The following is a 142,079-nucleotide window of genomic DNA, read 5'->3' as shown; positions in this document are numbered from 1 at the left end:
GCACAGAGTTTTTCTATTTCTGGGTGTTCAGAAGGTTTTAGCGTTTGCCGTTTCCCTGGCCTGTCTTCCATATTTCTGGAAAATTTTTAAATGAAGTTCTCTTTCCCCCGCTTTTGTTACATATTAGAAACTGTCCGTTAACTCACAAACTGTAAAACAAATATTTTATATCATATTAGATATATAAGGTTTTATAACCTGTACTCTTTATTGCTGCTAATAATAGAAACACACAAATTGATAAGGCAATTTTTACTCCACATTTTAATTTATATAAAAGTACTCGTTTTGTTAAATTTGAGGTTTAATAAATTTTTTTAAAACGCCGTCGCTATTAAACACAACTATTATGTCACTAAATAAAATGATATTGAAGGACAATTGCTCTAATGCTTGTTTGCTGTTTGCTTATCAGCAAACAAGTTGACAGAATAACGCGAAAAAACAGTCGGCTTGAATATATATAGAATAGAAATCATAAAGGCTAAAATAAACACAAAACACTAAAACAAAATCGAAAACTTATTAAGTTGCATTATCGATCTAATTTGTTCTGAAGAGTTGGATTTTATATGCGTTACAATGCTTTGTTTTATATAGCTTACAAAATCGATGAATTGCATTTAGGTTTGCGATTACCGAGTTCGTACTGTACATAATTTTCAAATGAAATGGCACGTACTATTAAAATAAGCATTGGTTTGTCCCGCATATTTTCTTTAGCGGCGGAGGTTGTGTTCTATTATAAAATATTTATTCAGTGTTATAATTTATAACAGAGATATTTCTCAACTATGTACACTTTCGGTATATTATGAAAAGTATAATAGCGGTGCCTAGGTCGCAATGTTTCACAATTCTTTTGCAGTAATTCATCAAAGACAACAACAAAATAGGCTTAAGAAGAAAAGCAACGGACTGTTTTAGCAATTTAGGTGACCATTTTGAAAACTTTAATCAATTTTTGAAAATGGACCAATTTTTGGAAATGGGAGAATAGCTGAATAAGATTTTATAGACAGAGGTATTCGCATAGGAACAATCAAAACCGAAATGTTTTGTGCAGATAAATAATCTATTTTGGTTGGACTTAATTCTGACTCACAGCTGGCGATTAGCTGCGCAATACACATAAACTTCAACACCTAATTGATTTATGATGCAGATGTTGCTATGAGAGGTTTGTGTCATTCACCGCCTACATGCTATTTGCTAGTTTATCCAATCCTATTTGGCCATCAATTGGGCTTTTGAAATAATTTGTGTGATAATTATTTTCCAAATTCTGTCATGCCTTCGTGGCTTACCTCTTGCTCTGAGCTTCGAGTAGATGACCCCATAAATCACTACTGATGACCATATTAGTTTATTTGAGTGTGCTCTTTTTAACCAACTTGGTATATGCATGTGACATAGACTCGGGATTAAATCAACGTTTAATTACTAATACTTTTGTATTTGTATGTACAAGTAGATTAGGTTTGTGGGAATGCATGTAACAGGCAAAGAAAAGCACCTCCGACCAATGAAGCATATAAATACATATAGTATCAGTGTGACTTGAACAATTAGGCAGCCCGCCAGTCTAGATGAAGGCCTAACTTTCGGAGGTGGCTAAATCTATAAGGACCATTTTTTGTATGTATACTCGTAATCATTACGCAACTCAAATTCATATGCTTACAATGGGAAAGATACATATACCTAGAGAAAGGAGTGCTAGATAAATAAATAAATAAATAAAATACAGTATCAATAGCATACATTCACATCAAGATCAAGTCTATGCAGTACAGAATTAAGTCAAAGCAGCAACAAGAGCTGCGAGCAGAACTCGGGCAGAAAGTACACTTATGACTACAGGGTGCGCCATCTTTTATGTCGGTATGTAAATATTGAATAACTTTGTCATTAGTGAACCGATTGACTTGAGTAGACCAGTGTTGAAACCCTCAGTTCAAGAAATTGTACAGAACCAAATTAAATAAAAATATCTCATACTTGAAAATCGGTTGTTTATTTTCAAAGATATTCAATGTTTACTATACATACCGACATAAAAAATGGCACACCCTGTATAACTTCCTATACATTTGACATATCATAATAAAACTTAACATGAGTACTAACGGGAAGTACTTCTCAAATTTGAGCGTAACATTTGAAGAATTACATAATTTATAGCAAATCACTAATAGGCTTAGGGGAACCCGGATAGCAAGTGTGTTTATTCTAGCTTTTGTGCCTGGTGAGATCCTTGCACGCTTTCCGCTTTCCGCCACGATTCCTTCTGTGTGTTGCAATAAAACTCAACCACCAGACTAGTGTTCCTTTTTACCCTTTGGGTACAGGGTATAAAAAGTACGATGATAATGCAGGTATCTAGATACAAACACAAATTAATTTGCAAATTAATTTGCAGTCAGTCAGGCTAAAAGACAAAACTGAACTAAACTCAACTGGTTTCCTATTATTTGTAACCTAGTTTTCATGTATTTGGTATATTTCATCATCAAACAGCACACAACGTCTCGTAAACTGTGTTTTGGTGATTCAAACTTATTCCAAAAGGTGGAAATGTATGATTAAATTACTTCCCCATCGTGATCATTACACTGGACTTTACCAATGCTGCTTCCACCCAACATATTGTTATTGATTGGCACTACTTTAATAATTACTCCCAGAAACTACTTTAATAATTACATTCGTTTACTGGCAATGGACACTTCATATTCAGATGTGCATACTCATTAGTGTATGTTGTACCCTTTGGCTATCAATGATAACGCAACTGACATTAAAATGTTTCCCCAATTGAAAGCCCATTAATATGCCCATTCCGATTGAATGACGGCAATTTAGATAATCTCGTCGAGTGTCGGGAGGAAATAAAAATTCTCATTAATAGTCAATCGCACAACGCTGCTCATGGCCCTTTGGGCGGGATTAATACTGAATGCATATGAGTATATGCACTTATAGTACATATATCCTACATATTTCTCTGCTGCTGGCTATAAGGTTTAAAACGACTCGTCTTCTCATGCTGAGAAATAAAATAAATGTATATACTGCTACGCATCCTGCTAGGTCATACCGATCGAGAGTGTATATACCTTTCGAGGTCTGCCTCCTTTTGTGTGTTCTATACATTCGCACCATACTAGTATACCTTTTTATACCCTGTACCCCAAGGGTACAAGGGTATATTAGTTTTGTGCGAGTGCACATGGAACACACAGAAGGAGGCTTGGTAGACCCCACAAAGTATATATATTCTTGATCAGCATGAGAAGCCGAGTCGATATAGCCATGTCCGTCTGTCCGTCTGTCTGTCTGTATGAACGCAAGGATCTCCGAAAGTATAAGAGCTGGAATAACCAAACTTGATATACAGATTCTCCTGAGACCGAGGAAGGACGAGTTTGTTCATTTTTTCTGATCCAACCCCCCACTCCCCCCCTATTAACGATTTTCTATAACTCCCGTAATTCTTGGAATTTTGAACTAAAATTTGGTAGTCACATTAGGTTAGTAATTATGTATCCGTATACCAAGTTTCAATAAGATCGGAAAGAAAGTTATAGCCATATAACCAGGCCCAATGCACACATACATACATATGTGCAAGTACACAAACACGCATAAGGCACGATTCTGATGTAAATGTAAATGTATGTATGCATGCATGGACTATTTTATATTTAATTAGTTAATATTTAGTTAATTAATTAAATTAATTTAGTTAATTAATTAAATTAATTTAGTTAATTAATTTAATTAAATTAATTAATTAATTTAATTACTTTTTGTGGGGTGGTACAGGGTATTTAAGAGTTGAGCCTGCTCGACTTTAGCATTCCTTTCTTGTTTACCTATCCAAAGGGTATAAAAAGCGCAGATAATACAATAAATCAGTTGTGAGAACACCATGTGGAAAAGCCAAGTACTGTGTCTTCGCCTTTTAAGATTATGCAGCTGTACTTTTAGTTGCTTAGCCAGAAACCATCAATTTATTTTCCAAAGCAGCAAAGTGCACTTTCAACTTACTATCCGCTGGTCTTCTTAAATAATGCAACAGACTAATGCGATAAAGCAAAAAGTGGGTAGCAAGTGGCACAGAAAAACGAAAATGAAAAACGAAAACCCTCTGAAATATCCATCAGCAATGTCAGTGTCACGTTCAAGCACCCATTCCCCACTCCTTTCTATTAAGTGTGCTTGAAAGTGACTGAAAAACGTTGACGCCTTTCGCCAGCCCAAGTGTTTAATTAATTAAAAAAAAAGAACTACTGCCACTCAGCCCTCTAGAGAATTGGCTGTGGTAAAAGCCAAAAGTTTTATGCCCAAAATGACTGAGCATTTAGCGTCGACTAGAGGTGTGAGCACAGGGAGAGACTGGGAAAAAGTTGCGAAACGCAGGTAAAAAGCTTTTAAAACTTTTAAAGTTTGACCTTTTTACGGAAGGAATTGTTTAGGAGAAAAAAGGAGGAGCTTCTCAAGTAATAAATAAGAGGGATGGGATAAACATTTTAGTGTCGTTCCACGCACAACCAAAAAAATATAACCATAAATACATTTTGTTCCGGCATCCACGCCCGCACCCTAAAGACTTGCATATCTGTTCCATGAAACGGAATAAAATCTTAGGAAAAGCTGGGAATCCTTATTTCAAGTCAATCGACCAGTTACCTAAGAAAAATAGAAGGCCGACTTTTCCAGTGTCCAAATGTCTCTATTTAAGCCAGTTTATTGAGAAAAAGTTTGAATATTTCATCCTCAAGTGTGTTGTGACTTCTCGGAAATAGGGCTTAATGGCATTTTTGAATAGATGTTGTCACTAATTGTATATGATGATTTTATTGGAGGAATTGCTCACGAATAAACCAGTGTTGAAAATGCGACACTTATTTAGGTGCTTAAATAACTTGCAACATAGGAACCAAATATGATGCTATTAAGGTCGCTGAAAATAAACTGGATTTAAAACCTCTTACAAAGAGGAATAGGATTCAACGAGTGGATCTGACTCTGGTATACTCTGTACCCGAAAGCTGCATCTTAAAAATAACACTGAATAAGAATATTTTGTCTCTCAAATGAATACAACGTTTTGTATTATCAAAAAGCATTTCCAGCGAGTACTATAACCCGTCGGCCGGCATGTCCCTAGAATAGGGGTCCAACCCTTTAAATGGCTTCGATGTACTTATAGCAAATGTATTTTTACGAAAAAATCACAAGGAGCCAAATCAGTTGCACAAGGGGAGTGGTTGATGGTTAAAATTTTCCTATAAAATATGTCTTTAGTCGATCGATGATCCATTTTTGTTACTTTGTGTGCCATAACTCGGCTTCTATCCATCCGATTGTCATAAAATGTTGATGGCTTGTCGATAACAAAGGCAGTCAGTTACATGTTGCGCATTTAGAAAGGGATATAGTATTTGTAAAAAGTACTTTTTCTTTGGGATACACCTTGGAAGAGTGATTTTACACTTAAGAAGTAAAGTGCATCGATTTTTTTAGAATGGTTTTTACGCTTTCCAGAACTCTCTCTCTCTCTCTACTGTATAAAAATTGTTGCCTTTAAACATCGCCTGTAATAACTCTGACCCCATAAGGTTTTGAGTCGGGGCTTATCCCGGTGAACTGCTAATTAATTTTTTCCTCCACCGTTTTCCAGTTTTACTTTTTTTGTTTTTTATAATGTGCTTTATTCATATAATTCGCTCTTAATTAGAATACATTTTTTCTCTCCTACGCCATTTCTCTTTTAACTAGTATTCTAAGTCTGGCTCACCATTTTTTGTAAATACTATATCAACAATACAAATTAAATCATAATTTATTATTCTAATGACGTCTATGCGCAAATGTATGGGTAAACGTAAAAACTTGCAACTCAATTGGTTTTCAGCGCCATGCTCGGGGGTGCAGAGTGGCGCTCGTACGTGTTGCCCTGCTCTGTGGTTTGCCTGCTGCGGAAAACTGTTGCGGCTCTTCCTCGTCGCAGAAAATACCGCCCATTCTGGAAACGCTGTCGAACGCACAGTTGTTGCGGTTCACATGCGTGCTGATGGCGTTTCCATGTCCAGTTGAGTCGTTCCAGTGGAAGAGGGGGAGAAGAGCTATTAAAGCTCTGGCAATTATTTAAGCACTGAGTAAAATATTTATAATAGTACACGTGCACACGCTCCACAGATATCACTTTTGATTTCATATTAATAACCATCTCAAATGCTTAATTTCAATGTAATGCCAAAATATATCGATTTAAATTGGAAACATATCGATTTTGGAAAATGAAAGCATACTTATCAAAATTAAATGGCATTAAGAGGGAATCAGTAAATTCTCGCTTTGGTGACTGTTCTTCGTTCGCGTGTTAACGTTACCGAAAGAAATAAACTCTTAAGGAAGCTATAGTCACAAATGTGAGTTGGCTCCGCCTGTGCTATTTATCGTGCAGCAGGAACAACGAATTTAAGGAATAGTGATATAGCTAGTTGAACAAAAGTATTTGCAGCTTACTCCATGCAGGCAGATTTGCCTGGCTGAAAGAGGCAATTTAATGGTCCATGAATGTGTCTCTCAACTGATCCCCTACATCGGGCAACACTATGGACCAATCTGCATTGCCAAATGTGGTCCACACAAATCGACTCAGTACAAAACTTCTCCACTTATTTTTATAGTCTGTACCCAAAAGGTAAATGGCTAAATTAGTTTTGTGCGAATGTATGTAACACACAGAAGGAGTCGTGGCAGACCGCACAAAGTATATATTCTATTGATCAAGATGACAATTTGAGTCGATATAGCCGATATAGTCTATCCGTCAGTCCGTCCGACCGTCTGCCTGTCTGCAACGATCTTAGCAAATACAATAGCCTGGGTAACCAAACTTGGCATTCAGGTTCCCCTAAGCCCTAGGCAGATCGAGTTTGTGTTTTTTTTTTCTGATAACTTTGCACACGCAATCTCTTGCTCGCACCATTTTCTCTAATCAAATAAAGACATATACAAATATTTAGTTGCATTTAACAAACGAATACAGCGTGATTGCCTGACATCGTCTGCAGTCAATGAACAATAATTGAACACTAGATTCAACAGATAAAGATAAAACCGTCTATTGTGTGAAATGTGACTTAATGATTCCTTATTATTGGTTCAATATGGAATGTACAATTCTTTTAAATGAACGATCTATTGTTTGAATCCCGTCCGGCTAATTAAATCATGCCGATCGTACTTAACGTAAACCCAGAACTTGGAATTCGAAGATTTGGGTCCAGGCGGCAGCGACTTCTACGAGCAAGCGAAACACGCAATCAACTTTAGCATGACTTCAACTTTAACTCAAAAATAATTATAATATTTTTATCAACTAGTATCACATACTTGTAGTTAAATAAATATGTTTAATCGCGGAGTTATCGGCGCGCTTAAATAATAATACATAATAACTTCGGTGGCCACAATTTTTTTCTACGCAGATGAATGAGAACACTGACATGTGTGCACAGTTATCCACTGAAAAACTGAACAATTTTCTATATGTTATAGACTGTGAGGGTTTTTGTTTCAAAATCTGTAAGTAAATGCATGCGGGATTGTGAAAAGGCACCTTCAATGACAAACTTACAGAAAGGATTACAGAAGAATGGATTCTTGATTAGATTGATTGAAATCAAAATTTCAAAAGCGTTGTGAGACATATGTATGTGTACTTAAGTAAGGAATTATTTATGCCATTCCTGAAAAGAATTCCAGAATTCAAAAATAAAAGGCACCCGTAAATGCTGAGCATAAATAAATCGCTTCAATGCGTTGTTTTGTTTGCCTCGAAAGGATTATCTGTCATGCAGTATATGTGTATGCCTGTTTGCGGGTCCTTTATACTTGGCTGCGGCTGACGTCAGCTGGGGAAGCATTTAAATACTCTCATATATGGTAAATACAAAGTGAATATCAAAAAATATAGTCTGTTGCTGGTGCTTTATGCTGACTCAGTGCGTCACTTAAAAGCAGCGAATTATTGGCGCAAAGCACAAACAATGAAGGGCCAGTCAGTTCGGGGATGTACACATACTATATATTTATAACTATATACAAGTACTATATGTATGTATGTATGTATGTATGTGTGTATGTATGCATGTATATGTATTAGTCAGCACACACTCACATAAACCAAAGCCGGGAGAATTTTGTTTTATGTGAAAAGTGACAACCGGTGCTGTGAGCTGCTTTGATTTGCCTTATGAGACATTGGCCCGCTAGCGCCACTCTGTCATGCTCGTGTCCTCGCATGTCCTCGCACATGTGTGGGCTGCATAGCAATGAGTCAGGCAGTCAGTCAGTCATGAAACGATATGAAGTTTAACTCATACACCTATTTTTTTATCTGGCAATTAATATGCATTAAGCTTATCATACTTAGGAGCTTTGGGGATTAATCTGTGCTCAACCCGAATCTGTGCAAGTCTTCGACCTTTTAGGGGCTCTTGTTGTTTTGTGTTCTTTATTTATTTTCTTTGTCCTCACTAAGTTTCAACTTTGGTGAATCAATAAAAAAGTTATTTGTAATAATATTCCCTTTGCTTAGAGTGCTGACAATGTTCTCGAGCCGTAAATCAAAGTGACTGCCGCATAGACTCTGTTTGAATTGTCCTGATTGCCTCAAATATGTGCGAGCACAATGACTTCCAAATCGATTGGCAATGGACTTACGTGATGGTCTTTGATGCTCGCTCTTGCTGAGCCTCTTATGCTTTACAGCGGAAAGGTCAGAGGACTCTCAAAGTTCAATAAAGAATATGAATGGTTATTACTAATTTAAAGGAATTGGTGGCATCACAAAATCCTTAAAGTTGAACGTTAATTTAACCTTTCCTTGCCGCTCAGTATGTTGGCTCTCTGTTGGAGTACGGGTATTATGTTGAACTTAGAAAGTTCTTACTAAATAACTAATAAGGGTTTCTATGAACTTGATTATTTATTACGTTTAGTAGCTGAATAAAGCTTCAAGTTTAATAGGGGCGGGCATGCCTTCCTTTAAAAGTAAAGGCGGTATAAATAAACACCAATAATTGAGCTTATACTACATAGATGCCAAATGTTAATTGTCTGCTTACATCTGTAATGCGCAAAGGTTGAAGGTGATGGAGCTTGAAGGTGATGGTTCAGCTTTTAAACTTTATTTCACTTGATGTTTATAGTTTAACGTGTGAAAAGCAGGGACTGTAATCTGACAATTACCAAACAATGATTATTATACCCTGTACCCAAAGGGTACAAGGGTATATTAGTTTTGTGCGAGTGCACATGGAACACACAGAAGGAGGCTTGGTAGACCCCACAAAGTATATATATTCTTGATCAGCATGAGAAGCCGAGTCGATATAGCCATGTCCGTCTGTCCGTCTGTCTGTCTGTATGAACGCAAGGATCTCCGAAAGTATAAGAGCTAGAATAACCAAACTTGGTATACAGATTCTCCTGAGCCCGAGAAAGGACGAGTTTGTTCATTTTTTCTGATCCACCCCTCCACTCCCCCCCTATTAACAATTTTGTATAACTCCCGAAATTGAATTTAAAATTATTTTGTACATGTTTTAAGTGAAATACTCTTCCGTCCACCTCATTTGTGGTTCCGGTATTAGTGATAAACCATAGAAGTCGAGAATTTCATAGAAAATAATTTTATATATTGCAATTTCTTTATTCAAGTTCAACTATAGATCAACTTTTGACTACCATATCAAAAAAAAACAAGAGAGAACGCTACAGTCGAGCAAGCCCGATGGTGTAATACCCTGTACCCAGGTAAACTTCCGTCACTGAGTTATATGCGCCCATTTTCGAAAATATTGTTATACAGCCATCACATTCGAGTTTAGTGTTTCATTAGCGCTAAGTGCTTTGGCGACATACTGCAGCATTTCACTAGAACTTTGGATTTACTTAAATCTAAAATTAATAGCTCAGCTACAAGCTATTTAATTATGCAATTTTATTGTTTATTTGACAAAAGTTTTAATTACAAAGTTATTGGCACAGTGTCCAAGACAAAATACGAATATCGAATTATTCACGCATCAGAGTTCAAACAATACAAGCCAATTTAAAATGTATGACGAGCTTCTGACTGTAAAGACCAATTCACCCGGGCAACAAAGCCGCCGGCCAAATGATGGAGCCGAACAGGGAGCAAGGACAAAAAGCGACTTGAATTGAAATTCAAGTCGTCGATGGCAGCCACAAAAAATTTGCTAATTAAAGTGATAATTGTTGTAAGGATATACAGTAAAATGTAAAGAACAAAAGCAAATAAATTATAGTTTAAAAAAACTAAAAAAAAACACGCTTTAATTGCAAACCGAACTAAAAAGTAGAAAATCAAGAGCTTGTGTTACAGAATATAAAATTCCAACAATCAATTACAACTAATTAATTTGGAATAAGACTAAAATAAAAACAAGTAGAGAAGCTAAAGTCGGGTGTCCCGACTTTAAAATACTTTCTACATATGTATGTTTCAAATAATTATAGAAATTTAAAAAAGTAAGAAAATTGAAAAAAAATGGTCATGTCAGAAAAAATGTAAACTTCCTGAACATACTTCCTCCCATTCATGTGTTTTTTTTTCCATACCGGGAATTTAAGCCGGGCCTTCCGGGTGAGAGCCGGATATCACAACCACTAGACATTATGGGACTTACCTGTCTCACCATCAGACACATATTTAACCATACTGAATATTACTACAACTGTGGTAACACAATCGTACCATTAGTTTTAATTAAATATACTCTAGTAATAAGAATTCATTTTATTTATATCGGTAAAGAACAATGCCATTTACCGTCGTTCTATGCATTGTACTTGTCTCGCACTTAACCTGCAAACTATGCTATTTCTTTTTAACCTGATGATTCTAGTCAGTTCTGATGATTAGAACAAAGTTATAAAATAATTGTATTGTCATCAGTCCTTGACCCCTGTCCAAATTTTCAAGCTGATTCGACTTCTGGAAATTGGTAAAATTACGCTGAAAGATTCCGTTACAATAAAAGAAAACACACTCGACAGCAAGCGTACACAGATACACACACACGCACAGTCACGCACAGGTCCTGTTAGGCACGCATACAATGGTATTAGATCAGGGGGCGTGTCGAGCCGAGTACAAGTGCGTCTAATCAACCAATGCAATCAAGCATAAATTGTCCTAAAACAAAGTCTCGGCTAAATATTGTGATGCCATTAATAACAATTGACAATAGCAAGCCGAGGACTGACGCCAGAGGCGACACAATAGCAGCACAACAGCAAAAGCAATTACAATACCAACAACAATGGCAGCCGGAGCACAGCAACGGTCGTGGCAGTTGCCATGGCAGAAGCGAGCGGAAGCGGAAGTAGCTGTAACTGACGCTGCTCGTGCTATTCTCTTTGCGGATGGCTCCAAGGGAAGAATATTCTCACTAGCACCGAGCGAGAAAAAAGCAAAACTTAAGATTTAAAAGTGTAATGTAATCTAAATCTGTCTCGATTACAAGTCGATACGCTCATTTTAATTTGTCGCCCATCAAGTAGGTTGATGAAAACGTCAAATGGAATCAAAAATCAAAATTAGCTTTCACTTAATATGATAGCCTCGAAATAAATGTTGCCTTAATTTATAAGTATGAAGCATTCTACAAGTACCAACAATAATATTCAGGTCCGTTCACCTGTGAAGTTTGATGGCCTTAGCCAAGTCTCTTCATAGAATGAGATATCAGCACCTGTTTTCCATTCGCGCACCCTACTTTTATTAGCCCACTCTCAACCAACAAGGAACACTTCAATAAAAGGAAAACCCACTCCGGATCTAATATACTTGTAGTGAGTGCAGCACAAGCAGCAGCCGCTATACCAGTGCAATGCTTACCTCGAGATTAAATCGTTAATCACCTAGATTAAATAATTCGAGGAATATTGCCTTGTTGTCATTTAAAGTGACAAACTGTTTCGAGAATGATTCTGAAGTAACAACATCAAGTTCAGGAATACAATTTTAAGGACACACTGGAAGCACCAGCTTTTAAATAAAAAATCATCAAAATTGGTTCACTCAGTCAAAAGTTCTAAGGTGATAAACATAAAAATAAAATAAAAATTCACTCGAATTGAGAACCTCCTCCTTATTTTTGAAGTCGGCTTAGAACGCAAACCTTCCTTCCTTGGTCTTAGGAGAATCTGGATTCCATGTTTGACCATTCTAGCTCTTACACACGGATATCGCTATATCGACTTGTCATCCTGGTCAAAATCTATATACTTTGTGGGATTTGACTCACATCCTTCGCCTACTTCCTCCTCCCCGTGGGGTTCTGAGTTTAAAAAGCGAATATTGGCGAATTCGTATATAATATATTACAAAGTAGTTTCCTAAAACCGTGTGGGGTATGCTCAGTTGGGTATGTACGAGTATAATATTAACTTAGCCTGACCTAATCTAACGTGGCTGACTAAGTGGATTTGAAAGGACACTTGAGTGGTTTTATATCTGATGGAACCGCAACGACGACAGCGTCGACTATGAAATGAAACTCGGCACACACTCAGCGTAAAATTGAGATGTGCGCCCGTACCCGAGGCGCAAATGAATTTCACATTTGCGGGTTTGATCAAAATTGCATCGCAACGCCTAGCGGGGTTGGCCAGGACGGTCGAGCGTCCTATTCATTCATCAACTGAATGAAGATGAAGCCACAATGGGGAAGTGTCGCTTGAGCCGCCTGTCTCGCGTTTGTTCGGATCTCGACTGCGTTCCGCCCAATGCCGGCAGTTCTCTACCACTTGGTCGCCTTGGTTGGCACGCTCAAGCAGTTGTCGCATTCACTTTGCCATGCACGCTTGAGCGCCTGAGCCGCTGCTGCATTATTATGTCAACGAGAAACTATTTTGAGTCAACTTTCTTGACATTTATACGCCCGTTGCGTTATTGTTGCTTTCCCAGCAGCTGCAACAAGGCAGTGGGAGAGCTCATCCAAAGTTCACCGAGTCCTGTGTTTGTGTTTGTGTGCGTGGTCTTAGCGGTTGTCAGGCAACGGCCTCCTGTCTCCGATTTAATCTTAAAATGCGCTCAGTAAGCAAAATGTGAAGAGTCAAGTGGAAAATTGGCCATTGTGCGGCCATAATGACTGTTGCACAGTTTAAGACTCCATAAACCCTCTGACATAGTCGTGAGGCAAATGTTTTAATTAATGCATCGAATAGCCGTTGAGGGGTGCATTGTGAGCGGACAACTTGGCAAGTTGCCTCAAGCCGTGGTCCAAAGTTTTTCTGTTATGTCGCGTTCATCATTTTTCATTTTATAAGCAAATGAAATAAATCAGCGGCATGTATTTATATTGTTTCGGTGTCATTCTGATTTTTACTGAACTACGGATTAAAACCATCAAAATACAAAATTCATCTGGACATAGTTTCTCAAAGCAATAACTTAAATTAAAGACCATATAGAAAGAAGCTGTATTCTCCCAACTAGCTGACGAGGTCTAACCCAATGGGGTCTATAGAGTCGTGCCAGCCCGATTCTTACATAGGTAACCATTCTTTTCTCTGCTATATCCATTCAACTGAATTAAATGAAGTAGTACCCATTATTGCTATGGTAGCTATATAACATAGTTAAACGGTTTTATCATGATTTTTTTGATTTTTCGTTATAGTAATGAAACTAAAACAAGTAAAAAAGCTAAAGTCGGGTGTCCCGACTTTAAAATACTCTGTACATATGTTTATAATAATTATAGATATTAAAACAAGATAGAACGCTACAGTCGAGCAAGCCCGACAGTAAAATAGCCTGTACTCTCCACAAAAAGGAAAAATTAAAAAAAAAAAAAATTTTTTTTTTAAATTAAATTATTTAAAAAAAATGAATGAATTAATTAATTAATTAAATTAAATTAGAATACATGTTTATGTTCAGTTTTTACAGCATACATTTACATCACGTACCTATGCGTGTTTATATGCGTGTATGTATGCAGCACAAAGTTGAATCAAAGCATCAACAACAACAACAGCTGCGGGCAGCGCTGCCGACAGAGCTGCAGGCAGCGCATGAGCAGCGATTTTACTTATGGCTATAACTTTCTTCAGAATTGACCTATCATGATGAAACGGACTCATTATCATTAACTGGAGATATTTGCCAAATCTGAGTACAAAATTCTAAAAATTACGGGAGTTATGAAAAAAAACACGAATTGCGGGGGAGTGGGGGGTGTATCAGAAAAAATAAACAAACTCGATCTGCCTAGGGCTTATAGGAACCTTGATACCAATTTTGGTTATCCTAGCTTTTGTACTTACTGAGATCCTTGCGCTCATACAGACAGACGGACAGACAGACAGGCAGACAGACGGACATGGCTATATCGACTCGTCTTGTCATCCTGATCAAAAATATATATACTTTGTGGGGTCTGCCACGCCTCTTTCTGCCTTTCTGCCTTGGCACACGGACACATAATAAGCAACTGGGGGTATTTGCAGGGAGTTAGAGAAAATCGCAATTTGCGGAGGAAATGGGGGAGGGAGGGAAATTCCAAAATATACATTTTCTGCGTATTCAGATAAGGCATCTGGGACTAAAATGTGGTGTTCCTAGGTCTTATAGTCTCCGAGATATAGGCGATTATGCGAATGGAAAATCGGGAAACCCCCCATAGGGGGGAAGTGGGGGGGGGGGGAATCATAAAAATATAACAAACTCGTATAGAATACACACATAAGGCATCTTTGTGCAAAATTTGGTGTCTCTATCTCTTATAGTCTCTGAGATCCAGGTGTTCATACGGACAGACAGACAGACAGGGCTAGATCGACTCGTCTCGTCATGCTGATTAAGAATATATATACTTTGTGGGGTCTGCCACGCCTCCTTCTGCCTGTTACATTTTTAAGGTCCCATAAACCTAATATACTTCTGTACATTTCATGTACAGAGTAAGTATAATTATCTGGTCCCACGATTAATATCTGCCCTGATCCCTCCTACGGTAGCTATGATATACTTGTACATGTAAGGATGAGTTTATAATTAATGTTTAGTCAAATAAAAAATGGGAGTAACAATAATGAATGGTACAACTTGTAAATGCAACGTTTTAAAAAAATGAACTTATATGGCTTAAGCATGGTTCTACTGTGAGCTACCGGTTTTTCCAAGGGGGCTACCAGATATCCTGTCTAATGCTACTTTACAAGTACATACATAGTTAACCGATTTCAATAAATTTAAAAATTTCTTATATTGTTTTTGTAATGATCTAAGACCGATATACAGCTATTTATTTTACCTACATTTTTACTTCTGATTATGATGCTGCACATTCGAAAATTCTAAGTAGGTATTGTACTAAGATTTAGAGTGATTTTTGCACCGATCGGTCCAATATCAGATATATAAAAATACAAATTTTCCTAACTTGTAGATTTTAATATTTTTCGGTGTCTATATGGACCACATATGTTTAACTGATCAATAAAATATATACTTTGTGCAAGCCCAAAATAACGTAGTGTATCCTCTTACTACTTGTATTTCGATACATTTATTTGTGGCACCCTTGGTCAACTTGACTTTATTTTGCGTTCTTTAAAACACTTGTCAGTGATGTAAAATTCCAATAGTTGCAAACCTATAATCACAATAAATAAAACAAGCAAACATTTACATATAAGTAGACAGGTTTAATGACAACTGCAATGTAGAATGTAATACGGGCTGAGTGTAGAATGTTTATCAGCTTACAGTAATGCCCAACGAATCCGAGACAATGCGACTAACCGGCTTATTGACAATTCCAGCCAAATGAGACTGAAGAGGAGGATGAGCAAAAGGAAAAACAAAAACGCTGCTTTCAGGGTTTTGGAAAGGAATTCAAGCAGAAATGTGCAGGACGATTTGTTGTTTTCTTGTCGAAAAATTCATCATCATCAGCAGAAATTTCTCACTCTCAGTTAGCTTGCAATGACATTCCATACCAGGACGGTATGGAGCAGGAGCCCAGAAAAGGGGTGCCAAGAATTTTTCAATTATTATGCAACATGTTATCTCGAGGGTCGAGCACGAAATGGCTGCACACTTTGTTTTGGTGCATGGGTGTTGGTGTATGTGTGTGTGCGCATCTGTGGGCTCAAGCAGGAAATAGCAATGGGGAATTCACATTTAGAATTACCATAGCACCAGACGTGCAGCCACCAACAAACAAACAAGCAACCACTATACCAGCAGAAGTGCGTGGGAAGGGCATCCAGTCTGAGTGAAAAGTATACAGAAGTGCGGTATGTGCACTGCATTCTAACAAGTTACTGATATCTACAAATTCTAGTTAGTTTATATGTATGTGAGCACCATATTCAAGTCAAAATATTGACGCATTAATTTTGTGTTTCAAAGAATCAGTTCGAGTGCTCAAAAGCGCTAATTTGTTGTTGCCATGAAGCAAGGACACATAGTTGCGATTCTGTTATTATTATGAAATATGTAATTGTGTATATTGTTGTTGGCGTGTAAGCTTGAAATTCCCCAAAAGCATGAATATTTGACTACATTTAATAAGAACATACATATATGATCGGCACGATGAGAAGATAGCGATATCATCTGTCCATTCCTGTCTGTTTAAATCCTAACTTTGCTCTCTAGCTTGCACGAACACAGGTAGAGATAGATAGTAATTCGACCATGTCAGCTCTTTAATTCATACATCGGTTATACAAACGTATGACTTAAAGGGTGTATAACTGCACATTTACATACATGTTTATGTATGTGAGCGCATGCATGTCTATGCGTGACTATTCGTGTCTGTGTAAGCATGTATGCAGCACGATGTTGAACCAAAGCAGCAACATCATCAACAGCTGCGGGCAGTGATTATGTATGTATAACATCCTTATATATAACTGGATGTATTTGCCAAATTTGAGTCAAAATTTTCAATAAAAACGGAGTTATGGGTAATCACGAATTCCGTTGGTGAGGAGGAAGGAAGGAAATTTCCAAAATACACATTTTCTGCGTATTCATATATGGCATCTGGGACTAAAGGTGTCCCTAGGACTTGTAGTCTCTGAGATCCAGGTGTTCATACGGGCAGCCAGACAGGACTAGATGGACTCCTCTTGTCATGCTGATCAAGAACTTTGTGCGGTCTGACATGCCTCTTTCTACCTGTTACATAAATTCGCACAAAACTAATATACGTTATTACTCTTTGGGTACAGGGTATACAAATTAAAGAAATTGTATCTTTACAATCTTTGATCGATTAAATGCTTATATTCTGCGAATTCTTATAAGTCATCTTGGATTAATATTTTGTGTCTCTCGTTCTCATAGACTCCGAGACATACAGGCTGCGCCATCTTTTATGTCGGTATGCAAACATTGAATATCCTTGAAAATAAACAACAAACAAGTATGAGATATTTTTAACCGATTTCAAAAAAGAGGAGGTTATCAATTCGTCTGTTTTTTTTTTTTTTTTTATGTTTGTTACCTCGGTACAATCGACTGGGTGAACTGTTTTTAATGGTTCTTATACCATTTGAAAGCTGGTGCTTCCAGAATGGTCCCATATAAATTTAGTCCAGTTCTGACAATGGCATCCATGAGAAAACAGCATAAGTCTTAAATTTGTATTAAGTATGTGCAAGACAAATGAACGAATAACTTTATATCACGATAACCAATTTCGATGATTCTTTTTTTATTGGAAAGGATGTACTTTAAGGGTACTTTGATGAGAGTTTGGTTAGGTTCTGCAAACGAGGACGTTCTCAATTCGACTGTATTGTTCATTGTTACCTCAGAACTTTAGACAGTGTAAACCGATTTAAATGATTCCTTTTGTATCTAAAAGCTGATGATTCCCATGTGGTCCCATTGCAATTTGGTCCAATTCAATTCAATGGCATCCATGAGAAATCCATATAATTCTTAAAACATACAAAATGTTCATGGGTTTTAGATATCATGCGAAGGCACCCGGTAGATGAGTGTCAAATTTAAATGGGATATCATGTGAAATAGAATTTTAATTTCACTATAATGCCGTCGAAAAAATCTAACCGTAACAATGCGTGTAGCAAAAATACACGACCCCAGCGTTCTAAAAGGTCAAAAGTCAGAAGAACAAACTGCAACAAGAGCCGCAACTCAACAAATCAGAACAGAAGATATTCGCAGACGACAGACATTGTGATGAACGTTTTCGACAAAATATATTGAGAACAAGAGTGGCGCTCTCTCATATGAGAAACACGTTTATTAGGTCTACCCATATTCATACACATTAGTTAGTGTACTTCACATTCACTAAAAATCCAAAATAAACAACAATTTAAACAAAAAAAGAAACCGATTTCAAACTATTAACAGGCACTAAAAAGTAAAAAATAATTGCGTATTCTTCTACAACTTAATATTCAATATATAATGTAGATACAATTATTGTTATTTTTGGAGTCGGTGTCAGCCAAGGAAACACTACAATATATCAATCAATCAATCAATCTACCAGTAATAATATGAGAATACTTTAAGAAATACTTTTTTTACAAATTAACTTTTATACGAACGACAATATACTGTGACAGATTACCAATACCTAATTAAACCCAGTTTCAATTAAACTTTTAGACGACAATACACGTATAACTACTGTGACAATATCTGCTACCTTGAAACAACAAATAAACCGGTATCTAGTTAAACGAATTAAACGAATCAAAAGAATTTTAATACGACACTATGCTGAGACATACGGGTAATCAAGGAAATGCTGATACGAAAATATAGTCAACATTAAACACAAGGAATTACCGTAAGAATGAACATTGAATATTAAGTTGTAGAAGAATACGCAATTATTTTTATAGCCTGTACCCAAAGGGTGAAAGGCTATACTAGTTTTGTGCGCATGTATGTAACACACAGAAGGAGGCGTGGCAGACCCCACAAAGTATATATATTCTTGATCAGGATGAGAAGCCGAGTCGATATAGCCTTGTCCGTCCGTCCGTCCGTCTGTCCGTCTGTCTGTCCGTCTGTCCGTCTGTCCGTCTGTCCGTCTGTCCGTATGAACGCAAGGATCTCAGAAAGTATAAGAGCTAGAATAACCAAACTTGGTTTCCATATTCTCCTAAGACCGAGAAAGTACGAGTTTGAGTTTTTTTTCGATGCACCCCCCCACTCCCCCGCAATTCGTGTTTTTTCTTATAACTTCCGTAATTCTCGGAATTTTAAAATCAATTTTGGTAGGTACATCCAGTTAGTACTAATGTGTCCGTGTGCCAAATTTCATCATGATAGGTCAATTCTGAAGAAAGTTATAGCCATAAGTAAAATCGCTGCTCATGCGCTGCCTCTGTCGGCAGCGCTGCCCGCAGCTGTTGTTGTTGTTGCTGCTTTGGTTCAACTTTGTGCTGCATACATACACGCATATAAACACGCATAGGTACGTGATGTAAATGTATGCTGTTAAAACTAAACATAAACATATATTCTAATTTAATTTAATTAATTAATTCATTAATTTTTTTTAATAATTTAATTTTTTTTTTTAATTTTTTTTTTTAATTTTTCTTTTTTTGTGGAGAGTACAGGCTATTTTACTGTCGGGCTTGCTCGACTGTAGCGTTCTATCTTGTTTACTTTTTAGTGCCTGTTAATAGTTTGAAATCGGTTTTTTTTTTATACCCTGTACCCAAAGGGTACAAGGGTATATTAGTTTTGTGCGAGTGCACATGGAACACACAGAAGGAGGCTTGGTAGACCCCACAAAGTATATATATTCTTGATCAGCATGACAAGCCGAGTCGGTATAGCCATGTCCGTCTGTCCGTCTGTCTGTCTATCTGTATGAACGCAAGGATCTCCGAAAGTATAAGAGCTAGAATAACCAAACTTGGTGTACAGATTCTCCTGAGACCGAGAAAGGACGAGTTTGTTCATTTTTTCTGATCCACTAAATTAAATTTAATTAATTAATTAATTAAATTACTTTTTTGTGGGGTGGTACAGGGTATTTAAGAGTTGAGCCTGCTCGCCTTTAGCATTCCTTTCTTGTTTTGTTTAAATTGTTGTTTATTATTTAATTTGGTTCTGTACAATTTCTTGAACTGAGGTTTTCAACACTGGTCTACTCAAGTCAATCGGTGCACTAATGACAAAGTTATTCAATATCTACATACAGACATAAAAGATGGCGCACCCTGTAGAAGTACCCTATAGAGGGGAAGTAGGGGGTGTATCAAAAAATTAAAAACAAACTCGGGCTTAACATTTGAAAATTGTGGGCATCAGATGTCCAAAAGGGGAATGAAAGTCGGTGGTCATCAAGGACCTAAATTACTAATCGCAGTAAATCAGATGATGTGTAACAGTTGGAGTTTTGTGAAAATATTCTCAAATATAAGGATAGGCATCCTGCTTTGGAAGGATTGTATGTTGTTGTAGTTGGTTATAGAAATGATAAACCAACCATGACATCGAGCAAGTTCCAAAGAAACGCACGATTAAACTTGATGTGTCAGCTGTAGATCATGGAATTTAACATTTTGGGGTTGCTCCAGTTCTGGTTCGAAGTCAAATAAGTTAAGTGCCCGTATTATTTGTGGGCCAGAAGGTAGAGCGAGAGTTCCACTGCGTTGACCTTGACTCCCTTGACGCATTTTCCGCTTTTCAGCCAAAAACGCAGAGGCCCCCTTGGGAGTTATTGCCGTTGCTGCTGCCAACTGCAGAAATTTCGATGGTAATGTGATAGTGTGGCTATGCGTTTGTGTGGCAAGTGTGGTGCGGGGCAGGGCGGTGGGACGACGTGATTGTGTTGCCAATGGAATGGTTGTGTTGAAAGGGCAGTTGGCCTGCCAACGGTTCGGCGCCGAGTGCGCTAAGCTTCGTTGACGATGCAGCGCCTCAAATGCAACGTTGCAATTTCGTAAATTGAAAACAAGAAAATGAAAGCCCTGAAATGGCAAACGATCCCTCGTGGCAGCTGCAACTGCCACGGCGGTCGCCCAGCTCCAGCAAGTGACCGCAAAGTTAATTTGCGCTAACGTGTGATACGTTGCCAGTCGCCATCGCCATTGCATCACGTGCTCAGTTGCCACTTTGATGCTCATGCTAAACACTTCCGCAACAAAATGGCATGCTTGCAACAATAGGGCCACTAATTTTATAATTTCGAGCGCGCTCCTCTACTGTGTACACGACATGTACATACAACATGTACTGCAACATTAACAGCAACAACAGAAAGGCATTTCACGTCTATTTATGGCGGCACTTCATGCCATGCCATGCCATTAGGGGCAGTCAGGTGCGCAGCTTAACGAGCGGCCCAGTTCAACCGCAAGTCAGTGCCATTTGCATCCCACTTGCCAGGCACTGCCACGTGCACTCGCATGTCTGCATCTACACGTACATACCCACATACATACATACATACATATGCATGGTATGTTTGTGGACGAATGTGTATGTTTGCACTCGTATGTGACGCAGGCAACATCAACAACAACAAACTAATGATGGCGCCGCAGTGTGTTGTTCGCCATGTTTGCGTTGCATTTTAATTAAAATAACTGCTTGAAACATTCTTAATTAACGGAAATATGAGCGCAACAGCGTACATGGTGTTTGCTTTGTTGCATTTGCAATTCCAACAACGGCTTGTAACGTAAATATAAAATACATATTTAAAAACCACAATTTAATGAAAACAAGAAAGGAATGCTAAAGTCGAGCTGGCTCAACTCTTAAATACCCTGTACCACCCCACAAAAAAAGAAATAAATTTAATTTATTTAATTAATTTAATTTAATTAATTAACTAAATTAAATATAAAATATTACATACATGCATACATACATTTACATTTACATCAGAATCGTGTCTTAGCGTGTTGGTGTACTTGTACATATGTATATTTGTATGCATTGGGCCTGGTTATATGGCTATAACTTTCGACGAGTTTGTTCATTTTTCCCGATGCACCCGGGAGTGGGAGTGGGGGGCTCCCCCCCCCCTATTCCCGATTTTCTATAACTCCCGTAATTCTTGGAATTTGGAACTTAGCAAATTCCTCCATTTAGTTATTATAAGTCCAAATGCCAAGTTTCATCATGATAGGCCGATTTAACAGGAAGTTGTAGCCATATACTATATGTACATAAGACCGAAGGAATTGGGCAATTGAAGTAAGGGTATGAAGGTATTTATTCCCTGTACCCAAGGGCGTACGCAACTTTTTCCAAAGGGGACAGGGCTAAAATCAAAATTTTGATCAAATAATGCACGATGCATTTTAAATTTAAATTTTTAATAATTTAAAATTTTAAAATGTATGCCTATGATCAATAAAAGAACTTCAACAAATCCAACTCAGTTCCATAATAATGAATGTGCGGTCGACTTCAAATTGCGTAATTTTTCTAGGGGACGAGAGAAATCGATAGAAATATGACCGTCCACTTATTAATTTTTCATTCATTTCAGAAACGGTATATAGACGCTCCTAGTCCCTAAGCTACACGAGTTAATTTCATCATTCGATTTACAAATTCAAAACCATTCATAAAGACAGACAGAAAGACAGGCGAGTATGGCTTCATCGACTCGTCTTGTCATGCTGATCATCACATATACATACATACACACATACCTTCTGTGTGTTACACACATTCGCATTTAGCTAGTAAAAAGTCTTAGGTCATTTAATTGAGTTACTCTAGTTTAACTCCTTTAGATAAATAAATAGGCCCATCACGTCATGTAGATCAAGCAAAAAGTTCACAATAGATTGAACTAATAGATTGAAATTAATAATAACGTGTTTGCGTGTTTGCTAGCCATTGTATGACTAGCTTGAGCTATATTCCGCAGTTAGGCTGCACTGCACATACCCTATTTTGTTTCTTGTGCGATTTTATATGAGAATGGTCAGAGTTCTATAGCCTCCCCACATTTGTTGCCCCTAAACGCTGCCCAACAATTTACGGCCGGAATTGCAGTGCCGCATGCGATTTGCGCCATTTTGCTTAAGTTTAATGCCCATGTTGAGTGTCAATTTTAAATTATGCAAATTTTGTGTTGACTCTGTGTGTGTGTTTCATGGCGCCTGTGTGCGTGGTTGTTTGACATGCACCCCAAGCGTTATGTTTACCACGACGGAGCAAAATCCAGTTTGCAAAGCTTGAATTATGGTTAGCTGCGGCATTTTGCAATGACCAAACAAATGGTCTGCGCATTTGACTCATTTTAAAGTTAATTGTACGAGCTTCTCAGTTTCTATTATACCCCGTACCCAACGGGTTAAAGGCTATAAATATTAGTTTTTGCGCAAAGTTTGTAACTGATAGAAGGGATGCTCCCTTCCGACCCCATTAAGTATATATATTCTTCCAGACATGTTCGTCCATTTGTCTGGATAATCGCCAGAATTTCGGCAATATTGTCCAAAATTCCGAAGCTACATAAACAAATGCATATGAAAAAAAAAACCACATTTTACCAAAATCATTGAAGTCTTAAAAAAGGAATTAGCGAAAGCTTTCTGTGATTACGCTTGACATCTATATCTTAAATTGCGAAGCGGCATGTTGAAGCCATTACTTGATGATTAGTCAGCATCTGCGATCATATAGACGGGCGGAAAAACAGACGGACATGGCTACTTCGACTAGTCTTGTCATACTGATCAGGAATATAGTACATCTTATTTATGGGATCCGTCCAATGAGTTAGGGGTTGGAAAGCTCATAAATGTTCCAAATATAAATTTGAACTATTTAACTGTTCTGTCTGTCCGTCTGTATTAACGCACGGTTCTTACAAAGTATAAAAGGTAGAATAACCAAACCTAGTTTTCATATTCCCCTACGTCCTAAACAGATCGAGTTCGTGTTTTTCCGACAATCGTGATAGATCAATCAAGAGAACACTATTTGTTGATTTTCTAAATAAATAAAATAAAATAAATAAAAATACACATTAGGGGGAGTGGGTACAGGGTATTTGAGAGATGAGGCTACTGGAATAGAATATTTCTACTGCTTAAATAAGATACTTGTTCAAACACATAATACAAAGTGCGTTCCAAAGTAAACAGGACTATTTGAATCTAGCGGCCCTGGTTGCGCTGTCTATATGTCGACTGGTGCGTTAGAATCTGCTATCTTTGTCGATTGTCCAGTGAGAATTTCATGACATTTCATCGATTGGAAGTGAAGTTATTGCGTTTTAAGTGTCAGTATGGATGTGTTATCGATGCGAAAATGAGGTTCGAACAAAGAGCCAACATTAAATTTTGTTTTAAAATTGGTAAAACTTTTACCGAAACGTTTCAATTGATGAACAAGTTTATGGCGATGATTGCCTATCGGCAATCGAGCTAAAACACTCGTTCGACATGCTTTTGGATCGTGCAAAAAGCTATATTGAAGCAGAAGAAGACTATTTTGAATAAAATAAATTGATTTTGCCGAAAAAACCATTTGTTCTGTTTTTTTTTTTTAAGTCCTGTTTACTTTGGAACACACCTTGTAGATATAGTGTGCATACGGCGACTATATTATTGGCGCTTCGTGATCTACATATTCTAGGAATCTTATTCGGGCAAAGGGCCGTTATTACCTCAGATAGGCCAAAAGCATAATTATTTGCTACTTTCTCGCTTGAAGAATGTACAGCAGTATTTAATTTTGCAGTGTCGTAAATGGCTTTTGGGGTGGTATTACGCACTATGAGCATTAAATGTAGACCCATTCGAAGAGTTCAAGTGGCTCACAAATTCAGTTGCTGAGGAAAAGGTCGCTTCTGCGGAATTTACGACCAGCTATGTAACTGGAGCTGACTTGGACGGAGCAGTGTTGGTAATAAAAAAATTTGTTAACCAAAATACGCATTAAAATCTCAATCTTTAGTGTTGGCATCAAATTTACAAGAGTAACAAAGCAACCGGCGAAGGAGCTCTCCCTCTGTGAGCTGCGGCGCACAAAGCAATTTCATGCACTCATGAATGGCAGAGCGACAAACGCATACACGCACACCTACATGCACACATGCAAATACATATACACATACACGCGCACAAACACAGACACAAATAGAGGAGTTCAGGAATTTATTACCCAATTTTAAATTGCAAACGAGTGCGTGATAAACCATGCGGTACATACATAGTTGTTGTTCCTTTTACTATTATTGTTGCTGTTGTTGTTTTTTTGCTGATGCTGATGCTGATGCTGTTCCTGCCGTAGTTGTTTGTTTTTGGCTTTTGTGTTTTAAATGCAAAATGGCGTTGCTTATGGCATACACCAACAACAACTTCAAGAACGACAAGAACGACGACGATGGCGGCACGTTGCAAGCAAACTGCATTGCATGCTTAGGTGCCCAGCGCAGTACACACACACACACACACACACACACTTAAGACGATAACGGACAGTTACCCGCCAACACATACCACACACTCACACAGACAAACAGTCAAACACACAAACAAATGACGTTGCTCTTGGCATGCTTGGATGTTGGTTTATGAAAATGAAGGTGATGGCTGCCACTAAATAGCGACAACTAACGAAGTGCTCGACACAAGAGTACGACAGTGGACGAGTGGACGAGTGGATGAGTAGGGGGTACGGTACTGCCAAGAAACTTGATGGTTATAGTTGGCTAAAGTCAAGGCGGAAAAAGGAGAAAATGCAGGTCCCATTACAAAAAAAAAGCGCACGTGCCAAGCATTCCTATTCAAATTGTTTCAAGCCATTTTAATGCAAATGCGCTCTATTTTGCATGTTTTTGTTTGCGAACTGTCTTTGAAGTGGCTACTCCTCGAATCCAATCCCCGGCCAATCTTGCGTTGCATTTGCATTTGCGTTCGTAAAAGTTGGGCATGTGGGTGCTACCTTTAGGCAACCATAAATTTGTTTGCGCTTGTCTTACTCGTGCTGATACATTCCAGTGGATTGCAATTTCTATTGGCCTTTGCGAGACTACATTATTCTCTCCACTCACCTAAAGCTAATAAATTACAGCACAATATATTCTGTTTGGTGAAAATTGGGATTTTTCTTTCTATTTTCAATTTATTGTCTCGTAGCAGGCAATTGACAGCACCAATTGCAAAAGCAATTCATTTAATATTTTTTCATAGCAGAAGAGAAGGCAATTCAGTCAGCCTGGCAATCTACCATGTATTATGTACCCCTACAGTCGATTAGAAAGAAAATATCTATATTCTTCCATTTCCATAAATCTTTTGTACTTTTAAGTTGTTTTTTTGCAATTAAATATGATTATACATACTAATTACACGTACTCAGCGAACCATCTAGGCTGTTAATTGCTCGATTTTATTTATCGTTATACGTGTAATACATCGGAGCAACCATTGATGGATATTGAATTTGGATAAATGGAAAAGTGAGATTCTATATTTATAAAAATATCATTGTGTTGTCTTTCTGTAGCCCTTTACCTTTGGGCTCCAGCCAACTTTGCACAAAAGCTGTTTTATGCGCCATCAAATGCTAAAGTTTTTCTCTTCATTCTACCTTTTTCAGGCTGACCGACCAGCCCTCTTCAATTGGGTCGAATGCTCTACTGCATTCAGTGAAAATCACTCGACCGGCACTCAAAACAAATCAAACGAAAATGAACTGCTAAATGACTGTTAAGGATTAGAACGATTCCAAGTGCAGAGTCGAAGTGGGGGACAGGACCCACTTGGGAGTAAATATTTAAAGCAGCAAACACTGTCCGCAGGGTCAGAGTAAAAGCCGTCACACGTGCATGAAATGAAATCAAGAGTCTAATGTGAGCTGCAAACAATGCTGATCTAGAGGACGGCACGATGACCCAAATTGAAGTCATCTGAGTAAGGCGCAAGCAGAGACAACACGTGAGCGCTGGCCGCATCAATTACCCTTTTCAGCGGACACCTGGCGTGCCCATAAAACGTAAAAGCCATAAAGACATGCGGTGGGGGGCTGCCGCAACAAGTTGAGAAAATCCGAGCTCAAGCTTCTAACCTAAGTGGGCGGCTACGTGACTTAATCAACGACACTACTGCCGCTGCCGCAGCCACAGCGTCAACTACAGCGGCAGACACAGATAGAGCGTGGTCAGGGGCAAGCGGCCACCAAAGCAGTTAACTGAAGTGTCGCCACAAGGACTTAGGTAAGCTATATAGAATGCTCGCTTTCTGTCGTGCTGCCAATCTGTCCAATGCTAACTAGGTGATATCCATTCATTTGTTCAATGAATAAATCCCAGCAATGATTTCAAGCCAGAGCTCAGCGTCAGTCCTAGTTCATTGATCAACATGACAGACGTTTCAGGAGGAGGGGTAAAAACACCGCTCGAGTCTCCCACAGATGCTGCCACAATGTCCTCAGCTCAATCGCTGACCAATGGCGCCAAGAAGCCAGCGCCGAGCAACGTCAAGCTGGAGCGTCATTTGCAGAGCAACAACAATAAAATGTCTGGAGAAGAGACTATCCCAATACCGATGCCTTCAACTCCAGCCTTGAATACGCCAAAGACGCCAACAGGCGCCGATATCTCACCAGCTGCCATTCAGTCCAAGGAAGCGGCCACAGGCGACAGCACATCCGCGGACTGCGCCAGCCCCCGCTCCAGTGCTGCTGCCAATATCAAGGCAAGCACCCCAAAGTCGACTCAGCAGGATGTCGATGAGGTGGCGCGCCTTTTCGAGGAAAAGCCTGAGGCCTTTGAGAAATGGCTGACAGAGCGCGCACCACCCGAGGCGTTGTGCCGCCTGCACGAGTTTATCGAGAGCCGTAAGCCGCCCAAGCGCCCCTCCGTAACGTCGGACTTATTTCAGCAGTGGATGGCTTCGTCCCCCATAGTGCAACAGGTAAGTGTAGCTAAGAGTTGCAGCTTATCGAAGTCTAAAAAGCAGGCAGCTCGCGTTTGAGATAAGAAATGTTAGACGAACGACCAATGCAAACAAGTTACATTTTTGCACCTACCATTCCAACAATGCACAGTGGAATATTTTTACAAACGGCTGGCACTCTACTAGATAAAATATTTTCCGATAGGGTTCAAATTGGAACAATTTTAAGATCTAGAATCACAACACTCAGTACTAAGGATTTACTTTTTAGTTCACTTATTCGGTGCTTTAGTTCTTCTCTGCTTCTACCTCCTTCAGCGGCTAATAAATAAATAAACATTTGATATGAGAGTTTTTACTGAGCAGTATTTTTATAGGCTGTACCCAAAGTTTGAAAGGCTATACTAGTTTTGTGCGCATGTATGTAACACACAGAAGGAGGCGCGGCAGACCCCACAAAGTGTATATATTATTGATCAGGATGACAAGACGAGTCGATATAGCCATGTCCGTCTGTCCGTCCGTCCGTCAGTCCGTCTGTCTGTATGAGCGCAAGGATCTCAGGAAGTACAAGAGCTAGAATAGGTATCGAGGTTCCCCTAAGTCCTATGCAGTTTTTTTTTTTTCTGATACACCCCCACTCCCCCGCACTTCCCCTGCATACATACAAGTACACGCATATAAACACGCATAGGCACGTGATGTAATTGTATGCTGTTAAAATTTAATTACTTAATTAATTAATTCACTTTTTATACCCTGTACCCGTAGGGTAAAAAGGGTATATTAGGTTTGTGCAATGTATGTAACATGCAGAAGAAAACATCTCCGACCCCATAAAGTATATATATTCTGAATCAGCATGACGAGAGAAATCGATCTAGACATGTCCGTCCGTCCGTCCGTCTGGATGAACGCAAGGATCTCAGAAACTATAAAAGCTAGAATAACCAAAGTTGGCATCCAGATGCTCCTCGGTCCGAGAAAGGACGAGTTTTTTTTATTTTTTTTTAATTTTCTCCCCCTTCCCCCGGTACAGAATTTCGTCAATAGCGTCCACATTTCAAATGCTACCTAAACCAAACTGCACACATAATTTATATATAATTGTCTACTGTTGTTCAAAACTTTATTCAATTCGGTCAATTCTAAGAAAAGTTATTAGCAAAAAAACAGTACAACCCCCCCCCCCCCCCAAACTGCAGCAACAAGCTCGCTCTTCTTCTTCCTCTTTTTACTGCTGCTATGGGCGCATATAAGTCAGTGACGGAAGTTTACCTGGGTACAGGGTATTAAACTGTCGGGCTTGCTCGACTGTAGCGTTCTCTCTTGTTTTAAATTTTAATTTTTATAGCCTGTACCCAAAGGGTGAAAGGCTATACTATATTCTATATAAAGTTCATTTAAAGTACAGGATGGCCTAGCCACGATATTCAGTCATATGCCCGACAAGTACTTCCGAGCTATGATAGTTCAACCGAACTCCCAATTTATCCCACTGTGCAGCATAAGCAATAGCATAGACAATGTACAATGTGTCCTGTAACATAGTAAGCTTGTTCCCGGTACAAATGTGTGTGTGTGTGTTTGCGAGGAATCTCTGCACTGCCACCTCCATTGTATTGCGTTTGTTTGTATTTGTTCTTTCTGTTTTACTTTACTCCAACGTTGCGTCGTTGGAGTTGGATTTGGCTTTTTATACTCTGTACATGAAATGTACAGAAGTATATAAGGTTTGCGGGAGCTGAAACATGTAACAGGCAGAAGGAGGCGTAGCAGACCCCACAAAGTATATATATTCTTGATCAGCATGACGAGACGAGTCGATCTAGCCCTGTCTCTCCGTCTGTCCTTCCGTATTAACACCTGGATCTCAGAGACTATAAGAGATAGAGACACCAAATTTTGCACAAAGATGCCTTATGTGTGTATTCTATACGAGTTTGTTTTATTTTTTTGATTTTCCCCCCTACCCTTCACGTGAGTTCGAATACCGAGAGAGGTAAAATCGATCAAATTTTTCTTTTTTTTATTTTCTATAATTATTGTAAACATATGTACAGAGTATTTCAAAGTCGGGACACCCGACTTTAGCTTTTTTACTTGTTCCTATTTATCTTTTTCCCATCAGAAAATTAAGTAAATGGATATTCCAAAACATTTCTTGATTCCTGGTTATTGACTTTTCTGTGGGAGAAGAATGCTAATTAAAAATATGAATGGATTACCCCAAGGGGATGCAGATATAAAGATGAAACGCACATTCCCAGAATTCAGTAATTAAAATTTCTGGATATTTGTATTATTATTATTTAACAATTATCCTGAAATTATCAACAAGTGGAGCCAACAAACACAGCACATTAATATTTGTTATGAATAAGCTACATAGTACCCACTCGACATGTTTATTGAACACATACTGTGTGTACTGCATACCTGCTATGGAATCTCATTCAAGCGAATGTTCTAAGTACTCTATGCTCATTTTTCTGGAACGTGGAGTCAACTTTTATGCACAAGTCGCAGTGTTGTGCCGAAGGATGGGTACTTGTTTTGCTTATGACAGTAAGTGGTACTCGTTAACTGCACTCGGTTGTCTGCTGAGCATAAACACACAAGTGTCCTTAGACGAATACATGCCCACAAACACGAGTATGTACACCCACACACACACACACACCTACCTTGCACTATTGATTCCAGCTAAATGCGAGCCAAGGAGAACAGGCATTCGTATGTAATATGCGGTGGTGGACCTGACGGAGTCCCTAAATGGGAGGGCTGAGTACGAAACAAGTTGCCAACAGGGGCAACGACAGGTGCCTTCTTCCGCTAACTGCACTTTTGTTCGCTGTCTGGCTTCCAGCCTTGGGTCTTAACAATAAAAGTGAAAAACAAAGAGAGCTTTTTAATGATTGCCAAGTTAAGCGCAAAGTCTTTAGTTGGTAAAGATGGTGACACCATTCGCTCGGCAATTGTTTCGCTCACAAACACTGTAAGGGTTTCCACGTCAATTCCACACTTAGAAAATCAAGCATAGCTCGTTTAAAGTTAAACCATTAACATATATTTGAAAATGTTGTTGGAATTATTTTAAGGATTGGCAGCCTCAAATATTACAAAAGTTATAAAGTAAATAGTTTTGTTCGACTCCGTTAAAAAGCATTAATAAATCGTTCACGACTATAGAGAATCCATGCTCTGAAATATAAAGCCGTGTTCGCAATTCCAATGCAAGCCATTCCAATAGAATCTTCGGAAAGGCGTGTGAAGTAGAAGCATAACATGAAGTTCCACAATAGTTGTGCAACATAATTATTTCCGGAATCCATATGCGATCAAATTTTTTACTGTCCTCTGTGATTTGATTGATGGGCCACTCATGGGCTACTTTCAGTAATAGGCATTATATATGTATGTACTCTGTAGCTAAAGGGGAACAAGGACTAGTTCGACTGTAATATTCTCTCAGGAACTTAGGTAGTTTTCATGATATCCAGGAATGACAGCCCGAACTTGAACTAAGTTCCGAAGCTGGAGCATAATTATACTCTGTACATGAAATGTACAAGAGTATATTAGGTTTGCGGGAGCTGAAAAATGTAACAGGCAGAAGGAGGCGTGGCAGACCCCACAAAGTATATATATTCTTGATCAGCATGACGAGACGAGTCGATCTAGCCCTGTCTGTCTGTCTGTCCGTCTGTCCGTCCGTATGAACACCTGGATCTCAGAGACTATAAGAGATATACACCAAATTTTCCACAAAGATGCGTTATGTGTGTATTCTATACGAGTTTGTTTTATTTTTTTGATTTCCCCCCCCCCCACTTCCCCCCTATGGGGGTTTTCCCGATTTTCCATTCGTATAATCGCCTATATCTCGGAGACTATAAGACCTAGCAACACCAAATTTTAGTCCCAGATGCCTTATGTGAATACGCAGAAAATGTATATTTTGGAATTCCCCTCCCTCCCCCCTCTAGCGCTGCCCGCGGCTGTTGTTGATGTTGCTGTTTGGTTGACTGCGAAAATGCTTACACAGACACGAATAGATGCGCATAGGCATACATACACTCACACAGACGCAATTGCTATGTAAATGTGCAATTATACACCGTTTACGTGAGTTCGAATACCGAGAGAGGTAAAATCGATCACATTTTTATACCCAGTACCCGTAGGGTAAAAAGGGTATATTAGGTTTGTGCAAAGTATGTAACATACAGAAGGAAGCATCTCCGACCCCATAAAGTATATATATTCTTGATCAGCATGACGAGAGAAATCGATCTAGACATGTCCGTCCGTCTGTCCGTCCGTCTGGATGAACGCAAGGATCTCAGAAACTATAAAAGCTAGAATAACCAAAGTTGGCATCCAGATTCTCCTAGGTCCGAGTAAGGACGAGTTTATTTTTTTTTTTTTTAATTTTCCCCCCCTTCCCCCGCTACAGAATTTCGTCAATAGCGTCCACATTTCAAATGCTACCTCAACCAAACTTTGCGCACATAATTAATATATAATTGTCTACTGTTGTATTATTCAATTCGGTCAATTCTAAGAAAAGTTATTAGCAAAACAAATTCTCCCCAGTACAACCCCCACAAACTGCAGCAACAAGTTCGCTCTTCTTCTTCCTCTTTTTGCTGCTGCTATGGGCGCATATAACTCAGTGACGGAAGTTTACCTGGGTACAGGGTATTACACTGTCGGGCTTGCTCGACTGTAGCGTTCTCTCTTGTTTTTTTTTTATTTTCTTAATTTTTTTATTTTCTATAATTATTGTAAACATATGTACAGAGTATTTCAAAGTCGGGACACCCGACTTTAGCTTTTTTACTTGTTTTTCTTTAAAATTGTTCGGGAAGAAAGGGAGTTTCTCTCGGTGCATACACCCATGTCAGTCTTCCCCTGGCACTAAGCTGTTATTGGTGGAGGTGTTGCGCGCATGTCTCGTGTCATTACCGATATTGTCAATTTATTTAAGTGCATGTTATATAATCCAAGCGTTCTCCGCTTACGTACTGCACATATATTGACTACAGCTAAGTAGTTGGCTTAAGTCGGATTCCATGTCCTTTTACCAAATGTGAGGTGCAAGGCAAGTTCATTTAATTTACAGTGAGTGCTCCACATTGTATGCCTCCTCTATAAACTGTCATGAAAAGCCCGATGCTCAAATATATGCACATGTGTGTGTGTGCATAAAAATTGCCACGAACAACATAGACACAGAACCAATTCCCATTAAGGCTCGGTCATGATGCTTTCGCTTTTCCCAACTATAGAAGTGCTAATAATTTTGCCAACTGTTGAGTTTGTATGTGTATCAGTTATTTATTTATGGATAAGTACTTATGCATGTGGCTTAGTTAGTATGGTGGACACGATTGTTTTTGTGGAGTCCTCAGAACCCCATTTACATTCAGCTTATCGTCTGTTTCACTTTAGTGGGGTTTCAACATTTATCTCTGTGACTAGTGATTTCTTTTTATTAACAGTATCATTGTTTTTTTCCCTTTATATGTCATTTTAGTAGACGCTCAAACCAATTGGCCAATCAAGCATTCAGCTATGGCAACAACACATGTGCTTTTCTCATACACTTAAAACTGTTATTGCACATTTAGTTAATAAGGGTAGTGTCTTTTTCGGAGATGGGGATTTTTTTCTAAACTTGTCTATTCGTGTTGGTGTACTTGTACATATGTATGTATGTGTGCATTGGGCCTGGTTATATGGCTATAACTTTCTTTCTGATCATTTAATTTAATTAAATTAATTAATTAATTTAATTTCTTTTTTGTGGGTTGGTACAGGGTATTTAAGAGTTGAGCCTGCTCGACTTCAGCATTCCTTTCTTGTTTTTTTTTTATTTTCTTAATTTTTTTTATTTTCTATAATTATTGTAAACATATGTACAGAGTATTTCAAAGTCGGGATCCCCGACTAGCTTTTTTACTTGTTTTTTTAATAACTGAGCGCACACAACTGTAGCATTCCATTTTTTCTAAAGAATTGGCATTTGAATTTATCTAAAAGACCAAAGCTATGTTTATAGTTTCCTCAAGGGGTCAATCAAAAGCGAACAGAAGCTGCATTCAATTTAAGTTTTGATAAGACTTATCTCCCACTTGGGTTGGTTACTTGCTCATTGTACTTGTACTGTACTTTGAAAAGGGAATTTTCGATATTGGGCTACCATTGTGCGCAGCTCGAAACGGTTTTAGTTATTAAGTAGTACAACCAAAATGTGTACACTTCTTTTCTGTTACACGCGGGGCGGCGTCAGAATAAACAAATTGCCTCAATTTTGCGAAAAAGTGCTACACCGCCACATTACCACTATGCCCAATCTAGGCCCCAGAGGGGACCGTTGCCGAATAGGCGCACGACACGCAACTCTAACTCGCGGGTCACGGGCTCCTTAATTAACTCGACGCACGAACTAACGGCGTCAACAGCGTCCAGTTGTACCTGGGCGCAGGGTCCGGGTCATGCAAGGCTAAGTGCTTTGTATTCAATTACCAGCGTATGCTGAAAACTTCAGCTGCTAATGTGCACTTTTGTCCTACGGGTTAATTTGATATAAAACACGCCACACTTGGCGAGTGGCTTTAAATGTCACATATCGGAATTGATGTTTTGTCTGGCCTATAGATCCTAGACCACCTCCGCCCACATGGGTAGTGCTTATGCATTCTTAATAGCAGCTGATGATGATGATAATGGCTGCGGAATTATATTTTTATCAAATGGCAGCTCAAATGCTTTCGCCTTTAGCTCGGCTCGCTGATGAAGTTATTAGAAGGAGAAACGTTCGCTTGCCACTTAAAATACGAAGGTCAATTAAATAGACCCGCCCACTGGCAAAAGTTAATTATTTTTAGTAGCCAAGCAGCGCTGCCCAATCAAGCGAATACGCCAGCGCCATTGCCAGTGGCACTAAAATCTAAGCCTTTCATTAGCATTTATTGTTGTCTCTTCTCCATTTCGTCCACAAAGAAAACGCGCAGCCTTTCGACTGCATCCGGGCACTCGCTAGCGGAGAGTCGTCGCCACTTAATGGACCTGGACGAGGGTGAGCTTTTCATGGAACTGATTCGTGACGTTGCCAACGAGCTGGACATTGATGTTCTGTGCCACAAGATACTCGTGAATGTCGGTCTTCTAACCCATGCGGACCGCGGCTCGTTGTTTCTGGCCAAGGGCACGCCCCACAACAAATATCTAGTCGCTAAACTTTTCGATGTAACACAAAAGACAGGTAAGAAGGACTAAATAGTATTCTAAATTGACCTTTAGCCAAGGTTGCAGCTCTTTTGTCAACATATGAATGCACATACTGTAAATATTAAAAAACGCAATCAAGTCCCTTCGACTCTTGACGAATAAATTCGCATTTGGAATCAGTTTTACAAACACTGCAATTTCAAGCTAAAGTAAGAATTACCTTAGGAAAAGAGCTGGGAGGATTAAATATGTTCAAATTAAGTAACTTTTTTGTTACTTGTTCTATATGGGAAAATGCCAAAGATTAACTTTAATATTATGTATATTATAAATAATATTATAGCACTTCTTCAGATAATATGGTGACAGGTATGCCTACGACTTTCCTAAAGAAAACTTTGCTCGTCGAGTTTTTTCGCTTCGACGAAATGTTTGACTTTAGAAGAGGTGTTCGGTATAAATTCTAGTGTTGACATTTTTCCCCCGAGGAATAAAGATGTTTCCGTCTTGCGTCTGACTTTGAGAAAACACGAGTCAAAATCAGCAACGAATTTTTGCTCCAATTCATTGAATGCCTCAAAAATGAGCCATCATTATGGAAGGATAAAACTGAAAATTACCAAACTAAACATTTTCGCATTAAAGTATGAGAAAATTTACGTATTTTGGTGCACTACGCATATTTGCATTGTCATTAGAGCCGCTAGTTTGTATTTTGCATTCGTCCTTCCCTTTTGGAAAATGATGTATGCATACAAATGCAATTTGCTGACAAAGCTTGACAAACAAATTCGCATGTGAATGGTCTGTTTCACATAGTTTAAAATGTGTAATCGATATTATTAAATACATTTTTGGCACTACTGCCTGTTACATACATTTGAACTTTTTAATAGCTCTTTCCCCTTCGATGCTTATTGGACTGACAAATAGGGTTATAGAATAGGTCTGTTGTAGATGTGCTGTTGCAGATCAGTGTACCATACATATACTCGTAGTATAGTGTATCTAATTGACAGAGAAGTGGAATTTGCAACAGCTAAGAATTATTTCATGTGGTTTAACTCTTGCTCTTCTTGTAGTTTAAGCAGTTGAATTTGGTCAAAATAGGTGTTCCACCAAATTACAAGCTAACAATATTTTTGGACTCCTTCAAATCTGGGCAATATTTTGCAATTTAATATAGGGTAATTATTTGGAAATAACCGTACTAACTGTTTTCATCGTAGAACCAATTTCGATACAAAATACTCGTAAATTAAACGAACACAGAACGGGGAACAGGTCTTCTGTAAAATGAAAGTGTTTTCTTTTCTGTTCTATTTCTGGCCTTGTTTGAGAAAAGCTTTAGCTGTTTTTCCACTTTACTGAGCTATAAAAACCACCTCTAGCTTTATTAACTTTTTTTGGCAATTAGAAAATATCATGCCTTGAAGCATACATAACTTGCGAGTAGTTTTAATGACTGCGGGCTTATATAGTACCTTTTCAAGTAAAATAATGACAAAAAACTAACGAACTAGCTAAAATGAAATGTTTCCTCTTTTTTTGACGCCACCTGCTTATTACTAAAGAGAAAACCGCCTGCCACTTTTCATGAATGTCTAAAGAAAGCAGGTCCTTAAAAGGTTGTCCGTAACGCATTAGCAAATTAAGCTTTTTGAAAAGTTATGGCGCAGTCAAACGAAGGAAAGTACGCTTTCGAATTAAAAATAAATGTTGGGTGAGACGGGCACTTTAAACATACACCCGCACGTACGCCGACATGCCCCAAGTGGTAATGAATCCCAAAGTATATCCGCATGAGTGAAAGTCGCTGCTTCCGCTTTATAAATCACACACCTTGACAGAGAAAATATAAAAATGTTAGAGCTAGAGTACAACCAATGCATACATACATATGTATGTAAACAAACTCGTATCAACATGCATTTTTAACCAGAGACATGGGCGTATTCAGAACGTTTGAAGGGGAAGACTGCGAAAATAACTCTTAAGTTTGTATAGAACGATGTGAAGTAAACACTAGAAAGGTGCTCCTTCTGGCCTGCTGTACGCCACTGATCATACATACATACATAAGTATACATATCTCTAATGCTCCTCCCCCATGTGACCGGGAGTCAGAATCCGAGATTATGGCGGGGTGGTCTGTGCTTATGCAAATTCTGCTGGGAGCTCAGCCAGCCACATTTGACTTTTGGCGCCTTGTGCTCGGCGTAGGGCTGGGGCGGACTGGCAGACATTGTATTTCATTTTTGGGGAAAGTTGATGCTGTGGCCGCGTATACTACATAGTATGTACAAGTATATTATTTACGGAGTGAATATTTTGGCTATAAATTTAGTATCAATTCCATGGCGTGCGACCGCACTTTATGATTTACTATTCTGCTCTGTTCACAGCCCTGAAGGATGCAGTGAAGCGAGCGCGCGCCGAAGAGATTATCATACCTTTTGGCATTGGCATTGCTGGAATGGTGGCACAAACAAAAGAGATGATTAACATCAAGGAGGCGTATAAGGATGCGCGTTTCAATTGCGAAATCGATCTGAAGACTGGCTACAAAACGAATGCCATACTCTGCATGCCCATTTGCAACTACGAGGGTGACATCATAGGCGTGGCCCAAATCATTAACAAGACAAATGGTAAGGTCCTGGCAGCTCCCCTCATCCACAGAAATGCATTGCAGTTCGCTTTTTGCAGGCTGTATGGAGTTCGATGAACACGATGTGGAAATCTTCCGTCGCTATCTGACATTCTGCGGCATCGGCATACAAAACGCACAGCTATTTGAAATGTCCGTACAGGAGTACAGGCGTAATCAAATACTTCTGAATCTGGCACGCAGCATTTTCGAGGAGCAGAACAATCTCGAGTGTCTCGTCACCAAAATCATGACGGAAGCACGTGAGCTCCTAACTTGCGAGCGCTGTTCGGTGTTTCTCGTCGATCTGGACTGCTGTGAAGAGGTATACATTCTTGGGATTACGAATCGATTTACTATATCCACTAACTATATACTGGAGTAGCGGATACTATCTCCACTGGCTATCACCACGCAATAAATGTGCACCAGTGAGGTGAATAGCAGACGTCCGTGCAAATTATAAAAGTTCGTCAGCATATACAAGTATATTAAAACCCGTATCACGCTAATCAGTATGGACATGTCAGCTTAGATTTAGAAAAATGATTGAACAAGCAGCAGCGAATTCAATTTTATGTATTTGCCAGATGCCACCTGTTCGACACTTAATGTTCACGTCTTTTATGTGATATTTTGCAGAGCCATTTGGAGAAGATTATCGAGAAGCCTAACCAATCGGACCAGCGGCCCAGTCGTGCCATTAAGGGTGGGGAAAGCTTCGAGGACAAGGTAAGCTCCAAATCAAACATCTTTGAAACATTGTCCATACCCTTAGAGACATACATACATACATATGTATAACAACAATACAGATTTACTTTGACGTGTATTTTGTTTCATATTTATCAATTTATCAGTGCTGAGTTATACGGCTAGCGCTAGTTTTCAATTCACCTTCAACTTGGGTATGATCCAAGCACTTTGGATATTTTCATATTTTATAGTCAGTCAAAATATTATTGAAGGGGGAAATAGCAGATACGAGGGCATTTCGAAACGTATATATAATATAAATCTAAAGATTCTATAAAGTGGAATTTATTCCCCTTAGTGAAAAAAGGAGTTCGTATTCAAATTTTAATGGCTGTGGACGTTGTTAGGTTATTTATCACTCAGAAATAATTCTAATCTCAATAGCAGGTGGTGTACAAGTACAGTAATTCAAATTAGTTTTCTGTGTCTGCATAAAAAAGCTTTCTCCCCAACTTTCGGGGTAGGTCCTAATGAGAACATATATTAATACATCTTATGCAAATATACTTATAATTGAACCCTATCTTAGCAACAAAAGATGCGCACACGCTTTACTGTGCTCTTCGAGCTGGGAGGCGAATATCACGCAGCCAATGTTTCACGTCCCTCGATCAACGATCTCAGCAACTCGACGTTGGCGCAGATTGCACAGTTTGTGGCCACCACTGGCCAAACGGTGAACATATGCGATGTGCACGAGTGGGTGCGAGACCACAACCAAATACGTGCCGAGAGCGAGATCGATAGCACCCAGGCCATACTCTGTATGCCAATCGTGAATGCGCAGAAGACGGTTATAGGTGTGGCACAGCTGATCAATAAGGTAAGTGGGGGGCAAGGGATGGCACTTGTACCTAATGGATGGCTATCTCTTTTTCTCTCTTGCTTCTCGCTACCTCGTTCCTTAGGCCAAGGGTGTCCCGTTTACTGAGTCGGATGCATCCATATTTGAAGCCTTTGCAATATTCTGCGGCCTTGGCATTCACAATACGCAGATGTACGAGAACGCCTGCAAACTGATGGCGAAGCAAAAGGTGGCTTTAGAATGTTTGTCCTACCACGCCACGGCGGGCCAAGATCAAACGGAGAAGTTGGCCCAAGACGTCGTGGCTCCTGCGGAGGCCTACAATTTGTACAGCTTTACTTTCACCGGTAAGATCTCTGCCTTTCTTTCTACTTTCCACTCCATTACTCTCCCAATACCAACACAGATTTTGATCTCGTCGACGATGACACGTGCCGTGCCGTACTGCGAATGTTCTTGCAATGCAACTTGGTCTCACAGTTCCATATTCCCTATGATGTAAGTTAAAATCCCAAAACAGTCAATTTCTGTATATGCAGGCCGGTTTTCTCATCCAATCACTAACATTGAAGGCTGAATAAGCTGAAGAATATTTTATTTTTTCTTAAGAAATCATTTAACAACATACTAAATTTTCTACTATGGTTCCTATAGAGATATGGAGATACAAGTATAAAGAAATAATTTTCATACACTTTCTAAGTCACTGCTTTTCTATGATATGTTTATCTATTTGATATCTGGTCGCTCCCAACGTACCACTTATATTATATGAGTTCGTAGGCAAGAAAAACCGGTACAAAATTTCTAAGCTAGTATAGCTCAAAGGCTGTTAGAGAAAAATTGATAAAAATAAAAAAGTATAAAAAGGATTTATAAAAAGTCATGCATTCCTTAACCTTATTTTGTGGTAAGATGCTCCCATTTCTCAATTTCCCTGTCGAATAAAATGTTCGAACATGGAACAGGACTTTAATAAGAAATTCACATAGTCATTGTATAAATTGCAGAAGTTCCTATATAACAGCTCAGAAGTAATAAGCAATCGCTATTTTCATAAGATATTATTGGTTATGGGATACAACTTACTACCCTACATGCAGAAGTCGTAGTAGACCGAGGCATAAATAGGCAGCATCATATGAGTTCGCAAAAAATACCAATTCTGGGAAGGAAGAGAGCAACAAAACTATTGACGAAATGTATCGACGCTGCTGCATTCATTGTGGTTTTGTAATTGGGTTACTTTTTGCTAAAGTGGAGAGAGTTAGTTATATCTAGAAATATGAGTAATGCATTTATCGGAAGACCAATTGGTTGAGTTTCTTATTATGGTAATGAATGTTAAGTAGCTTGTTAAGCTTTCCACTCGCAGAAGAATACTATTTATAAGATGAACAATATCCGCAAAACCCAAATTATTTCAATTCGCTAGCGAGTGTGAGCGAAAAAATACTTTCAAACAAAAAAACATTGTATGTATTGCTCCTGACTCCTGAATCCCGCTCACTCTTTTGTAGTATAGTATGTAGCTCTAGTTGCTTATCAAAATCGGTTTATTTATAAATGCGACCGATTTCAACTGCAAAATATAGACCAAAGATTCCGCGGGAGGGGTGCTATCAATCTGTCCTTTGCTGTGAAAATACCATTTCACTTTAGCCAGTTCTTAATATTTATAATTCTAATCCGAAGTATTCAAATTCGGAAGTTGATAATGCCCGGCCCCAATCAATTACAATGGCAACAATTGAGAATGATTTTAATTTTTTTTAATGAGACTGACGGAGTAACATTTGTCAATTGAAATTCTCTTCATAGGTGCTTTGTCGCTGGGTGTTGAGTGTGCGCAAAAATTATCGTCCAGTTAAGTACCACAATTGGCGACATGCGCTGAACGTTGCACAGACTATGTTTGCGATGCTGAAGACGGGAAAAATGGAGCGATTTATGACGGATCTGGAGATCTTGGGCTTGTTGGTTGCCTGCTTGTGCCACGACCTCGATCATCGCGGAACAAATAACGCTTTCCAGACAAAAACAGAGTCCCCGTTGGCCATACTTTATACTACTAGCACTATGGAGCATCACCATTTCGATCAGTGCGTCATGATTTTGAACTCGGAGGGCAACAACATATTTCAGGTGATTGGGTGCAACCTCTTTGAATTTCATGTGCAACTTTTATTCAAACTTTTCAAATCTTTCAGGCTCTCTCACCCGAGGACTATCGTTCTGTTATGAAAACTGTCGAAAGTGCTATTCTCTCCACCGATTTGGCCATGTATTTCAAGAAACGCAATGCTTTCCTGGAACTCGTAGAAAATGGCGAGTTTGACTGGCAAGGCGAGGAGAAAAAGGATTGTAAGAACCATAATCTAAAATAATAGACATACTATACATATGCATCGTATTAAATAATTTTGTTCTTCAGTGCTCTGTGGCATGATGATGACGGCCTGCGACGTGAGTGCTATAGCCAAACCCTGGGAGGTGCAACATCGGGTGGCCAAGCTGGTGGCCGATGAGTTTTTTGACCAAGGCGACTTGGAGAAGCTGCAGCTCAACACACAGCCTGTTGCAATGATGGACAGGTAAATAGGGGTCAACAAGTATTCAAGAATCAATTTTTATCATGCAATGTCCGGTGTAGGGAACGAAAGGACGAGCTACCCAAAATGCAAGTCGGGTTTATAGACGTCATTTGTCTGCCGCTGTACCGGGTGCTGTGCGACACATTCCCTTGGATCACGCCCCTCTACGAGGGCACGCTCGAGAATAGGCGCAACTGGCAAGATCTGGCCGAGAAGGTGGAAATGGGCCTCACTTGGATCGATCACGATACTATAGACAAGCCAGTGGAAGAGTTTGCCGGCTGTGCCGATGAGGAAATCAAGGACATTGAGTTCACAGTAACGACACTCAACTGCAATCAGCAGCTTGGTAGCGGAGGCGGCGGCGATGACAGCAACACACCGGAGCATCAGCGCAGTGGTTCCCGACTAAGCATCAAGAAGACCGGAGCCCTGGGAAAAGTAGTTCGATCTAAGCTGACAAAGACTCTGTACAACAGCATGGACGGCGCAAAGCCTAAGACATCGCTTAAGCTTTTGGAATCGCATGTCAGTGAGGATCTGGACGACAAGAGTCCGACCAGTCCTTGCCAACCACATGGGGGCAATGTAGGACGCATGTCGGCTTCATCGTCCACTTCTTCAGCAGGAACCGTTGATAAGTCTAAGAAGCGCTCTAAGCTGTGTGCCCTCTTATGACGAAAACCGTCCAATTAGAATTTGGTGACTCCCTCGAGCGCTGGCAGCGAGCCTGACAAGAGCGGAGGGGGGCTGACCGATTTCTAATTGGCGTTTAAACAGAAATACAAGGGAACTGAACTGAAATGCTTCAACTTGAAAGCATTTCTAAACTTTTGAAGTTGTATGCAGCTAGCTCATGCGGCAAGTTTCGCGCCCACATGACATTAAATACTCGTAAAGAGCCATTGAGTCGTTTTAAAAAACCGAACCCACATTTATAAATACAAACAATTGCAATATGAAACATAACTGAATGTCAAAATATGTGATCTATTTAAGGACGAACCCGTGCGTGCAACCTTTTGGTAAACTTTCTCCCTCTCTCTCTCTCTCTCTTTCCCTCTCTTCCCACTTTTCTTTCTCTGTCCCTTTGCAAACATACTGTTAAGCCTTTCGGTACTCGTACTGGCAATAGCACACTAATTAAATCGTACTTACTAGTCAAACACAATAAATACTAAGCACAGATGTATGTTTTTACTTAGTAGCTCTGTAGGCTTTAAGCTATAGAAAGCACTACTATATAGTATATGAATATGTGTACATACATACTATACTATATGTATGCATCAATACTTAAAATAAATTTCGATTGCAGCGATTTAGCCCGCGGGCTGCCTAATAGAAGGCCATGAACTGTAATCGATTTTGAGGTTGATTACACATATTTATCACAACTAGTCCTTATGTGATAACTGTACACGAGTTGTTCTACCTAGGCATAAGTACTGGAGCCCTGCAAAACACACACATACATAGTTATATGTACATAGGTACTGGTGTGTACTACGAACTCGTATGTGGCATATGTATGGAACCTATGTATAATTCAAAAGAATCTATAAATAAGCAATCGTAGCCTTCAAAATAGACACTCCTCGGCCTAATAAATACAATATACGAGTACATATGTACATACATATATAAGTATTTGCACTATCTGAGTGTTAGAATGCAAACTGTGGCAATATTATATCATTTAAGCGAACTAATGTAACTCATTTAGCACAAACTCAACAATGATTTTACAAAAAGTTGAGCACACATTCGTAAATTATTAACTATGTAGTATGAGTAACCAGCACAAAATACATACCGGTGTCTCAACGTTTGATTATTAATATGTAGAGCAAAGAAAAATGCGAATATCTCACGAAATCCGTTTACAAAAACGAAACTCAATTAAAAATTCGACAAAAGACAAACAATGATCAAAGCGAGGCAAAATCTAAATGAACTAAGAGTTATCCAAATATATGCTAAGTTGACTTTAAACTTTAAAGTTTTAAGAGCTAAATAGTATATAGAAGAGTACATGTATATCGATAAAGGCAGAACTTGTAAGCCGAATTGTGTGACGCCGTCAATTTTCGAACTCATCTCAAGAAAAAAAACCCCGAACTATGTAGATCTAAACTATGAACAGGTGGAATTATACATATGTATGAGTACTACTTATTTGTATATCTCACTCCCTATGATCACCGTGTGAAAACAAAGGAACTTACTTTATGGATGTACAGACAAACAAATAAAATAAATATATTAGTATATTTGAATTATATACTTGTTTAGGCTTAAAGCAATTAGTCCCTGCGTCTGCAGCCATTTTCTTGCAAAGCAACAAATATTTTTCACATAATCGATTAGTCCAATTAAAATTCGCAACTAAAAATCAAATGCACGAAAACAAATTGGCAGCAAAAGTTAAATGTGTTGAGTAACGGAAAATCAAAATGTGTTTAAACTTTAATCCAAACACGTGCATGCACTGCATTCTTACAAATGCCTCATAGATATATCTGATAATATTCATACATACTCGTACATATACCTATAGTTATTGATCAGAAAATCTGCAGGCAAATCACTATTTGTAGCACTTTACAGTTTCCGTTACAAAGAAAGAGGAATTGTGCTAATGTGTCGATACCTTGTTAATCAAAATGTAAGAAATGTCGCTTATATACATTACAATGCTTATAGGTTTGAAAATATCCCAAGACAATTGGTTTTCCGAATTTTGGATCAATTTTTGAGGCCCTTTCATCCACATTTACGTATGCTCACCTAATAAGCCTGGCCTTTAGACACACGTGTGTATGCATACTTATAATAAGTAATATGCATTCATATGTAAGTCTTCGATTGGGCTGTTTTGCTTATAATATACTGCAATAAACGTGTATTTTAAGGTTGACTAGTCTCATTGCTTTTATTATACATAATATATGTACTTGTTAATTTCGTTGTTGATAACAATTTGAGTAATTGTGTAAAAATGTCGGATAATTGCATTACAAATAAAACATTCCTTACAAATTATTCCACGTCCAGCGTCTTATTTACGAAAGCCAATATTTCAGAATAATTTTTTACAAAGCATTGGCAGGAAACGATTGCCTAATTCTTTTATGATTTTCTTATAGGTACGATATACCTTATTTGAATTTTATAATCTATCGACCGCTAGACATGAGTTGACATGAAATGACAATGAAAAGAGCAAAAAAACAATCATTTTAACACAGGCCTACAAAATACAGCAGATATTTTGAACAAATCAGGTGTGGGACATAAGATTTGTTCCTACATATTGACCTTAAACAAGACAGAACGCTACAGTCGAGCAAGCCCGACAGTAAAATAGCCTGTACTCTCCACAAAAAAGAAAAATTAAAAAAAAAAAAAAAATTTAAAAAAAAATTAAATTATTAAAAAAAATGAATGAATTAATTAATTCATTAAATTAGAATACATGTTTATGTTCAGTTTTAACAGCATACATTTACATCGCGTACCTATGCGTGTTTATATGCGTGTATGTATGCAGCACAAAGTTGAACCAAAGCAGCAACAACAACAACAGCTGCGGGCAGCGCTGCCGACAGAGCTGCAGGCAGCGCATGAGCAGCGATTTTACTTATGGCTATAACTTTCTTCAGAATTGACCTATCATGATGAAATTTGGCACACGGACACATTAGTACTAACTGGATGCACCTACCAAAATTGATTTCAAAATTTCGAGAATTACGGAAGTTATTAGAAAAAACACGAATTGCGGGGGAGTGGGGGGGTGCATCGAAAAAAAACTCAAACTCGTACTTTCTCGGTCTTAGGAGAATATGGAAACCAAGTTTGGTTATTCTAGCTCTTATACTTTCTGAGATCCTTGCGTTCATACGGACAGACGGACAGACGGACGGACGGACAAGGCTATATCGACTCGGCTTCTCATCCTGATCAAGAATATATATACTTTGTGGGGTCTGCCACGCCTCCTTCTGTGTGTTACATACATGCGCACAAAACTAGTATAGCCTTTCACCCTTTGGGTACAGGCTATAAAAATGGAGTAAACTGCAACAGTGAGAATTTACAAAAAGAATCCTTTTATTTGTTATTTGTTGTTAAGAGGGACACTCTTAAGAAACTAATTAAAACTATTTTTATTGATTTTTCGAGCATACCGGAAAGGACCTCAACAGGACTCTGGAATGGCGCCGTTTTGAGCATGTTCGTATTAAGGAAAACAAGAACACTAAGCCCTCGCTTAACACTAGCTCGGTCTAAGCACGCTGAAAACCACCTCACAGATTTAAGATGAAAAGAATTGAAGGCACTATTGTTATCGGACATCAAAAAAATGTCAGCCGTCCGAATGTTAAAATAAAATTGCATTCACCTAATATAACATCACATAAGCACAATTTACACTTTCAAGACATACTAAATATACTTGTATATGCCGGACTTTGGATACCACTTGATTGCTTTGAATTGGTCTTTAAAAGAGCTCAAGAAGTCAAGGAGCTTGACAGCCACAAAAAAGTCGAAAAATACTGATTTGCCAAGCAAGAGAAGCAACAAAAAAGCCTGTGGAATAATAAATGCCATCAAATGGATCTTGAATTTTTGTTAATATCATTATCTTTTTTTCCCGGTTGAAAATTGTTGCCGTTTTAAAAAGCTTAATCTGTTGGTGTTAAATAGACTCGAAAATATTTTCGAATATTTATATGTTAAATATTTAGGAAGTTTTATGAATGGTGAAATGTTTTTTTAACTTTATTAAAAACAGCGCAAATTTGATCAGTATTTTTTTTTTTTTTTTTATTTTTTTTTGTGTTGTAATTGAGGAACGTTATCCCATATTTTGTATTGGGCTCATGTCTAGTTATGGAACAGATTTTCTAGGAACCTAGTGCCCGTGTTAAGCAAGGGGTAGTTGTTTATTGGATGACTGGTATTTGGTGATTTATTTTATATCACTTTAGTTGGTGCGATGTATTTGGAGTGTATCGTTGATTTAACCACGTCTGTTGATCCTGCGCCTGTTCCTTCTGCTCAGTCTAAGCAACCTTCTTAAAGCCCTCATGATTCTCAAGAACCTTCTGCGCTGCCTACGTCGCATGACTAATCCGCCGCCACCACCTCCGGAAGCTGGTGGATTGGCGGCTGGTGTTGCTGACGTAGTCGCTGCTGGTGCGGCCGTTGTCGTTTCAGAGCCGGCAGCAGCCGTGGTTGTTGCGGCTGCGGTGGTATCTGGAGCTACCGTGGTGTCTGCCGCTACCGTGGTGTCTGTCGCTACCGTGGTGTCCTGAGCCAACGCCTGGGCAACCAAGCAAGAAGCCACAATGGCAAAGCTCAGAATAGTTGTAATGGTCCTCATTTTGCTATGCTGTTCAATCCAAAAGTCTCTAGATTGCCGACTGATGTTATGGGGCATTATGTTTCATTTTTATATCAATTTCTTCTTCCATAGCTTCTTTACATATTGAGAAACTCATGCAGCTGTTACAATAGCCTGAAAAGCAAACATTACACGACTTTGACTCGATTGGCAAACACATTTCGTTCTGGGTTTGATAAGATCAGAACATGCTCCATGTTTAAATACCGTTGGTTTTACTAGGGCAACATCGTTTTAGTTGTTCTTTTTCACACTGAATGTTTGACCAACTGGCACATACTCTTGCATATGGAAAATATACCAATGGCTGTAAATGGGTAACCACATAACCATTTTTCTGTCACACATCCATACTATGTTACTCACAAAACCAAAAGGTCATAAGTTTACATTTCACAATGAATACTTTTCTGTTCCTGAGATATGATACCATTTTCAGTTTCATTGATTAATGATTCAGGGAAGTTACTCCGTAAGAAGCTGCCTTGCCTAAGTCCAAATGTCTCCCTCCGTCTACCGGCAAACAAATGTACTGTCAGTACGACTAGTGGTCCAAATGTGGCCTGGTCCCTGATTGGGCATCATAGGTAATGCCTGTGAGTTAATGCCAAATCTGTTTTCACCAAGCAGGCACTGACTTTGCAATTAAGTCAAAACACTATTAATAATATATTTGTGCAATCTGATCGCCAAGGAAGCTGTATGTTGATGATAGTATTGCTAATTATCGGGTTGATTCTAGTTCGCGCACTGTATGCGCAAACGGATCAAGAATTTGAGCGCATGGCCAGCAGGTATGCCAGTTCCCCATCGGATGGGGAAGGTATACATAGTAGGGCCCGCCCCTTAGATCGCGGCGGGGGCGGTGGAATTGTGAACAGCTTTGGTTCAGTGGCCAACGAAGCAGCGGGACTGCTGGTCAGCGATGACGAAGCGCCAGATGCAGGCTATATAGACAAGGCGGATATAGGATATAAGGCGAGTGACGACGATTGGCGGGATTACTTCGCGAAGAACCACTGGCTTCTGGCCGTTGTGCTGATATTTCTAGTACTTATGCTGTTGACATCTCTTGCCGGGTAAGACTGACTTACCAGAGCCCTTGTTGGACAATTAGCTAACCACATGGCCCCATTCTAACCACACTCAGTATTTGCTACTGCATTTTCTGTATCCGCTGTCGTCGGGTGTACACTTTGAACAGCAATGCCCGGATCTGTCTGTTCGTCTTGCTTGGCATCCTGCTGCTGGCGATCTTGTAAGTTGTTGCGTTGCATTTCTTCCCAAATGCTGACAACCTACTCATCCAGTATCTGGATCATATTGTCCCTCCTGGCCACAATGAAACTGAACAATGGCTTAGACAAATCCGCACGGAGTCGCTGTGATCGGGGAACCAGCAGCGGGACCAGCAGTGAAAGCAGCGCAAGCAGCAGCGACAGCAGCAGCAGCAATGAATACGAAATCACGATCGACTCCAAGGCCTCCGACCTTAGTAGAGATGCTTCGGACCATCTCTACCACAACTATGTAGGCAAGTACAAAAAGTTTCAAAACGATGTCAACAATATGCTAAAGCACGAGCCGGAGCATTCACTATCGCAAGTGGAAAGGGAAGCCAACTTCGAATCCGTTGATAAGTTCAACAAGTTTCTGCAAAATGTTCTGCCGAAGCTGAAGCCCCTATTTGAGAGGCTGAAAATTCTTCTGCCTGATGCTCGTTTTCTCGCCATACAGTTCCGTGATGGTGAGTGAACCCAACAGCGGTTTCCGACTTACTGGTATAGACTGGATATTTTCGTTACGCTTCCCCCTTCGCACACAGCCTTACGTGGCGTCAAGCGACGACTGATGGTGGTGCTGACAACTCAATGTCCTCATAACGAGTGCAAGCAGTTCTATAACGATGAACGCATAAATGCACTCGATATGGGCTGCCTGCACTACGACACGGTAGGTTTTCACAAATGTTATGAAACGTTGCAGTCGTGCTAGCCCGACTCTTGAATACTCTATACCAATCTCTTCTTTGTCAGCTAAGAACACAGTTCACCGATTTTGCCAATAAAATGTATGCCGTAACAAACGGGAAAATGTATTGAACTCAAAGGCTGATTTTCGGTGGTGCACTGATTTTGATGAAACTTTAGATTATACTTGTAGTATTGTGAGCCACTCGCTATAAAAAACCAATAAATACCAAATATGTTTAAGATATCTTCATAACAAGTATATAAAATAATGAGGCTATACAAACATGGTTTGTGGCAAGGCACTTCTGGATGGGTGTGCTAATAAAGAGGTTCATCTAAATCTTTGGTTTGGTAGACTAGTTAGTTCTTAGTGCCTACAGATTTTTCACTAGCATTTGTATTTGTTGGCTAATAAGCTATTTTTCGAGACTTAAATATTCACTAAGACTTCTATATTAAAACATTCGCTTTCACCGTATAGTCTGGTTCTCGGACTCTCCGAGTCTCTGCGTAAAAATGGTGCAGTGGTGCTGATTTTTATTAAATTTCCATTTTCTTACTGTCCCAGATGACTGGTTGGGATGAATATATTTCGGCAATGCAGACAATATCGCACAGCAAGTCCATTGCAAACTATCCGCAAAGAGCCAAACATGAATTGGAGAAGGTAAAAAAGGCAATTGGGGCTCATATAAACATTTTGCACGATGCAGTGCACAAGGAACTAGGACGTGGAGGTAAGCCCTTTGACTGTGATCTCTCGGGACTTCGATAACAATTGAGTTTGCCCCCAGCGCACGAGCTGAATCATAAGCATGGGACGGCAAAGACCCTGCTAGACAAGACTATAGATGAAATGCATCCTTCTAATAGAATTGTAAGTATAAGCAAATCCATTAACTTTTTATAATCCCTAATTCGCCTGCCTCATAAAGAAAAACATAGTATCGAAACGGACGACTCCAAAAATAACAACTTCGGAAGAGGAAACATCAAAGAAACAGCTGGCCCCTCGCTCCGTTTCGAAGTTTACAAAGAAGCTTGGAAAATATTGGTATGCCACAATGATTGTGCTGATTCTTTTAGTATTACTGGTTAGATGGTAATAGATGGTCAATACTGTGTTATTAACGCCACCCATTTTGCAGGCACCATTGCTTCTACTGGTGGCCCTTCTGGTCAGCTGCTGTAGCAGCCGAGTTGGTTCGCGTTTGCTTTGTGCCGCTATTGTGGCCTTGTTTGTGTTTTTTGTGCTTGCCATGATTCTCGTCCTGTTCTACCTTGTGCACGGCGCACTGCTGTATCAGTCAAGCTGCAGCTCGTAAGTCCCTAGTCGTTAAAAAAAAAAAAAATAGCCAATCCTATTTCTAGTACTCTACTCAGGCTTCAGTGGAGCGTTCTTAAATCTTAAACCAAACGTCAATATTGGTATACCTTTTTTTAACGAATATCAATATTATTAAGATATACACGAATGCCACTATTCTCTAAATATATGTAAAGTTAAACGAAGTCTCCTTTTTCAGTTCCTTAGTTTGAGAGGAACAAGGAATAATTCTTGCGGGCTAGATACATTGTGCGATTTATTTTTCGAAAGAAGGTGGCAGTCGTAGCCCCTACGAATACGGATATATGCTACTAAATTACTTCACCTGGTACATAATTGATTACTTGTATTCCCACAGACAGGAAAGTGAGACTTCGAGTAACAAGACTCTTGATCTAAACCTGCACCTACCACGCAAGTTCAGTCGAACCCAAGAGCTTCCCAAACTAAACATAGACGACGTCCTCGAGCGCTGCAAAAAGAATGAAAGCCTCTTCAAAATAATGCAGCTGGAGAAAGTGTACAATGCGCGAGGAATGCATGATCAGCTTATGAAGAACTTGCACGACGCAGCCAAGAAAATTAAAAGCTCACCACTTTCTGGAACTTTGAACGCCGTGTCCATCTACCCAGAGGCCGACAAGATCATGCATGAGTTGCTTAAAAGCAACCTCTCACATTATAACAGCAAAAACTACACGAAGCACATATGCAAGGAGTTGGTGCCACGACCACTACCGGGGATAAGCCAAGGTCTGGACGATATGGCCAATCATATTAAAGAGCCTAAAGATAAAACCGTAAAGCCCACTATCCACAACCAAGCCACTCATCTGCGTGCTTTTCACGAGCATCTTGGCGTGCCGCTGGCTAAAATTATTCACGAAATGCTCAATATATTGCATCAAATCGACAAGATCCTGCTGAACGATAAGGGTAGCTTCAAAGATCGTTTAATGGATATGGTCAAAGATATTAAACGCACAGAGGACTATCTAAAACACAACGCCACGCATCGCATAGATGGGAACATCCACAATCTCATTAAGCAAATTGATGAGCACAAGAAGAACTATGTAAACAAGGCCAACTCCGCCCTCAATAACGATCTGGACACCTGCTCGAAGCTCTCAAATTTTACTTGGCGCGCCGAAGTCGTAAAAAATGAGACCCGCATACGTGGCGGTGGAGGGGGCGATGAATGCAACGGTATAGCTAAGCCTACGGTAAGTGCTTCGAAACTACAAGAGTGCCGCACTATCTTACCTCTCTCCGAATCTGGTAGAATGGCATTTGGCTCGCTCTGCTACCAGCGGCGCTTTTGTTTCTCCCAGCAATCTGTCTAGCCCATCAACTGCGCTGCTCGCTGCGACGTGTAGAACCGGAATACAGGTGAGTAGGGATATGAGGTAGTAGTCCCTGGTGGGATATAGGACATTAATTGTAATTGCTATTAACTTACTTTCAAGCGTTGGCCCATGCATGAAAGTCAAGTCGCATGGAAAAAGAGTTCCTTTAAAGGAATATAACGCAGCTAGGAAACAAGGAATTTAATGTTGAACCTCTTCTCTGCTTGCATTCTACTGCAAAATAGCAATCGCAGTTACTAATTAATACATACTTGTAGATAAAATAGTATTCCACATCAACTTTATTCATCTTAGCGACTGCGTACCGGACTGTGACGGCAACTATGTGACGGCCACAATCATGCCCATGCCCATGCCCATGCCCATTCACGCATCCACCTGGGTCGACTGCTACTGTCCAAACAGCATTACCCCTATGCCACAATCCTATGACTATGACTTTGTTTGCCAGAGCAAACCAAAGCGGGAGTAGGCGTGCCCCGTTTACTTTTGTTTGATTTCACAATAAAAATTAAGCCAAACAAACACTCTCCGATTTCTGATGTACTCGTATGTTCGCTATGCCGCGTATACGATGTCGCCTAATCGGCTCTTTGCTGGCGGCAGCAGCCTTCGCTTATTATTGGGCCGTGAGCAATCACTCAATGAAACTGACCTCTGAAGACCGGCAGGACACGAACAACAGCTCAGTGGCAACGGCGCAGCTGAGGCTATGGCAGCAGAAGCTGTGCAATCATGGCTGGCACCTATTGACGATCTTCCAGGTGCATACCCGATGTCCATTTATGCGTCTACTCCAACTGATGCTAATCGCACTGCCCGTCTACAATTTGCTGCTGCTGGTGATCGGGTAAGTGGCTCAAGTCTGTAGTACAGTAGCCTTTTGAAAATCGTAATATTGCAGCGTGCATCTGCACAAGAGTGCCAAGCCCTGCTTGCAACTTGTCATGGAAGTGCCGCCGCAAACTGAGCTACCAGCTCCGCCTCCATCGCCGCAGCCGCCGGCACCGCCTCGTCGCAAGAGAAAGAAACAACAAGCCCCACAGCCCCCAATAATGCATCGGCAAGCTCACGTATATACGCATCCCAGTGCAGTAGAAATATATCCCAGTGTGAAGGATCCATTTGCCTCATCGCTTCAGCGCAGCCGTGAGCAGGCGGAACAGTACAAAAGTCTACGCCGCAACTTGAAACGTGCCCTGGAAGGGCTGCAGAAACCACTGAATCCACCGTCGTGTTCTCCATGCTCGCAACATGAACCGATACCGAGATCGCCTCCTGCTGCCGTGCCGCTACCCACCTGCAAGGACAAGAGATCGCCGAAGGTGCTGCGCTTGCTTCTCAAACGTATGCGCTGCTCCTTCGGCAAGCACAAGACTCAGCTGCAGGCAAAGAGCAGCGAGAGCAGCGGGAGCAGCACTGACAGCAGCAACGCGTTTCTCTGCCCCCTATGGGAGCGCTTGAGAGCCAGCCGAAAACCCCCATACCGCGGCCCCGACCTTTGTCCAAGTTCGACAGACTCCAGCTTATCCAGTTCCAGTTGTTTTTATGCATACTAAACATCCCATAATGGTAGCTGCATCCGTTGCCAGGCGAAGCATCTTCATAGGAGCTCTAGAGCCGTGCACCAGTGGATCTTGAGGAGCTAAAGCTGCCATGAAAATGCATCGCCTGTAAAACTGATTTGCTCCCGCCAGCGTTTTCTATTTCATGGTATATTTTATTACAATTAAATGAAAAGTGTGTAGTTTTACGATTTCGGATTGCAAACTGATGAAATTGATGAGACGGTTTTTGAACTTATACTCTGTATCCAAGGGGTAAAAGGGTTTAATAGTTTTCTGCGAATGTATGTAACACACAGATGGAGGCGTGGCATATATATTGATTAAGGTGACAAGTCGTGTCTGCTGTCCGTCCGTCTGTATGAGCGCAAGGATCTCAGAAAGTATAAAAGCTAGAATAACCAAACTGTGTATTTAGAATATCCTAAGGACGAGGTTGCGTTTTTCCCACACTTTTCGCTATTTTCCATAACATACATAAATCTTGGAATTTCTAACTGAAATTACGCCATTACATAACGCTTTATGTCATCACGTTCAGTTTTATTTTAAGTACAATTTTAAACACCCGTATAAAAATACCAAACAGCAAAAATTGCAACATGAACAGTCAAGGGTGTAGGCAGGAAGCATGGGGGGCCGTCATACCCCCCCCCCCCCCATCATGCTTATCAAGAATTTATAAGTATATATATGCTTTGTGGGGTCTGCCACGCCTACATACATACATATGTACAAGTACACCAACACGAATAGACACGATTCTGATGTAAGTGTTTGTATGCATGTATGGAATATTTTATATTTAATTTAATTAATTAATTAATTTAATTTAATTAATTAATTTCTTTTTTTGTGGGGTGGTACAGGGTATTTAAGAGTTGAGCCTGCTCGACTTCAGCATTCCTTTCTTGTCATACTTTATAGGCTGCCTTATCATACTGATCAAGAAGAATACTTTGTGGGGTCTGCTGCGCCCTCCCTGACCCCTTGGGTACAGGGTATAAAAATGTCACACTCCCTTTACCCGCATCAAGGGAGGCCAACGATAAGTGTCTGGCCAAAAGAGTTTTTACTGTACATGCATAACTAACATTAATCCAAATTATGCATAATCGCATTTTCCAATCTTTATACATAACCTCACATATTGCACAATTTTGTAGTTTGTGTAATCAAGCATATTTGTATATTGAATTTCATTTAGAAGTACATATACACATATGTACGTAGATATGCATACTATACAAGTATATATAACAATATTTGTGTTTGAATGTCACTTATTTTAACAGAGTGCGGGAGTGTCCTTCATACTAGCATGGGTATGTATGTATGTGCATTGATGTTATGTCTTTACTTATTCATAAATATGAACATATGTATGTACATACATACATATGTTGACATTGAATAGTCAGAGGGTCGTAAAATTTGGAGCCCAATATAGACCGTGTATTATTTTTATGGCAGTTAGTCTAAAATTAATCAGAATAAGGCAGCCCGAAAAGTTGACACATATACGCATACGTAAATGTACGTACAACTGTATGTATGTGTATATGAATGTATCTGCATATGTGTGTATATATAAAATATATATAGTGGGCACACGCCAAAGCAAATAGAGCAGGTCCTTGCAAATCCTCGCTCATCGTCTGTTTCTGTTAGCTTTGTGGGACGCACATAAAACGCTGCATAATCAAATATTTGCCACGGACCATTCCCGATTATTTGCCTGCGTCTGACATCGCTGTCGTGAAACTGACACCGACGTTGTGCTCCCGCTGTGATTTACCTAAGCATCCATGCATTTCGTCGATATATAAAATGGCTGCAGGGCCTGTCGGCAGCTCATTCGCAATCTGTTACTCCTCTGACGCTAGCACTAACCGCTATCGCTGACAAAATGGCTCGCTACGCTCTGGCTATGGCTCTTTCCCTCCTGGCGGTGGCCGCCATGCTTCCAAGCTCATTAGCCCTGCCCTCGCCCGACGAGGAACGCTATGTGGAGAAGGAATACAACCGGGAGCTGATCAACTTGCTAAATGCCGTGCAGTATGCACCCCAACAGCTAGGAAATCTCTGCAAGTATCCTTACTTTTTCGCCAACTCGCTGAGAGGGCCAATGCCAAAGCGGAACTCAGAGCTGATCAACTCGCTCTTAAGCCTGCCCAAGAACATGAACGACGCGGGCAAGTAAAAAGATTTTGCTGACGCTGCAAGGGATCGAAATGGACTGGACTACTTCGGATGCACATTCGTGGAAAGTGTTTGATCGGTTTTTCTTGTTTGCTTTTGTTTTGTTTTGCGCATTCTTTGAGCTCTGCCGAATTAAATTCAGCAGGAGTTGATAATCAGTTAAAGAGTGCACATTTATGTATATCGCTTAAGATATTATATTTACAATAAATAGCAAGTATACACTGTACGATCTACAGGATCAAAACATGAACGTGTTATTTGGTGAATTCAATTTTGATTTGCAAAGGTTTCATGCACATGTACATATGTATCTACTGGTATACCTATGCATACACACATATGTGTTGAATCTATGAGTGCATCCAAATTCATTTAAACTAGATGTTACCAGAGGACTATTCCAAAAACAAAAGAAGTTAAATGGTGCCGAGTTCGTGATATTTCAATTGTTTTAACTTCAAGAAAGCAATTAAAAAAAACCAATTTGAATATTCTAGCTCTTATACTTCCCAATATCTGAAGACCTATAGATATGCATGCCTCTATATATTCAGCTCATATGATGTCTGATTCGTACTAAGACCTGTTACATAAATTCGCACTAGGCTTTAGTTACTGGGTAAAAAAGAAATATTAAACAAAAATCGCGTTCAAGAATGCAAAGTACTTTGCAAAAAAAGGTTCAGAGCTTTGAGAATGGAAATTTTTAAAAAAATATATTGATTTATTATGCAATATTTTTTCCCCCTCTCCTGTGTTCTTTTTAATGTTTTAAGGGAATTCTGCGTGATCTCAATTAATTAACGCTCTTTGTCAGCAACTTTGTAAAACAAACGATAAATATCAACGTATAAGTACAAGTATATTGGTACATGCGAGTATATTATGCTTACAAGTTGCTTTCCAAAGTAAACAGGACTTTTGAAATAGGCCATTTCCTTGTAGTGCCATCGGTGAAAAAATGTGCACAAAACAATGTCGAAACGTTTTAATTGATAATCGAAGTTTATGGTGATTATTTATAGTTCAAAGCTCAAATTAATCAAACATCAGCCAAAATCTTTATTGAAATTAAATGAAAGTGTATTTAGCCTTTCCAAAACATCAATTTATCATACTTTGATCGAATAGTTGGGCTACCGAAAAATTGCTGAGAGTTTTACAATCGAATGACATCATAAAGGAAGCATTAAAACAACACTTCCTAATGGCAGAGCTTGGTCAAAAATTACATTTATGGATATAACTTCCTTAAAGATTAACCTATCTTAATGAAATTTCACATAAGCGCAGGTACATAAGCTTTGGCTCGTTCTTTGTCGATGTTAGAAGAATCTGGAAAACAAGTTTGGCCATTCAGCTCTTATACTTTCAGAGATCCTTGCATTCATTCAGACAGGCAGATGGAGAGACGAATGGATGGACATATATTGATTTGTCTTGTCCTGATTAAGAATGCAGGGTCTTCCACGCCTCCTTCTGAACGTTACTTACGCACTAAACTAGCATACATTTTATGTACAGGGTATACACCATTTTTTTGATCGATTAGACAACGTTCGGATTTCGAACTCACGTAAAGTGTGTTGAATGTTGAACTACACGTGTACTGCGTATTCATACTATAATACACCCGTATACAAAATTTTGTGCCTCTGTCTCTTATAGTCTGTGATATCTACTTAGGCACGAACAAGCAGGCATACACGTCATAATCGTCTCGACATGTTATTTTGTGGGGTCACGCTTCCTTCTGCCTGTTACATTTTCCGCCGCAAACCTAATATACTCTTGTACCTTTTAAGTACAGAATATACAAAGTCTTTTTATCCACATTAAAATATATATCATATTAAAACATTAACCATTCATCTTTATTCAAGATCTGTCCTAGGTTGGACAATTATTAAATATGATAAAATTTTGACAATTCGGCGTGATTCGAACCGAGTGCCTACTCAAGGAATGAACTCACATTGTGGAATTCCTGCTAGCTCGTTGAGCTATGCCAGGCCCCAATTTTGAAAACAGTTGCTGAAAAGAAACTGATCCTGAAATTTTGGTTTTGTTGACTGTAAAAGGGTTTCAAAACGATAACAGTAGTGTTATGATACCCACATACCAATGTAAATTGGAGAATCCTGTTGATTCGAAGATCCATGTGCCATTTTCAGTTACCATTTTATCCGGATCCATGGAACTGTTCAAAGACCCATTGAACATTCCTTAAAGAATAACACCGAATCTGCGGATAAATGACAGACAGAGAATTTAATTATTAATGGATTCGGTCAGTATTTTCGGCCACTTCTTGCTACAATAGTTTCAAGAAGAAAGTAGCAAGTTTCAGTTGCCACCAATCTCACCGAGTGGGTAGGGATTATTGGAGTGCAGAGCAGCAAATCCAAAGCGTTGCTTACTAATTTTGCGCTAATCTAATTGTCATAGACGCAGTTGCAATTCTCCCGGCAAATGCAATTGAAGAATGAATACCTTTATAACTCGGCTTTGTTCATAGATAAAGAATTGTTTTTAGCATACATTCGTAAAACTGACTTTATTAAATTTAATATGATTTACGTACGTTAATCATTTGGCGCTTTTTAAATTGATCATAATGTGTATATAAAATTCTATGAATTTATACACTTTCCTGTTCATGTGTGTATGTATATGTATATTATTATTATTATTTATGCACGTGCTATTCTTAAGTATTTGCATAAAACACGAAAGTTTTGATTAAATATGCGTAAAGCTCAACTGCATTACAAATTTAAAAACTATATCAACACAAAATAAAATGTTAAGTTGCGTACTATTACAATTAAAACATATCTCGATCGTTTTGTGAAACAAGTAAAAAGAACAACAACATAAGTATAATGTAGTAATGTTTAGCTCAAAATGCAGTATCAGAAGCTATTTGTTATCTTCTTCCTACTATAAAAGCTCTGCCGCTAAAGCAGAAATACTCGAATTAACTCATTCCACTTTCCTTGCTTAATAACTACCCATAAATAAACGTTTCCGTATTCATATCCGAATGTGACTGCAACAGAAACAGGATTTAAACATACATAGTTATGACTAAGTCACACGCCGAAATATGAGTGGCACCGTACTGTCAAGCTCCTTGCACGCGGATATATCACGTTAAGGATTATGCTTCAGTGGAAACTCACATATGGCTTTAACTTTTTGCTTCTAACTTGTGGATCTATTCATCTTGTTCACTGATGTGGGTGTCTCACATGAAAAATTCCTCGGTCGAATGGGACAGTGGAAGTCACGTCCTCCCAGGTCGATCAAATATAGTAATTTCTATGACTCGAAGTCCGCGATATGTTGGATCGATAAGTTGTAAGCCCTTTGGATTATAAATGCGCTCGTTTTGGGAAGCAACAAATTTGGAAATCTTACGCAGTGTCTGTGAAAAAAGGAAATTAAAGCATTTAGTGCACATTTTCTTGCATTTTCACGATTCGAACCAACCTTCTCATAATGCGTTTCGGAGCACATATATATTAAGTACGCCGTAATGCAGCCTATGCAGCCCTCACAGTATGTTCCGCAGGACCCCTCTTCCGCTTCAGCGTAGAATTCATTAAGCCTAGTTATAGTAGCCTCGAAGACTGATCGTTCGATCTGAAAATGCACATTATATCAAATTATATGCACAATTGCCATCGAAGTACGTAGATCCGCGTACCAATCCTTCTAGCTCTGTGGGAAGCCTAGTATGGAATCTTACGGATGTTCCCTCGCTATAGTCACGTTGAATAAACAGCTTGCTAAAGCCCACACCACCACCGCCGCTCTGTAAAGTTGTTGTTGCATTGCCAGCCGCTGGTGTGCCACCGCCTTGTGACATTGTGCCTCTGAAAAAATCCGAAATTGTGCTGATAAACTCATTTTGCAGGGTACGAAACACTTGGTTAACAGTAATCATTTTACAAATTCACAATTGTCAAAAAGTGCCACATTCAATTCAAATTAATAAAAACCAGGACCGAACAAGATTAGTCATAATTTTGCTACCACACCGATGGCCTGCTTGGATGGGGCGTCTTACCTTTTTGGTTTATATGGAGACCTGGCCTATTTAACAACCAAATTTACCCTTTAATTCACTGGAAATATAGTAGGTTGTGTTTTCTTTAATAAAAAATACTAGGGTGGTGCTAACGATATACAGATTAGGTTACTTGTAAATCGATATATAGTCGATGTATAATCGATTTTATTTCATGAACTGTGGAGAAGGAAAATACTACTGCTGAAAATACTAAAAATCATGTTTTCTTAAATATTAATTTTGTTATTGTACCTGTTTTTATAAGAATAGAATATAAGAATATGTATGATATATGTGTGTACAATGTACATACATATACATATGTATATATGATTCGTGATTTTATCCCGTTAAGCTTGGAATACTGTTCACTGACGATAAGGTATTTCTTTACTTTTTACGGCGCTGCCAGACCTTGTGCTAAATTATACTGGCCCAAAACCACAAAAAACATTTGAAAACTATTTTAATTTTACGTTTGTAACATGTTATATACAATAATCAGCATGTTTCAACTTATCAATATTTGTGTGTTGCTTATTTAGTCCAAAAATCGAAAGCTTCTGAAAATTTTTTCTTATAATTATGACAGAAAGTTATGGAAAATGATATCTACATACGTCGAACAACCTAATAGCTTTATTTTTATATCAAAATTTTCTAATAGAATTTCCAAATAAATTAATTATTGCAAAGTATGGAAAGAAATCAAGCATGCATTTCTCTTTCAAAAAAGAAGGATACTAGGAGAATCTGGATACCAAGTTTGATCATTCTTGCTCTTACAAGTATTTACAGAAAGGCAGACAGTCGGATGGACAGACGGATATGGCTATATTGCCTCGCCTTGTTATAATGATCGAGAATATGGGGTCTGCCACGCCTCCTTTCATGTGCTACATTCATTCGCACTAAGCTAGTATACCTTTTTACACTATTATAGGGTATAAAAATGTAGATTAATTCGTACTGTTCAATTCTAACGGAAATAAATAAATTTATTATTTACTTATTCCTATTCCATCATCATAGTATTTTTACAATAGATGTACAGAACGGTAGCTACAACACTCGATGCATGCAATTCGATTTTGCAAACTCTATAAAACATAACATTGTGCTGTTGTTAAAAGCCTTAATAAGAACAAGGGAAAACGCTACAGTTGAGCAAGCCCGACAATGGAATACGCTGTACCCAGGTAAACTTCCGTTACTGAGTTATATGAGCCCAAAGCAGCAGCAAAAAGAGGAAGAAGAAGAGCGAACTTGTTGCTGCAGTTTGGGGGTGTTGTACTGGCCAGAATTTGTTTCGCTAATAACTTTTCTTAGAATTGGCCGAATTATATAAAATTAAACAACAATAGACAATTATATAAAAATTATGTGTGCAAAGTTTGATTTAGGTAGCATTTGAAATGTGGACGCTATTGACGAAATTCTGTAGCGAGGGAAGGGGGGGGGGGGGGGGGGGGGGGGGGAATTCCAAAAAATAAAATAAACTCGTCCTTTCTCGGACCTAGGAGAATCTGGATGCCAACTTTGGTTATTCTAGCTTTTATAGTTTCTGAGATCCTTGCGTTCATCCAGACGGACGGACAGACGGACGGACGGACGGACATGTCTAGATCGATTTCTCTCGTCATACTGATTCAGAATATATATACTTTATGGGGTCGGAGATGCTTCCTTCTGCATGTTACATACTTTGCACAAACCTAATATACCCTTTTTACCCTACGGGTACAGGGTATAAAAAAAGCGTCATAAGAGTTTTTCATTTAACATTTTTCAAGATATAAATTTTACGTAGTATGTGCAACAGTTCGTTAGTTGCGATTACCAAGTTCGTACTGCATTTAATACTATAAATATGTATGTTACAAATTGTTCAACGAAACTATTTCTAATGAAAAAGATCAAAATGGTAATATTGGTTATAGAAAAATGGAAATATGTACATACATACATACATATGTGTGCACGTGCATCTTTGTTTTGGTCTTAAATACAAAACTTCCTGTTTTGTCTTAAAACATTTTCGGGACAAAAACAAGCCCATAACAAATTAAGACAGATTGTTTAGGATTGAACCAAATTCGAATTTGTTATTAAATTTTGAGTTCTGACGAAACTGAAAGAAGTGTATGAAGGACGACCAAACTGTGAGTGCCTATTTTGGTTTTGCAGTTGGATTACATATGTACATATGTACATACATATGTATGTATATAGGTGTTGTGTATCGTTTTTAGGTGTGGGACCGCCTTAAAGACCCATACTATAACTGAATGTACTATAGGTCAATAAAACCTTAATACAGTATTACATTTTTGGTTTTTAAGTAACGAGTACAATATAAAGTATTCCAATATATTTTCCTCTCCCATTTACACTGAGTCGTAGAGATTTAAGAACACATTCCATCAACGCACCCTCACACATCGGAGTAGTCTTATGTGTGAAGGTATGTATAGCTATTTGCACAGCTTGTCGTGCCATTTGTGCACGCTTCTTGATCTAAAATGAATAATGTACCTATTCGCTGAGAGTTGCTCAATTGGAATAGGTGACGCCTACGTTTTAGTATCTAGCCGAAGTTCGAGCATGAAGGGTTATCATTTGCACTCACTGTTCGGTCTTCTATTTAGTGTGGTCGTAGCGCTCCAGGTCGATCCTAGCAATGCAGTGCCAATTGTTGGCGGACGCATCGTGTCAAGCGTGGGCAGTATTAAGAGACCTCTTCCTTTCTTGGTAGTTTAACTTGAGTGAAATCGCTTTCTCCTTGCAGGCAGCATTAGCAAATACCCTTTTATGGTCTCCTTGCAAGATGCCATCTTCGGAACACCCATGAATACCACCCAGACTCTTCGTCATTTCTGCGGAGGCAGTTTAATTAATGGGCGTTGGATACTGACAGCGGCGCACTGTGTGTGGAGGAAGTAAGCATTAGAATCGATTATAAGGTTTAATTGAATTTGTTTACCACAAACACTTTTTCCACTAGAAAAATTGAACATATAGTGGCATTTATTGGCTATGAAAATATCGAGAATGTGAATATGCTTGAGCCCTATGGTCTGGAAAGCGTTGAGTACATATACTTCCAACCGTAAGTTAACGCACATTGACAGCCAATTCAGTAAAGTTTGTTGACTTCAATGCTAGAAGACAGATGGCATTACCATTGAAATTGCAAACTGACAACAACAAAATATGACGATTTATTTTAAAATCGGACCCGTACCTTTAGATGAGGCAATGTCGGATAAAATGTGTTTTATATTTTCAATATTACTCTTATTTATTAGATGTAAATAATCTATGATAATCTTTCGAAAGGCGCCAAATCCGCATAGGAAGCCTTTTGAAACCAATGCCAACAACACAAAGACTTTTACTGACGTGCGAAAAGCTTTTAAGGCAATTCTGGCTTTGGTGCACGGTAATTAATAAATTGGATCATAGAGGTGTTAATCAAGAAAGAAACTTTCGATCATAAGCAAATTAATCCAGTAAGTTATTAAATGTGAACAGGACGCTGCCTTGTATGCAAAACTTTTGTAAAATGTTCAGACAAATAGAAGATCGTAGAACACGGATCAGGTTAATACTTAATACCACGCATCATCTCGGAGATAACCGAACTTTCTCAGGAAAAACTGATTGCTCAAAACCCCGATTGATCATTGGTATAGAAACGAAAGAAGATCCTCATAACGGCTCATAACTCTCATTGTTGTAAGAGTTACCTGAATATTAAGAAGTCTCCTCCTTCGAGAGCTTTCTTTTATATTGTACCATTAATAACGATATTCTTACAGTTTTCGGTGAAGGGTATAAATATGGCCTTAGAATTGTTACAAGTATTATCCATAAAGATCAATGCTAATGGGCAGCATTTTTATACTCTGTACATGATATGTACAAGAGTACTATATTAGATTTACGGGAGGTAAAAAATATAACACACAGAAGGAGGTGTGACAGACCTCATGAAGTATATATATTCTTGATCAGCATAACAAGATGAATCGATCTAGCCCTGTCTGCCTGTCTGTTCGTCCGTATGAACACCTGCATCTCAGAGACTATAAGAGATATATAGATACTCCAAATTTTTTACACAAGCTATACCGGTTACTTTTATTTTATATTTTTATACCCTGTACCCGTAGGGTAAAAAGGGTATATTATGTTTGTGCAAAGTATGTAACATGCAGAAGGAAGCATCTCCGACCCCATAAAGTATATATATTCTGAATCAGCATGACGAGAGAAATCGATCTAGACATGTCCGTCCGTCCGTCTAGATGAACGCAAGGATCTCAGAAACTATAAAAGCTAGAATAACCAAAGTTGGCAGCCAGATTTTCCTAGGTCCGAGAAAGGACGAGTTTATTATTTTTTTTTTAATTTCCCCCCGCTACAGAATTTTGCCAATAGCGTCCACATTTCAAATGCTACCTAAACCAAAAATTTTATCCAATTCGGTCAATTCTAAGAAAAGTTATTAGCGAAACAAATTCTGGCCAGTACAACACCCCCAAACTGCAGCAACAAGTTCGCTCTTCTTCTTCCTCTTTTTTGCTGCTGCTTTGGGCGCATATAACTCAGTGACGGAAGTTTACCTGGGTACAGGGTATTACACTGTCGGGCTTGCTCGACTGTAGCGTTCTCTCTTGTTTATATATTTGGAAGGGGAAGGAGGTGAACCCACTGCCCCCCTTATAGGGGATTTTCGGAAAAGCCGTATGTGTAAAAGTCTACATATATCTCTGAAACTAATAACAGAAAATTTTAGTCCAAGATGTTCACATGCAGAAACACGCATAGACACAATTTCTATAAAAATGTACAAGTACATTTATACACCCTTTACGTGAGTTCGAGTACCCAAGGGGATACAATCGATCAACAACCAATTTTTGTAATATTACAATTTTGTCTATTTTTTTAGTTTATAAATTTTATTTAATATTTTACACATATGTACTTGTTTTTTTTTCATACCCTGTACGCAAAGGGTGAAAAGGTATAGTAGTTTTGTGCGAATGTATGTAACACACAGAAGGAGGCGTGGTAGACCCCAAAAAGTATATATATATTCTTGATCAGGGTGAATAGCCGTGCCGATATAGCCATGTCCGTATGTCTGTCCGTCTGTTTATTAATTAAATTTTTTTAAATAATTTTTTTTTATTTTTCCTTTTTTGTGGAGAGTACAGGATATTTTACGGTCTTGCTTGACTGTAGCGTTCTATCTTGTTTTTTTTTTTTTTAACAAAACATGAACTACCTATGTTTGGTCTTTAGTTTGACAGAAACCGGAGTTTTATCGCCGTACGGCCCTTTGTTAGGAATTTTTTTATACAACTTTTAATGATGTGGTGGTTCCTACTATGTTAAAAGGTGATTAATGTGTAATTTAATTTAATTAGGTCGAATAACCGCAACGACATCGCTCTCCTCTACATGAACCGGCCTTATTTAACCGATTTGAAGAGTAGTTTACAATTTGCCCGGCTGCCGCCACAAGGCATGGAGGCGGATGATAATGGCAAGTATAATAATCGGCAATAATGCTCTCTTTTAACGCCACTGTCTATTGCAGAGCCATGTCGTATTATTGGATATGGTGCCATCCAGCACGGTGGTCCTTCTCAGGAAAAGCTCTTGGAAGCGGAAGTACGGATCATTGGAAACCAGGAGTGTCGCAAGATTATTGGCCATGTTTGGGCTCCACAGAATGGAGCAAACACCGTCTGCGCTGTGGGCTACAACAGCCATCAAGACTCATGCCAGGGGGACTCGGGTGGTCCACTCATATGTTCCTATGGCGGACGCGACTACATCTTCGGTCTGGTATCTCATGGTCTCACGTGCGGCATCAAAGGTATGCCCAGCATCTATACGGTGACTCGCCCATACTACGATTGGGTGCAGTTCCTGATTAAGACCTGATGTCAAGTGTATATAATTTATTCATTATACGAATTAAATAGAGAACAATTACGAACATGATATACAAAACATAGTACGAGTACGAAAACTCAGACTACAGTACTGCACTTAAGTGTATTACAACATGATTACTACATGTTTCTAACGATGCTAACAAAGCAGGTTGGCCCACTAGCTGGCCCCTATATCTACGAATTTGTAAACTGCTACATTTCAGGCTTTTCGGTTGACGATTTAACGATTGCCGTTTCATTGGCAGACGTATCCTCGATTCGATCGGAGAGTTTTCCCGTTCCCGTCTCGGGCAGTGTCAGAGTAAGCAGACCTGCTACTAGAACGCAGCAGCCGCATATTGTTGTTGGAATGTACCAGCCGAAGTTTTGACCCAAAACATCGACTACATAGGGCGCCGAAATGGAACCAACATGCGCCCACGTTGAGCAGGTGCCGAGCGCCGAGTTGCGGATCTCAGTGGGATACAACTCCGCCGTATATAATGTAACAACAGAATAAGTGGCGCTGATGCCAAACCGACCGAGCATGGCAAACGAAACTATCCATGTGGTGCTGCCTGCCGGCACGGCCAATACCAGCAATAGCGAAATTCCGGTCAACATGAATAGGAACATTGTGGTGATGCGTCGCCCCGTGAAGCGTAGCATCACAACGGGCAGGAGATAAGAGGGAATATCTACAATACCCGTAATGATCAGATATAGATAGCGACTGACCGAGAGGTTCGCAGCATTGAGAGCTGCAAAATGAAAAACAGAGTTTAGGGAACGGACTAGTGCTCGGCACTTGTTTTACTTACCCGTCACGTAATAGCTTAGCGATGTGACACAGAACATGAAGTAGGACGTAAAGATCAGCTTTCGTACTTTGGGAGATGCATAGAGCTCGATGAGAGAATGTAGCGGGCCAGTTTTTACTTTCTGCCACAGTGAGACATCTTCTTCCGGCTCCAGCTGCAAATGGGGCATAGACAATGCAATTATGATCACAATCTTGCAGGCAAATCGCATAAATACATTTCTGTTTGTTTGCTTTGTTATCGGGTCCTCAAATTCTTCATATTATGATTTGTTCTCAAAAATGGTACTATATTGAAAAATATGGATAGTAGTATAACTTAAATAAGACCCACAATTGAAACGCTCTACAATGTCCTTTTCCGTTGAGAGCGGAATAATAATGAAAAAAAATTTAACACTGCATTTAGACGTCAGATGGGAAAACATGCAATTATTTCAGTAGTGTTTTATTTCAATCAATGTTTACGAAGCTTCAGACATAAAACCGGAGTTTGTTATAGTATTTGTATTTGTCTTTGTTGCATGTGCTAAAAGTAAATTTGAATTCAATATTTTTAACAAACTTTAGATTTTCCTACTTTAAGTACAAGTATATTGCCCAATACTGATGTGGATCAGACGAAACTCCTAACAGAAACTTGTTTATTGGAAAAACCAACAAAACGAACCAATGTATTGTATTATTAAATACAAACTTGTAATTTATGTTTGAATTACATGTTTGAAATACTAAATTATAATAAGTTTGCGGTTAGACCCAAGGATATTAAATTAATTAATAAAATTTTTTATTTTTTATTAAAATAATTACATTTTTTTAATTCATTTTTTTTTTTTTTTTTTGGTAGGGTGGTACAGGGTATTTAAGAGTTCGACCTTAGCATTCCTTTCTAGTTTTAAAACAGAATACTTCATCTTGGCTATGTCAAGCACAGCTGCCAGTAGGTCTTCCCGTCTAATTCTACCAGAATATTCTTACTGCTCTATCTCTACACCTATATTAATATCTAACAGATATAAAATATATCCTCGCTGAAAATTCAATTTCAAAACGTTAACTCGTTCTTTGAAAACTTTGGCGCCCATGCTTCTGGTATCTGTAGCTTATAAATCATCAGATCGATTCATACTTCACTCTTATATAGATGGACAGATGGAGAGACTACGCTTTGTACAATCGTCGAGTTCTGTGTTCAAATTACAATTATCTATCTCTACCTGTACCTCCCAACACAACTCGCGAGTTTTAACCATACCCAGAGAAATCGCTGACAACAAATTGGCTTTATGGCTAATATTCTCTATCAACTTTGGTATTGGGTAATAATTGTTTTACATTTTTATTTTTAAGAAATTTATCGTCGAAAAATACGAAAAAATATTAGTTATTTGTATGATGTATCAGTTCCCACAAAGTTACAATGGAAACATATCCCCCAATTATGAAAACACGAATTATTTAGTCCTTTGAGCTTAATCTCGAAGCTGGGTACTTACCGGCTTCTTATCGGTGACGATTTCTTTCACGTTGGAAACTGGCGATGCTCCCTCTACCTCATAGTGGCTAGGCTGCTTAAACAGAATCCGATAGACGCGCTCATACCGCTGCTTCGTAATGAGCCAACGCGGCGATTCATCCATCAAGCTGCCAAAGATAAGCATGACGTGGGTGAACAAAGCTGTATATGGGCTACTTATATGAGGTTTGACTTACTAGCAGTTAAGTATGAGGAGTAATGCTGGAATGCTGAGAGCTAGCTGCAAATAGCGCCAGGGTTGTATGAGGTAGCCGGCAATGGCTAACAAAATCATGCCAACAGGATAGGAGGCCGAGAAAGCAATTGACATCCAGGAACGATGCTTCAGGCAAATGTTTTCAACAACTAGTGGAAAATGGATTTTTTTAATAGAAATAAAATTCATGTTTTATTTAATTTACTCATCGTAAAAGCAGGGTAGAACAAGCCAGATGAAGCAGCACCTAAGGTAAAACGTCCAATCAGGAAAAGACTGTACCAGGGAGAAAATGTGCAAAAGAAGCTGCCCACTAAAAAGAAGGCGGCCCCAAGTGTAAATGCGGTTTTGCGTCCAAACCTGACAATAATGCCATTCATTTTATTAATAAGTCATCGCACATACAAGTTTTGAATGATCTACACTCACTTGTCAGCCAAAATTCCAAAGGAAAAGGAACCACAAAACTTCCCCAGCGATATGGCAACCTGTGCTGAGGTGCGTTGTATGCTTCTATCGCAGGTCAGCTCCCAGTCCGCCACAAAAGTACTTTCTGGGTGAGCATACTCGTAGTTGCCCTTCACTTTACAGGATACTATAGAAGGCTGATTGATCTCGGCCATGTGGTTGGTGTAGTTGAGCGCCGCATCATAGGACATTCGACTCAATTCCTTGTAGTCCCAATCCCAGACGGTGCAGCCACCCGATTTCAGCTCGCGCTCGGCTATGCTGCGCTTTTGAGCTAGTGTCCAGTTGGAGCGATCCAAGTCGTCGATGCCGCACCATTGATCGTCGGGTAAATGCCCGAGTATTGTGTAGGAGGACACATGAAAACCGTTCAAAATATTTGGTGTGATGCACAGGAAGAAGAGCGCCCTGTGCGAAAAAAGAACAATTATAGTATTTGGTCAAATTGATTAGTGAAAGCGATAGTTTTGGAAACGTGTAGTTTTCAGTGAATAGTGTTAACTAATGTGGAACTCTTTGCACATTCGCACCACCACATTAAGTGTACTAGCAAATAGATAAACTGATCAAAATACTATAAACGCAATGTGTTGATTGCGAAAACAAAAACAACTGGGGAAGGTTAGTGACACATGCGAATCACAAAATAAAAACAAATTAACACCAGGGCATGTTTTTGTTCCCAGATGCTGTTATTAAGCATTCAAATCATGACGCCGCAATGCCGTCATTAATCATTAACCAAATTTGGCAACCGGAACGTCATCCGTAGTGTGGACATATCCGACTTCGATTTTTACTTTCCGTACTCGTACATTATTAAAATTCAAAGCACTCGAGGACTGTTTTGTTTTACGACTAAGCGCCCATACACACGCTCCTGGAGTGTATTGCGCACAGCCCTGAATCACTTCAGATCACGGTCCAAAGGCATTCTCCTCACCGCGCCCGCCTTTCATCAAACAGACGCGTAACTTGCGTAGTAGCGCCTCTCTTATCACAGTGTCTGCGGCCATTAGCTCGAGGAGGAACGCTGACACCGATTTCATCGCATGATCTGCTATTACTAGTACCGGTTCTAAATGGTCTATTGACAAAGCTCATTTACACTCTAAATCATAATCTCAACAATGGTCGCGTTTCCCAGGGTTATCAGGTCTACATGGGTGTGCTGGTACTTAGTGCACTTACTGTTCGTATTATTTTTAATATTCCTATAATTATATTCAATATAATATGTACAAACGCATACATACGTGTATATGGCATATATTTTAAGTGCTAATCGACTAAAATTGTTCATATGGTGAGACCAAATCTCAGCGACGTTCGAACAGAATTGGAAGAATCAGTAGTTGTAGGAAAGAACAAATGTTTATAGTTTACAATTATGGTATAATACCATTGATATATTACTGCAGATATGTATGTAGTTGCAAGTATATTTGCATTTCCCATTTCGGCAAATCATAACACAATAGCCTTTAAACTCCACGTGATTTTAAAGTCTATGCTGATCATTATATACAGACCATAAACAATAAAATTTACTACATAGTGATATTTTCAATTCCAAGTACGTGTGAGTAGAATTATGAAACTTACTCAAACAATCTATACGTGTTTAGTTTTCATTGCCGTTTTTGTGCCGCATTGCGAATTAGTAATACATTTTAATTTTAAGCCACGTACAAGGCATAAATCTAAGCACATACAAAATCAATTGCTTAGAACTCCATTACAAAAGGCCTAGTCAGGAAAAAACAGAATGAAAAATTCTATGCTTGAACTAATGCTGTTTGGTAATGGCGCTTAAAAGTATTTTTCGTACATGACTTTTTTTTTTAAATCAATGATGAATAAATCTCAAACGTAAAGCAGAGACCAACATTTAATAGAATTCCCACATGATGAAATTGGTATTTCATATTTAATAGTATTAATATTCGTAGTATTATGTATTTTAAATATTATAAATTAAATTGCATAATTCTGGAGACTGTAGAACTGCAGATAAACAGACCTGCCAGCGGGCATAATGAACGACTCAGTACGCACCCAAGCAGGCTGACCATGCTTCTGCTTGATGCTCGACCAATTCCTCGGCTCCAAAGAAGCCAGTCGATATACATATGTACATATGTATGTTTGTACTATATTGAACTACTTTTAACATAAACTTCTACTTTACCAAATGGTCTGTATTGCGAAACTTTAAAAGTGTAAATTAACCGTAGTAGAAGTAGTATAACAATTGTATTAATAATAATAATAGAAAAAATTCACTTAATTCGCAATTTTAAGTAACATAAAAGATTTTCGAATTCATCCAACCAAAATTCAACTCAAAAATTATCCTTCTTTGAACACAATTAACAATGGAAGTCCCAACCGTAGTTTAAACCATTATTGCTTAAACATACAAAAATGAGAAAGAAAACAAAAAGCGAACAGGAAAATCGCCTAATATGAATACAAACATAAATACATACATACGTGTACATACGTATTATACAAACGAAATACAAACTCACCAAACAAAAGCACCACCACTTCCCACAATTTCCAACTGTTTCGTGAGCAGATCTTTCATGCCATTCTCGCTGATGCGCTCCTTTGTTTTTTCAGGATTTTCATTCTTTCGAGTCATTATATTTGTATCACAGCTGTATTAAGCATTCACAATAAAAAGAACACACTTGCAGTGCAGCACGGGACTTCCAGATGTACCACGTGATTGCCTTCTACTGATGTGAGCTCAAAACACTGGCGTTATCAAGTAATTTGTGGTTGTGGCGTCTTTGCAGCTCAGAATGGAACTAAAAATAAAATTCATATCCGTCGCTGTGGCGCTGTTAGAAAGCAGTGCACATGGAGGATTGCGACACTGAACTTGATCTTAAATTTGAACTTGTTTTGCATGTATGTATGTATGAATATACATACATACATACATATGTGCAAGTATTTATAATCTATTTCAATTAATTGCTGAATTTCAAATGCAACAACCGAAGTCGGTATTTTGATTTTTGCTTTTCATAGACATACGAGTATGTAGTATGTACTTGTATTATTGTTTATTGTCAGCATCTGTCCGCTGTCCGACAATCGGGTGCAATGACTAGCCTCTGGCATTGGTCAGTTGTTGATAATGGCAGGCGACGTCTCAACGAGTGACTGGGTCACCGTGTGCTCTCGTCGTTGTCGTCGTTGCAGCAGGTCGAAGGCAAAGAAAAAGGCGAAGGTGTTTTACTTTCACTTTATTGAAAATTTCTCAATTGCCGCCTTGGCGGGCAATGTATGCCATATTATGCTCGTTATCTGTTACCGTTTCGATTTTGAATTTTCGTTTATGTTTTGTGCTTGTGTTTTTCAACATGTACGTAGAACGAGGAGGGCACAAAGAGTACACAACGACACGTTTTTCATGTGTTTATATGAAAATTAAATATATTTAGGTGTCTACTTTTTTTTGGGTCGGACATCACTCTTTCTAATTTCGTGCGACTTCGAGTATGCACCGAGGAGCGCGTGTGTTTACTGTTATGTTGAATTTTTTGATGCCGTGCGGCACACCAACTATTCACCTACTCGTCCACTCGCCGCTTCGAATGCGTCTCACACACTAAGCCCGCGGGAGGCCGATCGTGCCGTTTTGTATGCGAGCGAAGCCTCGGTCAGAAGGCAAAAAGTGGGCAGGGGATGATTAACAAAAAATGTGTGCGTCGTACTTGCACTCGCACACACATTATGCTTCACTTGCTGTGCCTTCGTATTTTTCTCTCCTCTGCCAATGCTTGGCGATCGAATCAGTTCGTAGCAGCGATAGCGGCGGAGGCTCTTCCCGTTCTATATACGTAATTGGTATGTTTGTGTGTGCTGTGCCAGTACTAAGGAAATCATTGCGCATTCAATGAGAGATTATTTTTAAGTGACATAGTAAGCACTCTACACAGACTGCTCCGAATTGGGTCACATTGGTTCGACAAACGCTTTTCAGACTAGAAAGAAAAATTAATAGGCCACAGTGCACTGCAGTGGTAGCAGTTCACAGTTGAGTGCTTTCACTTGTAATATGTAATTTCAGGTCTCCCAAAGTTTTGCAAAAAAAAGTATAGTGCATTCAGTTCATTTGCAATTAATAGGATATAATAAAAATCGTTTTCATTCAGAATTCAATCGTGGCCTGGCATAGCTCAACGAGCATACATACCCAATATGTATTATCTCCGCGCGGAGATATGTACATACATATGTCCTTTTCGAGCATCTGTTGAATTAGTAAACTTTGCGAAATACGGCCACATTATTTGTTATAAATAAAACAACTCGTATGCTTATTTCCATCTCAATTGTTGGTTTTTGTAATATACAAGTATGTACGACTTGGATTAATTTTCCTTTTTGGTTCGAACGATTTCATACAGATATTAGCTATCGTAATTACTGTGACAGCTCTGCTTATGTCTCGGTGCTGAAGAGCCACGGCTGTACTAGGAATCCTTAACACAGAATTAATTCATAAATCTAATACATACATATGTACATTTGTATATGCATCTGTGTACACACATACATACATACATACTTCAGAGCAGAGATTAAGCCGTTCGGTATCTTAGTGAAGAAAGAAGCAACTTACTAAGAAACTTAGGTTAGTTTTAAATTTAAGTTTAAAGCGACAGAAGCAACTAATTCAAAATTCATTCTTTAATTTGGTTTCACATACAATATGTATTAGTGTTTGTGTGCCCTACATACATATGTATGTATATGTATAGTATGTACATTTACATAAATCTAGTATACGCATTTGCTATTTGGATACAATATTATTTTTGGGTTTCGGCTAAGCATTTCCAGTCTTACCCTTCTCGTGCTATTTTGGCAGTAGCAACAGGGTATTTAAAAGTCTATTCTTGTTTTAAAATTGTTGCTCGAAATTCAGCAACAGATCTGTTTGGGGCTGCTCTCTGAAAAGAGCACCCATGATGTTTTCAATGAAATTTGTATACAATTTAATAACACAAAATACAACATATTGTACTGAAATTGAAATTGGGTATTGGTTTGGTATTGTTTTTATGCGATACATCACTAGAAATGTTTGGTGTTTCTTATCCATTAGAAAATAGAGGGATAGAAAATTTGTAATAAAACTAATTGAATAGCTTGTTATTTTTATATACTTATCAGGTTTCAAAGGAGATTTTAATGGAATTGTATAGAAATATGAGTATATATTACAACGCAAAAAATAAATATATATATTTTTTAAAACTTTTGTAAAGTTGTTTTGCCTTGCGCTTTGCTATCTAGGTAAGTAATCCATAAGTATCTTTTCGAACACTTAAAAGCAAAATAAAAGCATTTCAATTCGTACGTATGCGTTATGATAGCTTCTTCAACCGGCTTCAAGTAGATTTTGAAAAGCTCTGACCTTTCTGCAATCAATTCATGATCGAATCAAAATCAAACTAGATTTTTGTTGCTCCCTTTATCTATAAAGTTGATCCCAACAAATTGGTTGCGACAGTCTACATATGTATGTACACACATACAAGTATAAACATACGTCAATCAATCAAAAGCCCCGGGCTCAGCCGCAGGGTAGGAGTATGAGAGATTGATTTTATTTTAATTGTTCAGTTATTCACTTTTTCTCATGCATATAATCATCTTCCTCCACCGCATTCGTATTCTATTCATCTGTGAAAATTGCACTTCCAGTGCCTCACCTGATGGGGGGGAAAGTCGAGTGCACATAATAAAAGTTTTTTTGCATAATTTATGCATATGGGTGTGGAACAGTCTCGGAAAGTTGATAGTTTGTGAATGAGTTTGAATTTGTTGGATTTGTTTGAATTATATAACTCAGACTGCGAGAGAGGGGGAGAGATACACACTTGACGCCATACTCTATACCTAATTGTTTGTTTGAGTAAATAGTATTGCGACATTGGAAAAATGCAAAGTGGCGCCCATTTATACAGCACTTATCTAATTAGAGTGTTCGAGTCAATGGAAAAGAAAATTGACAAATCAGCGCATATGCTGTAATGATAAAAGTCCACAAAGTAGATGGATATATACTCGTATGTCTGGGCCTATTTGAATTATAAACATAATCTGTACAGTGAGTTCTAGGGTTTGATATCCAGAAAATTTTCAAATAATCGCTGAACTTCTTATAAAATAACAAAACTATCCCTTGCTGGATAGGAGCTCATTAACTTACACTCTCAATTTAAAAGAATATCGATTCTATTCCATTGCTTTAAACATTTAAAGCCCTGTAAAAACTCATTTGATGAAATTTCAGATTATTTTGAAAAACTGTTTACAAAATACTCATAAATATACAATAACTCGTTATTGTAAGAAACAAGAGAGTTTTTTGTTCCGCAGCAGCTGCATGATATAGTGCTCCGAATTAAATATCATTTCCTTAAATATCGTAAAATTCATATTTTCATGTTCATAAACGAATATATTTGCCTACCAACAGTGGTTTTTCCATCGATCAGTCCTATGGGAGCTATGCAAAATATTTGAGCTGGATATGGTTTGCAATAGACTTTCTCTGCTTGGGGATAAGACAAGTCGTCACTAATCTAGTTTACAGCTGGTATGGCTCAGAAGTTGTCGGTGATAATACGGACAGACGGGAATTTCTATATTAACTCGTCTAATCATTTATATGTACATATATATCATCGCATCTGTATGTTAATACACTTTAAATTTATACTTTTCAGTTCAGTCATTTTGTGGATTTGGTGATGTGCTACTAGGTAAATATCACAAATAAAATTCCCCCAATGTGTCGGAGGCATTAATAGACGTCATTGTACAACTTTGTCTTAGGCTTTCTTATCTTTTAAGATCAGTTAAAATTGTTATATTAAGTTCTATAATATAATCGACAGAATTATTGTTGATATTCTGAATAAAAAACAAATAAAAAAAATATATTGCACATACTATATAGCTGGGTATAAATGTATTTCTAAGTATCGTCAGGTTGATGAGGTGGTGCGAGAGCTTACTGTATGAGGGAAGTAGACAAAAAGAAGGAATACGTAGTGGAGAGCTCAATATCTCGGTGGCGTGGGTGGCGGGGGCGGCGCTTAAGTGAATGATTGCCGTTGAAATGAGCCTAGTGTTATGCACAAACATCCCAAACGGGCAGAATAGAGGTAGACTAAATTGAATGAAAAGATTTATGGCGTTTACGGACGCCATACGGCGCCATCAATTGCCATTAGTCAAGTGGGCACTCAGGCTAGGTTAGGTGTAGTGATGATCGAATTAAATGGGGCCAGTGGACAAAGTGGACAGATTATAACTGTAGATATGTACTTTAATTTGCACAAAAGCCTACCATATGGCACCAAAGGCTAGGAGCTTCGCTGGTAGCCCAGATTAAGTAGAAAAATCAGTCCCAGTACAAATACGCTATAGAAGGTTACATTGTAGAGGTTTAGACGACTGAGCAGTCCTTTCACGCGACTCGGCGTCTCACTTTTGTACAGATCCTTCTCCTGCATATCAAGCAGATCCTTCCAGCCCACTACTTGCGGCCGCACAACAAATAGTGCATTGACGGCCGCTCGCAAGCCGCTGTCCACAGCGCCTCCCATTAGATTACGATAATAGGTTCCCACTGCAGACGAGGATGACCAAATGATGCGATTCCAGGGCCTTATCTGGGGCTTGTGGAGCGTAACACTCAGGCCAAAGCTGTTCTCATTATAGTCGATAGGTTCCAGCATTTCCTTACCGAAATGCTTCGCCAGTTGTTGGAGTACAACGCGCCGCACATCCCCATCCTGCGCCGGTGCGTGCAACATGTATCCAGAGAAGGTGGCGGGCCGGTTCTCGTGGCCCACAATAAAAGGGGAGCTACACAAAAAGTGCCCCGAGTAGCCTAGCAAGTCCCAAAAAGACTTGCTGTAGCTGACACTGAATTGTGTGATCACGCGCTTGGACTTGACTGCCACTCGAGGCTCCGCGCGAAATCTTTCGGGCATGGCCGGCATAAAGTTGATCTGTTCCACGTTGTTCCAGGGGATGGCCATAATGACGGCTTCAGCCGTGTAGCGATTACCAGAGGAGTCCGTGACCAGCACATAATTCTTGAAGTGCTCTACGTCAGTTACCTTACGATTGGTATAAATTCCAATGTTTTTCAACTTTTCGAGTATTGCACTCACGAGCTTCTTGCTAGAGATCTCAAACATATTGCCCGGAAAGTTGATGTATCTGCCAATTGTTGACTTTGCAATGAAGAAATTGTCTATTGAGAATACTTACAGATCAATTATCATACGCAGGCCGCCGCAGGAACTGCACACGCACATAAACTCATCGTAGTTGACCTCGCTGGCATCCACTCCGCACACTAGCTCCACCACATTCAACATGAAGCGGCGGGACTTGTTAAAGAACAAGCTGCCACAAATGTGGTGCTCCATGGTCGAAGCGCGCTTGCGTAATCTACACAATTTTAAGAAATAAAAGTAAATATTGGCAATCCAAGATCCATAATCTTCCATAAATAAAATTGAACAATTTCTCTAAATTAGAACACACATAAGCCCAAGACATACGTGTACCCTTCTGTGCTGTGACATTTTACATACTGGGAGGTCTCAGTACGCATCTGGAAAAAGAGGAGAGATCGAAGTACGACACTTACTTATAGCGCGCTGACTGGAACTTCTTCATGCGTAGATCCAACATATCTATGTAGCGTGTCAGCTCGATCTTTGCCGGAACCGAAGTCAGTCCTCGATCCAAGTCCCAGCAGCGCTTAAGTCTCGAGATATTCGATAGTCGCTGATGTGGTGCCACATGAAATAGATTCAAGAAGGTTATCAATCGCTGCTGCTCGGTATTTACAAAGCGGGAACCATCCACGCTCAACAGACCGCCAGGTACACTGTTCTCGTCAAGGATTATAATGTTCAGCGATTGCTCTTTGGACAGAATTTTCACGGCCGATGTCAAGCCAGACAGCCCTGCACCCACTATAAGCACATCAAAGTCCGGGGATTGCGTGCCAAATGGTAGATTCATTTTACTAAAATCTTCCATTTCTCCAAGTGTTTTGAATTTAGGAATGACATTTTTGGCTAGGTTGTCTGCATTTTCCGGACGTATCGATAGTGCTGTTCAATCAAAGAGTGCTTTGTACATACATACTTGTATACAAGTATGAACTGCAGCATATTTTTGGGCTGCATATTTATAAAAAGCGGCATTTTTCATAAGTCTTTCAAGCATACCCAAGTCATTTGAATTCCCAACACCAAAGCTAATGACATTAATAAATTAAACGATTCTAATTTAGTTTTGTACACTATGTTTCCCCAATTCAATCATTTCTTGACATAATCCAATATAAGCAAAATTGTGCTTTCCGAGGGCTGTACAAGTGGTTCAACCAAAACTAAAAAGTCAACAACGCAAAAGCTCACCACTTTATCAAATAAAAGAGTTGAAGGCATACTTTTCCGCAGACAACATTTAAATCTTTGAACGTGCATCTGATCTGATATGATAGATTAAATTATTTCTAATTAATTGTCCAATTGAATACATATACAACTGAACTGAAATATAGTAATCAGTCCAAAGCTACTACATAAAACAAGAAAGGAATGCTAGAGTCGAGTGGGCTCAACTCTTAAAAAAAAATTGTTAATAGCTTTTAACGTTTTCGTAGCTTCATAAAGGTCAAATGCATCTTACAAGTAACATTGAACAATACAAATTTGGCGAATAAAGAATAACTTTTTTGTTTGATTGGACAATCCCAACACATTTTACATAATGTGGCTTCACATGAGTATAATCCAATTTGGATTACTATATAGCGCCAAAAATGTTAAATGACTAAACGAGGGGCTTGGATGTTCGAATTCATATGTTTTTCAATTTTATGTTCATGGAGGAATGTAACAAATAATCCTTGTGCGTCAAAAATATATCTTCAAATACGTTCAAATACCTGCATTTGTATGGGTGAATACATAGGACAGTAATTTGCCGGCAACGTACATAAATGAATGTTAAAATTGATTGCCCAATCTTATATACTTGTACATACATACATAGGTGTCTCAATCAATAAAAATCGATGGCCACGTTGTAATAGCGGCAGCTGGCATTAGTTTGTGCGTGTGTTGCCTCAAATATAGTATGCCTGCAAACATTTTCATTTCCATCCCTCGAACCACTAAGTCGGTTGCAAGCAGCTGCAGCTGCCGAGTACTAGGGGATCGGACTTATCAGCTGGTTTTCGAATCTGCAGCTGAAAGATTCCGCTTGCTTGCCTTGTTCTGGTGGCCTTTTGAAGCTGCTCGCCCAGCTTATCGCTTATCATTTTGTTGTGGAGCGCAAAAAAAAAAAAAACACAAGAATACTCAAATTCCTAATACCCTCCACATTATGCGAGTGATCAAATTAGTCAAATTACAAGTATACTAACTATAATACTGAAATCCGACAAGAATTTGTTCTATATTAGAAGTGGACGATGAGCGCACAAACTGAGTGACAGGCGGGAAAAATTGTGTAAAGGATAAAAAACGCAGAAAATGTGTTATTCTGTGAATAATAAAACGAATTGCTATTTGCAATATATGGCTGCATTGCTTACAAATTTTATTATTTATTAGGTACACAGATGAATGATAGAACAACGTCCTGTAAAGATGTATCAACAAAGTGCTCTATGTCTAGATAATAACATGAATTTAACAAGATGGTCTTCCCGCAGCCCGGTCACCTCTAATTAGCTCGCCTTGCCGTTGTGTTGCCCGTTTAGCATGGTGTTCAGTTCCTCGCCGGCCTCTCCGCTCGGCTCCCCACTTTTGCCAAAGTTCTCACCATCTGCAATGGTCTCCAGCATCGGTTTATTGTGCGTCTCTGGAAGCAGTAACGACAGCAGACCGGCGGTGAATGAGAGTGCTCCACACATGAGAAACGGCAGTGGCTGCCAGATCTCGCCTAATATATTCACATAGGGTGCCAGTATGCCGCCCACACGCGCTACCATAGAGGAGGCGCCTAATCCCACATTGCGCACCACCGTGGGAAACTGCTCAGCGGTGAAGATGTACACCGTTCCATAGGAAGCAGTGATGGCCAGTTTTCCCGCCATCGCACACGTGATGATCAGCCAGTTCATAGTGCTGGGAACCAAGACACCCAACAGCAAACTGGAGCCGGCTAGCAGCATGGTCCCACACAGAATAGAGCGGCGTCCCCACCTGTTGAGAGTGAGCAGCAGGAAAATGTACGCGGGTATCTCCACAGCGCCAGAGATCATGAAGTTAAGCAGAGCGTTGCCGCCCAGATTATTTGTATTCCAGGACAGTGCATAATATACACCGCTATTGACAAACCAGTCGAAGAAAATGAGAAGCGTCTTACGACGCAAATTTGGATAGCGTAGGAGGTCTAGTACCGAGGGCTTGGGTTCCTTGACGGCGAGAGCATCCTGTTTCTTTTGCTCGGCTACTTCCTCAACCAGTTCGTCGTAAATATGAGTCGGTATCGTAGCCCCATTGATACGCGCCGCCTTTTCAATAATGACAAAGGCCTCCTCCTTGCGCCCCTTCAAGAGCAGCCAGCGCGTCGATTCGGGTACAATCCAATAGTAACACATAAAGAGCAGTCCCGGCAGTGTCAGAGCGATCTGTAACCAACGCCAGTCGTGTATGAAATAGGCAAAGCCAGCGAGCAGCATAAACCCTACTGAGAAGAACATTTGCATAGCCACGCCCGCAAACAGACGATACGAGGCGCCCACCATTTCCATCGCTATCACATAGGCTACCAGAAACACGCCCGAGGTGGTAGCGCCGACAATCATGCGAGATATCGTGTAGGTGAAATATTCAGGTGCGACAGCCACAATTACGCCGAACACCAACTGGATAACAAGCGAGGCAAAGAAGGTTGGCTTGCGACCCAGTTTGTCGGACATTTGGCCGAATATGAAGCTGCCTAGGAGCACGCCCACCATAAACAGAGAATCGCTGGTGGCCGAGAGCGCGCTGCGGCCACAAACCATGTTCCATTCGGTGACAGCGCTGTTTGCAAACTTCCTCTTGTCATAGACATAGCGGCTGCAGTGCAGCCTGTCATTCACAGCGGTATCTGAATCTGAATCGGTTGAATTGTTGTAGTCACGGTCGTAGTACTCACAACTCTCCCATTTCCCGGTCTCATTGTTCAGTGGATAATGGAGAGGCCACTGCGTGAGCGGTAGTGAATCGTAGCTGGCCGTCGAGGCATCCTCGAACGGCAACAAGCAGCGAAACTCTGGACGGGCCAGTAGAAAGACGCCGGCCAGCTTATGGAAGGCACAGATAATTGCGGGCAGGCACAGCAGCAAGTAAATGCGTCTCTGATACCTTCCAAATTCGCCCAGGTGTTTGATGACGTCGTCGTATCCCATAGCGATTAGTTGCAGCGATACGTCTTAGCCACGCCAATCTCACCGTATAGCGCTACAGAAACGTGCCAATTTGCGATTGCTCGGTCGCTAGTCTTCGTTAATTTATCTATTTTTCGGTTTGTTTTTTTTTTTTTGCTTTTTTGTGACGCGTTTATGAGCGCTCTTCAACAGCTGCCGTTGTGCGTTTCGCAGTCGTATGATTCGACCAAATGTTTGTTGTTCTTGTTGTCTCTGTTGCTGTTGGCCCTGCGTGGTTCATTGCTCGCACGCCGCTGCTGGTAACGGTATTGGAGTCGAAGGGGACGTATGCGCAACCCGTTAGACAGCCTGTTGGGCAACGCGTTAAGTATACGCCGTGTTTGTCTACGTATTCTGCTCAGAACTTGTTTGACTTGGCCTGTTTGTTTTACTAATGAGCGAATGTTTTACTCGGAGCTAGACTTCGGAGCTCTAAGCTATAGGTGTTGCAGTAAATGCTTATCAGCACACACTTTCCCGCTAATTTTCCCGCCGGCCGAACAACCACTCACGATCTTCGTCGGCTTGCAACTAACCATACGGAGCTGTGCGCGCATGTTCCAAAGCAGAGAGCGGAATGCCAGCCAGCTCTTTGGTGCTGGCTCTCGCTGATTATGCGGTTTAATATACATAAGCAGTGATGCCAACTTTTCGGAAGAAAAAAAGCGGTTTTGACGGGAAGGAGTATGAAATCTAGCTTTAATGTTGGCAATTCTACAAAAATGCAGTGAAAAACTAAATATATTTTTAAAAACAAGTGAAAAAGCTAAAGCCGGGTGTCCCGACTTTGAAATACTCCGTACATATGTTTACAATAATTAGAAAAATTAAAAAAAGAGGAAAATTTAAAAAAAAAAATTGGATCGATTTTACCTCTTTCGGTATTCGAACTCACGTAAAGGGTGTCTAATTGCACATTTACATAGCAACTGCGTCTGTGTGAGTGTATGAATGCCTATGCGCATCAATTCGTGTCTGTGTAAACATGTTAGCAGTCAACCAAACAGCAACATCAACAACAGGGTCTGCCACGCCTCCTTCTGCCTGTTACATTTTTCACTTCCCGCAAACCTAATATACTCTTGTACATTTCATGCACAGAGTATAAAAATCAGAACTCCAGAAATTCCTGCATCGTATTTTCCGCCTATTCCGAATTTTTTCTGCAGTTGGATTTCAAAAACGTCTAGATTTGACGGGAAAAAAGCCAAATTGCCCTCCCTGAATATAAGAGAGCTGCTTCAACCCCTTAGAGTAAACGTTTGTTGTGTGGCATTATCTGTATGTATGTATGTATGCGGTAGCCTGCCAGTGGTAGGTATTATCTGATACTCTTGAAAGATAGAGCCAGTGCGAAAGAGAGAAAACACGAACATGATATGCTTGTCCTAACGCATCAAATGTGAAGAATCATGCGCTACAAAACACTTAACGAAATGGACAAGCTATTTATGCAAAATTGGTTTCAGTTTTGAGAAAAAATTAAAATTCACAAGCAATGCTCAAGTTTCTGAGCAGTTTTCAGTGGAGAAACCATAAGTTCCAACCACAATTTCACACAGTCTGTTAATTTTATTCCGCCACTCCAAACAAAACGAGCAGTATTGCCTTTATTTTAACACTCACAATATGCGTCGTTATAACGCAAACTATTTGTATACCCATAACTCAATAGATGTGTGCACGTAATTGGTGCGAATGTATGTAATGTATGTAAAAACCAGGCAAAAGGAAATATGTATAACAGATCCCACAATAATGTTTATCAGTATGAAAGATAATATACAAGTATTGATGCAGCCAGGGACCTATGTACATACATAGTACATACTGTGTTTCCTTTTGTATAAACGCAGGTAACTGGGGAAGTATAAGAGCTAGAATCACCAAAATGCTTGAAGCATGCTCATATTTTTCGATGTACAGTTTGCTGTCGCTATCCGATCACTAATTGTACTTCGTTAAATTTAATTATCACATGATAGCCAGCCCACACACTTCATCTACAAAATTATATTTTATGCTATTCTTGGCTGTTAAATTATCAGAACTAAGTTTATTTATTTTGTATTATCTAACTTTTTTGAGTTCGCCTTCGACAACAGTTCCAAAAAGGCTGACGAATCACTTGAAAATGATCTTGTTTGAAATTCTTTAGCTTTCTTAATTAATTAAATTGAATTAATTTTTTTAATCATTTGGCATAAATGCTGAGAGTACAGGAAAGGCTATTCGGTCAAATGGTTTACTAAATGGCAATAAGATGAGCAGAACTCAATCGCTTAACAGACCTTCAGAAATATATTATATGTATTTTAAAGTTAGTCGTACGAAATATGCAGGTTTTATACTCTGTACATGAAATGTACAAGAGTATATTAGGTTTGCGGGAGCTGAAAAATGTAACAGGCAGAAGGAGGCGTGGCAGACCCCACAAAGTATATATATTATTGATCAGCGTGACAAGACGAGTCGATCTAGCCCTGTCTGTCTGTCTGTCCGTCTGTCCGTCCGTATGAACACCTGGATCTCAGAGACTATAAGAGATAGAGACACCAAATTTTCCACAAAGATGCGTTATGTGTGTATTCTATACGAGTTTGTTTTATTTTTTTGATTTCCCCCCCACTTCCCCCCTATGGGGGTTTTCCCGATTTTCCATTCGTATAATCGCCTATATCTCGGAGACTATAAGACCTAGGCACACCAAATTTTAGTCCAAGATGCCTTGTGTGAATACGCAGAAAATGTATATTTTGGAATTCCCCTCCCTCCCCCCTCTCCCCCGCAAATGCGATTTTCTCTAACTCCCGTAATTCTTGGAATTTCGAACTAAAATTTTGCAAATACCCCCAGTTAGTAATTATGTGTCCGTATGCCAAGTTTCACTATGATAGACCGATTTACCAAGAAGTTATAGCCATAAATATATTTGCTGCTGCAGCGCTGCTCAAGCGCTGCCCGCGGCTGTTGTCGATGTTGCTGTTTGGTTGACTGCGAAAATGCTTACACAGACACGAATTGATGCGCATAGGCATACATACACTCACACAGACGCAATTGCTATGTAAATGTGCAATTATACACCCTTTACGTGAGTTCGAATACCGAGAGAGGTAAAATCGATCAAATTTTTTTTTTATTTTCTTAATTTTTTTTATTTTCTATAATTATTGTAAACATATGTACAGAGTATTTCAAAGTCGGGACACCCGACTTTAGCTTTTTTACTTGTTTCATACTAACTTTAGATCCACTTCTTCAATCTCCAATTAGTGAGTCAGTCAGGCAGGACAAGCTGTTTTAGATACATACATTTTCACTTTGCACAAACCTTATATACTCTTGTACTATATACATATTTCAAAATCCATTCATTTTCTACCAAGGCAAGTGGTGTTAAAACACCTACATACATGATTACACAGTACTATGTATACTATGTATACTATGTTCTCCTGCTGCAAGAGAACCCTGGCAATTTCTCTTAAAATACCGCACGAAAGCAAAATGGATCACACTCGTAATGGACTCGTACTCTTTGGAATGCATTTGCAACATTGTTAGGCCACAGAGAATCTTGTAAGTTTTTGCATTATGTGTGTAATGGTTTTGCACACGACTTATGAATGTATTTGCAGTAATCGGCCCAGTTTCGCGGACGAAGTTCAAGTTCAAAGCAATGCAAATTTAGGTGCAATTTACAGAGACTGTTGACAAATGCACTGTAAAGATCTTCGACTTAGTTGATTTATGCATTTACTTGTGTAAAGATGTGCGACTTGTTTACCACTTATCGCTGCAAATTGGCAATTTCTTCTAATTTTGCGACCTTAGTATATTAACTAAATGAATTTTATGAATCAATTACTTTTCTGATCTACTGTCTCGTTCTTTCGTGATGAGAATACTCGAGGCGTAGACAACAGAGAAGTAAACAAACAACTGATAAGACTAACACGTTTTTCGTTTAAAATTAGAACTACCAGGTCTTGCCCGCCTCTGCTGGGCAACGTACTTTTTGCTTACAATTATATATTTTTTACCACATGCTATTTCTCTTTCGACATTATGTTCATCTCCAGATAGGTTTCTATAGGGACAACCAAAGAGAAACTTAGTTAGTGCAATAAATACTAATTATGAATATTCGTACGTACTTATGTACATACATATGTACCTATATGTACATATGAATGAATGACAGTGATAATCAGAATCTGAATCTACAATTAAAAGGTGTACAATTTGGCAAAGATTTTGTGGTAAGTGAAAAATGTAACAGAGGCGTGGAGGCGTGGCAGACCCCACAAAGTATGCATATTATTGCCGAGTCAAGCCGAGTCGATATAGCCATGTCTTTCTGTACTTCCGTCCGTCCGTATGAACGCAAGGACCTCAGAAAGTATAAGAGCTCGAATAACCAGGTTCTCCTAAGGTCGATAAAGTTCGAATTTTGTTTGTTGTTGTTGCTGCTTTCGTTCAACATAAACACGCAGAGACACGATTCTGATGTAAATTTATTCTATTGAAATTGTACATAAACACTTATGTATGTATGCATGTGTTGAATATTTTTTATAATTAATTTAATTAATTAAATTTTTTAATAATTTTTTTTTAATTTTCCTTTTTTTTTTGTGGAGAGTACAGGATATTTTACTATCGGGCTTGCTCGACTGTAGCGTTCTGTCTTGTTTGAATATCGTTCAATACAAAATTGTAGATTTAGTTGTGTTGATTATGTATCAAAGATTTTAATTTTCATTTAAATTTACGAAATTTATAACACAAACTTTTCAATAACTCAAGCTGAGTATGCAGTATTTTTTGAATTTTCAAACAAACCTTGAAGGCTGTTTTCCCCATCTTCGAACTATCAGAAATCGCTTCTTGAATATACAAAACAAGTTTAAAGTCGATCGGTTGAAAACGCGGGTTTTTCATAGAAACCCTAAGGGGTGTCCTAATACAATATACACAAAACTCAATATATAGAAACAATGTCTTTTCAATAGCAATATGTTTACTTTATTTCAACGGACTTTTCTCTACCTTTTCTTAATAACTTTATTTCAACGGACTTTTCTTTACATTTTATAGCCTGTACCCAAAGGGTAAAAGGCTATACTAGTTTTGTGCGAATGAATGTAACACACAGAAGGAGACGTGGCAGACCCCCAAAAGTATATATGTATATTCTTGAACAAGCCGACACGATATAGCTATGTCCGTCTGCCCGCCCGTCTGTATGAGCACAAGGATCTCAGAAGGTACAAGAGTTAGAATGACCAAACTTGGTATCTAGCTTTCCCTGAGCCCTAGGCAGGTCAAGTTTGTTTTTATACTCTGTACATAAAATGTACAAGAGTGTATTAGGTTTGCGGGAGCTGAAAATATAACAGGCAGAAGGAGGCGGGGCAGACCCCACAAAGCATATATATTCTTGATCAGCATTTGTATTCTATACGAGTTTGTTTTTTTTTTTTTTTTTGAGTCAATTCGAATACCGAGAGAGGTAAAATCGATCCAATTTTTTTTTTTATTTTCTTAATTTCTTTTATTTTTTATAATTATTGTAAACATATGAACAGAGTATTTCAAAGTCGGAACACCCGACTTTAGCTTTTTTACTTGTTGTTGTTGCTGGTTTGGTCCAACTTATTGCTGCATCCATACATACACGCATTTAAGCACGCATAGACACGTGGTGTAAATGTATGCTGTTAAAACTGTACAAAAACATGTCTTCTGTGTATGTATTAAATAAATGTTCCTTATTAATTTAATTAATTAATTTAATTTTTGTCAACATTTAATTTTTATACTCTGTTCATAAAATGTACAAGAGTATATTAGGTTTGCGGAACTGAAAGTGTAACAGGCAGAAGGAGGCGTGGCAGACCCCACAAAGTATATATATTCTTGATCAGCATGACGAGAATAGTCGATCTAGCCCTGTCTGTCTGGCTGTATGAGCACAAGGATCTCAGAAGGTACAACAGCTAGAATGACCAAACTTGGTATCCAGGTTCCCCTGAGTTTGTTTTTTATAGCATGTACCCAAAAGTACAGACTGCCCGCAGCTGTTGTTGTTGTTGCTTCTTTGGTTAAACTTTGTGCTGCATACATACCCGCATACAAACACGCAGAGACACGATTCTGATGTAAATGTATGCTGTTGAAACTGTACATGATCAAGTCTCCACTTTTGTATATACATATGTGTTGAATAATTTATAATTAATTTGATTAAATAATTTAATTAATATAATTTTAAAATTAATTTGAATTTTCGTTTTTTCCTTTTTGGTGGGAGGTTCAGGGTAGTTAAGTGTTAAGCTCACTCGACTTTATCATTCATTTCTTGTTTATTTTACCGCACACACGGCCATTGCTGGTGTGCCCCAGGGTAGTGTCCTGGGTCTATTTCTATTTTCAATATTTACGGCTGATATTCCCTGCCCTGGATGACGAGCAGCCTGTAGTAGCTGAGGGCAAACCCCTAATAGTTGGCTCTGCTCTACTCATCGCCCTGTAGCTATGAAGCAGCGGATGAGCTGCAGCAATATCTACACAGTGTCCAGATTCTTCTCAGTCGGAGAAAGTACGAGTTTGAGTTTTTTTCGATGCACCCCCCAAGTTTCAATGCTAAAGTCGAGCGGGCTCAAATACCCTGTACCCCCCACAAAAAAGAAACAAATTTTAAAAAAACTTTTAAAATTATTTTAAACAAGATAGAACGCTACAGTCGAGCAAGCCCGACAGTAAAATAGCCTGTACTCTCCACAAAAAGAGAAAAATTAAAAAAAAAAAAAAATTTTAAAAAAAATTAAATTATTAAAAACATGAATGAATGAATTAATTAATTAAATTAAATGAGAATACATGTTTATGTTCAGTTTTAACAGCATACATTTACATCACGTACCTATGCGTGTTTATATGCGTGTATGTATGCAGCACAAAGTTGAACCAAACCAGCAACAACAACAACAGCTGCGGGCAGCGCTGCCGACAGAGGCAGCGCATGAGCAGCGATTTTACTTATGGCTATAACTTTCTTCAGAATTGACCTATCATGATGAAATTTGGCATACGGACACATTAGTACTAGCTGGATGTACCTACCAAAATTGATTTCAAAATTCCGAGAATTACGGAAGTTATAAGAAAAAACACGAATTGCGGGGGAGTGGGGGGGTGCATCGAAAAAAAAACTCAAACTCGTACTTTCTCGGTCTTAGGAGAATATGGAAACCAAGTTTGGTTATTCTAGCTCTTATACTTTCTGAGATCCTTGCGTTCATACGGACAGACGGACGGACGGACAAGGCTATATCGACTCAGCTTCTCATCCTGATCAAGAATATATATACTTTGTGGGGTCTGCCACGCCTCCTTCTGTATGTTACATACATGCGCACAAAACTAGTATAGCCTTTCACCCTTTGGGTACAGGCTATAAAAATTAAGTTAATGTAATTATTTACTAAATACATACTAAAACAAGATAGAACGCTACAGTCGAGCAAGCCCGACAGTAAAATAGCCTGTACTCTCCACAAAAAAGAAAAATTAAAAAAAAAAAATTTTTTTTTTAAATTAAATTATTAAAAAAAATTAATGAATTAATTAATTAAATTAAATTAGAATATATGTTTATGTTTAGTTTTAACAGCATACATTTACATCAAGTACCTATGCGTGTTTATATGCGTGTATGTATGCAGCACAAAGTTGAACCAAAGCAGCAACAACAACAGCTGCGGGCAGCGCTGCCGACAGAGGCAGCGCATGAGCAGCGATTTTACTTATGGCTATAACTTTCTTCAGAATTGACCTATCATGATGAAATTTGGCACACGGACACATTAGTACTAACTGGATGTACCTACCAAAATTGATTTCAAAATTCTGAGAATTACGGAAGTTATAAGAAAAAACACGAATTGCGGGGGAGTGGGGGGGTGCATCGAAAAAAACTCAAACTCGTACTTTCTCGGTCTTAGGAGAATATGGAAACCAAGTTTGGTTATTCTAGCTCTTATACTTTCTGAGATCCTTGCGTTCATACGGACAGACGGACAGACAGACGGACAGACGGACGGACGGACAAGGCTATATCGACTCGGCTTCTCATCCTGATCAAGAATATATATACTTTGTGGGGTCTGCCACGCCTCCTTCTGTGTGTTACATACATGCGCACAAAACTAGTATAGCCTTTCACCCTTTGGGTACAGGCTATAACAAGAGAGAACGCTACAGTCGAGCAAGCCCGACAGTGTAATACCCTGTACCCAGGTAAACTTCCGTCACTGAGTTATATGAGCCCATAGCAGCAGCAAAAAGAGGAAGAAGAAGAGCGAACTTCTCAAAAATAAAATAAACTCGTCCTTTTTCGGACCTAGGAGAATCTGGATACCAACTTTGGTTATTCCAGCTTTTATAGTTTCTGAGATCCTCGCGTTCATCCAGATGGACAGACGGACGGACATGTCTAGATCGATTTCTCTCGCCATGCTGATCAAAAATATATATACTTTATAGGGTCGGAGATGCTTCCTTCTGCATGTTACATACTTTGCACAAACCTAATATACCCTTTTTACTCTACGGGTACAGGGTATAACAAGAGAGAACGCTACAGTCGAGCAAGCCCGACAGTGTAATACCCTGTACCCAGGTAAACTTCCGTCACTGAGTTATATGCGCCCATAGCAGCAGCAAAAAGAGGAAGAAGAAGAGCGAACTTGTTGCTGCAGTTTGTGGGGGTTGTACTGTAGAGAATTTGCTTCGCTAATAACTTTTCTCAGAATTGACCGAATTGGATAAAATTTTAAACAACAGTAGACAATTATATATAAACTATGTGTGCAAAGTTTGGTTGAGGTAGCATTTGAAATGTGGACGCTATTGACGAAATTCTGTAGCGGGGGAAGGGGGGGAAAATTAAAAAAAAAAATTAAACTCGTCCTTACTCGGACCTAGGAGAATCTGGATGCCAACTTTGGTTATTCTAGCTTTTATAGTTTTTGAGATGCTCGCGTTCATCCAGACGGACGGACAGACGGACGGACAGACGGACGGACATGTCTAGATCGATTTCTCTCGTCATGCTGATTCAGAATATATATACTTTATGGGGTCGGAGATGCTTCCTTCTGCATGTTACATACTTTGCACAAACCTAATATACCCTTTTTACCCTACGGGTACAGGGTATAAAAAGGGATATAATTACCAAATTCAAAAATCTTAAAAATTACGGGAGTTTTGGAAAAAAAACACGAATTGTGGGGGAGTGGGGGGTTCATAAAAAAAAAAACTCGTACATTCTCGATCTTAGAAAAATCTGGATACCAAGTTTGGTTGTTCTATCTCTTCTACTTTCTGAGATCGTTGCGTTCATACAGACGGACGGACATGGCTATATCGACTCGGCTTGTCACCCTGATTAAGAATATATATACTTTTGGGGGTCTGCCACGCCTCTTTCTATCTGTTATATACAACCGCACAAAACTAATATAGCCTTTCACCTTTTGGGTACAGGGATATAAATATTCAGAACATACATACATACATAAATGGAGACATATTCCAGTTGGTAATTATGAGTCTGTATGCCAAGGTTCACAATGATAGGCCGATTTAACAGGAAGTTATCACTGCCTGCAGCTGTTGTTGTTGTTACTGCTTTGCACAGACACACACAAACACTCATAGACACGCATTATTATTCTGCGCATACATATGTACAGAATATTTCAAAATCGGGACACCACTTTAGCTTCTCTACTTGTTTTACTTTTGCTTTAGTTTTTTGTTATATTGCAAAAAATCAAGTTACTTTAATTTAAAAACACATTAAACAAGCTAAAACTTAAAAAAAAGATGTAAGTATCCTCTGAAGCGGTCAGTCCCCTTATATATATAGTATATAAATAATCGGCATGGTGTGTCAATATAGCCCTGTCAGCATGTCACTCAGTATGAACATTGAGTACTTTTGAGCTATAAGATCTGCGTATTCAGACTAATTTTTTCACAAGACATACTGATTGTTTCATTTATATAAATAGGTACCAAATGTCCCACTATAACATGCAGCATTCATCTTAAAGTCATTATATACAAATATTTAAGATCTTTACATTTTTAGAATTAAATAATGTTGAAACATTCTACAAAAGTAAGCCTGCAATGAATCCACACAAAGATTTGGCTATGAGTTATGAGAAATATTACTTCTCGTACTTAATTGGTTAGTCTAAAAAGCTGAATCCATCTAGCATCTAGATTGTCTGTCATCCGGAATAAGCCCTTTTTTGGAATGACCTGGAATAAAATGGATCAATAAGAATTGTTTGGTATTATGTCAAAAAGAATATTCTCACCAACTTTTAAATGTCGTGTAGCTGCAAAATAAATTAAAAAATTAAAAATTCAAAGTTTATTATTTATTGACTTTCTTTCTTTGCGTAGATATATTTAAACAAATTGATTTCCTTATGTTAAAGTTTGTATCAAAAGTCCCAGACAAACTCTCTTCAACATTTAAGGTATTTGAAACCAATTCAAATTCCTTTACTGAGTTCAGTACATAAAATTCAAAACAACATAAATAAATTTAAATTTGTTACATGTAATACATATTTCTTTCTTTGGAGAATTGATTTATTTCCAGGACTTTAATGAAAACATGCTTGATCATTCTTATTAAGCAATTTCAATACATATTTATTTATTTTTCTTCTTCTTGTTTAACCCTTTATTTATTCCAGCACATAGCGTCTCTGGAAGTGATGAAGGAATTTAAGGGTCGCTTGTTTATTTCTTTTTGGCATGCATATGAGATTTCTGTAATATAACTATTGTACTTATTTCTTTTCCGGGCATTTCGAAATTTTAAGGCGCCAGTACATAAATAAATAAATACATCTATAGTATAGGCTTACATAAATTGTTCTAGCTAACACTAAACATCTAACTTAAATTACAAACAGAATGTGTACATAATTACAAAGTGAGTTTCAGTTGATGGTGAGCTTTAGTTTGAAATTACATTTTTTAGTATTTGTGGTCATTGACCTTGAGTGGCTGTTTCTCTACCATCTCCTTACCCGGCTCCAGATACAGATCGCCAAGGTTTTTTTTACCAAAATTCTCACCATCCTCAATTGTCTCGAGCGTGGGCTTGTTGTGAGTCTCCGGCAGAAGTAGGGACAAAAAGCCGCCAGCTAATGCGAGAGCCCCGCAAATCCCCAGGGGCAAGGGTCGCCAAATCACGCTTAGCATTTCAAGCGATGGTGCCAGTGTGCCAGCAATGCGCGCCATCATTGACGAGGCGCCCATTCCCATGTTTCGCACCACAGTGGGAAACTGCTCAGAGGAAAACATGTAGACAGTGCCGTAGGAGGCAGTGATGGCCAACTTGCCTGTCATTGCGCATGTGATGAGCAGCCAGTTCATGTGCTCTGGCACGAAGGTAGTGAGCAACAGGGTGGCGCCAGCAGTCAACATACAGCCACACAGGATAGAGCGACGACCCCACCTGTTGAGCGTGAGCAATAGAAATATATATCCGGGTATCTCCACAGCACCCGAAATAAAGAAGTTCTGCAGCTGGTTCTCCCCCAAAATGCTAGTATTCCAGGACAGCCCGTAATAAATACCGCTTATGACGAACCAGTCGAAAAAGATGAGGAGCGTCTTATGGCGCAGATTCGGGTGGCGGAAAAGATCAAACACAGTAGCCGGCTTCGCCTTAACCTGTTTCTTCGTTGCATTGTCATTTTCATTGGCGCTGGCGTCCTCTTCCAACAGATCGCTGAGAGTCTCATTTGATATTTTGACGCCATTGAAATGTGCCGCTTTCTGGATGTTGTCGATGGCACACTGCGTCCGTCCTTTTGATACCAGCCAGCGTGTTGACTCGGGCACAATCCAATAATAAGATAGGAAGAACAGTCCCGGGAGCGTTAGAGCAATTTGCAAATTGCGCCAGTCATGTATGAAGTAGGCAAAGCCAACGATTAGCATGTAGCCCGCGGAGAAAAACATCATGACAAATATGCCAGCATAAACACGCTTTGCAGGACCCATCATTTCCATGGCTATTACGTAGGCCACCAGAAATACACCCTGCGTAGTCGCGCCCACAAACATGCGTGCCAGGGTGAAGCTAAAGTATTCAGGAGCGAGGCCTGCCAGCACGCCAAATGTTACCTGAATAACTAGGGAGGCGAAGAAGATGGGCTTGCGTCCAAACTTGTCACTCAAATGTCCAAAAGTAATGCTCCCAAGCAAAACGCCCACCATGAAGGCGCTATTGCTCATCCACGCCAACGATTTACGTCCACAGACCAGGTTTAATTCACTCACGGCACTGCTCTCGTATTTCGAGTGATCATAGATGTAACGACTGCAGCTCCTCGTGCCGTTCGTCGTCCACGGCTGACTGCCATTCAAATAAGCCTCGCTATAGTTCGCATTGTAATACTCGCAAGCCTGTCCCTTCTTTTGCTCAGAGGGATACGACAGATTCCACAGCTCTGGCGATAGGTCGTAGTCGCTGCTATTCGATGGTTCAAAAGGCAAAGCGCAGCGGTAATTTAACTTGGCTAGCAGAAAAACGCCGGCCATTTTATGTAAGGCAACTTGTACGGCAGTGAGGCAAATAAGAAAGTATATGACCTTCTGATATCGTCCAAAGTCACCCAACAGCACTATTACATCGTCGTAACCCATGGCTTAACATATAGTTTTCTAGATGCAACCTCAGGATATTTAGTTCTCAGTTCTCAACGTCTTTATGCTTCAACGACTATTGCGCGTATGACTCCGGAAAGTTGCGAGCACGTTGATTTATGTGTTTTGACGAGCCGGCCTCTGATTCACGGCCGACCGACCAAGCAAGCTGCGCTTTATTTCGGCTTTGCCTGTCTTTTTCACCTCTCTCCAATCGGACGACGCTGGCTGCGGCTACTATGACGACGGTGACGTGTACTTTGGCCCGACAACAACAACAACATGAAAATCGGATGATGACAAACACAAAAAGCACATGGAGAGGCCGAAACACCGGCGAGACCGGCATTTATTTTCGTTGCTGCTCTTTCGATGAATTCGTAGAAATAATTGCTAATGTGAGTGAGCCAAAACCAAATGGAAGATACCAAAACATGTAGAGGGGAGTGCGAAAATATGGACAACTTTTTAGCGATAGCACGATGACCGAACATTCGCCACCCTCGGCAAACAAACACAACTGAACTGTTCACTCAAAGCCAACCTGCCAGCGCTTTGTTTCGGGTGTTCACATTCATCAAAGGTACACACACATACATACATACATCCATACTTATGTTCATACACTTGTACGAATAACATAATATACATATGTACATACATACATATGCTGTCGTGCATGCGCATTCTCTCGACACACTCAAAGTTGTTATTGCACTCTCACAGCAGCGGTCGTGGAACACAGAAGGTTGGACATTTTGGCATTGCGCAAGTCTCTTCATGTGACGTCACATGATATTTGCATGATGTCTATATTGTGACTTCTTTTAAGACTGTCCCTTTTTGGTGTAAGCCGAGTGCGCCATTGCGAATATTACTTGATTTAGATATAGACATATGTATATGTACATTTGAAACACAAATATCGAAGGCCAGCCACAGGCGGAAGGACATGTGTAGAGCTCGTTCATTTATCGCACGCTCGCTATATCGGACTTGCCTTACACGCAGTGGACTATATAATGATGTACTTGAACAGTAAGAGTACAGAATTTAATGCCATACCTGCTCGCTTTTTACCAACGACTCAGTTAGTTAGTTCGGCACAATGGTACTCGTTTCTTTTGAGTGACTTACTTCTTGGCTCGTTCTCTCCAATAACAATGCGAGAGTTGCAACAACAACCCCTAAACGGCAAAGAGCGTCCGCATTTCAATTGAAACGGGCGTAGGAATGGCTCTATTCTTGCCAACGCCGACCCAATTTGCGCTACAAAAATTGACAGCTCTAATTGGATACCCATAGTTATCTAACGCAGACAGACAGATTTTTGAATTAGGAATATCTTCAACAAAATATCATTGTCATCAACCAGGCGGAAACAGATGGAAACAAAATACACCTAAGGCTCAAACTTATTTACATTTGCAAGTCGTATTATTATTGGATTGGAGTAGCAATCATTCCTGTCCGCCCAGTGAGTTAAGATATTTTGGGTATTGAATCTAAATATAAATAAATACATACATATGTACTATTTATCCACATCAATTGAGACTTGTCGAATTCAATCAAAAACAAATAAACGACGAGTGGAGAGCGAATCGTACGATCGCCGATCCTCAATTAGTCTCAATTAGAAAGCGCACCACATATGTAGTTATTAAAAACTGACGGGTCTGATTCAAGAACAAAATATCGTGCGATGCATTGTGCAAGAAAATAACAACAGGTTATGGAGGCGGTTGGTTCCAGAATTCGTTGAAACTGCAATCAAATCTTTTATTGATTCTTTCTACGCCATACAGGGCCATCTAAATGGTTGCTCTATATTGTTCACCCATTTCGTTGCAACTGCAATTGAAGCGAATAAAGAGCAAATTAGTATCAACTTGAAAATGAATGATATAGCCACCTGGCTCACCCCATTTGGACCCGAATATCACGGGGCAGCCGCCATGCTCAGCTCTTGGATCAACATTCAATTTCTTGTCCATGTTATGCCAATAAATGGCGCTTCCTTTTTTTGGAACAACTGTCAAATTTAGGTAGGTAAATACAGTTGAACCTCCCCGCGGCACATTATTGAGCTGAATTAAATATATTTATAATAAAGTATGTAAATAAGTAACGGTCAGTGGAACACTCACATAGAAAAGGACGGTAGCAATGCGATTATTGTTGAAAGCGTCCTGCAAGTTAAGTTAAAGTCCCACTTATAAGAAGGGTATACAACCATTTACTTACTTCTCCGTCAAAGTAATCTTTATGCGGTCCATAGCAACCACCAAGTCCATAATTAAGCACGTACAGCAGATCCCTACCCTTCATCGAAAGGCCTGTCATATCGGTAATGCGCTGCATAATCCTTGCGGTATATATTCCCGCATCGTGCGTTAGGAACGCTCCTTTTGATACACGATCTGAGAGCGGAGCCTTCGAAGTTACAATAGTTTCACTAGCTTCTAGATTGGGCATCGATAGCTCTTTTATCTCTTCAATTTCGCTTTCATATATTACATCATGATAAACTGCCACATACGGATCCAGGTACAGTGGCTCAACTTTAAAGGGTGCCAGCCATAAAAATGATTCCTCAATTGATGTTCCATAGTAGTAATGACAATGCAGTTCGGGTACATGGACAAGCTCACCCCGACACAAGCTTCTAAACGTTTCAAAATTGAAATCATATTTCTTAGCTGTTGAATTTTTTCGTACAAATATTTGAGACTTTACGTGCTGCCACTGCCTATATAGACCAATATCGTGTGGAGCCATGCTCAAGGCCTTTCCTAGAGCACTCCAAGCGTCTGCGTTTCTGTCTACAAAAATGAATTATCTTGAAGGGGTTTGGAATAAAAATTGATGTTCGTTGCCACACTTATTTGCAATAGACTTGCTGCATAGGCCTGCCAGCATCGTGTTCGACCAAAACCGAGTAGTTCGGGCCACGGCGTGTAGGGGCTTGTGACAGTACCAAGCCGAAACCACTGCGAAGCGATTTCGTAGTATTCGTTGCTATTGGCATATTGGCCCAAAGCATAGCAGTCCACGGCAGTGAATGTTGCGCTATGTTTTAAATTGGATTAATCAGATTAACTGTGCAGATTTGTTTAGCCGGAGCTCTCACTCGTATTGTTTGCCAAAGAGCAGACCATTAGCAACATCTTGAGGTCTTAGTTTATAGGTGTCTACAATTCGTAATATGGACTCTGCTCCATCTGCAAGGTCTTTCTTTGTGGGGCAATAGCGTCGATAATGTTGTAGATCTTCCCGAATGGCTGTATGGAAAATGAAAATATTTGTATGACATTAAGTATTAGGAAACTTCTAGAGCACACAACGGGACATGTACCTTCTATTTCCAGGTTTTTCATAAAAGTAAGCCACTGGGGCCAGTCCATAGTTAAATGTCGTAGCATGGCATATCTAATGAAAGGCGAAAATTCTGAAATTGCGTTTTGCTCATGCATATTTAGCTGTGCTTTCATATGTTCTAGCGCACTGGGAAAGAAACAATATTCAAGAATCTTTATTAATTTGCTATTCATACCTATTTTTCCCCAAACTAAAACTGCATTCCATTTGTGTCAAAAGAATTAAATCTGTTTAATAGTATTACCGTGAACTACCATCCATATGAGAAACAATATACCTACGAGTATGTATTTCGAATTCTCACAAATAACTTTCAGACCCCAAAAACTCGTTCATCCTGCTTCTGGAGCGGGTAGACGATCAATAATTCTATTATTGAGTTCCAAGCGGAACTATGAATATACATATGACGCCCGTCTGCCGTCATACTTACGTCATATGGCCTTTTAAGCAACTTGAACAACATATTTTTTTAACGATTTACATTATTCTCTTAATGGACAAATAAATAGGTTATTTGCATAAGATGTAAGGGTATGAAATTGTAAGAATGGACACTTACCCATACACCATAGTCAATTTATTTTGCAGCTCCCACATGTATTTTTGTAAAAACAAAAGCAACAATGCTTTTAACTTTAACATATAAACTAACTCGGCAATAGATCCGGCATGCGATTGTTCAGGCTCGCGTTTGCTGGTCAATTTTTGGCTGTCCGACCCATGAAGTGCTACCAAAATTAAACTAATGGTTAATACTAGCATAATGCGTTGCATTTTCCGCAGTAAGATTTTTAACTTTATAACTTCAAAAACGTCACCCACTAAATGTAATGAAATACCAAAAAATAAATAAATGTCGCATTTCTGTAGCAAATTGATTTTAAGCGTTCTTCTTCCCTTCATCTGAAGGGTACAATGGTCTTGCAAAATGCTAGAGTACAGTAGGCTGAACTCTTAAATACCCTGTACCCACGTCCGTCCGTCTGATCTCAGAAACTATAAAAGCTAGAATAATGGTATCCCGATTCTCCCAGGTCCGAGAAAGGACGAGTTTATTTTATTTTTTGGAATTCCCCCCTTCCGTCGAGCTATGTATTTTTGATTTTATTAATTGTATTTCATTAGTTTACTTTTAAAACAAGAGAGAACGCTACAGTCGAGCAAGCCCGCCAATGAAATACGGAGATGCTTCCTTCTGTCTGTTACAAGGTGCGTTCCAAAGTAGACAGAACTTTTTGAATCTTGCGCCCCCTGGTGACGCTATCTATATGTCGACTGGTGCGTTCGAATCTGCTATCTTTATCGATTGTCCAGTGAGAATTTCATGACATTTCATCGATTTGAAGTGAAGTTATTGCGTTTTAAGTGTCAGTATGTTTGTGTTATCGGTGTGAAAATGAGCTTCGAACAAAGAGCTAGGGATGTAAAAAAACATCGATGTATCGAGCATCGACGATGTTTTTACAACGATGCATCGATGTTTTCCGATGTTTTTTTGCTTGCGATGCATCGTCGATGCATCGATGTTTGCCCAAACATCGAACATTTTTCAAGTTCTGTTGGGCGGTCACATTTATTTGTGTGGTCTACCGGTGTAGGTATTTTTGTATTTTAATTTTGTTCTTGTTTTAATTAAAATGTGTATTTAATTATATATTTTATAAATTGTTAAGCATTTAATCTACATTTTGTAATATATAAAATGCCAAAGTAAGTTTTTCTATACATTTTTAAATGTAAAAAGTGTGCGTATAGCCACATGACTAAAATGTCTAACTGCATATGCACATATATACATACATATGTATGTCAAAGATTTAATTGGAATTTAAATTTTTTAGAATCCCATCTAAGGCAAGTTTCTGTTGGTCATTTTTCAAAAAAATTGACTCTACGACTGCAAAATGTAATTTATGCTCCAGAATTTTTAAAACTGCTGGAAACACGACAAATATGCAGGGGCATTTGCGAAATATACATCAAATAACCCCAGAACAACAAAATGCTTCAAAAGTAAACAATACCTCACAACCTTTGAACACAATTATTTTAAAGGACAACAGCAACGTTCCGGCCAGATCCAATGTAATTCCATTAATTCGTCAACCGTCCATACAAGAAAGTTTCTATGCTATTAACGACTTTGCGCCTGAAGGACAAAAAACAAAAAGAATTAATGAGGCTTTAACATTTTTAATAGCGAAAGACCTACAGCCCTTCTCCATTGTGGAAAACGAAGGGTTTACAAATTTGATGGCTACTGTGGCACCACAGTATAAAATGCCTTCCAGGTATAAAGTTACTGCCTGGGTAGACGAAAAATATAATAGTATGAAAACACTGTGGAAGCATAGAATTTCAGGAAAAAATGTAACGTTAACAACAGACATATGGAGCGATAGTAAGTCTATGCGGAGCTTTTTGGGTATTACGGCCCATTTTGAAATAGAGCTTGAATTATCATCATTGAACCTGGGAGTTTTGGAGCTAAGCGAACGTCACACTGGGGAATATTTAAGCAAAACTCTTTTAAAATTTTGCGAGGATTGGGATATTCCACAAGATAATATAACGGCAGTTGTGACCGATAATGGCAGCAATGTTGTTAAGGCTGTGGAACTCGCATTTGGTAAACAAAAACATATTCCGTGCTTTGCCCACACAATTAATTTAATTGCCAGATCTGTGTTTCGCATAGACAAAATCGACACAGTCGTTGGCAAGGTAAAAGGCATAACAACATTTTTTAAGCAAAGCTGTGTTGCCAGCGATGAGCTCCGCAAACGAACAGAAAAAAGACTAATTCAAGATGTTGTTACCCGATGGAACAGCACTTTCTATATGATCGAGCGATTTTTAGAGGTCGTAAACCATATTAATGATGTGCTGGTTACTATACGTACTGATCTGCAAATGGTGACTGGAATAGATCTCGATTTACTGTCAAATTTGCTGTTAATACTACGCCCTCTCGAAGAAGCAACCAGAGAACTGAGTGACCAAAAATATTGCACAGCTGGAATGATAATTCTAGTCATTAACATTTTAATTACAAAATTGTCAGGCCTAGGCTTAAGTTCTGCAGAGGATTGCAAAGATTTAATTTTGTTGGAGATTGATAGACGGATGGGTGCAGTTGAGAAGGTATATTGAATGAAATATTATTTATTGAAAATTAATAATTATGTATCATTTAAGGTTCCACTTTTGGCTGCGGCTACCATTTTGGACCCACGTTTTAAAAAGATCCATTTTAGGGATCCTTTATATTGCGCAAATGCATGCTTAACAAGATAGAACGCTACAGTCGAGCAAGCCCGACAGTAAAATAGCCTGTACTCTCCACAAAAAAGAAAAATTAAAAAAAAAAAATTAAAAAAAAAAAAATTAAAAAAAAAATTAAATTATTAAAAAAAATGAATGAATGAATTAATTAATTAAATTAAATGAGAATACATGTTTATGTTCAGTTTTAACAGCATACATTTACATCACGTAGCTATGCGTGTTTATATGCGTGTATGTATGCAGCACAAAGTTGAACCAAAGCAGCAACAACAACAACATTTTACTTATGGCTATAACTTTCTACAGAATTGACCTATCATGATGAAATTTGGCATACGGACACATTAGTACTAACTGGATGTACCTACCAAAATTGATTTCAAAATTCCGAGAATTACGGAAGTTATAAGAAAAAACACGAATTGCGGGGGAGTGGGGGGGGGGGGGGTGCATCGAAAAAAAACTCAAACTCGTACTTTCTCGGCCTTAGGAGAATATGGAAACCAAGTTTGGTTATTCTAGCTCTTATACTTTCTGAGATCCTTGCGTTCATACGGACAGACGGACAGACAGACGGACAGACGGACGGACGGACAAGGCTATATCGACTCGGCTTCTCATCCTGATCAATAATATATATACTTTGTGGGGTCTGCCACGCCTCCTTCTGTGTGTTACATACATGCGCACAAAACTAGTATAGCCTTTCACCCTTTGGGTACAGGCTATAAAAATTAAAACCAAGATGCAACCAATAAGCGAAGTCTCTATCGCTGCAACAACACTGACACCAACAGCAGATTCATTTTGGGATCACCACCACTATCTTGCAGAAACATTTAAACCTAACGAAGATGTGGAAGAGGAGATGAATGCATATCTTAGAATTCCCATAGCCAAAATTAACACGAATCCAATAAAGCTATGGGAAGGAATGCGAAGTCATACCCCCACCTTTATAAAGTGGCCATTCCATTTTTGACCATGGTTGGAACATCAGTTCCTGCAGAACGGCTATTTTCTGAAACGGCTTTAACGCTAAATCAGCAGAGAAACCGACTAGACCCTGAAAGACTCAACAGGCTCATATTTTTACATAGCATAGAAAAAAAGTTTTGGAATTAATTTCTTTATATATACTTGTATACATATATATGTATTTGTTATAAATAAATATGTATGAAGTGCTACGAAAGCATCGTATTGATTTGCTTTAAAAACTATTTAATACGTTTATTTTATTAATTAATTAACTTATAACATTGAATAAAACATTATGAAAGTTTATTAATTTAAAAACATTTTGATTTAAAACATCTCTGTTGATTTTTCCCCATAATATGAACCACTTTTTCTCTGAAAAATTATTTTTTTAAAACATCGATGCATCGATGTTTCTTGCGATGCATCGACCATGCATCGATTTTTTATGAAGAAACATCGATGTACATCAACATCGATGTTTTCCCTTCGATTTACATCCCTACAAAGAGCCAACATTATATTTTGTTTTAAAATTGGTAAAACTTTTACCGCAACATTTCAATTGATGGAACAAGTTTATGGCGATGATTGCCAAAAATTCCATCGAAACTGAGCGTGAATTCATCAAAAATCAGCCGAAATCATCATTGAAATTGATGGGAATGGAATTGAACATCTCCAAAACATCGATTTATCGCATTTTGTTCCGCACAAATTGACTGACAACCAAATATTGCTCAGAGGATTGACGCTTGTGATCGATTATTTGACCAAAAATCACATTGTAACCATTAACCACTCGCCGTATTCACCTGATATGGCACCGTGCGACTTCTTTTGGATCGTACAAAAAGCTGTATTGAAGCAGATGGAGACTATTTTGAATAAAATAAATTGATTTTGCCGAAAAAACCATTTGTTCTGTTTTTTTTTTTTTTTTTTTAGTCCTGTTTACATTGGAACAGACCTTGCATATACTTGCACAAACGCAACATACTCTTTTTATCCGTACCTGTAGGGTAGATGGTATAAAAACGATGAGCTCTTATTTTCATAAAATTCAAAGCAAAAATTTCCCGCATTGGTTCGCATGCTTGCAAAAGAAATAAGATATAGAACTGTTATTATCGATAAGCTTCAACAAAATACTTTCTACGATACACATTTCGAAGTGTGACCATAGCATCAAAATTTGATTGCCACAAATAATTTTTTAGTTTTTAAGTAAATTATTGTCAGTTAGTTTGTGAAACTACCTTCCAAAATGAACAAAAGGTTTTAATTTTATGCTTAAATTTACGCTTTGGAATTACATAAACAACATTAACATAAGGAACATAAACATGGTATATCAAATACTGAAAATAAGAGTAATTCACCCACCTGTATCAAAATATGAACGGTATAATACTAGTTCGATCATTAGTATATGGTGCACTTGAAAAATATCGATATCATGTCTTCAACTTCGATATATTCGTTTGCGCAGCACTATCACAGCTGTTGCGCGGGCAGTCGAAAAAGAAACTTGAAACGTGTCGGTTGTGGAGCGCACGTATGCGGAGCTTTTTTGCACCACTAATAATTAACCAGTGTGCGCTTAAAAAATAGCTAAAACCAATATGCTAAGATTATTTTTCATATAACGGAATTACAAATGTGTAAAAACGTTCAGCTGAAATACGTCAATTTGTTATATTTTCGGCAAATACGAGTCTCGTAAAAATTGGAACTAAAATTCGGAAGGCTTTACTCTTCGTAGTTTCGCGTATTTTGGTCACAAACAAAACTCGCGTGTGCGGCCGCCGAACGCGCTCTCCTTGCTTCCCGCGCACAGCAGTGTTTTGTGTTTGCAATATCGTTGTTGTCGTCCATAGCTTCAATGCATGACGAATCAGAGCAACCAAACTTCCATCTCCAGAGAACGCGTCGAGAATTGACCCTGAAATCGAAGCAGACTTACAGTAGCAGCAGACCCATCAACAGCACTCTCTCTATAAGTCGCTCATCGTAAGCGGCCTACAACTCCGATAAATAGTTAAGTCGTCGGCGCAGCAACTTCTACTACGGCGCACAGACGAAGGCAAAAACAACAGGTAAGCCACAGCCGCAGATCTGGTCCTTATTACAGGTCTTTAGATTGGATGAGTCATCCATTTGACTGGCTTATTTGTTTAGTTGGTCGATATAGCTCTGGTTCTGGGGGCTTGCAGACTTATCAACTAAACGTAATGCCTAAATAACCCCACTTAATAGGTTGGGGACTGTATTGAGTGCGGGGCGATTGAAGCCCTTATAGTGCAGGCGTCACTTTTAATTCGCTTCAATGGCAGGCAAACTAAAAAAACATCGATCAATGAAAGCTGAAATATATAAATGTACTCGTATATGTGTATATATGTATGTATAAATATTAACGCGATTTATTTAATGTTCATCCACCCTCAACTTAAACTAAACGAATTCAGCCACCAGCGGTGACAAATCTTCCCAACTGCTCTTTGGAGCTGCTCTTCTCTAGCACACCCGCGCATACATACATACACGTACATACATATGTACATATCCACTTCGATATGCGGCGCTAGGGATGCGAGTTGCATTTCACGGAAGGCTGCCTCACTCTGTGTGGTGCATTTCTCACTTGCCTCTGCTCTTTGCAAGGGACAACAATAATAATAACTCTGCGATGATCGATTTGTGCTCGTCCGCTTTCGGCGGCGCACAAAACCAGTCATGGCCATTTTAATTGAGTACGGAAATGGAAAAACAGTTTGTTTGTATTACATACTTACATACATACATGTGTACATATGTACATATGTATATGTAGATAGAATATACATATATGTATGCATGTAGATATAGTTTTCTTTAAGCGAAAGGGGGATGAACACAAGTCGTTGAAGTCCAGTCGCGACCATTTATGCATGCTAGCCACATGTGCATGTGTTTCCTTTATTTCAATTCTATTTATGCCACTGCGAACGCCGGCAGGCGGCGTCGCCTTGGCGCATGCGAAGAAGAAGAGCAGAGTAAATAAAATTCAAGAACGTGCTTGTCGCATCCGTGCGTTGTTAAAGCCAATTAACGGCCTTACAATGCTGCGCAAATACATTTTGCTTATCTGACTTTAAATGTCGCTGTGCATGTTTTTGTTTTCGTCCCTGACCGTCACTCATGCGCCGCGTGCTTTTTGTTGTTGCTGCGCACCCTTCCTACGCACGCCTCCCACCCTCATTTGGTCGTGCCACAGACGGCGCATCGTGCCAAAAACGAGTCTCAACTGAGAAGGCGAAGGCCCTTTCTGCCACACGCCATAGCTGACACGGAGTCCATGTTTGGTTTCCTTTGCCTAGTGCGGCCTGACAGCTGCTCTCGATCCAGGGAGTACTGGATGAACACGAATACATACATACATGCATACATATGTACACACATTTATGCAGATCCACACGACAAAGCGAAGCGATGTCAGTTCCGTACTAGGAAGATTCTCAGACTAATTGCAAATAAAACTTCCCCGCACGACTCTTTAGGAGTTTTTGCAAATAAAACTGCTCCTTCACACTTGAGTTTTGGAAAATAGGTGTACTTTTAAATTTAAGTTGATTTTTGTATTTTGATGTGTGTATTTTTATTTCTTAGGAGCCAATAATGACTGGTTCCACTATAACGTATAAATGCACGAAATCAGACAAATATTTTAAGTATAATGTGCATACATATACACATGCAAACTTATTTAGAAGATAATCGCGAGGCTCATGTTTTACGCCTAACATCAAATGAGAAATTTTGGAAGCATATAATTTAGCTTTTCCTACGTAGAAGATAACACGACCTCTTTTAGAGGGCCTCTGAAAAATTAGCATATAATAAAAGCGACACAGCAACTAACCTAGAGAAAGTCGTTTAATTGCTGCTTTTGTTTTCTAGACAATTAACATAATTTTTGTTTTGGTTTACTACTTTTCGTTATGTGGATACAATGAGAAAAAATAGTAATAAATTTACATGATTTTTTTCTATGAAACACTATCTTCAAAAACGCGAATGGCCAGTGTTACTTTGCTCGCTTCCTGTTCAAAACTCTGAATTAAAAATTTGGATTATATCACAAGTTGTCTACAGCAGCACCAAAAACCAAAATGTTGCGCAATTCTGAAAAAGCCATGGGTGAGTTGAAGCTTCGATGTACACATGTACATACATATGTAGTAGATTGTTAACTGCATTATGGAGTGTAGAGCTTCTTCTCGAATAGACTCGCCAGTGTACCGCTATTTGTTTTAATTATATAAGTATCAATTTTCAATTACTTTCCTTCAAAGCAATTTCATTATTTATAATTTCACCACTTGGTAGAGAAATCAACGTTAATATCTTTGTATCACGTTCATTTATGGCCTATTACAATCACATCTTTGTCATTTTCGAATTGTTAGTTTGTGCAACTAAGACGTTGTAGTGCTGCATTTTATTTAATTCGTAAAAGCTTTATGAAGAAAAACGTTTCGCTTTAACAAGTGTGCTCACGAATGATCGAATTAAAGCCCCTTAGACATGTCTACCCCCCTGAAATATACATATTTATCTGATATGTTCGACCGATTGCATTACATATAGTATTTAGCACAGTAGGATCCGCGATTCTTTCCACCCCCATTAATATGTATCATAGTTTATAATATATGGTTACTAAGCTTAACCTAAGCCTAACTCTCCAACCAATAAGACATTCCTGGCGCTTGTATATAAGTATATTGGTAGGGCCGGGATTCCGTAAATATATGCCACTTAGCAGGGCAGATAATGTATACAGAACCCTAACTTGCAGCTGGTTCGAGAACCAAAAAAAAAGATCTTACATATCAAGTAAGGCTTCTACAAATACCCTTGTGCCCTTGTTATAGGCGTAGTCCGATCGACTAGCTTAGTTCTCTGTATAAAAAAAGTGAATCAAAAATGTGCAATATACATAGTTTGTATGTGAAATGTTTGTATTTTTTAAAAACGAGCAACAAAACAGCCGCCTCAACTCGCAGCCACAACACAAGGATACATAAAAAAACACATAAATTTTAACCACATCAGAGGATGAGCCAAAAATAAAAACTGAACTCGGTGCACCAATCGCCCAAAATCTAGCAAAATCTACCAGTTCTTCCTGGGAATGAGACGGATTACATATATAGACTTAGCTTCCCTGTTATTTGACCTGCCGTATTCTCTTCTCATTTATTTTTAACAATTGCTTAAATATAATGCAATATAATATTTCCGACTGGCTGTGTTTTTCTCATTATATTATTCACGAGATAATACTTATAATACTTATAAAAGAGTCAAATTCATATCTTTGAGCACATGGGCTATTATTGGCCAAAACTACACACTACCATGTTCATTTGTACGCGCTTTGGCTTACAGTAGACTCAGAAATCGGCCGCTACCCACAAATATATCATGCTATGACAAACAAATAATTGCTATGAGATAAGATTAAGCTGCCAAATGATAAAAACGTTATGGTTCGCAGTGGGTGTTCAAGAAGTGCTAAAATTCAGGCTACTCGGCTATGGGATACTCTGCACCTTAATTCAGACAGTCGATTTTACATACATGCATATTCAGTGCTTATTGAGTTAAGCAAATTATTTAAAAAAAGAGCTCCCCTAAATTACTAGATGCAATATTTATTATAAACTATGTAGAAAAGTGTGAAACTTAGTGTTGTGTCTCCAGCTCTAATAGTTTCTGAAATCAAGGAGATAATACAGTCGACCGAATGGTTGTCAACCCAAAAGTTACACAGCCTTGCACACTAAATGTGTGAAGCGTGCTCTTAAATGTGCACATTAATAATAATATGTACTATAAGTTATATATAAGTACGCTCGCAACAACGGGATTAACAAACTCAAAACAAAAATGGCCAAGTGCACTTGGAAATTAAAATTTAAGACGCGCTGACGGCGGGACGTTGCTCGTTTTTCACACGCGGAGGAAATGAGGTGGCCAGTTTTACGACGTTGACGAAACATATGTATGGAAAATCGACAGCGCACATATGGGGGAGCTGCGCTATGGGTCGCCCAAATCCGTCAGCGTTCGAGGGGGTCGTAGTCTTTGTTGTTGCTGTCGATCCGACACATTTCCATTTGCATTTTAATTGAGGCAGGCGGTAGATCTATAAATTGGATTTCAGCTTCTTTTTGCTTTCGGTTTTGCGCGTCAAAAGAAAACTGATTTTGAGGAGGAAATGAGTAGCGCCAAAAGTTTTTCCGATTGCCGCTGTTGCGTTGCTTTTCCTGTTTGTTGTTTACGCTCAGCGTCTGCATTAATTGGTTCCACTTGCTCGGCGTTTGACTATCGACAGTGTTGGCTGCAGAAATATCTGTTATTTTTCTTACTTACACGTCCACCGACAACCTCAACAACAACAATCAGTTCTTCACCAAGTCGTTGAACTCGCCTAACATCAAAAAGTAACAAGAGAGAACGAGTGGTGAGGAGGCGGCGGTGTGGAAGTCATTTTAATTGTGAATTAAATCGGGTGGCAGTCCAATACAAAATGTTCTGTTATATAGTACTTACTCATAGCAAGCTGCACTTCCACTGACCCAAAAAACCCACAGAGTAACTAAAACCAAACTGAACGGTGCGCCGCTTTAAACTCGTTTTATTTTGACTTTTGCGCATGCGCAACGCTTTGCTTGCTGCTTTACGGTACAGTGACCTTTCCCCCCTTTCCGTAAGTGGCCGTCGCTCGTGCTGTGTAATGTGTGTGTTCATGTTCCTGTGACGTTTGGGCCATAAATCCAACAGCTGCAAACGAAACAGCGAAACAGAGCAGCGGCTATTGTTGGAAGTGTAATTGTTTTTGGGGCGCACGTTGTGCTCCGCAGCTATCTAATACAGATAAGTTTTCAATGCTGTCTCGCCGATCCAACAACCACCTTTTTAGTCCCAATACATGACTCATCACGGCAGTCGCTGACAGCGCACTCTTTAACTCTTAGCTTTTCGTATTATATGTACATATCTGTATCTGCATTTCATTTTATTTGTTGCCACAAAAGGCCAGCTGCATTTCTGTATCAGCGTTTACGGTCAGCGCCAAGTGCCATCGCCAGAGAACAAGTTCAACTGGTTGCTGCCACTTGCCGCAGCGCGTAGAAAATCTGTGCAACTGGCAGCTGCCCCAACCGCAACTAAAACCACAAGAGCGAACGCGAACCCATACGGCCCCCGCGCAGTGCGCGAATCGAACCTGTCGCTAGTCACAGCTTATGCACCGTAAGCGTCCCTGAGCCTGTGCTGGCCGACTGGTTGAACTTGATATCGAAGCGCGCGGTCATTGGTCGCCTTTAACACTAAGCAACAAGTATCTCCATCCCGAAACAGCATCACACTTTGCATCCTTTGGCAGTGACTCATGTCAGGAAGCCTCCTAACGAACCTTCATTTAACTAATAATAGATAAAGGGGAAATATCCTGTGCCCATGCGTTGCGATTTATGCGCTAAGCAGAAGGAAAGAGAAGAACCTAACAAAGTCGCAAATACTGACTGTTTTGCTGTCTAATAAAATTTGGCGAAGAGTATTTAGAGACGGGACATCAAAATATAATTTCTCACAGTTCAGTTTGTTTTTATTTTAGCGATAATTTTGATAAGCTTCCAAGTCTGATAAGCACATTATTGTAAATTCAGGTCCGTGCCAGCATAATTTGCATCTTAAGATATAAAAATTTTTGTGGTTGAATTAGAAATATTCTTCGATCCATTACCAACATAGAATGTTCAACTTAAGGAGAATAAAATATTCTCCAAATAACTAGAAAATGGGGAAGAATGCGGTTACCAAGAACGCGCTATTGTTACTGCCATTGTCGACCATGGCTTGGTGTCTAGAAACGGGTTTGCTTTTTAGCATTTATATGGCACTATCTTTTGCTGAGTCTGTTTTATTCTTTCGACACACTGCAGACGAATATAGCTTCAATAAACGTTGCCAACGACAAAATGTAGAAGGGCCACCGCTAATTCTACGAGTATAAAGTTTTAAGAACCTACTGTAGAAGCTGACGGCTCTTTGGCTGTTTCTGTACTCGTTGTTGCTTCTTTTTGCTTCGTGGCCACGAAAAGTGTCGCAATTATTGCACAACTCTTGTTTGTGGCTGTCACGACAATTTGGAATTGTTTTTTCAACAATGGCTCGTCGTTTCTTGCGGCGGGCCGCGGAGCTGGGGGGTAACGAATGGCAGAAAAGCTTGCTAGCTAGCTGATTATGAAATTTGAGCGATTTTTGTGTGTAATTTTCTTTTGTACCCGTATATACTGGGAAGTGTAACGCCTGAAACGTCAAGGAAAACAACGGGGCACCAACAAGCAAACGCTGAGATCCCACACAGAACGAGTGAATATGAAAACAGGAAAACAGAAGCAAACGTAAGACATCTATTATTATTGAAAATCAATAGAATGTTCAGAATGTGCTCATAATCCCATTGGTACCAGTGGAAAGGGTTGCTTTGATTTAATCCGTCCCCACCACCGACAGCTGCGCCTTTATTCATTACCTCAAAGTGACAGTTAAACAGCGTAGTTAGAAGCAACATTTTTTCAATGGTTTCTTATCCTCTATTGACACACTTTTCGATTTAACTAAAGTTACTACCCTGATGAACTTAGTAAACTCTTTTGTAAGGTGATTCGTTGGAGCAAAAGGTATATTGCTTTGGTCTAATTTTTTAAATACTATTATGAATCGGTCTGCAGCTTAAGACCATAACACCACACTATACAAAGTTTTAGTTTTTCCAAGTATTTGCTCACAGTTACATAACAAAATATACTGAGTGTGTATGATTTTAAAATTGACAGATTCTTAAGTCGGTCTGTTGTCTCCTTTTGAGAGTTGTGATTGTTAGGGTATCTGGGGAGGTCTGGCCAGTCTGCCGTGATGCGTTTTTAACCTTGTAGCGGCTGGTGAGCGGGTGTACCTTCACATCTAATGATAAGCCGCAGTGCTTGTTCTGAATCTGTATCCCTTATGTTCAGATGGGTGCTATTACCATATTATAAACAGTCCTCTTGCAGCTTGCTCCCTCAACCCAAAATGCAATTGAGCTTGGCCATTTTCATCCTGCATTTAGTAAGGGTCTCGACATTAAGCCACACCTCTTCTACGAGGTAAAAGATACATTTGTGCACTTAGCTGAAGCTTATACTCGTAAACAAGTTTGTGTGAAGTTAGTATTTTGTTTGAAAATGAAGAGTAAAACTAGATTTTATTGAGAAGCGGAAAGCTATTGAAGGGGTAGAGCTATATGCATCGGTGCACTTCTTTATCCTGTAATTTGAGAGCAAAAGTGTGACAGTTTTGGAAGCCTTATAATATTGTCCCAGCAGCTATTGAAAAATAGGTTTCAAAATGCCTATTTTATGAATTTTAAACTTTCCGATTACAAATAAAAATGAACTCAGCCTATAACAGAGTTTTGAGCAATCCAAAGCGCTTGCCCCAATAAACATAATTAATCACTTGTCATCACTTTGTGAATAGAAATGTACGAAATGTACGAATGTGAAGGGTCCAAATATTGATTAAAATGCAAGATGAAACAAAAATGCCAGATATTAAGAGACAAACAAGCACAATCGAATGCTTGTTTCCATGATGATGAACAACTTTCCTCATCTTGCCAGCGAAACGTGTGTCTGTAACGGATTGATACATTTCTTTGACCATATTCAATAGATGCCAGCAAACATTGCGCAATGCACCAGAATACGAAACGAAGCTTCGGGCCAAACAAAAGGCTTGCAACAAACCCATGCACGATTATTAATTATTCAAAACAAGTCAACGGCACTTGTGGCCTTTTGTGGTTGTTGTTGCTGTTCGTGTTATTGTTGTTGGAGCTACAGCTTTGAGGTGCAACGGTCAGTGGTCGTTGCGGTCTGGTCCGGTCCGCGGTCAACCGGAAGGTGTGCAACCCTATTTGGTTCGTTGCAGTTACATTGTTTGCGCAACGCCATGCACACTGCATTTCCATTTCGTGTTTTCAATATTTTGTATACCCTTGCAAAGGTTATATTGGGTTTGGTCTGATATTTGTAACGTCCAGAAGGAGGCAGCTAAGACCCTCTGTAATACGAGTACACATAGAATAAAATATCAATTTGATTTCAAATTTCAAATTATAATGGAAAAATAATAAGACGTACAATTTTTCGATGAGTTAATATTTCTCGGAGGATCTGTGATTAAAATAGACTTTATATGTTCATATATGCGCAATGGACCTTAGTAGGACCATAAAAGGTATAAGGTGAGGATTTAATTGTGAGTTATACCGCATTGATAAAATGTCGCACTATAAATAAAAACGATTTAGTCTGAAATTCCTTTAAAATATTAAACCTGTACCAGGTTCAATAATAAATTTAATTTAATCTTTTTTAGTTTATAAGTGAAGCGTATATATATTAGGTTTCTGGGGATAGGCCTGTTTACACAATCCACGAATTTATTCATTCAGGCAAGCATGGATTATATAATGTACCCTGTAAGGTGTACAGGGTATTCAAAATAGCATAGACATCAAGTCGGTATATCCGTCTGCCCGGTCGACCTACTGCAAGTAGAATAAGTTCTTGTTTATCCCCCACTGAACTCCCCCACTCCAATATTAGTCATTTTCAATAGCTTGAAAATTACATTGTCAACTCTAAAGTCTCAAAACTCTCCCATATCACTACCATTACAAATTTGGTTCAAAGATATCGGAAGCAGCTTATCATATCAGGCATAATACTACCATAATTATACACATTATCACCTGATAAGGAAATGTATGTATAGTAATACATGTGTTTCTTGATAGTTTGTGACAAAAAACTAATAGGACATTTTTCAAAAAAAGCTTGACCATTTCTTTTTGTCAGATGTGGGGTTCGAACCCACGCTCCCTCTCGGGAACCAGAGCTTAAATCTGGCGCCTTAGACCGCTCGGCCAACCTGACAACTTGCCAACGTGTTACAAATTTCTACACTAAAGCGGTAGCTACGCACACATTGACAGAACTGGGCTCAACACAAATACGTACATATATAATATTTATATTCAAGGGCAAAATCTACCCACATTCGGGCAATTTTTGGGTTTAGTTGTTGATAAAAGGGCACACAAGTAAGCCTCAGCCTACGGGTGGCCTAAGCCCTCTACCCCTGAATACGATGCTCTAAGCAGCATACCCCGCCCCTACATCTGCACATCACTTTCTTGTCGTAGGCGAAAGCTCATTAAAAGCTTTCCGAGCACATCTCTCTAACTGCATCTTCACTCAAAGTACTCGTGCAGACAATCATTTAATCGCATGTTTATCTGATTTCTATAGCTCTGATGTAGGCTATATGTATAGTACAACGTAGATACTGATATTTATAAGGAAGTAATACAAATGTGAATAAAAATAAATATCCCTGCTTGTGTAGAACGCCAAATCTACTAGCTATTAACTATTATTATCTACTATTTATTATTGGCACTATGAAGAAATGGTGATAGAAATTAAATAAATTACCATATTTTGTGCCATGCAAAATGTCAACACTAATTGACACGATACATAAGACATTTATATATTAAATTAAAATTACAATTTAAAACAAAATCGTACTTGTATATAAAATGAAATGCTTTACTACATTCCGAGCTTGAGCAGTGCCGATAGATTCGTTAATAAGGTCTTAACAGTTCTATCTAAAAATTAGGAAATCGAATATGGCAGAAATTGTGTTGTTAACGCTAGTAGGTTATTTTTTGTGATTGTGTAGGTCTGTGTTATTCCTTTGCAGCTGCTTCCTGGTAGCTGCTGATCTTCAGCAAAGTGGTACAAGAGCTATTGTGCGACTTAAATTGGAGCAGTAACTACGCAGCCATGCACCAATGTGCCTCAAACACAACAAAACAATCTGGCACAGACCTAAGCATGGCTGGAGAGAGACTCAAGCACACACACGACACACGCAAAATCCGAAAACTAGTACTGCGCTCTGGCGGATTCGGCGCAGTTAGCAAGGCAGTAGCAAAGCTTTTAGTAGTCGTACGAACCGAGCCACTACCCCAAGCCGTAACATCAACATCCTCCCCATTGCTGCAATAGAACGTGCCACAGAATCCGAATCAGTGCATATCGTGACGTCGCGGCGTTCGCTCTGGGTGTACGGTTCGGCAGATGAGCTCGTACCAGTCTCTTACTAGTCTCGGGGTGTTGTGAACTTAAATTCGGTTACTGGGTAAAGACTGCATCGCAACAACTACAGCAACAATGGATTGCATGCGGTTGCCTTGCCCATAGATACAGATACGGGGCGAACTTTGACGCAGTTTCTCGTATCTAGATAGATATCTGCCATTAGCAACCGACGCTGACGCGCATCTGAACTCCCAACTGAGTCTCCCAACGTAATGCTGTTTTTGTTGCCGTCTGTGTGCTTTCGTGTAATTTCGTCGGTACCTCGATGCATTGTAATGTAGGTCAGCAACAGCTGAAAATTGTGCAACGAATTTTCACTTTTTCCAGCACGCAATAAAACTGTGATGAGCGCATCTGAAACAAATTGCTTTTCTTTCTTCAACACACTTTTGCTCCTTTCTCTGTTTGCCTGCGGCTTGTGCGACTATAATCAGAAATGATTCAACACATGGTCAGGTACTCGTAAAAACGTGGTAGCAAGGAAGTGAAAAGTGTTTAATCGATAGCAAAAAGCGCGGCAGTGCGCAAATACAATTTCAATATTCACTATCAAGCAACCCGTAACCTCTGTCGGAAAAAAAAAACGCAAAACAACAACAACAGCATCAACATCAACCCACCCAAGTGTTTCGGTCAACCCTCTTAGAGTATTGGGTGGTGCAGCACACCCTCAAGCTCAACGCCCCGGTCTTGTTCCCTGGGTAGTTGTTTGATGTCTCTGGTGCGCTGCAGTGACGTTTTTGACTTCCGGTTCCTGCATACTGGCTTTCTGCCCGATTTTGTCCTCTCGACACAAGTTCAGCTATAGCACCAAAAATGGATTTCTATTCCAATAACAATGAGCAACACAATGCCAGCGCTGGTGAGTTCACCCGAGTTTATTTTATCTTGTCAGCAATTTTTTAATTAATCAAAATTATTCTCTTTGTACACTCAACTTTTTTGGCCATGTTTTTCCCAACAACTCTTTCGTCATGATTGAAATTGTATATACCTCCAATTTCCGTTGTGGTTTAAATCTGACGTAAACAAACTGAAATCATTTCCATATGTTGGCTCGCTGGCTGCCTTTATTTTAGATTTACTTACATATAGTACAAACATATAGTAGACATACGAATATGTTCATGACAAGGAAATCCGAAAACGCTTTGTTTATACACCATGACCTGTATTTGTTACAACCTTAGTGTGTCCATTAATTAATACGCATGTGAAAATTTCAAGATTGGAATATCTAATCTCACCAAATCATACTCTGAGATTTCTATAAGCAGTCATAAATGCTACAATTTCGATCATTTTCCTATCGCCCCAAGTTGGTTCGGCGCATAAAGTAATACTCATTCCTTTTGTTTATTCTCCCATTGTTTCCGTTCCGTTCTACAGGTTTCTATATGCATTTTTTAAATATCTCATTTTTATACCCTGTACCCAAAGGGTACAAGGGTATATTAGTTTTGTGCGAGTGCACATGGAACACACAGAAGGAGGCTTGGTAGACCCCACAAAGTATATATATTCTTGATCAGCATGACAAGCCGAGTCGATATAGCCATGTCCGTCTGTCCGTCTGTCTGTCCGTCTGTCTGTCTGTATGAACGCAAGGATCTCCGAAAGTATAAGAGCTAGAATAACCAAACTTGGTATACAGATTCTCCTGAGACCGAGAAAGGACGAGTTTGTTCATTTTTTCTGATCCACCCCCCCACTCCCCGCCTATTAACGATTTTCTATAACTCCCGTAATTCTTGGAATTTTGAACTAAAATGGTAGACACATACAGTTAGTAATTATATATCCGTATACCAAGTTTTATTATGATAGAATGATCGGAAAGAAAGTTATAGCCATATAACCAGGCCCAATGCACACATACATACATATGTGCAAGTACACAAACACGCATAAAGCACGATTCTGATGGAAATGTAAATGTATGTATGCATGCATGGAATATTTTATATTTAATTAGTTAATATTTAGTTAATTAATTAAATTAATTTAGTTAATTAATTAAATTAAATTAATTAATTAATTTAATTACTTTTTTGTGGGGTGGTACAGGGTATTTAAGAGTTGAGCCTGCTCGACTTTAGCATTCCTTTCTTGTTTTAATTTCAATTGGTTATTTGTACTTGGAGTGAAATTATTTCGAAATTTTGCATACGTGAGAAAACAAAAGCGGCTCATAAAATTCAGTAAATTAAAGCGCATTTGTTCGACTGTAACAACGCCATTACTGTCTTCTTTGTATTCAATTTATAGCAACTTGGGCGCACAGTACAATAGCCTTATTTTTGAAAGTCTACAAGTATATGACCGATAGCAGGCAATAGGAGAACTTAGCAACTAGACAGACTAGGAAGCTACCAAATTTGATGATTTGATGATGTCATCAGGCAAACCATCCAGTCTGTGAGCAGCATAAGCCTCTGTACTAACATTAACATCCACCTCCGCCGTCCCTGTCCCTGTCCCCATTTGTGCACAGGCGAGTGCAATTTACATGAAACCCAAAAGCAAACGCCAACCTAGTCGAGCCTAGCACGCAATATCGCTGATTCACTTGCTAAGAGGACGGAGGCGTGTTCAAAAGTTTTCTGATGATATCACTGCCCACTTAATATAACTATCAGAGCAGTAGAACCGCACGACTGTCTGTCAATCTGGCCGGCAGTACGTCAAACGGGCGGTAACTGCAAATCACGCAGTTGTTGCCGAGCGTGTCTGATTTTGGTTTTTCAGTTTATTCCGCCGCACTTTGCTAATTGTCCTCTTGGTTGACTGGTCAAAAAGTGTCAATACATGTGCTCGGGTTACGTATACGCATCGGTGGCCGTGGACTGACCCGTGGTCAAGAAAACGTCTCAGGCCCACCGATATAAGCCGGTTAGTTGCACAACCTGCAGGCCTACAGTGCACCCTGGCCTCATTACTCTCATGCACCGCCTGTAAATGTCGACCCATGGAATGGGGAGCAACATAAAGAAGGCAAGTGTCACAGCGGCTTCACATTTCATAAGCTTGTACCCTATTCTCGCTTCCTTCTTCTTCTTCTTCTTCAGATGCCTTCTAGAGATGGAAATAAATATCGACGAAGCATCGGCATTGTTTGAACTCCATGACCAGGAAATATTGAGTGATAAAATTGTTAACCGTTTCTTCCTAATTCGTTTCCTGTAGACATTTTTAAATTCAGAAGCAGATGATACTAGAGGAAAAAGAGCGCATATGTAAAATAAAAGACTAAACAAATTATCACATAGTATGTAGAAGTGGAATACAAAAAGTTATGGAGCTAAAAATCATGCAGTAACACTTCTTCTTCGGCAGCAGGTGCAATCGTAGAGTATTTTCTATTTTCAATCTTATTTTTGCAATGGCTTCTTAGTTACTCTTGAGTACGCCTGACCCTTTTCTATAAATTAGGATAATAGAATTAAAATGCTGAAAGGTAGATGGAAGGTCTACTCGCATAGTTGGATGATGCTCTGCTGGCAGTATACATATTTCTAGAGCGTAACTATACGCCTAAAAGAGAGGGGGTAGCTTAGCTAATCTACCCATGTATATATCGATGTTTCCCTTCAATGCCATTTTACGAGTATGTGCATCACTACTGCGGCCGCACTTGACTTTTTCCGTTTCATTACATATGCATGGTCTCGGTGTTCTTAATAATGCTCCACACCTCGGCTAGCTCTGCCACCTCGTCCGCTTGTTCTCTGGCGCGCCCATTGTCAATGTCGTCTTCCAACACTTCCTCCGTCACCAAGTCATTTATGCTCTTTGTTGTTGTTTCTGTTGCTGCCACACTTGGTTGCATTTCGGCTCGACACGTTGACTTTGGTCTCGACTCGGCTCGGCTCGGCTTGCCTAGCCCCGCCCGCGGTACATTTCCATGCCATGCAATCTGCAAGAATGCGGCAAGACAGCTTCTTCTTCAGAAACAGCCATCTACTTGTACATCAAATGTTGCATTCATCTCACACACAGTTGCCTTGATGAGATGTGGTTGTTGTCTTTTTGTGCTTCTTTTATGCAAGTTCTTTTTGCAATATGTAATTTATGCCTCCGTGGCGACGGACGCTGCAGTTTCATGATGGCAGAGTTTTTATGTGCAGCGGCGCAAAGATCCAAGTACTAGACAAATCGCGGGCTGAGCAATAAAAACAACAACTGAAGCAATGCTTTTTAGGCCCCAACATAATCAAGATTATGTTAAATTGCCTGAAAAATTGTTGTTAATTTGCGTGGCACATTGCAAAGCGATCTCAGCCATAGCAAAGGTTAGGCTCCACTTTCTACGCAGCTGCGCTGCGAAATGGGCCTATTGGGATGGATATGTTCATTAAAAGCATGCATATAAGATTAAATGCGAATGCACTCCAGTCCGCATCACGTCGAAGATAAAAAGGTCATCCTTTTTAAAATGTGCGTGGCGTCACGTATGGAAGAGACAGTTGCTTTTGATAGGTCTTCGATAACGTACAAGTAAATGCAATTAGAGCTGAAAGTCGCTGAACAAAATGTACTTTTTTCCAGACAAAAACATATATTATGTCAGCATCCAATGAATTATTAACGGTTCTGGAAGAGAGCTGTTGTACTCACATTCTCTTTCCATTCTAAAAGCCGTCGAATGAAACTCATCTCCAGTTCGAATCTCGTGCTAAATCAGAAAATAATAAAAGAACACATTCAGTTTCTTAAGTAAAAAAAACTTATGTGCACGATCACGATTCCCTAACTAAATGTTCTCTTCATCATTTTTGTACATACATACATAGCTATAAACAAGAGAGAACGCTACAGTCGAGCAAGCCCGAAATTAAAAAAAAAAAATAAACTCGTCCTTTCTCGGACCTAGGAAAATCTGGGAGCCAACTTTGGTTATTCTAGCTTTTATAGTTTCTGAGATCCTTGCGTTCATCCAGACGGACGGACGGACATGTGACGATCGATTTCTCTCGTCATGCTGATTCAGAATATATATACTTTATGGGGTCGGAGATGCTTCCTTCTGCATGTTACATACTTTGCACAAACCTAATATACCCTTTTTACCCTACGGGTACAGGGTATACAAATGGTTCTGTATGTGGAAATCTTGATTCCCTTTGTCATTTATAATTGTCTCTGCACCCACACTGAAAACGACGCTTACCCACAGCCAACTGACAGCTGAGCTGAATCTCTGGGGGAAACAGAAATGGTTTTAACGATCACTTAATAATTTAGCACTTTTGTAAATTTATCTTAATTGGAGAGGGGCGCTCTGCGGCCAAAGCCAGACTATTGTTTGTTGTCTGCACCAATATGAAATCTGTCTCGTTTTTTTTTGTATTATTATTATTTTGACATACATAGCTTAGAATCCCACCAGCGCAGTCGCAAATTCGCAAAATATAGAATGCCGCGTCAATGAATAGGGCCCGCACGCCCCTGACCACCCGGCTACGCACCATTAACCCGAAGCGACTAAACAAATGAATTTCACCTTGACGCTGCCGCAGCTAAAACAATTGTCAACGTCATTGTCTTGTTTACCAGATATACATTTTTCCATATACTATAGTATATACACACATACGACTAAGCATGAGTTTGGAGAGAACGAGTGGGGCAACTGTTTGTAAATGAGAGCTTGCGGTTTAATATGGTTATTGCGAATAGATTTGAAAACAACGCGACAGCTTTGTATCCAACAAGGCCGTGTTTGTTGTGGGTCTTGTATCGACACCTACACGGAATAGAGAACGGAGAATGGGCTGCGACTCTGCTTATCAAACGTGAACACGGCCGTGAGTCAACGGCAGCTAGAACATACATTCGAGTGGAGCATGGCCAAGAAAGGCAATCGGCAGATAGACAATACGAAAGGTAGAAGAAACTGCCACAGCGACAAAGACAAAGAAAGAAGCACAATAGGCAGTGCAGTGCCAGGTAGAGTTAATGACGACGCTCTATAGAACCCCCATAAAACACCGGGCTGGTATAGTGCCAATGGGAAACCAACAGAGCGACGACGACACGACGACGATCACACACACGAGTAGGAGCGCTAATGACGGTTATTTGGTCGTCTTCGTCGGTGATGAGTGTCGGTGTTGCCGTTTAACTCCAAAGCGACGCTACGATCGCTCAATTGCTTGCTCAGCGATCGTTCTCCCCTCAGTTGCTTTTGTGAACTGTGACGGCGCGGCTCATAACGTTTCTGGCTTTTTTGACTAGTGTTACGAGTGGTTGTGCGGCCCGAGAGTGACGGTAGATAAGATTTTTTATTTTGATTACTGTAGGGAACTTACTTTTGCAGTAGACTGATCTGTTGTGTAGATAGACACAAAAATATATTGCTTTAAATATTCCATTCTGATGTCTATCCATTTTCACAGTGCGCAAAATGCTGGAGGACACTCAATTGGTGTGGGTAAGAGACCCTGCTGATGGCTATATACAGGGTCGCATTACGGAAATCGGTGCCAAGGAGTTTGAAGTAACGCCAATTGATCGTAAATTTCCGAAGCGTACGTGCCACTACGATGACATACACTCTTCGTGCGACGGACCCCAGGATCATGATGATAACTGTGAGTCCCCCCTATCCCTCTAGATTACCATGAGCTCATTATTTCTTTGAGTTCTGATGGAGAACAGGTCTGCAGGCGTTACATAAAAATATCAAAACACGTTCGAATATACTATACTATACTATAGAAAAATAAATATCTTATTTAGACAGTGCTGCTGACATCATATCTTTCTTGGCGATACTAAACAATACTAAACCGTACTCGCATATGTACAAAAAGATAATAGTTAACCATATGTTTTTTCCTGAGCTACACAATTATTTAACAGCTCAACATTCAAAAATGTTAAACTTCCATATTCGAACAAAGTTTCACAGGTCCTATTCTTCATGAGTCATTGTTCGTAAACAGAACATAGAAAGTGAGATAACGGCCTTAAGAAGAATCTTAAAACACGGTTGCGCAAAGCAGATTATTGGCAGTTAAACAAGTGTACTATTCGCTTCCGAAAAGAAGCAATTTAATAAATTATACTTCCTGATATTCCAGGTGAACTTATGTTACTGAATGAGGCCACTTTTTTGGATAACCTCAAAACGCGTTACTACAAAGACAAAATTTATGTAAGTGGTTGCTGACTAGACAAGAGGAGTTCGTATTTAATGTGTACTTCTAAATATTCGTGCAGACCTATGTGGCCAACATACTCATTGCAGTGAACCCTTATCGTGAAATCAAGGAGCTTTATTCTTCGGAAACCATCAAGAAATACAATGGACGCTCTCTGGGTGAATTGCCGCCGCATGTGTTTGCTATTGGTAAGAAGGAAGCTAGAAGATACAAGTTAATTGCTTTAAATCGTATTCATACTTATTTCAGCCGACAAAGCGATACGCGATATGCGCGTGTACAAATGCTCGCAGTCCATCATTGTCTCTGGCGAGTCGGGAGCTGGAAAAACGGAATCAACAAAATATTTACTAAAATATCTGTGCCACTCCCATGACAGCGCTGGACCCATTGAGACTAAAATTTTGGATGGTATGTGAGTGTTCTTATTAAAGGGGTATCTCCTAACTCACGTCTGCTCTCGCAGCCAATCCCGTGCTCGAAGCCTTTGGCAATGCCAAGACCACTCGCAATAACAACTCGTCGCGCTTCGGCAAATTCATTGAGGTGCACTATGACGCCAAATGCCAGGTGGTTGGCGGCTACATCTCGCATTACCTGCTTGAGAAGAGTCGTATCTGTAGGCAAAGCTCAGAAGAGCGTAACTACCATGTGTTCTACATGCTCCTTGCCGGTGCACCGCAGCAGCTGCGGGACAAGTTGCATCTGGGGAAGCCTGATGATTATCGGGTAGGTGTTGCACTGTAGGCCATCATTGTGCATTTATCATAAAAGCTATAATGTTTTGGTTTCTAAATCTTGCAGTACCTCTCCGGTTGTACCCAGTATTTCACGAATGCGAAGACTGAACAGCTAATCCCGGGCACCCAGAAGTCGAAGAACCATCAACAAAAGGGCCCACTTAAGGATCCGATCATCGATGACTATCAGCATTTTCAGAATCTGGACAAGGCTCTGGGTCGCTTGGGACTGTCTGAGTCAGAAAAGTTGGGCATTTATTCCTTGGTCGCTGCTGTGCTTCATCTTGGCAATATTGCCTTTGAAGAAATACCCGATGATGTCCGTGGCGGCTGCCAGGTATCCGAGGCATCAGAAAACTCACTCACCATTACGAGCGGATTGTTGGGCGTCGATCAAACGGAACTACGTACCGCTTTGGTCTCTCGGGTCATGCAGAGTAAGGGCGGCGGCTTCAAGGGCACGGTTATCATGTAAGTGAAAAATTGTCAACTGTTTTGTCGTCTTCATGATCTCTTATCTGATTCTCAGGGTTCCTCTGAAAATCTACGAGGCAAGTAGCGCACGCGATGCATTGGCCAAGGCCATCTACAGTCGCTTGTTTGATCGCATTGTCGGTCTGATCAATCAAAGCATACCTTTTCAAGCGTCCAACTTCTACATTGGCGTACTGGATATTGCCGGCTTTGAATACTTTACGGTGAACTCGTTTGAACAGTTTTGCATCAACTATTGCAATGAAAAGCTGCAAAAATTCTTTAACGATAACATTCTGAAGAATGAACAGGAGCTATACAAACGTGAAGGCCTCAACGTGCCAGAAATTACGTTCACGGACAATCAAGATATCATTGACCTGATTGAATCAAAGTCGTCTGGCATATTCACTTTACTGGACGAGGAGTCGAAGCTGCCAAAACCATCGCCAGCGCATTTTACTGCCGAGGTGCACAAGTCGTGGGCCAATCATTTCCGATTGGGTCTGCCACGTTCTTCGCGCCTTAAGGCACATCGTACTCTCCGTGATGAGGAAGGTTTCTTGGTGCGCCATTTCGCCGGAGCCGTCTGCTATAACACGGAACAGTTCATCGAAAAGAACAACGATGCATTGCACGCCTCGCTTGAGGGTCTGGTGCAGGAATGCGAAAATCCATTGCTCAAGATGCTTTTTCCTTCAGGCAGCAATACGTCCATACGCGGCAAGCTTAACTTTATATCCGTAGGTTCCAAGTTTAAGACGCAACTGGGCGAACTCATGGAAAAACTGGAGCAAAATGTAAGTTATGAAACACTTTGTCTGGCTTTTAATCATGTCGCCTCATCTCATTCCTTACAGGGCACGAACTTTATTCGTTGTATTAAACCCAACAGCAAGATGGTGGATCGCCAGTTCGAAGGCAGTCTGGCTCTGGCCCAGCTCAAGTGTTCCGGAACCATTTCCGTGCTTGAGCTTATGGAACATGGTTATCCATCCCGTGTGCTCTTTGCTGATCTCTACAGCATGTACAAATCGGTGCTACCGCCCGAGTTAGTGGCGCTTCCGCCTCGCACCTTTTGCGAGGCCATGTTCCAGTCGCTCAATCTTAGCTCCAGGGATTTTAAATTCGGGATTACAAAGGTGTTCTTCCGACCTGGAAAATTTGCGTCTTTCGATCGCATTATGAAATCTGATCCCGAAAATATGTTGGCCATCGTGGCCAAGGTGAAGAAGTGGCTCATACGCTCCCGCTGGGTTAAGTCTGCATTGGGCGCGTTGTGTGTCATTAAATGTAAGTACGAAAACTGCAGCTTCCCATTTCGAAATTATTCATTTTGGGGTCCATAGTTCACTCTAGTATACTTTTGCTTCATAGGTAAAAAGATCTAGAAGACTTCATATTATTTTCCATATTCTGAATTTATTGTTTTGGTTGTTAAAGACAGCAACACCGAAGTTGTATATTTTAATTTATTTTACAATATCTTTTCTCAAGCTTTTCTTGGACCCTTGAATACAATTTTCTAAACGCCTTGTCATATATCTTTCCCAGTACGCAACCGTATCAAATTCCGCAACAAGTGCGTCTTGATGGTCCAACGCACAGTGCGTGGGTTCCTAGCTCGCAAGCATCATCGTCCCCGCTACCAGGGCATTTCCAAGATCAACAAGATACGCACGAACACCCTGAAAACAATTGAGATTGCGGGTGGCCTCAAATTGGGACGCGATGAAATCGTTGATGGTGTGAAGGAAATTTACAGGCAGATCGATGATGCCATTGCAAAAATTAAGGTACGCTCTACTTACTTTCCTTGCTATGTTCTTTTTCTCAAACTATCCACCTCTCTTATTACAGTTAAATCCACGTATCACGCAGCGCGAAATCGACTCAATGTATACTGTAGTTATGGCCAATATGAATAAGCTGACAGTCGATCTGAACACGAAGTTAAAGGAGCAGCAGCAAGCCGAGGAACAAGAACGTTTGCACAAGATACAAGAAGCCCTAGAAGCAGAAAGTCGTGCCAAGGAGGAAGAAGAACGACGACAGCGCGAAGATATGGAAAACAAGCGACTGTTAGTACCTCCACAAAATACCTCCATAAAATATTATGTACTTATTAAACTTTTTTCGCAATGAAGAAAAGCCGAAATGGAAACTCGGCGCAAAGTTGCCGAAGCTCAGCGCTTGAAGCAGGAAGAAGAGGACCGCCGCGCCGCCCTGGCTCTCCAGGCACAGCTCGAAAAGGAAGCTAAGGATGACGCCAAATATCGTCAACAACTCGAGCAGGAGCGTCGGGATCATGAATTGGCCCTGCGTTTGGCCAGCGAATCCAATGGTCAAGTCGAAGACAGTCCGCCTGTGATACGCAAGTAAGTCGCATCGAATCGGTTGCTCCTTCCCTAAAGTGGCAGACGGTTTTGTACATAAACTCGGGTTTGTAGGTTGAAGCTGTATATTTTTATAATAATTATAAATTGTTTATTAAGGTTACCAACAATTAATCTAGATTAACCAAAGTTTATCGCTGGGGAAACAATATTATTTATTATTATTGGAATGATGAAGTAGAGTTGTAGGTATTATGTGATAGGAGAACGGTGTGCGCTGTCAAATGAATATCCCCTTTAAAGAGTATTTAAGTTTGTACCATGAATATTTTATCCTTGCATCCTTCAATTTAAATTAAGGGCTTGCGTTTTGCATAAAATATTTGAATGTATAGAATCGTAGGAATAGAAAAGAAAGGTCAGCAGTATAAGTCGAAGTTCCGACACACAAATTAGTTATTGTGCTGAAACTTCAGACCCGAGGGATGTATACAGTACTTTATTAACAATATTGTAAAAAGTGTTTATTTAAAAATTCACAAACTTCTTCCCCCTTCTTTACACGCTCTTTTCCACAAATTCCCACAATCTACACACACCGTCAAACAATCCAATCAACACAGTGGTGGTGTGAATGACGTATCCCCCATGGGCCCCAACAAACTGATCAGGTACAGCACGTTTTATTTCTCTACATTGCTACCAAAAACATCTTGTACAAAAATTAATTATTCTTGCTTTCTAAAAACCTCTTTTAAAAAGACTAATTGGATAACTTTTACAAATAAATTCTACATTTCTATATTGTTTCTTTACTTTCTGTATATTTTTCAAAAAGTTTTTCACAAGTTGTGTCAAACATTGCTTCGCGATATTTAAATAAGTGAGTTGGTGCTGGTTGTGCTTTTCCAAACTGTAACACTAATTTAATATAGATTTCATTCATCCACTAACACTCGCTTCACTTAGAATTGGCTAAACTAATTTGATTAACTGGTAGACTTGCTTCTGTTTTTTTCTTAAATTTTATATATAAAATTTACCTCCATCAAGGACTCACTTTGCTTGATATGCCCGTTTTAAAATGTTTCTGCAATAATTCGTGCATTGCTAATTTCCTAAATGCCTTATTTCAACAACAATACGTACTTAGATCCGAGAATGTGCGAGCACAGCAACAGGCGCTGGGAAAACAGAAATATGACTTGTCCAAGTGGAAGTATTCGGAATTGCGGGATGCTATCAATACATCGTGTGATATCGAACTCCTTGAGGTAAGTTTCATGGAAGCACTACAAAGTAAACACCTGAATATGCATATGGATCTTTCGTATCTATATAGGCCTGTCGTCAAGAATTCCATCGTCGTTTAAAGGTTTACCATGCCTGGAAGGCAAAGAACCGCAAACGCACCACCATGGATGAGAATGAACGTGCACCTCGAAGCGTTATGGAGGCAGGTGAGTTAGTCCTTAAATTGATAACCGTTCAAAATGTTAACTGTACATTTTGGCAGCATTCAAGCAACCACCTATTGTGCAGCCCATACAGGAGATTGTGACAGCACAGCATCGGTACTTCCGTATACCCTTCATGCGCGCCAATGCACCGGACAACAGTAAGAAAACAAGTTAAGCTATCTGCCTTGGGATTCTGTAAAGTATGAACATATTTTAGCTAAACGCGGCCTATGGTACGCTCACTTCGATGGCCAGTGGATCGCACGCCAAATGGAGCTGCATGCCGATAAGCCACCCATTCTGCTAGTTGCCGGCACGGATGACATGCAAATGTGTGAGCTGAGTCTGGAGGAGACGGGACTGACGCGGAAGCGTGGCGCCGAAATACTTGAGCACGAGTTCAACCGCGAGTGGGACCGGAACGGTGGCAAGCCGTACAAAAATCTCGGTACAAAGCAGAATGGGCCGGTCATTTAAGTTGAACTTGGGTGTGTCAATGGATAACTGCAATTAAGGAACAAGATATAAAATCAAATTTTAATATGCCGTTGATTGTCCAAAGTCAAAATTAGAATCAGTATGAAATTTTCAATATTTTTGCATTCATTTTGGTAAAAACTTCATGTCGATACATAAATTTATACATTATTCAAAATTATATAAATATTTATGTATATTATACTGTAATGGCGAGTATTTTCTATTGCAATGGCGAGTTTAGTGTCGGTATACTATACATACACACATTCAAGGAGCGTTCCTTGAGTGTTCCTCTCATATTAATGCCAAGGCAGGTGAGGGGTCTTCAAAAGAACCACATACGCATATTTACATACATCTGTTTATGTTTATTTAAGTGAGTGGCTTAAAATGGTAAAATAAAAGTAAATGTGTATTCTAAATGATATGTATTAAGTTTTTTACGATGAATTTTCGAAAATTCCATATATTTTGCAGTATTTTAGATTAAAATACGACTATAGACGAACATGGGCTTGCGACTTTTATATAAACAACATACTTTTGAATGTGATTCCTAATTACGCTTTCAAAAATCTATTTCCTATACTTCAAAAAAGGATACAACTACATCATCGAATTCAGAAGAACTGAAAACTTTCAGGTAATAATGGTAGTTACTTCACACGTGCAAAATTGAACTACAAGTAAAAGTAAACTAGAAGGAGAGTAGTAAATCCATTGAAATTTTTCCGAGTAGTGGCGAAAGTCGAAAGTATCAGCACATGGTGTCAGCGCAGGACTAGTAGTAGTAGTCTTTTTATTGGCTGCGCTCATCCAAATGGGAAGCAATTTTTGAGTTCTTTGTAGTCATGGAATTTCCCCCTCTTTGATTAAGTTGTGGGTTTGTCTTTTTCGATTTCGTTTAAAAAAAGTATATTTATAGCGAATAGTATTATGATTGATTTCCATAACTATGGATGGACCCCGTTATTATTTCGGATACGTACATAATAACAACACCGCCGAAATAAACTTTAACAGAATTTAACGTTATTTATGTCATTGGCCGCGGATTCAACCAAGGAATTCAAATAGGCCACATCTACAAATGAGAATTTTTTTAATGTAGTCGGATAACATGTTTTCTTTCCGTGGATATACACAAATAAAATGAGCTCTCCCTCTCTCTGCTTAATGACCACTTTTTGCGAACCCTGCATTTTTCCCAACCGTTTTATCATTAACCCATATTACAAGTACAAGCATAGAAGGTATGCCGTTATTACCTCACATTAAACTTTGTGGCGTACGCATAATGCTTGCATTATGCATTTCAGTGTAAGACAATCAATTTTAAATAGCCAATCAAAAAATATTGAATAATTTGCGAAAAGGGTACATTCAATATATTCTGTATTCTATTAATATTCTTGTATATGAATTAATTCCCAAAAGCTGCAGAGAAAATAAACCCAGCTTTATGATCAATGGAGATAACATACATATCATAAAATGTATTCTTAAAAAAACCCCAAAAAATATGATCAGCCTTTATTTATTTTATTTAAAAAAATTTTTTTGGCCCGAGATGAATACCTTTTTCTAATTAAATAAAAAATATTAATCTTACTTTTTGGTTCCGAAATTTGATCTCATCAGATATTTCCCGTAGATAGTCGTTACATAAAAACTTATTGCTGCGCTGTCAATGAAAATCTTTAAATATTATCTCTTGAAATCGTTATACATTTTTCATGTTAATTTACGATTTTCCGAGTTAAACACATTTATTTGACAAAACCGAACACTCGAACCAAAGCTCATTGCTCCAGCATTATGTTAGATAACATATTAGTTTGTTTTAAACGAAGTGGCAACCTCCACGTACTTTATCTTTAGTGAGAAGGTAAGCAATGTTTGCGATTTTATTATTATATTTTTAATGCTCTAAAGATTAAAATGCAGAGGTAAGAATATATGAATTGTGTGCATATTATGTACCCGTATATATTTTCTCGGCAGTTAAGCCCATGCAATTCGATTCCTTCTGAAAGTTAATATATTCATAATTTTACAGAATCGCTCATCTCTATCTGATAGGCGACAGAAACAACACAAGTGCACGTGTATTTGTTTACAAAAATGTCTCGTAAAAAATGGAGTTCCTTGGACAAACCACCATTGTCGCAGCCGATACTCGATACCATTCAAGATTTCGGCTTCGAGCTGATGACACCCGTGCAGACGGCGACCATTCCAATGCTGCTCTCCCGCAAGGACGTCTCCGCTGAGGCTGTGACTGGATCAGGAAAAACGCTAGCGTTTCTTGTGCCACTTTTGGAGATTCTACAACGCCGTCACACAGAAACACCCTGGTCTGGTAAAGAAATCGGCGCAGTAGTCATCTCACCAACTCGAGAGCTAGCGCGACAAATATCTGACGTGCTCGCACAGTTTCTGATTCACCCGGATCTGCGGCATTTTCGGCAGCAGCTTATTGTTGGCGGCAACAGTATTGAAGATGACATAGCGAGGCTCAAACAAGATGCACCTTGCATTCTCATCTGCACACCGGGTCGATTGGAGGATTTATTTCAACGGAAAGGCGATTTGAACTTGGCGGCACACGTTAAGAGCTTAGAGTTTTTGGTGTTGGACGAAGCAGATCGATTGCTAGACTTGGGGTTCAAGGCAACTGTTAACAACATATTAGGCTACTTTCCACGCCAGCGTCGGACAGGCCTCTTCTCTGCGACTCAGACCACCGAGGTGACGGATCTGATACGGGCAGGTCTGCGCAATCCTGTTCTAGTCTCCGTTAAGGAGAAGGCCACCGTAAGCACACCAGCGCGTCTTCAGAACTTCTACAAAATCGTCGAACCCGATCAGAAGTTCTTGGCTTTGCTACAATTCTTACGGTCCGCCAGTGCACGCGCCGGAAAAGTCATGGTCTTTTTCCCAACCTGCGCCTGCGTCGAGTACTGGGCGGAGACACTGCCGCCGCTTTTGCCAGACCGTTGTGTTCTCGGCATACACGGGAAAATGAAAAACAAGCGCGCGAATGTTGTTGAGCGTTTCCGCAATGAGTCCCAGGCCGTCCTGCTTTGTACGGATGTGCTAGCGCGTGGTTTGGACGTGCCTGAAATCGACTGGGTAGTGCAGTGGGATCCGCCCTCCAATGCATCCAGCTTCGTACATCGAGTCGGTCGCACTGCACGCCAAGGCAACGAGGGCAATGCACTTGTATTTCTGTTGCCCAGCGAGGATGCGTACGTAACTTTCTTAAAACTTAATCAAAAGGTAGAGTTGAGTGAGCTGTCGGACATGAGTGGCGTTCAGTCCGATGCTGAACTGCAGAACGTAGTGGACAAGCTGCATCGACAGCAGGCTGCGGACAAGGGTGTCTATGACAAGGCCATGCGGGCCTTTGTTTCCCATGTTCGAGCCTACACTAAGCACGAGTGCAGCGCAATTCTACGCTTGAAAGATATAGATCTGGGCAAAATGGCTACCAGCTATGGGCTGCTACAGCTGCCACGCATGCCTGAGCTGAAAAACTATAATTCCGATGGATTTATTGAACCTAGTTTTAAGGTGGACTTAGCGAAGCTAAAGTACAAGAACGCACAAAAGGAGCAAGTGCGTCTGGAAAAACAGAAAACGTACGAGCAGACGGGAAGCTGGCCTGGCCAAAAGCAATTCAAAAAACGTACCGAGTCTTGGGATCAGACGAAAAAGGCTAAACTGGATTCCAAATCAAAAAAGGAGTTGCGTAAAGCGAAAAAGCAGCGAAAGCGTGAGGCTTCGGACAGCAACACTCTGGGCAAGCGGAAGCAAAAATTCACTCAGGCTGATCTCGATGAGTTGGCCAGTGACATACGGCTATTTAAGAGACTGAAAAAGAATAAGATTAGCGAAGAGGACTTCGACAAGGCAATGGGCATTGAAGACAATGGCAATGATTGATTAATCATGAAAATGGACCACTACAAAATTGTTTTTAATGTATAGATTGCGAAAATGTATGTTAGTCCAAAACTTTACAAATAAAAAGAAAAGTTTCTTTTTTAATTTAAAACGTTAAAAATAATTAGTTCACATACCTATAGTATAAGTATATTGCATGTTTCGAAATTGAAGTTCTCAAGCTTCAACTAACATTAAGAAACTATCTTGATACTATTCAACATATTGTTTCTATTTTACCTGTTGTTGACTGCGCCACTAATTTTGCAGGGAATCCGATAAAGAAGCATTTTCAAATCCAAATAAAAAGGTTCACCTTTTGATGATTAGAATATAAGATGATCTAAAGAACTCATGCTTTCTTTTAATCAAAATGAATTGTTTATTTAACATACAAAATATACGAGAATGGGACATGAACAAAGGTAAGTTTGTGATTTTCTTAAAGTAAGTTGAACTTAAGTGCCTATTAAATTTAGGCAGCGCCATCGGCGACAATTTGCAAGATGGTTCGACGCTTGGGATCGTATGAGAAGCCATTCGTGCGGAAAAGATCAGACTCATAGAATGGCTTCAAATTGCTGATATCAAGCTGCTTGGCGCGTTCGATCAAATCGCGCTCCATAATCTCCACGTGCGTGGCGTTTGGACCATCCTTGCACCGAATGTAGGCCAACTGGTCAAGTGTTAGCTGTCGCAGAATGAAGAACAGCAGCTCAGAGTGATCTTTTTGGAAAGCCAGATATTTCTGGAATGTGTTACGCATCTTTTTCATTACGCTGAACTTCTGTGCCTCGATGAAGCTTTCCAGCATCATACGAATGGCCATGCTGACGTCCGCCTCGATGACGTTCTCCCGGAGATGAAGCCGCGCATGCGCCTCTGACATGCGGATAACGCTCTCAATGTGGCGCACGGTAATAGGAAGAGAACCGGTGGCGAACGATTCCTGACGCAGCTGTGAATACATTTTGGCAATCTTGTCTTCGTCGATGTTCTGCAGGAAGGAAGGGATAGTAATTAATTTAAATATATTTATATAAGTATGTATATGTCTCTATATTGTTTTTCTCAGTTTAAGGCAACACTGTAGTTTTTTGAACGTTCAGCCAATTTGCAACCTTCTTCGATTTTGAAACACTAACATATTATAGTTTTATTACATAAACTGGAATTTGAACCAAATCGGAGTACATTATCTTACAGTTGTATCTATAATGAAATTTAAGATTAAGGACTGTTTGAGAGGGGACGAGTAACGGATAAACAGAACTTGGGCGGGATTTCAACGTTCTACTCGATATAAAACATATTTGGAAACTCCCTATATGATTTATTCAACTACTTACTCACCGTTAACTTGGGCCGAATATTTTCCTTGGCATAGACGATGTATTGACGCAGCAGATCCTGCGGTATCTCTTCGACGGTTTTGTTTTGGGGCTCTTCAAGCTGTGGCTCGTCCTCGCTGGACGGATGATGTTTCATATGCGAGTGCACCACAAATTTGGCCAACTGCTGATCCTGCATCGGATCAAATTCATCCTTGACCACACACAGTATGTCAAAACGAGAGAGAATGGGCTCGGAGAGATTCACGTTCTCAGAGAAAGTCATAGATGGATCGTAGCGACCACCAATCGGATTGGCAGCCGCTATAACCGTGCAACGCGCCTGCAGCGAAGTGACAATGCCAGCCTTGGATATGGATATGGACTGTTGCTCCATGGCTTCGTGTATTGAAGTGCGATCCTGGTCGTTCATCTTGTCGAACTCATCAATAAGGCATACGCCCTGGTCGGCCAGCACTAGAGCGCCGGCTTCCAGAGTCCACTCCTTGGAGACGGGATTGCGACGCACATAGGCGGTTAAACCTACAGCACTCGCGCCCTGACCAGTGGTAAAGACGGCACGTGGAGCCACCTTTTCGATATACTTGAGAAACTGTGACTTCGCCGTTCCCGGATCACCGCATATAAGTAAATTGATGTCCCCACGCACCTTGTGCTTCTCGCCAGGATTCTTGGACTCGCCGCCGAAGAGCGCCAGCGCCAAAGCGCGCTTAATGTAGTCGTGGCCATATATGGAAGGTGCCATGGAGGCTACAACCCGTTCGGCAATTCGTGGATCCTTGCTCAGCTTCTGTATGGTTGCTACATCCTCGTCCGTCAGCGATTGAACCACCTGCTTGGAGTCTTTTACCACAACATGATTTGCAATGATGACTGTAGCAAAAACTGGGAAGCCCTGGTCCGTATTCAGCGAACCATCGTAGTTGTTTGTGTAGATGCCAGTGACTTCCAGTTCATCTCCAGGCTTACATTGGTCGCAAAGATCAGCCAGCAGTATAACATCTTTGCTGCGCGGAATGCGACCGGCGGGAATTCGTCCCGGTGACTCCTGCAGCGTTATTTTCTGGTAGTTACGATATAGCGTCTGCTCCATATTGATAGAGAAGGGCCCCATGCTCTGACATTCGGGACAGGAGCCGGGCTTGACCTCAGAGTTTTGCGACTGTACAAAGGGTCCCAGAACGTACCCGCACTTGACGCAATCGTACTTGATGACCGAAAGCTGCGGCAGCACACCAGTTGTGGCCGTAACCACACCAAGGGTGCGCACCAGCTGATTAAGATGCAGTTTTCGGAACGTGCGTAGCTCCTCGATCAGCGGCAGCTCCGAGATGCGCACATGAATTTCAGTTGTAACACGCTCGTATGTGGGAAATATGGACAAAACCATATCCTTGGCCACCTTGTCGAAAATTTCAAGCATCTGAAATGGCGCCTCGGGCAGAAAGTAAGCCAGCACGTGCTCCTTATTGGCGAGATCTGTGTACGAGACCACAAACGATGCTTTGTTTTGCTCGCACATACGGCGGATACGGTCGCGATATGTATAGGCCCCACGCTCGTCTACAAAGGTGCGCAAGAACGACTGGAAGCGATTTGCAATCTCCGTCCGCGGTCCCAGCATGCTTACCCACTCCTTGGTCGAGTGGCCCTTGGTGTCTTCCAAATTCTCAATGGACTCGATCATTTCGGTGTCTTCTACTTCGCCTACGGCCGCCTTCTCACCAGCCCGTCGTTTGGCACGAGGTCCCATATCATCCTCATCATCCGACTGGTCGAAGCCAAGATCGCGATCGTCACGATGTATGCCTTGCGCGCGGTCTCGACGACGCATCTCGGCTTCGGCCGCAAAGCGCTCGCCCTGTGACATCTCTGAAAAATCTTCCTCGTCGTCCAGCATGGCCGGATCGTAGTGATCCAACTCAGGCATCGCACGATAATCATTTTCCATGTTGTCGCCGAACAGCTCCTCGCCATCTTCATCTTCCCCCTCACGCACAGTCTGATCACCCAATATTTCATCTTCATTCTCAAAAGGTTCAAAATCGCCCACTGGTGAGGTCATGACGGCACGTAAATCGCGGCGCTCTGCGGCATCGCTGGGAGTATTTGGCGGTGGTGAGCTTGGAGTGTCCTAACAAAAAACAAAGTAAAAAATTTGCAAAAACTCACGTGTACAGAACTTACCATAATTATGTGTAACCAAAATGCAGTTTTCTATTGTATAATTCACACAATGTTTTTACTGGATGTGATTAGTATTTAATACGTTGTGTATATTCCCCGAATGCTTATTCTGGGCACTTCATTTGCGACGTTTGCTTTTAATAGCTGTGCTGCAGCTGTGCAGAATTGGCGCCAAAATGTGGTAGTCGGATTGGTTGTACCAGAAAACCTATCGATAAGTATCATACAAAAGCTGGCTGATATGTACAAAATAAACCAGCATGCGTTGTGTTGCTTGTCGATATAAAATAAAACGGTATAATATCAAAGAGATTGGTAGAGGCTCAATGGTCTAGGGGTATGATTCTCGCTTTGGGTGCGAGAGGTCCCGGGTTCAAATCCCGGTTGAGCCCATCTTTTTATTTTTTATTTGTGTTTTTTTTTTGGGTTGCTTAATGAACAGGATTTTCATGAAGTATTAAATTAATAATGGAAAATGTGGCCCATACTTTGACGAGTTATACATATTATTCTTGTACGTGAATATGCGAGTCCTATATGTGTTGCACACTATTTTAATGCCGTGTATTTTAATTAGAAAATAAGGGTCGAGTAAAGCGTGCAATTTATAGCACCGGAAGGAGTCCCCTTGCCATCATTGGCCGCTGCATTTGCATAGGAATTGCATGTGGAGCTCCGTTTGGCCGCTAACGGTATCTACAACATCCAACTACCAGTCGGGTACGTTCTGAATAATTGCGCCTATGGCTATTAAATGACATTAAAGCAAAACCACAGGCTGGCCAAGTAGAGTGCTCAGGCTGTTGGCAGCCGCAGACAAAGCGTGCTGAGTAATTGCAGCTTTAAATGACATTAAACGTGCCTCGTGCAGTTTTCGCGTTTTATTTGTTTTTTTTTTCGCCTTTCTGTTGCGTGCTTTTAGGTTTCGTTTTTGGTTTTTAATGTGCACAGTTTTTCCCATACCTCTCGATTGAAACGAACTATGTAAATTACATATGCATATATGCAAGTATGTGCATTTGTATGACTTGATTCACAGGTGATGCATTTTTGCGACTGTATACGTGTCTCGAAACCAAAAATCATTGCAAAATCACAATGAAATACCTATGTACCGTACGAGTATGTACAAGTATGTATACTTTAAGCTGATCATTTTCACCGAATATTCGTTATGGAAATTGTTCCTTCCTAGCAAATTTATGCAAACCCTCTCTTAATTAATTGACTCTCCATGCCTAGTGTGCTTAAAACAATACAACGCTTGGTATTTTCCTAACTCCTGAGCAATTTCTTTTCTCTTAGACGCTGCTAATGGAACACAAAACGGAACCCCTACCGATCACCAACTAACCTGCATCGTTAAGGAACATTGAGGTCAACTTAACCTATGCGGGTCAACCTAACCTAACCCATGTGGTTTTTTGTCAAATTTAATTGTGATGGATTAATTGCAAAGAAAATTAAAACCAAAAATTTCTTGAAAGTGCTAATGAGCTTTCTATCCTGTACCCGAAGGGTAAAAAGGGCTTGTGGAAAGTTTGTAACAGGTAGAAAGAATCATAACAAACCCCATAAGGTACATATATACTATATTTAATCAGCATGACGAAACGCATCGATATTACCATGTCCTTCTGCCTGGATTTCGGAGACAGTTGAGCCCAAACTTGGTATGAGGTAAGTATCAGGCAACACGAGTTCAATATACTTCTGGCTTTCGTAGTATAGAAAACAAGAAATATAGCGAGTCGGTCCATAAGCAATGCCCTCCGTTGTTTATGCTGGGACCCCCCTTCATTTGTTATCGTATGGGCAATGACTCTTCTGCCCTCTTTGGTGATCATCACTTTTTTGTTCCAAAGAATTTTCTCTTCTTTATAAAAACTGTTCTCTATAAGCATTTCTTATTTTTCTCCTTAATTAATCTAGTTCACTATTAATTAGATTTCTTTGCTTTACTCTTTTTTAGAAATTTTTTTTTTGGGTTAGGTCTAAAAACATCCCTAGATAATTTTTGGGATTTTTATCTATGTTAAAATTACAAGTATAACACATCTTTGTAATCTATATGGACAGAAGGTAATGAAATAATAAATAAATAATTCAAAAGCTAATTTCATCATATACATACATACATATATTACGTGTACAACGATTTTGGTATCTAATCATGGATGCATAATACTTGTAACTAGCTTCACACACATAAATGTGTCTTATGTCGAATGTTTAATATACGAGTTAATGAAAAAAGGTACTGTCCTCGTATGTTTATATGTGCATGAAAATATGCGCAGGCGACTTCAAATTAATCCCGAAAAGAATCCCTTTTGAAAGAGGTGAGGCTTATTGGCCATAAAACTCGACGTTGTACGCAAAGTATTTTTAATATGACCACCGAAGCGGTAATAGTTTCTGGGGTATCTCAGGTATTTTTGGGAGAAACACAACCCAAAAACACATGGCTTTGGCAAGAAAACACTCACAACATGCCCACATCCAGCTCGCCATTAAGTTAGGCGAATTACGATGCATAAAAATGGCGTCTCATTACGGGAAGGTTAATATTTCATGGGCAATTTACTGGGATTGTAACCGAAACACTTGAAAAATACGCACTCACGCATACGCATTTCAATGCTCCAACTCATAAATTCTTGATTCTATGCGCGCATATTAGTTCCGATGTATGCTCCATGGGCCCCTTCTCTGAAGCAGGACGAAAGCGTCGTCTTTATTCAAATGCTGCACTCATACAATTTTAAACTCAATTAAAAGTTTGCGCATTAGACAAACTTGTGTCAAGTACGACAGACAGCCCAAACGACCTTGCCCCGCTCTCTATGGCGACCATTTCCCATTTTCTGGTGCGTGCGAGTATGTGTCGACTGCCATGTCTTGCAAACTCAGATGGCATTGGTATTTAATGCCTATTCCAATTTAGTTGTAATTAAAAACATATCTAAGCAACTTCCACACATGCTGATGTGTATGTGTGCGCGAGAGTGTGCTCTCGTGGGCTTGTGAGTGCGTCCTGGCAGCCACGTGTAAAGGATGTCTGCTTGCGAACCAGCAAGCCAGGGACTGCAATTGAAACCGACAACCCATTGACACACATTGATATGCTCTTTAGTTCCATATGTGAGCACACATATGCAGATATAAGTACATATGTATATGTGATCAAAATTGTAAGTGGCATATGCCTTGAACAATTCATTTTTGTTGTTGTTGTTTTGTTTTTGAACTTCCAAATACCCTCAATGCTCCAGCGTTCTTTCTACCAATCTTCCGCTTTTTGGCATAAGCAATAGGTACTTACTTGTATTATATATTATCTATCTATTTAATATTGGCACATTGATATTCAAATTATTGGACAATATTAGCAATAAAAATGTTGACGAGTATTTGTTCGACGAGTATGTTGTAATACGATTTTATTCAAATAGTAAAACTCCTCTAATTTATTGTAAATGTAATATTAATACAATATACATATGTATATTTTGTTCATTGTTTAACATCTACCTTGAGATATGTTGGGATTTCATTCTTACAATAAGTTTCAGAATTGTCACTAGAATAGTTTGATGCTCTTTGAACGTCTGGTGTTTCGATATCTATTAGTGATGACTACAAATTTATCGACGGACTAATGAACAGACGGACAGACGATTCGCCCAGCATTGCTGATCATATATGTACATACATACAAATTTATATGCTCATAACATAGGGTCTGACATGCCTCCTTTTCCGTGTTACATACATTTGAAACACTTAGTGTGCAGGGTATTAAAATAATAGGTTTATCTTCCGCTACGACTTACGCTTTAAAAATTCATAATACATACAAATCACATACATATGTATGTATGTATTCTATTGCCAAACTGTTCATACATAATTCAAATTTATTTGGATACCAAGTCACATCAACATCACATTGTTTCCCGATACAAATGCCAAATTATGAAACATTACTAAAAGAACCGACATAAACAAATACTCGTACTATGACGAGCTCGAAAGTTACAGTCGGGCAGGCCCGACATATGCAATACCCTGTAGCCAAAAAAAACGTCCGCCTATGGGTTATATGCGTGCTGCACTGATAAAAAAAACCACAGAAATTTCAATATTTACACGTAGATTTAACTATTTTTACCATCGATTTTGCACTGATGGGTCTGATTCACACCAAAGGTTTATTTTTTACAATTATAAAATATGTTTTCTACTTTTTTGTCTACTGGTACTGGTTTTTTTCCAACCCTTTTTCAATTTATTGACATTTCCATGATGCATATATTTTATTATACTCTGTACATGAAATGTATTAGGTTAGGTTTGCGGGAGCTGAAAAATGTAACAGGCAGAAGGAGGCGTGGCAGACCCCACAAAGTATATATATTCTTGATCAGCATGACGAAACGAGTCGATTTAGCCCTGTCGGTCTGCCTGTTCGTCCGTATGAACACCTGGATCTCAGAGACTATAAGAGATAGAGACACCAAATTTTGCACAAAGATGCGTTATGTGTGTATTCTATACGAGTTTGTTTTATTTTTTTTGATTCCCCCCCCCCCCCACTTCCCCCCTATGGGGGTTTTCCCGATTTTCCATTCGTATAATCGCCTATATCTCGGAGACTATAAGACCTAGGAACACCAAATTTTAGTCCCAGATGCCTTATGTGAATACGCAGAAAATGTATATTTTGGAATTTCCCTCCCTCCCCCCTCTACCACGCAAATCGTAACTCTAATTCTTGGAATTCCGAACTAAAATTTTGGAAATACCCCCCCAGTTGGTTATTATGTGTCCGTATGCCAAGTTTCACAATGATAGACCGATTTAACGAGAAGTTATAGCCACCATAAATATATTTGCTGCTGCAGCGCTGCTCAAGCGCTGCTCAAGCGCTGCCCGCGGCTGTTGTTGATGTTGCTGTTTGGTTGACTGCGAAAATGCTTACACAGACACGAATAGATGCGCATAGGCATACATACACTCACACAGACGCAATTGCTATTGTAAATGTGCAATTATACACCATTTACGTGAGTTCGAATACCGAGAAAGGTAAAATCGATCAATTTTTTTTTTTATTTTCTTAATTTTTTTTATTTTCTATATTTATTGTAAACGTATGTACAGAGTATTTCAAAGTCGGGACACCCGACTTTAGCTTTTTTACTTGTTTTATTTCTATATATGTATATTTTTTTGACAGAACTATATGTTTAGCAGATTTATGCCTTTTTGTGCGGATATAGTTTGGATCGATATTAATATTAAAAGTGAAAGGAGCAGCTGATTGAATAACACTTACTTGACAAATACCTAACGTTCAGGTCTGTATGTCATGCGGTTACACTTTGTATTTATACCACACAATCCCTGAAACCCGACTTGAGAATTCTAGTGAATTGAAATTTAATATATTTCTAGTATATTTAAATCGACTACAAAAAATTTCAAATTTAAGTTCAGAAAAATATTATAATTTACTATGGAATATAGTAAATGTAACTATTTGTTTTTTTAAGTGTGTGCATATTAATATTTAAAATGGTTCCTCCTTAAATTGAATATGACACACTTTAATAACGAAGTTTTACTTTTTGTTATGAATATTATTCGTATTAAAATCACTAAATGAATATTTTTTAAAATTTTCGATGTTTATATTTGATTTGAATATGAAATAGTAGAACATTACATTTAATATGAAAATATTCATCTGTACTATGCAACTTTTTTATCAGTGTAGTAAATACTTGTACAAGAAGAAGAAGAAGAAGAGCGGACTCGGTCAGCTTGTAGGCGTAGTACTGGAATCGAATTGCTTAGTATACAAATTTTCTTAGGATTGACAGATTGAAATGGAGTTGAAATAAAGATAGAGAATATCATGATAATTAAGTATGACTTAGTTTTAAATTATGTAGAATTGGAGTTTTAGACAATATTGAATGGAATACTTACCAAATTTTGTTTAATAAAAATTAAAAAAATAAATTAAAGGATACGGTAAATGTATGTCAATATTGTGTGACCATGAGCTCGTGTAAGTGTGCAGTGCAGAGTGGAGCCAAAAAAGCAACAACAACAACTGGCTTTATTCTACTAATGGCTATATCTTTCTTTACATTTCACCAATCATGATGAAACCTGAGGACACACATGCACTAACGGGTTTAATAACCAAATTTGAGTTAAAAATTCCATGAAGTACTTACGAGTAATAATAAATATCACTAATGCTCTGGCACGTCCCCTTTGTGTGTTATAAATTCGTACATTTGCACTAATCTAGTATGTATATCCTACTTGTATTACCCTTTAGGTACAGGCTGTAAAAATAAAATAAGTTCGCGTTGTCTAGGGATTAGAAATACCACGTTTGGTCAATGTGGGCTTAGCCGTTTCCGAAATCCAGGCGTTTATCCAGAAAGACGGATATGCTGTTTATATTTGATTTAAATATGAAATATTAGAACAATGACAGACAGACTAACTAAATCATTTTGTAATGGATTTCCCAAATTTCTGCTTTGGCAAAATTATTGTAACTCCAAAGATTCCTTTCGTTGCAAAATGTAAAATGAAATTTATGTTCACTTTTTTCGTAAAACCAATTGTCTAGGCTTCTAAATTGCGCTTCGCATGAATAATGAATCCAAATCGGCAAAAGCAAAAAGTTAAATGCTTCTAATGACACAAAATGAACCAAAATGACGAAAAATTGCACGAAACAAGGGAGAAGTACAAATAGTAACACAACAAAGCAACAACGAGAGTTAAAATGGACACGAACGGCGAGCGCCCGCATGGGAAGGACTTCACTGCTAGGAGGCGCACAAAGTGAATTACCAACAGAGGGCGAATCGAGAATACCATGTGCGGCATAATTACGAAGCAATTAGACGAAATTATTATATAGGTCACCGGCAGCAACGGAACTGCCTGATGGGGTGCACGAAGCATATGGCCCGGGTTCGTCTTTGATGCGTCAACAGGATGCGTACGAGGCACCAACGCTATTATCATTTACGCCTCAGTACCGACGCACAACCACAACAACAGGATACATGCTGAGCCCATCATACACCTCCAAGAATAAGCTGGGGGAGGTACTAAAGCAGCGGGTTCAGTAGACCCAGCAGACGTAATGGAGACAGCAATGACCAGTAAATTAATAGCACAAAGTGGAGACAAAGATAGAGGCTGCACATAATGAACATGCGATTTGAAGGCGCGCAAATGGCTGCGAATGTTTGAGCAATTGCTGCAAAGGCAATACTCGCAAATAATACTGTTCCAAATACCGTGGCTGCTTTTGATTATACGAGTACTAACTAGACCCCACAGGTGACAAATGGGGTAAAATCGCGTGAAACAGTTCAATTATGGAAATGCTTTATGAACATGGTGAGGGACTTTGCATTTAGTTTAAGCAGAAATTACTGCATTAGGACCATTGCAATAGTCGTCGATGAATATGTCGGGTGAAACCCGAACATTTTACAACAACCTCTAGTTGGAACTTCATAAATGGTAAATAAGAAACTGGTGTAATAATTACAAAACATAAACATAAATTTCAAAATTACAAGTTACTACAAAACCAGTGTCTAGAGTCGAGAGCACTTATAGTCTCCAAGATCTAGGTTATTATAGAAATGGAGTATTTGAAAAACCCCCATTTGAACAGCGAATACATAAAACACATATACAAGTACAAGTACTTGTAAGTACATATGTGCATAATTTTGTGTCTCTAGCTCTTATAGTCTCTGAGATCTAGGTGTTCATACGGACGGACGGACGAACGGACAGA

At 39.4% G+C, this 142,079-nt stretch overlaps 14 protein-coding genes and 2 non-coding genes across 21 annotated transcripts; 8 read left to right on the top strand and 8 right to left on the bottom strand.

The window, feature by feature from the left end:
- Window positions 1–27,483: 27,483 nt before the first annotated feature.
- LOC115625105 (cGMP-specific 3',5'-cyclic phosphodiesterase) lies at window positions 27,484–44,268 on the top strand. The gene is made up of 12 exons (XM_030520008.1): window positions 27,484–27,969; window positions 34,963–35,224; window positions 37,596–37,841; window positions 37,900–38,165; window positions 38,483–38,572; window positions 39,126–39,419; window positions 39,505–39,748; window positions 39,808–39,899; window positions 41,223–41,546; window positions 41,612–41,765; window positions 41,836–41,995; window positions 42,055–44,268. The coding sequence occupies exons 1-12, from the start codon at window positions 27,571–27,573 to the stop codon at window positions 42,671–42,673; spliced, it is 3,150 nt and encodes a 1,049-aa protein (XP_030375868.1). The 5' UTR covers window positions 27,484–27,570; the 3' UTR covers window positions 42,674–44,268.
- A 3,926-nt stretch (window positions 44,269–48,194) lies between these two features.
- Window positions 48,195–52,578, top strand: LOC115625483 (prominin-like protein). Its single transcript, XM_030520531.1, has 11 exons — window positions 48,195–48,490; window positions 48,562–48,669; window positions 48,722–49,158; window positions 49,237–49,364; window positions 49,953–50,121; window positions 50,179–50,261; window positions 50,320–50,478; window positions 50,533–50,705; window positions 51,070–51,937; window positions 51,997–52,103; window positions 52,376–52,578. The coding sequence occupies exons 1-11, from the start codon at window positions 48,195–48,197 to the stop codon at window positions 52,551–52,553; spliced, it is 2,706 nt and encodes a 901-aa protein (XP_030376391.1). The 3' UTR covers window positions 52,554–52,578.
- On the top strand, window positions 52,573–53,834 carry LOC115625289. Its single transcript, XM_030520301.1, has 2 exons — window positions 52,573–52,931; window positions 52,986–53,834. Exons 1-2 carry the CDS (start codon window positions 52,633–52,635, stop codon window positions 53,638–53,640), a joined length of 954 nt encoding a protein of 317 aa, XP_030376161.1. The 5' UTR covers window positions 52,573–52,632; the 3' UTR covers window positions 53,641–53,834.
- Window positions 53,835–55,527: 1,693 nt separating this feature from the next.
- On the top strand, window positions 55,528–56,095 carry LOC115625290 (protein PDF). Its single transcript, XM_030520303.1, has one exon. The coding sequence runs from the start codon at window positions 55,556–55,558 to the stop codon at window positions 55,847–55,849; it is 294 nt and encodes a 97-aa protein (XP_030376163.1). The 5' UTR covers window positions 55,528–55,555; the 3' UTR covers window positions 55,850–56,095.
- A 2,285-nt stretch (window positions 56,096–58,380) lies between these two features.
- Window positions 58,381–60,029, bottom strand: LOC115625359 (golgin subfamily A member 7). Its single transcript, XM_030520394.1, has 4 exons — window positions 59,927–60,029; window positions 59,564–59,732; window positions 59,347–59,499; window positions 58,381–59,281 (listed from the first exon to the last, which is right to left on the bottom strand). The coding sequence occupies exons 2-4, from the start codon at window positions 59,723–59,725 to the stop codon at window positions 59,141–59,143; spliced, it is 456 nt and encodes a 151-aa protein (XP_030376254.1). The 5' UTR covers window positions 59,726–59,732; window positions 59,927–60,029; the 3' UTR covers window positions 58,381–59,140.
- Window positions 60,030–62,533: 2,504 nt separating this feature from the next.
- On the top strand, window positions 62,534–65,952 carry LOC115625482 (chymotrypsin-like elastase family member 2A). Its single transcript, XM_030520530.1, has 5 exons — window positions 62,534–62,651; window positions 62,718–62,868; window positions 62,934–63,038; window positions 65,368–65,486; window positions 65,541–65,952. Exons 1-5 carry the CDS (start codon window positions 62,534–62,536, stop codon window positions 65,888–65,890), a joined length of 843 nt encoding a protein of 280 aa, XP_030376390.1. The 3' UTR covers window positions 65,891–65,952.
- LOC115625421 (organic cation transporter protein) lies at window positions 65,893–72,520 on the bottom strand. The gene is made up of 7 exons (XM_030520461.1): window positions 71,442–72,520; window positions 68,869–69,315; window positions 68,645–68,799; window positions 68,420–68,588; window positions 68,203–68,350; window positions 66,705–66,858; window positions 65,893–66,644 (listed from the first exon to the last, which is right to left on the bottom strand). The coding sequence occupies exons 1-7, from the start codon at window positions 71,555–71,557 to the stop codon at window positions 66,097–66,099; spliced, it is 1,737 nt and encodes a 578-aa protein (XP_030376321.1). The 5' UTR covers window positions 71,558–72,520; the 3' UTR covers window positions 65,893–66,096.
- A 3,732-nt stretch (window positions 72,521–76,252) lies between these two features.
- Window positions 76,253–78,035, bottom strand: LOC115625497 (probable flavin-containing monoamine oxidase A). 2 transcript variants are annotated; one of them, XM_030520557.1, is made up of 4 exons: window positions 77,844–78,035; window positions 77,612–77,751; window positions 77,227–77,409; window positions 76,253–77,175 (listed from the first exon to the last, which is right to left on the bottom strand). In XM_030520557.1, the coding sequence occupies exons 2-4, from the start codon at window positions 77,653–77,655 to the stop codon at window positions 76,311–76,313; spliced, it is 1,092 nt and encodes a 363-aa protein (XP_030376417.1). In that variant the 5' UTR covers window positions 77,656–77,751; window positions 77,844–78,035; the 3' UTR covers window positions 76,253–76,310. The 2 variants fall into 2 exon arrangements, with proteins under 2 accessions (XP_030376417.1, XP_030376416.1); XM_030520556.1 differs by having other exon boundaries at window positions 77,612–78,035.
- A 1,523-nt stretch (window positions 78,036–79,558) lies between these two features.
- LOC115625181 (organic cation transporter protein-like) lies at window positions 79,559–81,918 on the bottom strand. The gene has a single exon (XM_030520146.1). The coding sequence runs from the start codon at window positions 81,380–81,382 to the stop codon at window positions 79,712–79,714; it is 1,671 nt and encodes a 556-aa protein (XP_030376006.1). The 5' UTR covers window positions 81,383–81,918; the 3' UTR covers window positions 79,559–79,711.
- A 10,201-nt stretch (window positions 81,919–92,119) lies between these two features.
- On the bottom strand, window positions 92,120–94,652 carry LOC115625135 (organic cation transporter-like protein). Its single transcript, XM_030520054.1, has one exon. The coding sequence runs from the start codon at window positions 94,154–94,156 to the stop codon at window positions 92,477–92,479; it is 1,680 nt and encodes a 559-aa protein (XP_030375914.1). The 5' UTR covers window positions 94,157–94,652; the 3' UTR covers window positions 92,120–92,476.
- A 1,242-nt stretch (window positions 94,653–95,894) lies between these two features.
- LOC115625480 (prolyl 4-hydroxylase subunit alpha-2-like) lies at window positions 95,895–98,314 on the bottom strand. The gene is made up of 8 exons (XM_030520529.1): window positions 98,100–98,314; window positions 97,515–97,663; window positions 97,290–97,440; window positions 97,041–97,228; window positions 96,404–96,981; window positions 96,307–96,348; window positions 96,081–96,246; window positions 95,895–96,010 (listed from the first exon to the last, which is right to left on the bottom strand). Exons 1-8 carry the CDS (start codon window positions 98,312–98,314, stop codon window positions 95,952–95,954), a joined length of 1,548 nt encoding a protein of 515 aa, XP_030376389.1. The 3' UTR covers window positions 95,895–95,951.
- Window positions 98,315–103,415: 5,101 nt separating this feature from the next.
- Window positions 103,416–126,947, top strand: LOC115625085 (myosin heavy chain 95F). 5 transcript variants are annotated; one of them, XM_030519978.1, is made up of 19 exons: window positions 103,416–103,908; window positions 105,877–105,991; window positions 120,483–120,677; window positions 121,170–121,243; window positions 121,309–121,438; window positions 121,500–121,661; window positions 121,717–121,979; window positions 122,055–122,461; window positions 122,520–123,264; window positions 123,325–123,757; window positions 124,019–124,260; window positions 124,325–124,545; window positions 124,612–124,842; window positions 125,424–125,471; window positions 125,639–125,683; window positions 125,954–126,074; window positions 126,143–126,260; window positions 126,317–126,418; window positions 126,478–126,947. In XM_030519978.1, exons 2-19 carry the CDS (start codon window positions 105,964–105,966, stop codon window positions 126,735–126,737), a joined length of 3,825 nt encoding a protein of 1,274 aa, XP_030375838.1. In that variant the 5' UTR covers window positions 103,416–103,908; window positions 105,877–105,963; the 3' UTR covers window positions 126,738–126,947. The 5 variants fall into 5 exon arrangements, with proteins under 5 accessions (XP_030375838.1, XP_030375840.1, XP_030375836.1 ...); XM_030519980.1 differs by lacking the exon at window positions 105,877–105,991 and having other exon boundaries at window positions 103,418–103,908; XM_030519976.1 differs by lacking the exons at window positions 103,416–103,908; window positions 105,877–105,991 and adding an exon at window positions 114,542–114,946.
- Window positions 112,765–112,848, bottom strand: Trnal-uaa. Its single transcript has one exon. It is a non-coding gene; the product is annotated as a tRNA-Leu (tRNA).
- A 1,635-nt stretch (window positions 126,948–128,582) lies between the features above and the next one.
- Window positions 128,583–130,800, top strand: LOC115625231 (probable ATP-dependent RNA helicase DDX55 homolog). The gene is made up of 2 exons (XM_030520216.1): window positions 128,583–128,628; window positions 128,800–130,800. The coding sequence occupies exon 2, from the start codon at window positions 128,865–128,867 to the stop codon at window positions 130,686–130,688; it is 1,824 nt and encodes a 607-aa protein (XP_030376076.1). The 5' UTR covers window positions 128,583–128,628; window positions 128,800–128,864; the 3' UTR covers window positions 130,689–130,800.
- A 277-nt stretch (window positions 130,801–131,077) lies between these two features.
- LOC115625163 (DNA replication licensing factor Mcm2) lies at window positions 131,078–134,364 on the bottom strand. Its single transcript, XM_030520095.1, has 3 exons — window positions 134,228–134,364; window positions 132,042–134,174; window positions 131,078–131,685 (listed from the first exon to the last, which is right to left on the bottom strand). The coding sequence occupies exons 1-3, from the start codon at window positions 134,228–134,230 to the stop codon at window positions 131,164–131,166; spliced, it is 2,658 nt and encodes an 885-aa protein (XP_030375955.1). The 5' UTR covers window positions 134,231–134,364; the 3' UTR covers window positions 131,078–131,163.
- Window positions 134,365–134,547: 183 nt separating this feature from the next.
- Trnap-ugg lies at window positions 134,548–134,619 on the top strand. The gene has a single exon. It is a non-coding gene; the product is annotated as a tRNA-Pro (tRNA).
- Window positions 134,620–142,079: the final 7,460 nt, after the last annotated feature.

Source organism: Scaptodrosophila lebanonensis, unplaced genomic scaffold (assembly GCF_003285725.1).
Source record: "Scaptodrosophila lebanonensis strain 11010-0011.00,11010-0021.00 unplaced genomic scaffold, SlebRS2 tig00000072-arrow-pilon, whole genome shotgun sequence".
NCBI classification, from domain to species: Eukaryota; Metazoa; Arthropoda; class Insecta; order Diptera; family Drosophilidae; genus Scaptodrosophila; species Scaptodrosophila lebanonensis.
Note: the sequence above shows the minus strand (reverse complement) of the source record. Positions and strands in the feature narration are given on the sequence as shown.

What these genes read in the sequence shown, in the direction of transcription:
- LOC115625482 (XM_030520530.1), top strand. Translation starts at nt 62,534, where the DNA reads ATGAAGGGTTATCATTTGCACTCACTGTTCGGTCTTCTATTTAGTGTG. An exon ending in GAGTACATATACTTCCAACC is followed by an intron (nt 63,039 to 65,367) that starts GTAAGTTAACGC and finishes TAATTTAATTAG; the next exon opens with GTCGAATAACCGCAACGACA. An exon ending in CATGGAGGCGGATGATAATG is followed by an intron (nt 65,487 to 65,540) that starts GCAAGTATAATA and finishes TGTCTATTGCAG; the next exon opens with AGCCATGTCGTATTATTGGA.
- LOC115625135 (XM_030520054.1), bottom strand. Translation starts at nt 94,156, where the DNA reads ATGGGTTACGACGATGTAATAGTGCTGTTGGGTGACTTTGGACGATAT.
- LOC115625231 (XM_030520216.1), top strand. Translation starts at nt 128,865, where the DNA reads ATGTCTCGTAAAAAATGGAGTTCCTTGGACAAACCACCATTGTCGCAG.
- LOC115625480 (XM_030520529.1), bottom strand. Translation starts at nt 98,314, where the DNA reads ATGCAACGCATTATGCTAGTATTAACCATTAGTTTAATTTTGGTAGCA. An exon ending in TTGCTACCGTCCTTTTCTAT is followed by an intron (nt 96,247 to 96,306) that starts GTGAGTGTTCCA and finishes TATTTAATTCAG; the next exon opens with CTCAATAATGTGCCGCGGGG. An exon ending in GATATTCGGGTCCAAATGGG is followed by an intron (nt 96,011 to 96,080) that starts GTGAGCCAGGTG and finishes CTTCAATTGCAG; the next exon opens with TTGCAACGAAATGGGTGAAC.
- LOC115625105 (XM_030520008.1), top strand. Translation starts at nt 27,571, where the DNA reads ATGTCTGGAGAAGAGACTATCCCAATACCGATGCCTTCAACTCCAGCC. An exon ending in ATCTGGACTGCTGTGAAGAG is followed by an intron (nt 38,166 to 38,482) that starts GTATACATTCTT and finishes GATATTTTGCAG; the next exon opens with AGCCATTTGGAGAAGATTAT. An exon ending in AGGGCAACAACATATTTCAG is followed by an intron (nt 41,547 to 41,611) that starts GTGATTGGGTGC and finishes CAAATCTTTCAG; the next exon opens with GCTCTCTCACCCGAGGACTA.
- LOC115625290 (XM_030520303.1), top strand. Translation starts at nt 55,556, where the DNA reads ATGGCTCGCTACGCTCTGGCTATGGCTCTTTCCCTCCTGGCGGTGGCC.
- LOC115625085 (XM_030519976.1), top strand. Translation starts at nt 114,901, where the DNA reads ATGGATTTCTATTCCAATAACAATGAGCAACACAATGCCAGCGCTG. An exon ending in GGAAGCCTGATGATTATCGG is followed by an intron (nt 121,980 to 122,054) that starts GTAGGTGTTGCA and finishes TAAATCTTGCAG; the next exon opens with TACCTCTCCGGTTGTACCCA. An exon ending in ATGCCATTGCAAAAATTAAG is followed by an intron (nt 124,261 to 124,324) that starts GTACGCTCTACT and finishes CTCTTATTACAG; the next exon opens with TTAAATCCACGTATCACGCA.
- LOC115625359 (XM_030520394.1), bottom strand. Translation starts at nt 59,725, where the DNA reads ATGTCACAAGGCGGTGGCACACCAGCGGCTGGCAATGCAACAACAACT. An exon ending in CCACAGAGCTAGAAGGATTG is followed by an intron (nt 59,500 to 59,563) that starts GTACGCGGATCT and finishes GTGCATTTTCAG; the next exon opens with ATCGAACGATCAGTCTTCGA. An exon ending in CCGAAACGCATTATGAGAAG is followed by an intron (nt 59,282 to 59,346) that starts GTTGGTTCGAAT and finishes CTTTTTTCACAG; the next exon opens with ACACTGCGTAAGATTTCCAA.
- LOC115625163 (XM_030520095.1), bottom strand. An exon ending in ATATTCGGCCCAAGTTAACG is followed by an intron (nt 131,686 to 132,041) that starts GTGAGTAAGTAG and finishes TCCTTCCTGCAG; the next exon opens with AACATCGACGAAGACAAGAT.
- LOC115625181 (XM_030520146.1), bottom strand. Translation starts at nt 81,382, where the DNA reads ATGGGATACGACGACGTCATCAAACACCTGGGCGAATTTGGAAGGTAT.
- LOC115625483 (XM_030520531.1), top strand. Translation starts at nt 48,195, where the DNA reads ATGGCCAGCAGGTATGCCAGTTCCCCATCGGATGGGGAAGGTATACAT. An exon ending in TGATTCTTTTAGTATTACTG is followed by an intron (nt 50,479 to 50,532) that starts GTTAGATGGTAA and finishes CCCATTTTGCAG; the next exon opens with GCACCATTGCTTCTACTGGT. An exon ending in CGTGTAGAACCGGAATACAG is followed by an intron (nt 52,104 to 52,375) that starts GTGAGTAGGGAT and finishes TATTCATCTTAG; the next exon opens with CGACTGCGTACCGGACTGTG.
- LOC115625289 (XM_030520301.1), top strand. Translation starts at nt 52,633, where the DNA reads ATGTTCGCTATGCCGCGTATACGATGTCGCCTAATCGGCTCTTTGCTG. An exon ending in TTGCTGCTGCTGGTGATCGG is followed by an intron (nt 52,932 to 52,985) that starts GTAAGTGGCTCA and finishes GTAATATTGCAG; the next exon opens with CGTGCATCTGCACAAGAGTG.
- LOC115625421 (XM_030520461.1), bottom strand. Translation starts at nt 71,557, where the DNA reads ATGACTCGAAAGAATGAAAATCCTGAAAAAACAAAGGAGCGCATCAGC. An exon ending in CTCCTCATACTTAACTGCTA is followed by an intron (nt 68,351 to 68,419) that starts GTAAGTCAAACC and finishes TATCTTTGGCAG; the next exon opens with CTTGATGGATGAATCGCCGC. An exon ending in GCTAAGCTATTACGTGACGG is followed by an intron (nt 66,645 to 66,704) that starts GTAAGTAAAACA and finishes TTCATTTTGCAG; the next exon opens with CTCTCAATGCTGCGAACCTC.
- LOC115625497 (XM_030520556.1), bottom strand. Translation starts at nt 78,009, where the DNA reads ATGGAAGATTTTAGTAAAATGAATCTACCATTTGGCACGCAATCCCCG. An exon ending in TTCCAGTCAGCGCGCTATAA is followed by an intron (nt 77,410 to 77,611) that starts GTAAGTGTCGTA and finishes AAAATTGTGTAG; the next exon opens with ATTACGCAAGCGCGCTTCGA. An exon ending in CTGCGTATGATAATTGATCT is followed by an intron (nt 77,176 to 77,226) that starts GTAAGTATTCTC and finishes AACAATTGGCAG; the next exon opens with ATACATCAACTTTCCGGGCA.